This window comes from Strongylocentrotus purpuratus, unplaced genomic scaffold (genome assembly GCF_000002235.5).
Source record: "Strongylocentrotus purpuratus isolate Spur 01 unplaced genomic scaffold, Spur_5.0 spur5_scaffold_5, whole genome shotgun sequence".
In the NCBI taxonomy this organism is placed as follows: domain Eukaryota; kingdom Metazoa; phylum Echinodermata; class Echinoidea; order Camarodonta; family Strongylocentrotidae; genus Strongylocentrotus; species Strongylocentrotus purpuratus.
In genome coordinates, this window is record NW_022145611.1 from 6,489,066 (window position 1) to 6,599,741 (window position 110,676).

General features: G+C 36.9%; 5 protein-coding genes across 7 annotated transcripts; 2 read left to right on the forward strand and 3 right to left on the reverse strand.

Moving 5' to 3' along the window:
* Nucleotides 1–10,708: 10,708 nt before the first annotated feature.
* Nucleotides 10,709–11,104, forward strand: LOC105441579 (proteoglycan 4-like). The gene has a single exon (XM_011672820.1). The coding sequence runs from the start codon at nt 10,709–10,711 to the stop codon at nt 11,102–11,104; it is 396 nt and encodes a 131-aa protein (XP_011671122.1).
* Nucleotides 11,105–20,390: 9,286 nt separating this feature from the next.
* On the reverse strand, nt 20,391–32,806 carry eef1G (translation elongation factor 1B gamma subunit). The gene is given in 10 exon segments (NM_001025211.1): nt 20,391–20,543; nt 21,679–21,803; nt 22,495–22,673; nt 23,810–23,978; nt 24,879–25,008; nt 26,038–26,181; nt 27,358–27,500; nt 28,332–28,395; nt 32,497–32,655; nt 32,795–32,806. Coding segments are annotated over 10 exon segments (1,278 nt in total).
* Nucleotides 32,807–32,964: 158 nt separating this feature from the next.
* LOC580502 (nuclear valosin-containing protein-like) lies at nt 32,965–50,424 on the forward strand. Its single transcript, XM_030999315.1, is given in 26 exon segments — nt 32,965–33,075; nt 33,955–34,088; nt 34,722–34,795; nt 35,321–35,370; nt 35,737–35,830; nt 36,633–36,699; nt 37,379–37,654; nt 38,373–38,553; nt 39,013–39,077; nt 39,480–39,614; nt 40,040–40,141; nt 40,722–40,839; nt 41,583–41,721; nt 42,173–42,310; nt 42,925–43,205; nt 43,945–44,024; nt 45,069–45,191; nt 46,159–46,198; nt 46,201–46,262; nt 46,699–46,761; nt 47,145–47,267; nt 48,192–48,291; nt 48,694–48,800; nt 48,958–49,034; nt 49,465–49,654; nt 50,085–50,424. Coding segments are annotated over 25 exon segments (2,928 nt in total). The 5' UTR covers nt 32,965–33,075; nt 33,955–33,989; the 3' UTR covers nt 50,229–50,424.
* A 1,065-nt stretch (nt 50,425–51,489) lies between these two features.
* Nucleotides 51,490–86,371, reverse strand: LOC584583 (neutral alpha-glucosidase AB). Of its 3 annotated transcripts, none has more exons than XM_030999319.1 (26): nt 86,336–86,371; nt 85,449–85,565; nt 84,099–84,338; nt 82,619–82,792; nt 79,433–79,457; nt 78,418–78,556; nt 77,428–77,524; nt 76,109–76,210; nt 75,420–75,498; nt 74,658–74,831; nt 73,982–74,043; nt 73,439–73,516; nt 73,108–73,183; nt 66,771–66,897; nt 63,042–63,265; nt 62,367–62,463; nt 61,656–61,757; nt 60,719–60,777; nt 59,728–59,912; nt 59,075–59,139; nt 58,310–58,383; nt 57,833–57,907; nt 56,539–56,652; nt 54,808–54,917; nt 54,103–54,203; nt 51,490–53,617 (listed from the first exon to the last, which is right to left on the reverse strand). In XM_030999319.1, exons 1-26 carry the CDS (start codon nt 86,365–86,367, stop codon nt 53,514–53,516), a joined length of 2,832 nt encoding a protein of 943 aa, XP_030855179.1. In that variant the 5' UTR covers nt 86,368–86,371; the 3' UTR covers nt 51,490–53,513. The 3 variants fall into 3 exon arrangements, with proteins under 3 accessions (XP_030855179.1, XP_030855176.1, XP_030855177.1); XM_030999316.1 differs by having other exon boundaries at nt 79,433–79,535; XM_030999317.1 differs by lacking the exon at nt 86,336–86,371 and adding an exon at nt 86,284–86,302 and having other exon boundaries at nt 79,433–79,535.
* An 8,745-nt stretch (nt 86,372–95,116) lies between these two features.
* On the reverse strand, nt 95,117–109,837 carry LOC115929578 (RAC serine/threonine-protein kinase-like). The gene is given in 9 exon segments (XM_030999040.1): nt 95,117–95,670; nt 96,437–96,539; nt 98,117–98,204; nt 98,795–99,009; nt 99,558–99,662; nt 99,665–99,688; nt 102,406–102,597; nt 104,082–104,153; nt 109,678–109,837. Coding segments are annotated over 9 exon segments (1,011 nt in total). The 5' UTR covers nt 109,807–109,837; the 3' UTR covers nt 95,117–95,587.
* Between the last annotated feature and the right edge of the window lie 839 nt (nt 109,838–110,676).

Below are 110,676 nucleotides of genomic sequence, written 5' to 3' on the forward strand. Positions count from 1 at the left end.
AAGTAGTTACAAAGCATAATTTTGTAAATGAACAAAATGATCCCCCTCCCTCCCCCTCCCCCTCCCCTCCCCTTTCCCTTACCCATACGACCGTGGTCCATACGCCCATCCGTCATTTCCCGAATTCACCCATCGCTCATTACATATAATAATTTCCCCAATCACTACCAGGGAGCCGAAAATTTAATTTCACATCAATTTCAGCCCGGTCGAGTTGGTATAACACTCAATTAGTCTCGCTGTGGTGCAATAACTACATCAAATTCACGGCACGGGCCTTTCATTTACCTCAATTGAATCATTTGATTTACCGAGTCAACTTGTATTGTCCGTGACCGGTAACTAAAGGGTTCAAAGCGCTCATGACTGTAATAGGTACATGTCCAGGGTTCTTAAAATGGCAGCTCGTATAGCCCTAGTATGAACTCTCTGATTTAAATGAATCATAACCCGCCCTTGCCCCTAAAAATGATAATTTGGGATGTTAAACAAATTCTTGTGAAGATATTTTTCCGCCACAAGTCCATGCAGAATAACGATATCATCTCATTTATGTTTGGGTGAACTTTCATTCTTTATACCACACTTCTATCACAACTGTTGCACATAAGCAGCTATGCTATGTGGGCCAACTTAACAAAAAATCAAAGGCAACTGTACATTAATCTATCATAAAAAGCAAACATAATATCATAAACAGATTTGGGGACGTTTCAAGCGTAATGATCATCATTTGGGCACTTTGTCTGATCTGTTCTTTCTGTTGATAATTTTGTTTTATTTTGTATTTTCTTGTTTTTCATTGGGCCACATGCAGGTCTAAAATAGTGGCTGTCATTTTAAACTGAGTAGTAAGTTCCATTATTTTTTAAATATTGTTTTACTCTGCGGGGTTTATTTTAAAATAGATTTTGTACACAACAATGTATTGCCACTACCCACTCAATCGCCTTTTAAAAAATGGCCGCATAGCGCCCGAAAAAAATCACGAAGAAGCAACAGGAAAAAATTACAATCTGCATTTCAGACTGCTGAAATACAAGACAGAAAAACCATTTAATTTCATATTTTGGGAGAAAATCTGCGATTGTTGTGTCGACCGTCATGACCGCGGAGTAAAATGAGATTGGAAATTTGATCGGCTTTTCTTTTCGTTACCTCAATTCCATTCCACGATCACGAGTTGAGAAGATAAACCCTCCATCCATCATGTTTTATGTGACCGAAAATTCTTCAGAATCGCTAGCTTCAATAAATCATATGTCACATTATACGCTACGACGAGTGATATTGGGGGTGATTGTAAAGCTATAACGGTTATACTTTAGGCACCTGGGCCTAAAATGTGAAATGTCTTGGGTTTTCTCTAAATGCTTTATTTTGTGTTAGAAAATGTGCTTTTTGACATTTTGTATACATTAGATATTTAAGAGCAATCCTTTTAAAATATGATTTTGAAAGATCAAAACATATTCGTATTCTGGATCCCGGAAATTGATCAGTATGCCTCTATGACTATTTTTTGTGTGTGCAAAAGCATTTATAGTGAAAGTAATTATAAGAGGTCAGTAATAAACCAAATAATAAATTAATTTTGTCGGGCAATTGGTCAGGGCAAGGCAATTTAAGAGTTTACTTATAATTAATATTGTATGGTTTACAACCAGACGGTTACCAAAGCATATATCATTAAAGCGATGTATGTCGCAAATAAGCTAGAATGAAACGACAATAAACAGCTCGATGACGTCGTGTCGCCGTATAAGGCGCAGACAAGTTGAGGGCAGCATATAGATCAACTGCCCCTCCCCCTCCCTTCAAGACATTTTCAGAGGTTTTTGGTCGGTTGTAATTCATCATAGCGTCAGGAAAATGTTAATCTCCAACTTCTGTTCAATTTGTTGGCATATAAGCCTGTGCTATACTCTCGCCCCAACACCCCCACCCCACCCTCATGAAACAACTGGCCATGCCAATGCTCGCAATGAAACATGGTGTCCAAAGCAAGCATTGTAACAACTCCTACCTAAATGTTAATGAATGTCCCACTGACAAGTTCATCATTTCTCCATTTGACCAGAATGATAGCAAGCACTGTATCTTTAAATGGGTGGATCTAGGCTATAGGCCTATGTATTTTCAAGTATCATATTTCACCACATTTAAATTGCTTTCTTCACTTGGGCGCGGTCATAGTGACTTTTATTCGTCAGCGATCGTTGCCTCATCAATCTTCCTGTCAAGAAATTTTTAATATAAAACTTCTTTGAAGGACTGGAGAACACATTCTTCACATGACTTTATGATAAGCATGAATACCGTCGTTTTTTTTTCGATAAATACTGTGCTCTAAGTTTTGATATCATTTCGACAGTTTAAGAGAAATGCGTAAAATACAGAAGATGTTCGATTTGCTAGTCATGTTATCGAGAGAAAGTGAGAAATAAAGGATGAGAGAGAGAGAGAGAGAGGGAGAGAGGGAGAGAGAGAGAAGAGAGAGAGAGAGAGAGAGAGAGAGAGAGAGGGGGGGGGGTAAATATGGCCGGGTTATTCTTTTCGGGAAGAAAGCGGTAACAAGAAACAGGGTGACCCTCAAATATTTGAAATTTATCTATTCCCAGCGGGTTTGAGGTAAACTCTTTGTAAACTACTTACTTATAAATCATGTTGATATATTTTGACTCCAATCTATAAATTGTTGATGAAAGTTAACAAAACATGGTGATCCTTGGAATCGAATCAACAAAATATTTCAAATTATATGGAACGAGCAGTTGGTTCCAGACTTTACAAAATGTCCTTGTTTTACACAAAACTTTCTTAGGATCAAATTGTTTGAACGAGAAAATAAAATAAATGGAAAGAGGGAAAAGTTGAGAGGGAGGAGAGGAAGAGATAGACGGAGAGGAAGTGAGAGAAATGGAGGACGGGTTGAGGAGAGAGAGAGAGAGAGAGAGAGAGAGAGAGAGAGAGAGAGAGAAGGGGAGTGAGAAAGGGGGAGAAAGGGGAATAGAACAGGATGGTGAAACTCTTGAATTGAAAGGCCTTTTAAAAACATTATGGATGGGAGAGGGAGAGAAAGTGAGAATAAAAAGCGGGGGTGGACTAGAAAAGGGGGAGGGGTGACGAAAATGTTCCATGGAATCTCCTGGTGTATTGAGAAGCATCTCGAGGCTGAATCGTTTCCGAGTGCCCTAATCGGATCAGAAAAATAAATGACCTCTCGATACCTTACATAATCATCCGCTCCAACATCAAAGGAAAGAAGAGAAAAAGTGAAAAGAAGAAGACCAAGGAAGATGGAGATAATTGAGAATACATACACGGATGACTAAAACACCAAAGGTTGCGACAGAGATAATGACCAGTTTAGACATATGCATGCACGGGGCAGGCCAAACTCACAACATAGTTGGCATACCACGGCGAGGCCAGGCTAAGGTATGCGCATCTGCCGTGTAGATTCCAATGGCGGACCAGTGCACACGTGTGTAATCTACATCAATGTGCCACGCCCACCTTCTACTATCGACTGTGTAGTAAGCGTCGTCTTTACTACACAGCGCTGAACTGTGATTGTTTGTGTGTAGTTAGATCTTTATTATGTTTGACTTGGGAGTTCTTTACAACTCCCTGGTTTGGTTTTCAGCGTATCATGTAACATCTTATAATTAGTTGACATATTAAACTAAGAACAAGCTTGATCATAGATAATTGAAGAAACCCGTACATACCTCTTTATTCAACTTGAAAAGTCGTATAGAGCCCGATACAAGTCCCTTGTTTGTAAATTCATAAGTTTACAAAAAGTCAAAAGCACTTATACCAATGGTTTAATGATTAGAAATAATTGAATTATACTCATGTCGAGTCTGATGGTAGCTTTCTCTACATTATCATAATTTATGCGAACGTTATCTGCATAGTTAAAGAATGAATATTGTATAACTAAGTCAAAAGGCTCCTTTTGCTTCAGTCAACTCTTCAATAACAATTATCGTAGTCTTAAGCAATTTAGAAGTAAGTAGACAATATAGGCCTACTTTCTTAGAATGTTCTAAAGATTCTTCTGAAGGAGTTCTCAAACACCATTTAAATTACAACTCAGTTTGGGTTATACCATGGAGAAAGTTCCATGGTTATACAGTAGGCTTACGGTTGGACTATGTGAGAGAGGGGAGGATTTGGGGAGTCCTGAAAAGGACTGTCGGTAATCTTTCTTTCTTAAGTGTGTGTAGGGCTGAAAAGGATCATTCTTTGGGCTTATAGTTCTAAATATAACTATAGCGCCGGTTGGAGAGGATTGGTAGTAGGTTAAATTCGACGTTTCGAACCGTCTACTGTTTATTTACATCATCATGCAAGCCGATACTTATAAGCAGCAGCATTTTTTTGTTTTCACGATGGTGAAAAGGTATAATCACACAAACACAATGCGCAAACAAGAAGTTGGCAAATTCCCAGGCCCATAGATTGCGTAATTCCTCATTCAGTTGTAAAATTTGGTCCATTCACATTTGTCGGTATCGGTATTTGAGAAACAAGCTGAATAAATCTTTTACCATGCACAGCTCGAAGCTTTTAACCAGTAGCGGTGGGGGGGGGGGGGGGGAGGGGGCGGGGGGGTTGGAGGGCTCAGCGGATTTCAAAGTATTCAGTAATATATCTGATAATTACATTCTGTGGTATGGTCCATGGTTATTACAACACAGCATCAATAGAGTGGGCGAAGGAAAACGAATTATTCTACTAAGTTTGCTCACTCTTACCCCACAAAGTTGTGGTTAGAAACTGAGAGAACCTGGACTTTCTTCATGATGGCCACGAGGGGGCGTTTTCCTCTACAAACGCCGATGACTGAGTGAAATTCGTGTGGGCAACCAAAGTAACACATGTACATGTAATAGAGTATAGCTGTCGGTAAATGAAATTTCCTTAAAGTGACTTGACTTGAATTAAAGTCCCTCAAAGTTGATCAGAATTGCAATAGTTTATACCAGTTTTATGGATGAAATGGTGTCGATAATGACCAATTCTAACGCAAAATAATGAAATTATATGCAAAATATGCAAAATGTTGAAATTATATCACTAGTGCAATATTCAGGTACTGGACTTATTTTTTTCTTTACTGAATCAATAGGATTCAGTCGTAGTATATAGGAGGGGAGCTTGTGAGAAAGATAACAGACACTAGAAATTAAAACTGACAATATCTGAACAAATGATATTGTCTATATTAGAATAAACGTAGTTTCGATAATGAGGTAGGCCTATTCGTACGTCTGTCAATGTATAGCTTAGCTCATTTCGATTCTAATTTGTTACATAGGGGATCTTCGATGAGGTATAAAGCGGGGGTGTGTTGAGGGGGCGAATCGACCCTTCCCAAATCAACTGTATCATTACATGCTAACAATTAGTTTTACCATTAAACTGCAGACATTATGTCGGCTCCTTAATGGACAGGTGGGAAGGTCATAGGGGGGGGGGGGTGCAGCACGGGAGGGGGGGGGGGGACAAAATTCACTGATTTCGCTTTCTTCAGTACGTTTCGTCGTCAACTTTCAGAAGTTATCCGTGCACATGAAATGAAGAAGGGGAAAGAGGAGAGCTTACTACATGCTTGGTGAATGTCACAACGCTAGTGATACGGACGTTAAAATGCTTCACATCGCGTCTTCTATGTGTTGATTGCAATGGACACACCCTAGAGAAAGGTGGCAAAACTATTCTTTGCCTTCGTTCTTGATGATCAACACACTGCTCAAAATGAAAAATATCCATTTTTATTTCAACTTTTCAACTAATCTTTACAGGTTTGCGCCCAATTCAACAAGGGACATAATACACTTTTAACATTGTTAAAATGATTTGTATTATACATCTTAATCACACATGACCAGATTGAGTCCCATCCTACTGCATCCCCGTATGGTTGATTAGCTCGTCAAAGCCATTGCACCTATTATTATCATAACATAATAATAATACAACCTTGGCAATGTTATGGACTCTCTATGAGGTGGTTTATACACAGTACGTATGACAGTATGGAGGCATGGTCTGGCCATAGCCTTCATATAGATAAATATGATTGAAGGTGACTGTTATGACAGCACAGTCATGTACAGAAGCATGGTTTGTATCACTATGAACATGACAGACAAAGAAAGCGGACAAAATATACAGTTCCTCAGGTAGACAAAGGAACATCCCTTCACTGCTATTGTGTAAAAAGGTGAATATGCAAGTGACACCTGTTCTACACATGTTTACATAATAGCAGTGAAGGGATGTTCCTTTGTCTACCTAAGGAACTGTATATTTTGTCCGCTTTCTTTGTCAGTCATGTTCATAGTGTATGTGCCCCTCATCCAGACTTGTGTATATTATTTTTGAGAATAGTAGGAATAACTATTTGAACACAAAGAGCGTCAGAAACATTAAATACAGCTTAAAGATACTATGTCCCTTTTGCAGCAAATCTCAAATTCTGTAGACCTTTGCGGGAATTATGAGTATGTCATGTATATCCTATCTGTGAAATTTAAACGTTAGCAGTGTCCTTACATTCAAATTATGCAAGGAAACCCGTCTACTTGCTAAGACTTCACTGTCAGACACTACTGAGTGACTGACTGGCTTTTTCTTCTTCTTTGGTAATAACATACATAAAATGAGCTGTAAAGGATTTGTCTACTACAATAATCCACTTCTTGTAAATGCCAAAAATAAACTGATTGAATCTTTGCGCAGCATAAGACGTATGACCATGCGGTACAATGGTATGAAAATCAAGACTATTACTTATTGGCTCTATAGCTCCTAAGTCGATTTGACAAGTAATAGTCGTTATTTTCCCACTTAAAGACATTTTCAAGCCCCCCTTTTTTTAGGGGGAGTTCTAAATTAGTATTATCTTTCAAATGCCATTAGAATTTAACCTTTTCATTTGTTTGGCCTGCAAAAGGGACATAGTACCTTTAAGGGAATATACATTTCCGTACGACAGACTATTTAGATAGAAACACAACTGTGCATGCTACATGGGTATAAACCATAACTGTTATTAATACAACAGGAGGGGGGGGGGGGTTACTCCCTCGCGTATCAATATTTATTTGTGTTTAAATCATTTTCAGCTTACACAGGCATATAATTTTTATAGCCAGGGGAGGATGCTAGCCTGCTAATGCTAACCAACAACGAGGTTAAACTTTGCATTATGATACAAAAGCATGTTTGTGTATGTGCCCCTCATCCAAGCTTGCTATATTATTTTTGAGAATAGTAGGAACAACTATTTGCACACAAAGAGCGTAAAAAACATTACAGCTTAATGGAATATAAATTTTCGTTCGACAAACTAGTTACATAGAAACAAAACTGTGGTACATGGGTATAAACCATAACTGTTTTTAATATAACGGGGGGGGGGGGGGGGCTTACTACACCCTCGCGTATCAATATTTATTTGTGTTTACATCAAATAAGCATACATATAATATACAGCCAGGGGAGGCTGCTAATGCTAACCTACAGCGAGGGTAAACTGGCATTATGATACGACAAAAAAATGTAGGACCAACAAAACTCTGAAATGTACAAATAAAGCGCCCGAAAGAGTTAATGGGGGTGCCCCTCACCCCCTCTCTCCTACTCCTCTGGCAACGTTAAATTTAACACCGTTTACATGATTTATACAAGTTCTTTGATGCACAAGTAGGCCTACTCGGGGATTAGTTCATCTTATCTATACCGTTTCATAAGAATACAACAATATACGTACACAAGTACTCGGGGATTAATCCAACTTAGGCTACCGTTTCATAAGAATACAACAATACAACACAGTTGAAATGCCACTAGAACTTGCCATACAATATTATTGTTAATCCATGCATGAATAGTCTGCTCTGTCTTTTTTTTCTCATTTGTGCGATATTGTTATAACTGCGTTATATTATAGTACAGTCATCGCGAAAATATGCGACGATTTGTTCACGTTCTAACACCTCCGCACATGTGGTTTTCGTACGACCTCAAATCTTCCCTGACAAAACTTTGATACAAAATGAAATAATACCTCAGCTCCACTCAAATTTTCCCACGTGATCCAAGCACGTATTTAGTGGTGGAACATTACCTTTAGTTGATATGATCGTGCGGGGGTTTAGCTGTGTGGGTGTCCCTAACGAGCATACACTTCATGACTTTATTTCGTTGGCAACAGCCCACTTGGAATTTTGTAGTCTTTCGTAGAACAAGAAAGATTGAAATGAAGAGGTGCTTAAATATCCATCAAGCTGTTTTATTGTTGTTAGTTACCATTTACATTTCACTTGTTGTAACCATGTAATGAACAAACCAAAACCATCAGTGGCTTTATGTATATCTGCTAAGGCTTTAAAAGTTTGAAGAGGAGTTATTAACTTCTTCTATCAAGTGGCTCAAGATTAGATACAATTTGTGTTTCATAGAGTATTTTTGTTTACCTTTAACTTATATCACATTGCAATAATGGCATACTAAAGAAACAAAATCAAGTCAAGTTTTTTAAGTGCATTCAGTACCACCGCAATAGTTTTTCATAGGCTTGTCCGACATAGCAGCAATTAGTCAATACAGGGTGGACAGAGACGCTATATTAGACTTGGAGAAAATTATAGTTCGTCACCATTATAAACTCCAAGAAGGAACACTAACAATTTTGAAGTCATTGGTAAATTGATTTATTACTCCCCCCCCCCCCCGCCCACAACCAGATAATATATGGACATTATGCTTAGTATATTATAATATGTCTGGTTTCTATCTTTAATTGTCTTTTACTGTTAACGATCCACAAATATCTCATTTTCCAGAATAGATATTAATCAACTGTTCATCCGTGTCCTGCAGAGAGCAACGAAGTGCTTTAATGTCAGTATACAAGCAGAATTAAAAGCTAGTGAATAAAAAGCTATGCTTGATATTTTTTTAAATCATTGCGTTTTAAGATTGATATTTTTCTAATACCGCGAAATTAGAAGTTGCCATTTAAAATAAACATTGAACAAAATAATTAGGGATTGTATAGGAAAGGAAATATCAAATAATTATTGAAAGAATCTCTATAAAAGGAATTGGTCGATTCGTAAATTCTCTTGCTTGTCAAACAGTGTAACAATACTATAATATTATATGGATGGGTATACAGTTCATTGATTAAAGCCGACAGGTAATTTCAATGCTATTAGAGTTCCGAGTCTTTACAAATTGGGTTGTATAAGCTCAAATTAGTTTCATAATACCATAAAAGAACAATGCCTATTATCGAAAAAAAGGGATATGAAACACGTAAAGAACGTGATATGATTTTATCGCAGTTGAAAATCGTATGAAAGTGTCGGATTGGTTGTGATATATACACAATTGCATTCTAAATTGCAAAATGTTTCAGCCTTCGGCTTTGTTTTTGTATGAAATTGAAATATGTAAGTTTATAATCTTGCCCCGGGGATAAACAATTTGTTTTCAGAAATTGTATTGTGATTTCTCTCTGCCTCTGCCCCTCTCTGTCTCTCTCTATCTCTTTCTCTCTCCGTCTATTTCTCCTCCCCTCTCTATATTATCTACCTTCCTCCATTCTCCCTTTCCTTTGCCACTCTATAATTATAATCCGTATCTGTCCCTTTCCGCTCGCCCCCTCCCTCCCCCTCTCTCTCTCTTGATCTCCTTCGTCTCTCCTCCTCTTTCTACTCATCTTCCCCACCCCTCTACCTATCCCCAGCCCTCTCTATCCGTCTCTTCCCCCTTTTTGCCCCTCCCTGGACCCCCCTCCCTAGATCTAAGCCCCTCCCTGGATCCCCTCCCTACATCTAAGCCCCTCCCTCCTACATGTCAATCCATCCATCCCTCCTTTTTATATCTCTAGTTTCTTCATAATCATATTCTTCTTTTCTCTCAATCTCTCTCATTATTTTGTTGTTATTTCCAAGTATAAAACTATCCCCTATAAGTTTAATAAGATGCCGTGTTTGCTTTCGTCGGATATCGTCTTTATTTATGTACGAGCCGGTATATCGTCTTCCCTTTTCTCCCCACTTCCAATATTTCCTCGTCTCTTTCTATACCCGATGTTTTTGTATGCTTGTTATTACGACGAATAAAAACACTCGTTTGGAATGGGAGCCACTGACCTTATTCAACAAGAATAGTCTCCTGCCCTGAAAGAATCTCTTCTATTCTCTTCGGGGTGACCAGCGTTAACCTATACACAACCAAAACATCCTAAAGTGTGTCCATACCAAACTTTATTCCTGACTCAATCAGGAAACAATTAATCAGTGGTGAATTTCTAGAATGGATAGAGAAAAAGATCTGTATCTAGATGGATAACACAATATTTAAGTCTGCGTCAGTTATAAGTTGAGCCGAGCGGCATTGTTTTACTGACACGCGAAACATGAAACACAGTAAAAGTTTTGAAGAGTACATTTCTTGTGTTGAAAGGGAGTCTTTGAGATATGGATTCCTTCTTCATTTTTTCTTTAGCTACAGCCCATGAGAACGACAGCCCAAGAGACCAACAGCCCACGAGAGCGACGACCCCAACTACCAACAGCCCACGAGAGCGACAACCCACAAGACCAACAACCCACGAGACCAACAGCCCACGTGACCAACAGCCCATGAGACCAACAGCCCACGAGACCAACAGCCCATGAGACCAACAGCCTACGAGACCAACAACCCACGAGACCGAACAGCCCACGAGACCAACTGCCTACGACACCAACAGCCCACGAGACCGAACAGCCCACGAGACCAACAGCCTACGAGACCAACAGCCCACGAGACCGAACAGCCCACGAGACCAACAGCCTACGAGACCAAACAGCCCACGAGACCGAACAGCCCACGAGACCAAATGCCTACGAGACCAACATCCTACGAGACCGAACAGCCCACGAGACCAACAGCCTACGAGACCAACGGCCTACGAGACCAACAGCCTACGAGACCAACAGCCCACGAGACCGAACAGCCCACGAGACCAACAGCCTACGAGACCAACAGCCTACGAGACCAACAGCCAACGAAAGCGAAAGCATACTAGACCGACAACTCACTACAAAGCGACAATGTCGGTCTCGTTGACATTCTAACAACTTTTCTGAGGGTTCACCAGACCGTCATTGTTGATCTCGTGGGCCGTTGGTCTGTCCGGGATGTCCAGGTGTTTTCCCCTAGCATGGACGGTAATATCTTTGAGTAAGAGCCACAGAGAGAAACAAATACATAGTATAATAACAAATATTTCCATGTGTTGATCAGAACAAGCCATTGCAATCACACTACTTTTTTCATTATAGGTAATATTATTCTTTTAAGGGAAAGTGTCCTTGTTAAAAGAAGAAATTCCATAATAAGTCAAATTTCCTGATCCACCAAAGGCCTAGCATAAGTTTAAAACCTAGTAAGAACACACCACTAGTCCCGATGTATTCATTCCGACTGCCCTGGGACTAAATTGGAGCTGGGCCAGCCAGATTCTATCAGCCCCCAAAATGGCCGACAGCCAAACATTCTTTGCCAGGTTATACAAATGGATTTCAATAATTGCCGCCTTATAGAGTGGAAACTATTGCCGATTCTAATCAATAGCAAAAATATTGCGCTGTTCATCTAAATTCAATAGATTATGACTCACAGCATAAAATCATCTTGAAATTGGTGAACTATATAATTGTCAGTGAATCCGGATTTAATAAGGGCGTAAATGTAGGCCTATAGTACAGTGGTCTATTCACTTGACTTTCGTGCGAGAGGTTTAGTAGTCGAATCCCATCCTGGTTTCAAATCTTCTTTAATAAGACAAAAGTGACACATTTTCCACACTTCACACTGTTGGAAGAAACTCAAAGAGTGCAAGCGCATAACGTTATTATGTACTCGAAGCCAAATTTAATTATACACCAAAAATGTCCCCATGTAGTGTATTAACCTCACAAGTCACTGTATAAATTGTTAAGTTAGTAGTTTATTGTACCAAACAAAATTGTTGGGCCTAGAGGTGCGGATACAGACGATTGTTTATATAGAAGGAGAGTTCCCGCAGAAGTCAGAAGTTATTTTTTCCCAGGGAAGCGTTTAAGTGCTAAATTCACTAGAAGATTGGAGGAGTCGTATATAGAGTGTGAAGAGGGAGGGTGAAAGGTTGGAGAAAGAGAGAAGGAGTAAAACAAAGTACAGAGGGAGAGAGGGAGAGAAAGAGAGAGGAATGAGAGGTGGGGAAGAACGTTAAGAACGAGCGAGTGAGATGAGTATGTAGGAGGGAGAGAGAGAGAAAGAGAGAGACAGAGCGGCATAGAGATAGAGAGAGGGAGAGTGAGAGGAAGGAGAGAGTTAGGGACACACACACAATTAAAACCCAGAGTATGTGGGAGGGAGAGAGAAAGAGGGGGTGAGGGAAAGAAATAGAATGAGAGAGAGAGAGAGAGAGAGGGGGTGGGGGGAGAATTGAAGGGATACAAATCCTGCTGTTCTATTGAAAAGTGACAAAGGTTTGCTGGCATTCACTGACGACAAATCTCCGACATGAATAGCAGCAAAAGGCTATTAAAAAGCACTAGACTGGCTGGCTGAATTGCACTAACGTGGGGGGCTTTCCACTCAAATTTTCAATTACTTTTTTCTCTCTTGTAATTATAAATCTGTGTAAATAACTTTTCGCTGTTACGGCATAGCCTTCACACAGTATAGGGAGAAGCATTACAAGGCAAAGTACTACTACTAGTATTAAATGTTTCAACAAAAAAATGCTAAATGAGCCAAATGATGAAGGAAAAATCTGAGCTTGTGCAAGTTTTTATCGCATTACCACCCCGACCATAATAGCCTAGCAAAAAAATACGAATTGGGTCTACTATAACCTTTCTTTAGAGTATATAAGAATAGTGACAGCAAAGGATTATTATTAGTAGTAGTAGCAGTAGAAGTAGAAGCAATCGTAGTAGTAGTAGTAGTAGTAGTAGTAGTAGTAGCAGCAGCAGTAGTAGTAGTAGTAGTAGTAGTAGTAGTAGTAGTAGTAGTAGTAGTAGCAGCAGCAACAGCAGCAGCAGCAGCAGCAGTAGTAGTAGTAGTAGTAGTAGTAGCAGCAGCAGTAGCAGTAGTAGTAGTAGTAGTAGTAGTGGTAGTGGTAGTAGTAGTAGTAGTAGTAGTAGTAGTAGTAGTAGTAGTATAGTAGTAGTAGTAGTAGTAGTAGTGGTAGTGGTAGTGGTGGTGGTGGTAGTAGACCTAGTATAGTAGTAGTATTTATTTATATTAAATACATTAATTAACATTGGAAAAAATAGCAATTTATAACTCAGTTGACCGTTCTGTTTGGCTGTTGATCTACAGTACCGGTTTATGCTATACCGAGTACAATAAAGACATTAACTTATAAAGAATACAATGAATAGAAAACAATGCATTGAAACGGGGGGGGGGGGTGGTGTGACAGCTTTATCTGTTGTAATGTCGTATAAATTTCAAACAAACTCGTAGGAGACGTTCACGCTCGTGCGTTGATAGATGTGTATAAAACATCTGTCCATGGTAAAACCACACAAGAATAATATCAGATACGATAGTTTAGGGGGTGTACAGAATTCGAGAATATTAATTTTAGATGTAAGTTGTATGCTGCATGACGTAGGGGGCAGAATACCACTGATAACAAAGATGTGGAGAAAAGGCTAAAACTATTTGATCGACGTTACAGTGTAAAGGCCTACTGTATATGGAAATTCCACAGATAAGATGTTCAGAACTGAAACAGACAATTAAAAGATACAAAAACGAAGAAGAAGGAAATGCGGAAGATGAGGAGCTAAGGGAAGAAGACGAAGGGGAAAAAGAAGTAGGACATAATGCAATTATATTACGTCATCTATCTGGTAAAACTATTCCGAGACGCATTACGAAATTAAGAAAGTTAGGAATAAGAACCCCCCCCCCCCCCCCACCCCCAAGACTACAAGATATACATGTACTACAAAACATGTTTATAATTACATTCACGTATTGTATGCTTTCGAAATGAGGACTGTATTCAGGTTAGACTTAATTAAAATAATCAACAGTTTCTAAGGAACGTATATGAATATGGTGCAATACCTGAGAAAGCTTTGTCTGCAAGAGATGACCTTGTTCTCTGGGCTACAAGAAAGTTCTTTTCAGAAAACTGGAGTCTACGAGTTTGAACACGATGAGAAACAAGATTCCCAATATAACTTTTATGAAGGAGCAAACCATGTATTGCTTTCCAAGTAATGAGCAAACTGTTGTGCTCTATGCTTTCTCTGACTGGTAGAAGAAGAGGCTTTGGGAATGGGATAGGAATCAAATACAAACAGAGACAGAAAGAAAGAGGGGGATCTAGAGAGAATGAAAGAGAGAGAGAGAGGGGGAGAGAGAGAGAGAGAGAGAGAGAGAGAGAGAGAGAGAGAGAGAAGAAAGAGAGAGGAATATTTTAAAAGACAAGAATAACAAAGATAATATATTGTAAATCAGGTACAATATATTTCACATTTACAATTTAGATTGGACAGATGGACCTATGGACCTGCTACCAATAGACAGATATCTTGTGCAGCTGAAAAGTGCATTAATTATCGTTTTGCCTACACAAACTCGGGCACAAACTTTACAACAATAATTGTGTGAATTGCTTTGGAAATTGTATTTGGCTTCACGAATGACTGATTTCTTTTTAGTTCGGCCTCTTTTCACCAACAAACAAGAAACTACAGGAAAAACCAACCCCTTGGTTATCAATTACAACTCTATATAGACCACAAAATGTCAAATATCCGTGACAAATGCGGAAATTATTTCAATTGTTTGTAGAATGTGTGTGGTTGTGTGCTCCGACTTGCCAACCGTAAAAATGGTGTCAACTATGATTACGGTGTTGCAATTATTCATCGACTTTGATCTTGTATGAACTAATACAGCGATTATTGCTTGTGTTTGCAAACATTGGGACTATTATTGCAATGTAATGTGAGTGTGGGAGTCATAAGAAACGTCTGCGACTACGGTCTAGTTCGTTCAGAATCTACACAATCACTTTGAAAATCAATACTAATTGTGAAAAATAGAATTAAACTAAACGATGTTTCTAGAGAAACGAAACCCAATTCTTTGGGAAACACACCAGATTGCGTATGCACACTGGTATAAAGCAAACTCGGGCACATGAATATATAAACAACAGAATATAATCATATAGGCCTACATAATAAAGTATACTTTGTTCGTATATAGTCCACTTGCAGATTATTTCCTTCAGCAGTAGCGTGACTTAGAATACAAAAAGTAAAATATTGTGTACCATACTAGTTAATCACAACCCCCCATAAAATTAGACCCCAAACATGGCCCTATACCTCGGATTGATTTTTTCTTCTTCTATTGTATTGCATGTCGTATATAGGTTCATCAACTTTTAAATCTATGTAACTTCTTATGGCCACTCTTCGAAATTATTATTTGTATCATCGATATTTCATTAATTCATTGGTAGTTGCATCTGACATGGACCTACTACGTCCATGCATCTAATAATACTTTTAAGAACTAGTAGGCCTACATTGATAATACGAACATATCCATTTCAGGGGATGCTCAAGGCGCATTATACAAAGTAATATTACTCCCCTATCTTTATTCAATTATAGCTGCCCTAATTAATAAAGTATTCAAGGAATCATTTTCTGCCAGGAACTATTAACATTTTACCAAAATTACATACTCATATTCGTGTGAATAATTCACTACTAAAAATCAGTCAAAACCACGCTACTTCCACTTCCGCTTACCTAATACCTTTAATGCCAAATAAGGTCAAACAAAAGTCTATTTACTCGAATAATGTACATAACCTTGATAATTTAAATTAATGGCCGTGCCTTCGTGATTTTGGATTGTTTGCGATCAGACACGAAATCAAAAGATGTAACGACTGACTGCTCATTGCATACAATAGAAAAGTGCACAGAGACAGACCGCATGTACGAATGCCATGCATTACTCAATCGTAGGATCGCTGTGTAGGCTCAATATACGGGGGAGAATTATATGTAAATACATTATTGACGGATGTCGGGCTCCTGCCGGAATATGACAGATATTTTCTTTTCATGTTAACAAAATGACCTTGGACTGCATAATCCGTATTCCATACTGTATTTGGGCATATGCAGAATAATAGTTTATGGTATTGAGGAGTGCCCTATATGTATTCCAAAGATTTGGTTTTATTTAAAAGAACTGTTTTTTTCTTAAGTCGGCTTAATTTATTGTCTGAAATTCTCTCATGTTTATATTGTTGAAGCTAGAGCAGGAGAGTATTTTCAGCTTATATTGGTATGTCATCCATATTTTTTGATAAGCCTCAAAACATAGTCACTATATGAAGCATTCACACACTTTCAAGTTCAACAAATTAAAATCTCCCAAAACAGCCGTTGAGACGGGTCTTGGCACGAAATATGCATTAATCAGCTGTCTAAAGATGTGCTTTATAATATATGACCCCCTCCCCTTAGAGGGATTGGGTAACATTGCCTCAGATTCTGAAACAAATCCTGGATTTAGCTCATGCTGCAATGATAATTAAAAACCTTTTGGTCAGTCAAGAAACCCATGATTTTTACAAGCCGATCGCCTGTCTGATTATCAAGATATTCATGATTGGAAATCGAAATCTAAAAATTTATTTTCCTAATTAACGGTTTTTTATTACACTACAGTCTATTGGGGAAAATGAGTATGGTAAATTTTACCTTTTTTGAGGCACTTTTTTAGGGCTTCAATATTACACCATATCACAGACATTGGTAACACATCGGGCCATGCATCTCAGATTTAACATTGTTAAACGATGCCTTTAATAGGTATTGAGGAAATAATAAATCTAGCCCTACATTCCCGAAAAATGTAATAAATGTACACACTAATACTCATATTTGAATGAATTCTAATGAATCCGAAGCAAAATTAACTTTGAACGACAATCTGGAACCCCCCCCCCTCAAACAAACAAAATGGAATAAAAAAATAAAAACACACACACAGAGACACCCTTTTGTAGTTTACTTTAGGTGCATGTAAGTGTAGGTGTAATGAGGAACATTACAAACTTCCTACGTTCTATACACAAAATCGACAACAATTATGACCTACTTCAATCAATCATTCTAGATTTTTTTATCAATTACATTTGGTTTAGAAAAGCGCGCTCTCATCCGAAGCAGGCAGACACATCAATCACACTTGTTAGTAAAAACAAACATGCATGTGTTTGAGCAATATCCCACTCTCTCCCACTCTAACATTCCAAAATCCACCTCAAACAAAAAGAATGAAATTCTGTCGGTCGGATGAATTGTATTACAGAGTACATGAGGGGATCAAATGAAATAGATCACATTAGTTAAGTGCAACTGTCGCCGGGTAAATAATTCAATGGAATTTGTGGGAAACTGAGGAGGAGATATCATAATTGTTCTTCCGGCTGTACACCAAAGGTCGCATGATGGCGCTATTCTTGCAAAATGCACGCCAACGCCAAAATACAGATCAAAGTATAAATATGCATGTAATTTTTTTTATAAACTATTTGACAAGAAGAAGAACAAGCATGTATTCAGATTTGTTAAATCGATCCGTTTTTAACATCACTCGGTTTTGACGCCCGATATATACAAGTCCCGAGAGATTTGCCTAACCTACATTCCTTTGTTGATAGTAATCAATAATAATGTAAGGTTGAAAATATAATCTCAAATTGATTGTTGGAAAAGATTATTTTGGGATCTGTTGGATAGTTTGAAAATCTAAGGACCCTTTTTTCTTTCCCTTTGAAAATTTCAGGCGAACATGTCAGCAAACGTTTGTTTTGCTCCATTGGTTGCACAAGAAAGTGAGATTCATAGAGTCACATCTCCCCGGTTCGATCAACATTTCCTAAATTGTGTGCATTTCTTCGTAGGTATGTGGAATTGCCCAGCTTGGTCATTTGTTTAAATGGACACCAGTACGTCTTACTAAACATCATTCTCCAATTGTCCACTTAAAACTTTCTTCCAAGTTTTTTGAAATTCTTCCACAATTTCAAACACTTTCTCGCTAAAATACATGTGTACAATTCAACACTGGGTTCCATCAGCCATGGCTAACATTCTAGGTAAAACTGATCAGAATTTGTTGATCTAAAGTTGAACCACGAGACCTTACTTTATATACAAAGGTTCCTGATACAGGTAGTTCAAAAATATTTATATGACCAACCAGGGTGGGCAAAAAGCCGGTTTGTAAGAGAGCAGAAATAATCTGAAGATATATAAAACTTTGACAAGATCAGACAATCATTAAGAAAAGAATTCTAGCTTTATACATCACAAATACAATAGACATTGGACTATATTTCACAATTTTCTACAAATGACCATCTGCTCAACTTGCAGACTGCAACTAGGAACTGTGTAATTGCTCCAGTCAATTACAACACTTGTTCAACCGACACTATTCATAACCCTACACCTAATCTAAAGCAAATGCCAGATCACCATTAAACAGCACACAATGCAACAGCTATTCAATTGGGACATGGGACACACCACCACCATAACTATGAAAGCAAGAAGACACAACAAAAAGAAATATAGACACTCCTCTTTCTCACTCTGCATTTTATTATCCTGTTTATTAAACATTTTCAGGAGCTCACCAACACGTGAAAGAATACCTCTCAATCTTAATCTTCTTCTTCTCTGTTAAAGATAGAGACCAGTTATGGTCATGCGATTGCATTGTGAATGAAACGTTGTGGAATCGATCAGAAAAGGTTGATCATCTAGCATATAAGTATTGGTGTGTACTGCAAGGTTCTGGAATCATCAAAATGATAATAAATTTGACCCAGGCTTTGTAAAGTTACAAGCACTGTACACAGAAAGATGTATATGGGACTATGCACACGTGCGCAACACGTACGTTTATCTCTCACAGTCCAATAGATAAACTAATTTTTTATCAAATATATCTATTAGTAGGCGGTTTCCCGGCAAATTTTTTATCATCATGTATTAGTCAAAACATATTCTTTCACATGATTGGTAATAAAGAGCTTCAATTTCATTTTTTGAAATTGGAGCGTTTCCAATACTGGTCTTTACCTTTAACGGTTCAAAAGTAGTCCATCGTAGGAAGAAACATGAAAGAAAACTTCTCCCTTCCTCCCTCTCTCTCTCAACTCATCTATCCTCTTTCAAACCCAACAGATGTTTTCACATTACCCTCCTTTCAACATAGCGAAACCATACACCAAATAAATGAAAAGAGACAACAAATAGTCTGTTTTTACAGATAGTTGTAAATAATAAGACTTTATTGAATCTTCTTTCTTTCCGTGGCTGGCGGGACTTTGCCTACCTCTTGGAGGTGGGGTGTGGCGGGTGGATCTCATCCCCCTCCTTCCTCAAAATAATATATTCTCGTGAAATAAATACAAAGAAATTGAATTTTTAGAAGGCAGAGGATTGATTTAGAATATGAGCTATTACATCATGGTACACCCTTGCAATTTCTTAGCCTAAATATCTATACATTGAAAAATCTTTCCCACTTCAACCTGGCCTGAACAGGTCTTCTGATGTGACCTTCAGTTGTCATGGAGATACGATTATCCCAAAACCTATTTCTGATTTCAAAAAGACGCAGCACATCTGGCCATTTTGAAATAGAAGCGAGGACCCTTTGAGGTTCAGAATCAAATCAGGTGAGGCGAAAAAGATGGAGAAATGGTGATATCTTGTAAGCATTATCCAGTGCTGGGCAGAAAATAGGATTTTTACTTGATTAAAAACTAAACAGCACACTCATATACATGTACGAAATTTGAAAACAAAATGGCGAGGCCATCTGCCTGATAAGCTTGAAATCTTCTTTCGCACATCTTTAACCTTGTGATGTAAAATGACCCACTTCTCTTGAAAGGTCAAATAACTGACATATGAATGTAAATAAAACTACTTCACTTGTATTTGAAATAAAAATATATCCATTGAATGGCTTTCATTAGTTTACACTTGAAGAACAATGAAGTATGTATGCATGATTTCTGCATGGTTGAATTTTAGGGTAATAAATTAGTTTATAACTATTCTTTATGTTTTCCTACATATTGCATCCTAACTATTTGAAATGGCATGTCAGGACCATTGCCAAGAGTGGGTGGGTAGGTGAGGGGGGGGGGGAGGGGGGGGGGGGACTGGATTGGTACTGCTGGGCTAGACTATGAATGGAAACAAACTGACAAAAATGATTTGGAATATGGATAGCAGGGCTGGTTTTCACTTGTAGGTTTTTCCCTGGTTGACCTTGAGTGGACCAAAGTCTCCTTCCCACATGAAGAACTTCTTGACCATCTCCTTGGTCTCGGCCGTCTCAGGATCCAGTTTGGTCCAGTTGTAAGATTGGTAGTCTACTTGCCAGTCTTCACATCGCTGCAATGGGGAAAATACAAACAGCACGGTATGAATGTACAGCCCATCTTAGCAATAAGTGGAATGGCAGCTTTACTACTACTACTACTACAGTGAAGAAGAAAAAAAAACCTGTATATAAAGACCACTCAAGACCAGAAAAGTGATCTTCATGAGCAGCTGCTCTTTATGTACAGGTTCCTATAATACATGTTTCAATGGGAAACATGACGGGGAAACAAACAAATGTGGTCTTTCTATACAGGTGATCACTAAAGCAGATTTGACTGTAGATGAGTAGTATAGATTTATTTCAACAAGTTGCTTCACAGTTACCCACAAATTAGAATTACTGAATCTGCCTTGGCTATAGGACATCATTGTTGATATCATTAGTATGTCAGTGAAGCACGGGGTCTGGATCAAGAGTATAGCAAGACTCTGCCAAACACGAAAACCTCACGTGCTTAATGTACCCCCAATTCCAAATGGTACAACTACTGGCAATAACCAGTTGTATCATTGAATGTTGGGGGATGTAATTGCTCCATTCACTTCTATCGAACATACAGGGCAATTGAACCTAGCACCACTAAGTGATTCAAATTTGGGTACGATTATATGAAAACAATTTCAGGAGAACAACGAAAAGGTGGAATAAATATGGTAGGTTCAATTTCTGGCCAATACATAACTAAAGCAATAATCATACCATATCAACATATATCCTAGCGTTTTTCAGGGATCACTGTTTAACAACACAAGAAAATGTTAAAAATGTTAAATGCTAACTATCAAGAGAAGGAGAAAAAAGGTCACTGAAAATTTGAGCAAAAGCAACTAAATAACAGGGTTGACATTTCCCCCTAACTGTCAAAATAGCAATGTCACAGGGCATGTGTGTGTTACTACATGTACATAGACAAGTGTTGGCTTGGATTCCAAGTGCAAGTAATAAGCCTGTGTCAATTCCCAAAGCAACTCTCTGAAGCTGATACAACCGTGACATCCCAAAAATATCTGTACAAGAAAATAACTGACAACCGGTATAGATACATCGGTATGTCAATACCTGCAAAATTATGTATATCAAGAATTCCAAACAATTCCAAAATAATCAGATTTGACAAGAATTCTTGAAATCCAATATAGTTACCTCGAAGATGAGAGATTGTCCCTTCCAGAAAAAGACACCTTGTAATGCGGTGTCCTTGTCTTCACCGAAGATGAGAACATTACCGAATGCATTCTTGACCATTTTTTCCGTACGCTGGAAAAAACCTGGAGAGAAGAAACACACAGGAGGAAATATATTTGTAAGATGTAAGATTTTAGTATGTCTGAATTTACAAGTCATTATGAAAGCCAAGCTTAGATCAGATTACATATTAAGTAAAGTGATACGTTTCATGCATAGATAAGTTTGTAATACAAGAACGTTTGTAATGATAACCAATGGGACAGTTCAAAAGCTCAAAGCATTCATTTTATTCAAGCCATTAATAATGAATTTACAAAAGTATTCATCATCATCACAACCATCATGATCATGACTACCACCATCATGACTATCATCATAATCATCATCATCACTAAGATAATGACGATTATCACTACCATCATCATTTCCATCACTATCGCCATCATCAACATGATCATCATCACCACCATCATGACTATCATCATCATCACCACCACCATCACTTCCATGACTATCGCCATCATCATCACCATCATCACTTCCATGACTATCGCCATCATCATCACCATCATCATCATTATCATGATCAATATCATCATCATCACCACCATCACGACTATCATCATCATCCTCCTCATCATCACCACCATCATCATCATCCTCCTCCTCCTCATCATCACCACCATCACCATCATCATCATCATCACCATCACCATCATTATCATGATCAATATCATCCTCATGGTCATAATCATGATTACTGCTACTGACCTGCGACTAGATTACAGGTCTGGTAGACCATGTTTTCCTTGAGGTACTCTGGGATGTTGTACTCGCAATGCCAGATGCTGTAACCTTCCTTGTCAAACTTATCCCAGAAATAAGGCAGTGCCTCCGTCTCCGTGTCCTTGTTGCTGTAGCATCTCTTCCATGCGTCCATGTCAAAGTCGCTGAGATGGAAAGCGAGGGAATAAATATTCAAAATCAGGCATGATTGTTCTGTTAAAATTTCAATCCTCAATTAAATTTAAATTCAAAGAACATAAACAATGATAATTAAATGAATGCGTATTCACAATTAAACTGCACAATGGGGTAATATCTGTCATAAGGTCTTGAGGGAAATATTTGATGTTGAAAATTGCTCAAAGGTTGTTTTTTCTTTACTACTATAATCTGCAATCACAGATTTCACTTTCAACCCTACATGGTAATTTTTTTTATTGGATATGTCAGTGAAGCACGGGGTCTGGGGTACAAGTATGAGAAGACTAATCCAAACACGAAACCTCACATTCTTAATTTACCCCCAATTCCAAATGAAGCAACTACTGGCAAAAGCCAGTTGTATCATTGAATGTCGGGGGATGCAGGAGAAGCCTTTTCTGTCTATTTCATGAACAAAAGAGCAGGGGCCCGTTTCACAAAGCCTTTTTTCAATGACAAATGACAAAAATCAGTGACAAATCTGCTGATAACCAATCAGAAGCAAGTATTTCAGTAGCTCATAACAAAGACTGTCATTTGTCGCTGATGACAAGTTTTGTGAAACGCCCCCCAGGTGTCACTGAAGTCAGCTAAAATCCAGCATTACATCAACACTGTTTTATTAAGATTAGGTGACTAAGCAAATTGAAAAGGCACGTAAAGATGTGCCCAGAACACGATCATAATTGTTGGTGATAATGGTCTTGCAAAGTCTCCTCCCCTTATGCTCTGTACTACCAAAATGAAAAGTTCCTATTTCTTACATGCACCCTAAATATAATTATAGCAAATATGTTTGTATACAACCCCTGTATAACAAAATCCATTCTGTCATCAATAACTAAAAAAATGAAAGTTTATGAAATTTTTAGTACAGAGCAAATTGGAGAGGAACTTGCAAGATGCATCACAGTGTTGCCAATTTGTGTTTCACTGATGACAACTTCAAAAATTAATAACTTTCCTACTTTACTCAGTTGAGCTTAAACTTGCACTTATTTGTTTCTTTCTTCCCCTTTACCCCATCTTTCTAGAGCCATCATCAAATTGATTTGAGGAAATCTAATTTAGCATTTAAGATAAGGGAATTTGGTATCACCTCTTTGGGCAGTCGGCAAATAGGTCAACCTTGGGTTTGGGTGGTGGAGGGGGTTCGTCATCTTCATCATCTACTACTTCTTTCTTGGCCTTCTTTTCAGCCTTAGGCTTTTCAACCTTTGGCTTCTTCTCCTTCTTGCTACCGCCCGACAGCTCAGCGTACTTCTTAGCTGCAAATAATACACAATCAAAAACATAAACATGCGGGTCCATGTTGTCTCAAGAGTGGGTCAAACCCAGTGGAAAATTGGCTGTAAATATGTCATAAATCCTGTTGCCAACACTGTCGCATTATTAATACATGTTGTCATGGAATTCCTCAAAATACACTGAAGGACATTTAAGTTTCTCAAAAAAGTGATGTTTTTTCAATTTCTTTGCAGAAAAAAAAATTCTCTTAAATATTCTCTTAAATAACCCCCAACATTGGACAGGGTACAGAATATCACAAGATAGACAGGATACGAGGTATACCATCTTACTGGGTTACTTTTCTCACAAAGAGAGACATTTCAGGCGATAAACAATTTCTTGGTAAGGAATATCAATCAAGCCCTTCAAGGACCTTCAGGCAAAAGAAAACAGTCTAGACATAATCTCTAGCATCATAGACCTAACCTCTTGAAGCAAGGTTTCAGATTTAGACAAAATACTGGCATAACAATCTACACAAAACGAATGGGTGCATAGAAACATTTGTGTAACAACTAATATACTATATTATATCATTGTCTGTAGGGGTCTATTGTTCATTGCTTACTGCGGTATGAATTCTATTGAATTGAACAATCCTTAGGCTTGACTGGCGGTACCGGAATATCGCCTCATGTGTATTGGGTATCAATAGGAATAAACTATTAAAGGCAGGCTTTACTACTTCAGCCAGAAGGGATTAGACCACCTAGCGAGGTCACTGGGACAGGTGGCTATCTCATTAACTCAGCTCTCATTTAACATACGAAAAAGAGGATCATGGGGGACCAACAGGCACCGATTGGGGAAGTTTTCTATATAGAAGGAGCAAGTAGCTACAAGTAGGACAGTGTGCCTTTAAGAGAGCTTGCACTTACAGTCAAACTGGGCCATCTTCTCGCAGAGGGTGACCTCCCCGACGACAGCTTTGACCTCTGGCTGGTTGACCAATGTGACAAACCATCTGTTGAGATGCACAAACTCCTTGCGGAAGTTCACATCTAATACCTGGAATAAAAAACAACAACAAAAGAAACAAATTACATATCAATTACAGAGTTATTTTGTCAAGTGTTACTGCTCATTTGCCTCTGACAAACACAACCCACCCTGATCAGGGAACTTTTTTCATATATGTTTGCTAGGTCCTGTACTATATGGGACATTGTCCATATATTTCATTCCTGGGGTAACACCAAGACAACTTAGCGATAGATTGCAAATTTTGCAATGTATGCAATCAAGGCTTGGCCTACAATCAACTGACTGTATGATCAATCAATCAATCTTACAGTCATTTGCCAAGCTGTGTTAGTTTTCTGAACATTTTCTTTAGTTGAAAAGGTTGATTTGTTTAATTAATATTCAAATTTATGTTGCACATTGAAGTGTACACATATTAGTTCTACACGAACAGAAAGAGATAAAAAAGGAGGTTGGGGCGACTGAAATATACTTTTTGATTAACTTAAGTATCCAAAGGGTGATTTACTTTTTACCAGGAATGTCAGTGAAGCACGGGGTCTGGATCAAGAGTATACAAGACTCTGCCAAACACGAAAACCTCACATGCTTAATGTACCCCCAATTCCAAATGATACAACTACCGGTAATACCAGTTGTATCATTGAATGTTGGGGGAGAGCTGTGCTACCATCTTCAACCTTGATACGACTATGATTACTGGGGGGTGTTTCACAAAGACTAAGATCGACTTGAAGTTAGACTTAACTATGGCAGGCCGTTTCTGCCACTGTTTTGCTCTCACTAGTGTTATCTCAAATATGATCTTTAGATATTTTTTTCCTTCAGTAATGAACTATCAACAAATTTAATTTCTGTAGATTTGTGACCACGATTTATACGTCCCTTGAGAAACCAATGCCAGGAATGGTTAGAGGAACTAGTGGCATGAACGGCCTGCCATAATTAAGTCCAACTTACAGTCAATCTTAATCTTTGTAAAACACTCCCCTGGTTGTGGCTTACAAAGCACCATTATTAAGTGGTGCCATCAAGGAGTCTTCTGTTACTGACCTGTTTGTACGCCCCGAGCAGCTGGCATCCTACACTGATGTCTGCAAGGGTGACCCTCTCACCGACCAGGAATGTCCTCGTCTTCAGGTACTCGTTGAGGAAACCGAGAACGGCCTTCAAAGTCTCCTTTGCCTTCTCCGTTTGCTGAAGGAGGAGCAGAAAGGAAGATAAACTTCAGTCAGTCTTAAAACACTTGAGTCTATCTAAACAAAGTTTTCCAGCATTTCATGACAAAGAAATTCTGAGTGTAGGCTGATGGATCATTGAAGGTGACATTTTATACACTGAAATGTCACTCTTTTTGGGCTATGGATATTCCCTAACTTCTCTGAATGGAAATAAAAGGGAACTCATTTTCAAGGTTTACTCTGATTTTCAAGGATAGCTAGGCACCCTGTAAACCTGTAAGACATCATTCATATAGTAGTCTTCAGTTTGAATGAGAATTGTAGCTCATTATCAATCAAAGCAATTTTACATGAAAATACTTCTTTCCAACTAAACTTTCCACCCAACACTAATATCTTCTTAGTTTTAACATTTCCTTTTATTGAAAGGGATTTAGGATTATTCATGTTGCACATTGAAGTGCACATATGTATATTAGCACTACATGAACAGAAAGAGAATTCCCCAAGAGAGGTTGGGGCAACTGAAATATACATTACAATTAAATTAGGTATCAAAATCCACCAGGAATGTCAGTGAAGCACGGGGTCTGGATCAAGAGTATAACAAGACTCTGCCAAACACGAAAACCTCACATGCTTAATGTACCCCCAATTCCAAATGATACAACTACTGGCAATAACCAGTTGTATCATTGAATGTTGGGGGAGAGCTGTTGCATTCACTTCCTCTCTGATGAACATAAAGCACAACAATGTCAGTTCTGAAGGCAAAAGCTTGCTCCTGTGACAACTGATCTGCAGTAATTTACTATACAAACTGATTTCCAAACTTCCATCCCGGACCCAACATTACACCTAACCCTAAACCCAACTTAAAACCCAAACAAAATCCTTACCCTTTAATTTTGACAAAATAAATGTCAGAGCGATTGTCTGAGGAGCATTGTTGGACTTTAAAAAATACAAATTTAACACTTTAAAGAAAAAATTTGCTTATGACTTCATGAACTCTGCACAAAACAATTAACCAAATCAGTTTTTTTTTAATAGAAAAATAAATATGATCCACAAATTGTTGTGCCTAGCTGTGCTAGAAACGGTAACAGCAAAAAAAAACCCCAAACAGTCAATATTGCCTTGAATTCAAATGTACCATGTCTTTTTCTTTTTCATTTTAATCTTTACATACCTGTTTGTTGTACTGAACGACACCCAGTGTTGGGAAAACCCATGTGCTGGCAGCTGGCTCAATCTCGTTATCAGCCAGGTTGACAAACATCTGGACCTGAGCCTTTGACAACTCATCGGTGCCCCTGAGCTGCTCATTGCTCACTACAAAGGAGAAAGAGATTGTGTACATGAGGAGTCAAATCTTTAAAGTATCGATGGATATTACTTGGGATATCTAATGCTGGGCTCCACACTTACTTCATTGGAAGGGGTTCTAGATTGACCTTTTTAAGAGTCTATATGTAGTTATGTACAAGTTTAATGTAAAAATGTCAAAAGAGTCATGTATTTTTTACTAGGGATGTCAGTGAAGCACGGGGTCTGGATCAAGAGTATAACAAGACTCTGCCAAACACGAAAACCTCACATGCTTAATGTACCCCCAATTCCAAATGGTACAACTACTGGTAATAACCAGTTGTATCATTGAATGTCGGGGGAGAGCTGTAGCAATTACCTCATCTTTGACCCTTGGTCTGAAATGCAGTTTATCGACAAACCTCCTTTGTGAATTTGGGCCTTAATGTTCGTGTGCTTCTAAAGTGCCTTCAGAAATTATCAAACTAGTTCTAATCCTGGCAAAAGGTAATGGCATGCAGAGCATTTCAAAGAATAAATCCTATCCATTTTAAAGAGATAAAATGCTCTGTCTAAAGACATAAATGTACACACTGAGTAGAAATAAAAAAAACCTTAAACTCTAGATTGAATGTCTAGATTTTATTTCAAACAACATAAGTGTTGAAAAAAAAAAACAACCCAAAATTCATCCAAATGAAGGATTAACAAAACCTAGCATATCTGACTCACTGACCCTAGGAGAATATTACCAAATTGTTTTCAATTCTTAACAAGCTCTAGCTTTTCAAGCTTTGCAAATTGAATTCATTAAAACCAAGTGATGTAAATGTAGAAATCTTTTGTAATACCTACCATAGTATGCGATAGCATTGCTCTCAAACAAAGTGTCTCCACTTCCATTTTCAAAGGCTGGGACCTAAAAAGAACAGAAATTTGCAGAAATTCAAATTAAAGCCCTTTTCTACTATAGTCTATACCTTTGCATGTCATTTAAAATACATCAATACAATAATGAATCATATAAAATCCCCTAAATAAAATCAAAAAGGGGTGAAAAATATATACAAAATATATAGACACAACCAAGAATTCATTCATTCATTATGAGCATTAACATGGAGATTGGTTAAATAACATCAATATACAGAAGGCATTTGATATGGTTGATCACACTTTCCTTCTTAAAACTTCAATAGACTGGACTCGATGCAAATGCTTGTCAATGGTGTATGTGTTATGTAATCAGTTACATTTCACAGTGGATCACCTTGATGCTCCTTTTTATACAAATCCTTCCCCTTTTATCCTTACTATACATATGACCCATCAGATGTTATGAAAGAGAGTTTATAGATGTTGTTATGCAAAAAATCTGTGAGATTTTATGAAAGCGATTGTTATGAATGTTATTAATGCTGATCTTATACGTCCTTCCGAATGGTTGAATTCAGATTATGTCTAAATGCTATTGGGGTCATGCTCTTTGTATCTCAGGCAAAAGTAAAAGACACAATACTAGATGTATCATGATGTACAACAAACAGATTAACTATCGCAAATACCTAGGTATGTCTCAAATTGTATAAGCGCATATATAGTATTTAAGATATCATTAAACATGCAGTTGTCTCCTCAAGAGATAAAGAAACTCAACAGAGCAGAATATTACACTCCTCGCTTTATAAAATGACATTACACAGCAAGGTAGACTACTGGACAAATTAAAAAGAATTTACAATGGTAAAAATAAATGAACATGTAAATGAAAATCATTTGAATTTGAGGAAAGGTACTGGGATCCAAATGTTCATCTTTTAGGATTTACAAGACAGCCAAAAAAATACACGGGGGCGGAGGGCGGATTCGCCCCGGAGAGACCATAAACAGCCCCCGAAATAGGCTCAAAATCCGATTTCGGGGGCGACATCAAAAGTGAAATGATCTCAAATCGCCCCCGTAACGATTACGAGCGGTCGCGCGCTCTCTTCTAGCTTCGTATTCATTGCGTGCATTTCTTGGTCCGCGCGCTGAATCTCCGTGTAAAATTGTATAAACAAAAATCGGTCGTAAAAAAACTCGAACCATATTCCATACCTTACCTGGCTTACCATGTCGCACGCAAGTACGCCAAAACACGTACATTTTCGCAGGTGCGAGAGATCGAGACGGAGCGTAGGGGTCGAGTTTTTGGCGGTCGATTTTGTTTTGGTAGAAGCTGAATCTAGACCATGAACCACTAAATGATCGCGAAACTGCAATCAATTTCCATCACGAATTCACGATTGCCGCAATTTTATAAAGTTTCCATAAATAGAGGTATGAAATTAAAGCCTATTTTGTGATATTCTCGCCATGTTTACGTAATTTTGATAATCATTTCTTAAAAGTAAAGAAAATCAGACAAAATCACCGTGACTGACACGCATTTGTACAATACAGTGCATTGCCGCTGTGCAGTGTGTGTGAGTGAAGATGGGCTAAAGCTCCAACACCGGCAGCGCGCCGGTGTTGAAGTTTCCTGCAGCTGCAGTGTGTGTGTGAGTTGGGCTGAGCTCGAGTCGAAGAGATTTGACACTTTGAAATTGTTATCTGTTGGTTTGCATCATTATTGGCGCGATTTCAATATAGTTTCGTGAATAGATTTACAAAACCTGAGCTTAGAATTAGTAAAAGTATTACTAATGTCTACGTTTTTAAACGACTGTCTGATTTTCTTGTGAAAATTTTACTTTGAAAATGATTATCGAAATTCATGGCCAGAAATAGTCACAATCTAGGGTCTATTATGTTACAGTTCTTGCATCAAATCAATACATGAAAACTTAGTTATTGAACTAGAAAAAGGGGTTTCTTTTTTAATAGGCAATTATGAAGCAGGAAGCCCAAAACCTTAGCCTACTAAACAAATCTCAACAAACTGTAGGCCTATCCTTTTATGAATTAATGAAAAAGTAGCCCCAGAAAAAAGAGCCCCCGAAATGGAAAAAAGAGTCCCCGAAAGTTGAAAAAGTAGCCCCCGAAAATTTCCCCAAAATTTGAAATGGAGCCCCCGAAATGAAAAACTTAATTTTTTGCCTGTTACAAGAGATGAAAGAAGCTGGTTAAAGACAATGGAATTCGAGGTGACTGAAATTATACATTATGATATAGTACCATATCCAAAATTTCATTATTTTTTTACTAGGAATGTCAGTGAAGCACGGGGTCTGATTTAAGAGTACAAGAAGACTCTTCCAAACACGAAAACCTCACATGCTCAATGTACCCCCAATTCCAAATGGTACAACTACTGGCAATAAACCAGTTGTATCATTGAATGTTAGGGGAGAGCTGTAGCATTCACTTCATCTCTGATGAACATAAGGTACATAAATGTCAGTTTCAAGGCATAAGGAAGGCAGTTGCGTAGTGAATTGTACTACACTTGTACCACACTTGCATCTGCAACAACTGCTCTGTGGTAATTTTCTACACTAACCGTTTTTTAACTAGGCATGTAACCGATCATCAGGTTGGGGGCTGACCTTGAGCCGATCAGGGGTGATCGGATAATAATTTCTGATCACTGATCAATAAAAATGATCCCAAAAAAAAATCGGCAGAATTTTTTTTTTTAAATGCCGAAAATGTTCAAGTTTTTGGCTATCAAGTATCAAATGCTCAACAAAATTAATGGCTGGGATTATTTTGTCATTTAGAGTTGTTGTAGACCATGTTTGTTGATATTTAGTGCCTTTTCATGACTTTGAAATTAATAATATTGGTCTAAGAGAAGAGGCAAAACATGCGGGCCGCCATCTTGGATTATAATGTAGGCATGCATTTTTTCGCCGATTATTTTTGCTGATACCGATCGCAGGTGCGAGGGTGTCGCTCTAATCTTCCGATCTGATCAAAGCCCCAACTTACAGGGTTATTTTTAACTTCAACCCTAGACCTAACAACACTATAGCTAACCATTACCCCTAGACTACATTTGAGTTCCATTAATTTTTGTCATATAAAAATGCATTGAGAATGGTGAAAATTACATGTACGTGTATGATACAGTTGATAATCATTTGACTTTGAAGAAAGTAGTATCCAAATGTTCTTCTCATAGAAGTTATATAGGAGATGAAAGAAGCTGGTTAACAACAAAGTGGTTTTCCAGAGGCTAGCTGAGGTTTTATTGCCTTTCTACTAAGTTGGAAATATAAAGAAAATATGGCAGGCTCTTTGGAGAGTAGCACTTGTATTCAACTCTGCTTCCTGAGAACCTTCTTTGCCACATCAGTGCTTCAAAATTAATGGAGTTAAAACGCATTTAAAATCTATGAAGTATCTTAATCATTTCTTTTATCCAAATGTGTACTTTATGTATAACTTCGGAAATCTTATATTTTAGAATAAAATTCAACAAAAAAACATTGGAAGCCCTCCAAAAAAAAAGAAGCGAAGGAGAGCACAAGAAACTAGTGAGAATCAAAGCTAGACCTAATTCTTCTTTTTGACCTAACATATTACATGATTTAATTTTCTATTGCATGACTTATGTCATGAGCTCATGTCTAATGCCCTACCCCAAGTTTTGTGTGATTCCAGTCGACTTGACTTCTGCATTCGCAATGGTTGTGTGATAGCCTGTGCACTGTGCAAAGTATTTCATACCATTGCATCACAATTCTTACTCTTACTTAGTCAAGAATTCAGTCCGACAATTTGTTCCAATTAACCAGGCAAGCTTGGTAGCATTTCACAAAACCATTATAGATGCAAGTTATGACCAATATCCCATTGAAACCTGTGTCATGTACTTAACACGCATTACTTAACTAAAATTTAACAAATTAACAATGTTCAATTTTTAGTTGCAGTTATTTTTGTACACACAAAACAAAGTCAAACTCAGTCAAAGCAACTGAAAAATCTCTGATTATCTTTTTGTCAGACAAACAGGAATACATAATATACTCCTATTTTTTTGTGCCAATCATCGCTTGACCACTGTTTTACGTACAAATAAGCAAAGCCCTACCTTTCCAAGGGGAAATTTCTTGAGGAACTCGGCCGACTTGTTCGTCTCGCCAAGCTTGAAAGCCGGTGGATCCTGCACAACGGTCAGCTGTGCACCGCTGTACCCAGCAGCGATTTGGATCTTGTATGCCCGAGTATTTTCGGGATAGGTGTACAAAGTCTGCAAAATAAGAACATAATATACACGCCATTACAATAAATAATATCATATGAACATAGTAAAGTAATTTTCAGAATAAATATATATAAGATGATGAAGATATAGGTGGATTTTAAACAAGATGCACGTGTGGACTTACCCCGGAAGCCATGGCTGCTATCAGAAAAGGCCTACTGTAGCTGTTGACGTTGCAAAGCGAAGCACAAGACCTGCGCGAACAACACGCCGGGAGATCCCCGCAACTAACAGTCGCATGGTCAGGTTGATTTCAAGCAACGATCATGCGGGCCGGTGTCTTAATTTCCTGAAGTTTAAATAAAATACTTAAAGGAAAAAACACATTTCCTTTTAAGTCAGCCAAATTGGCTATCAATTCAAGAACCACCTCTTCAGTTTAAGGTTTCCGTTGAGGAAACATTTGTAAGTTTATTTCAATATTTTGTATTTTTAGTCCCACATATACATATTGATGTTGTATTATGTACAAATGTTGATGAAATTGAATGGGCATTGGGTTTGGAAATTGTAATTCGTCCAGTCTAAAAAATTGCTGTTTGCGTTGTGATGCTTTCGATATTAAAATTTCCAAAGTATGAAATTATCATTTATTCAGATGCCCTTCCAAGTAGGGGATATTATTTAAACTAGTAAATTTAAATGCGAATGTAATGTAGACTTGGCTTCATTCGCTAATTTGTAAACAAATATATATTCTGAGAATGTGATTAATATGTGAGTGATCAATCATCAATTGATCATCAATCATTCAATTCAATAGTAATACTACTAATAGTAATACTTTGTTTGTTAAAAATTTGGATTATATGATATAGAGAGCTGGCTGATAATAAGAATATGTTAATTAGCACTGGACGAAAGCAACATTAAAATTAGTGAAATTGAAAGTCAAGAGAGAGAGAGATATCTATATATAGTTTAAGATTTGTTTGCACTTTTTCTCCCCAAGCAATAAATGGAAGGAAAAAATTGTTGTTGCTAACTCATCTGTATGAATATTGGAATGAGAGATTGAAATTCAAAGTTATTTAAAGAGAAAGCAAACCAGCAAATATATTAAGCAAGTACATGCAGTCTTTGAAAATAAATTTGAACCATTTCATGATTTTTGTTGTTGGTACTATTGGATGTTTATTTGGTCCTTTACATGATGATAGTATTCATTGTTTATTTATTAACCTTGTCCAAACCAGTGATGGAGAACAATTAAGAGAACAATTAATGAACTCCATATGTTCTGTATTACTCACTGCTTATGAAGTTCTTATCTGTTTTTATCAGTAGGCCTACACTGGGTTTTGTGCTTGAAGTACAGAATGGCTCCAGGGAAACATTCCAGGCAGAGTGGCAGTGATCGCAAGCAGTACTCCAGTGTTTACTATGGAGATCGTCTGCTTCTCAAGAGAGTGCAAGAGGTAATGTTAACCTGCTTTAATCTGCGCATTTGTCTGCTTCAGGTCTGAAATTACAGGACCAATGTGAAAATCATCTTTGGCTGATATTGTCATCCTGTATAAATATATTTTTTAATAAATAAAATAAATAAATAAATAAATAAATCTGTAAGGCAATGTAGCGTATCAGTTTTGCAGTTACTATTGACATAACCGAAATAAACCACTTGTATTGACAAGGGTTAATGTCTTAATGTGAAATAAATGTACCTATATCACATATTACTCCCTACACAAAGGAAATAAGCAAGGTTACAAGATCTTTAATAGCGAGCACTGACTTTGTACTTTGATATTATAGACTGAGGCAAAGATGTTAGAGTAGAACTGTTTCCTTCCTATCATCATCTACAATGAGATATGCTCAAGCAAAGAATGTGTCTTATTATCACAAAGTGCAGGAATTATTAAAATAGCACTCATAATCCTCCAAACAGTCCCAGTTTGTCTGCTTCGTAATATTTTTATTTTCATTTTAAAGGAGCCACCCCTCCACCTCTCCCCTAAATAAATGGGTGATGGTATTATGGTTGCATAGATTATGAAATATCACATATGTTATATATCTTCTTTCATTTTTTTTTTCTGCTGTAGTATGCTGACACAGAATCAAAGAATGGTTATGTGGATTTGGATACCATGGTGGAAGAGCTCCAGTATATTTACAAGTAAGAAGCCTTCTAATTTCTAAACTATATTTTTTTTGAAGGGGTAGGATTGTTTTGCTTTGCTCTGTTATGTTATGTTTATTTTCTTTACTCTGCTTTATTTTTTTCTTATTTTGTTTGGTTTGTTATTTTTGTTGGTTTCTCAAGGTGCATAAATGAGTTTTTGTCATCAAGTCAATATTTTACTCCAGATTACTTGTTATATATTGTTTTTTTTTTACTGTCGAGAGTACAAATTGTCAAAAATAACAATGAAGGTTTCTTTAAAAACAGACAATGCTCCTTTTGTGATATTTTCTGGTGCTGACTAAATCAAATTGAACCAAAGTCAGCAAATTATTTTCTTAACTGACATAAATTGTTAGACCTCTACTTTATGAACAAAATCATATTCCTTTTCTTGTCTATTGTAATATGGCTGACATGTTCATTTTTATTATATTGTCAGGCATACAGAATGTGTTTCATCAAGTTTCTTCTTCCAAAACGAGTGATATTTGTATATTTCCCATTTTTGCATTTCAGAGAATATGGTAGAAAGAAGAAAATAACTTTCAAGAAAGCAGTTGAAAAGGGTGAGTGCTATTTAATTTAACAAATAATGCATCTTACCTGGTAAATGTTGATTGGAAGTTTTCTACATTCTTGATACATGTCTCTATTTGTTTTTCAAAGAATTGATTCCTGTAATGTTTTCTCCCCCTAAAGTCTCCTTTACAACAACAAAAAATACAGATAATGCATGTATTTCTATTTTTCCTCAAAAAAACGAATACAGTATGCTGAGAGCCAGAAGGGTATTATTAAACTCATATACTTCAACACTGATTTAGCATCCTTGTGACTCTACATATGAGACATTATACATATTGTGTCATGCTCCTACAAAGCAGAATAGATTTCTGTTGCTCAATTTTATTTATTTTTTTCTTTCTACGTAGCATACAGTTGTGTCGAGTCCAGGCAACCCAGGTCTAGCCAAGATCATGATGACTTTGAGGCGAGGCATCTATCAAAACGACGTAAACAAGAGGAGTGAGTTCTCAACAAAAATACATTAACCATTTAGTAACCTTGACGCTATATCCTGACTGATGGATCCTGTCAAGTACCGACGTAGAAGTAGAAGTATCCATTTTAAATGACAAGAAAGTCACATGTGTTGTTAGGACAATCGGTCTGCCTGAATTAGTGTACAGGAACTTATGAGATACTGCCATACTGGGCTAGAAAAGTTTTCCAGGACACAGAGTTTTGTTCACACTGTAGAAATTAAATTAAACTTAAACAAAGCAAAATAATGACCAGTTTGAAAGAAATGTCCAAAGCTCGACTATACAACTAATTGCTGGATATTTACTCAGCACCATATAGAGGGTACATTAGCAAAAGTCATTGTTTCACTTGGTACCACTCTAGTATTAAAAAGAAATATGTACAGAAGGAATTGCGATGTTCTCGTATAAGAGCTGGCAGAGTGCACAGCTAGTTATAATGTTTCCCATTGCTGTATGGATCCATATTAGTGATGGAATATTATTACAGGTCTGTAATCTCAATTTTATGACCCATGACGGCAATTCTGTATCCATGATAGTTGAGTTTGTTTGAAATATGTATGCAATGTTGTATGCATTGTTATTCATTCATTCTTCAAATTATTACCCCCCCCCCCCCCCTCCAAAAAAAAAAAAAAAAATAAATAAATAAATAAATAAATAAAAAAAATAAATAATAAAGTTAAGTTGTAATTCAGCATTTAGTAAACAAAAGAAACGATCAGAAGCAATCATATTAATTTATCTCTTACCATCTTTTCTCTTTTCTCCAATAATAGTGATGCTTTAGAGGACTCAGACAGCGATAGTTTCTCGTCTGACAATCCAGATTATGTCTCGGTTCAGGTAGAAGTTCTCTTTATTCTCATCTATGGAAATGTTTATCAGTGAAATATAACCAGTGGAACATCATAACTATTTAATAATAATGATGAAATAACCCTATGGAAAAAGGCCTTTTTTCAGTGCCTTCATTACCATGGTGAACAAGTCACTATTTATCTTTGTTGACAAGCACCTGACATATATGGTTCATGTACTAGTTTCATCCTTCTTTATTCTTTTCTCTTTCTTCTAGAAATCAGGTTTGATAGTTTAAAAACTAGTTGATGCATCTTGTTTCTTCATAGACTTGTTGTTCTGGTTCTCCATGTTGTTCAACCTCATAAGTTATTACCGCTGACATTTGGGCTCTGAAGATACACAAACAAAAATCTTCAGATATACAGTCAGAATCTTAACAATGCAAATTTATAATGTACAGTACCAGGTTTCAAGTTGTTATTTTATATAAACCATGGCCCAATCTTATAAAGAGTTGCGATTGATCCAAATTAATTACAAGTCCTATAATCAATCACAGTTTGTAGTCCTGTCTCTCATGTAATTCTTTGCAACTAATATCAATCGCAAAAAAGTTGTGATTAATATCAACTCTTGATAAGACGGGGCCCAGCTTGTACAATATATATTTTGTCATTTAGAAATATGAAATCTGTATCTCCACCCATCCCCTCCCTGACAGGACTCTAACTTAGTCAACAGTACCTTGAGCAACCTTTACAAGAAGGGAACTCCTACCAACACCCCCAAGAACCGCAGTGCTGCATCCACACCCCTTGGGGGCACACCCCAGGCCACGCCCATGCCTTCGGACAGCGATGAGGACGATGATAGGGACAGCGTGGAGATGTCCAATGTGACCCTTGACCTGGCTGGGGTCGGCGACCCGAAGGAGGATGATGGAAAGCAGTCATGTAGAAAGCCAAAGCTATTGTTGCCAAATATGAAGAGGAAAGAGGTGACTTTTTGTATTAAAGCACTATTGTACTACTTGTAGCTACTTGCTCCCTCTATATAGAAAAAAATGCCTAATTGGTGACCATTGGTCCCCAAGATCCTCTTTTTCTTATTAGAGTTAAGTTGATGAAACAGCCGCCTGTCAATGATCACCCTGGGTGGTCTAATCCCTCCTAGCCAAACTAGTACAGACGGCCTTTGAAACTGCTCTTTTCTTAATGAATGTGGGGTTAGCAAGGGAAATATTTTCCTGGTTGGGTAACAAGTTCTGTCTCCTGTGAGAAAGAAACGTTTGTTTAATTAATTAGTTTTGTATTAAATTTGCTGTTTTCTTGATGAATATAGGGTTACCAAGGGAAAAATTTCTCTGTTTGGGTAACAAGTTCTGTCCCTTGTGAGAAAGAATTGTTTGTTTAATTAATAGGTACATGTATTTTTATCTTGGATCACAAAAATGTTCAGCTAGAGAGCTTCTCATTCTTATTCAAATATTTCCATTTAAATGAGTTGCAATGGATCAAAAAGTTATATCCTTTCGTTCCAGAAGCTAATTTTACTGACAGATAACGAGTTAAACGACCAATGTTTATTAAATCTTGACAGTTGTGTACTCAATGTCAAATTTTGTATGCATAAAGCCAAGGCCGATCGCTTGGTAATATCTAGGCTCGGACTGTTAATAATTGGTTAATAATTTCTCCCACCTATTAATGTGTCAGGAATCTGCGCAAGAGAATTCATCTCAGAACGACAGTTTTTACATCTCAAAGACCCCCAGCAAGGTTGCTAGGACACCAAGAAGAAAACCATCTGCAAAGGGTGAGGATGGGGTGGAGGCCAGCGCCAAAAAGAAACCTCGCTCATCGGAATCAGAAGGAGGCAGAAAGGGAAAGAAGAAAGGTATTTGCACGCATTCAAAATGTTTGTTTGTCTTGATGTTAGTGATAATTTTTCATCTTCATTTTGTGTGTTGGCAACCGTCTGTCTTGAGAGATAATGGAGTTTGCGCCTAAAAAGTCTGTGTGGTTATAGTTTACTTGCATCTCCTGCTGTGGCTGTACAGTCCTTTTTTGAAAGCCACACCTTCTGACAGTTTGTACATTATGATGAAATAACTGAAATATTGAAGATCTTCAGATTATTGTTGTCATTTCACCTAGTAATGTGCAATAAGAAGTTTGCTATACAGGTCATCAATTTTGCTGCATTGAAAGCTACCTGTACACTCATAAGAAAATGTGGATTTTGATGCTCAGATGTATGCTTGTACACTTTGATGTATTTAAATAAGCAATTGTAGTTAACATGTTCTGTCAATTATCTATGACTAAATGAAATGTATTCAAATTTTGTTAACAGTTATAGAACCCCAGCGATCAACAAGTACCTTTGCTGACATGGGAGGGAATGATAGCACATTAGAGGTGAGATTATGGTTTGTGGTTATTTGTAATCTTGAAAACATGAACTCCCTCATCTCCAAGTTTATGTAATATTCAGTTATTTCTGAATTGAATTGAATATATATGAATATATATGAATGGATGGATGGATGGATGAACGAACGGATGGGTGAATGAACGAGACAATGAAATGAAATAAAATTGATCAATCAATCAATCAATGAACGAACGAGAGAATGAATGAATGAGTGAATGGGTGAATAAATGAATGAATGAACGAATGAATGGGTGAATGAACAATAGAACGAACAAACGAGAGAATGAATGAATGAGTTAGTAAATGAATAAATATGTAAACATTGCTATATGAATGCCAATATAATAAACCACTAAATATTTATTTTTCATTGCTTTTATTTATAGGAGGTATGTAAGCTCCTAGTCCACATGAGACATCCTGAAATCTACCAGCAACTGGGCGTGTCCCCTCCTAGGGGGGTACTACTGCATGGACCACCAGGGTGTGGCAAGACCCTCTTAGCCAATGCTATTGCTGGGGTGAGTCTAATACAGTAAAGAACAAAGAAGGGAAGCAAGGATACATATTTTCAGATACATTTTGTGTACCTGACTACAAAAGAATTATTTGTAGATTAATTTCATCAAAATTGACTGTAATTAATAATGTTTCTACGACATAGATTAAAAATAAAGTAAAAATAATTTAGTAAGCAGTTGTGCAACTTAGGGCAAGCCTACTGTATATCTACATTACCATGCACATCGACACTTACTAGCAGCATCTGAGGACATTTTGTTTTTAATTTCCATATGCCAAGACTATGCCTGGAGATTGTGTGGGGAATACATTGTTGTAGTCCCAGTTAAAGTTCCTAAATCATTTTTACAGATAATTTTGATGGTTGAAGTGTTGAGAGGTTTCAAAAGGAATTAATTATCTTCTTTGTTTTTTTGCTCCATAGGAGTTGGACCTACCTTATCTCAAGCTTGCAGCCACAGAGATAGTCTCTGGTGTTTCGGGAGAGTCTGAAGAAAACATCCGAGATCTCTTTGAACAAGCTCAGGTAAGATTAATGGCATTACTTGTAAAGGGGGCAAAAAGAAAAACAGTTTATAGCCAATGGAAGGATGTAGAAGATTTTCTAGTATTTCCTTTTTTATCCGAGGATTACATTGAATTTTATCGTTACGCAGTGACAACTGATCCATATCAAAGGTGTCATGTGGAATACCTTCTCTTCAAATGTCTAGTCACAGTCTTTACATTGTACAGGTGTATCAAAAAGTTACAGATGTAATGAAAAGTAACCTCATTCTTTTATCCAAAATTGTTCGTTGATGATGAAGTGAAGAATGAGAGATAAAGACTCTAAAGAGGTGATGGTATTGGTTTGTTCTCTTGTTATCTGAAAGTTTTTGCACTCAATTTGTTGGTCATTGGTGAAGTTGATGCCATCCTACAAAATTGAGAGGCTACGCAAAGCGAGAGGGGGACAAAAGAGTGAGTGAGTGAGTGAGTGAGTGTGTGTGTGTGTGTGTGTGTGTGTGTGTGAGAATCAGAGAGAGAGAGAGAGAAAGAAAGAAAGAAAGAAAGATATAATTCGTTCTTAAATTATTAATTATTTTTGTCTTGTTTTTCTGCAGGCTTTAGCACCTAGTGTTCTGTTCATTGATGAGATTGATGCCATCACACCGAAACGAGAGACTGCTCAGAGAGAGATGGAGAGGAGGATAGTTGCTCAGCTGTTAGCCTGTATGGATGGTGAGATGACTTAGCTACTGAAAGAATCATGAGTTTAAGGGAATCCAAGAAAAAAAATTATTAGTATTGTTTGTTTCAGTTAATTGTCTCAAGTAATTCTGACCAGGCATCAAATTAAGTACAAAGTTGCTTTGATTCCGCTTCCAAGTTAAGAAGGCCTCTCTACAATCACTGCAATGACATGAAATTTGAAATTATTTTCCCCCCATCGCCCGTGTTTGTTGTTGCTTATTCTAAAAAGATTATTTCATTTGAAACACAGTGTAACCTGTTTTGAAAGGGTTAAAATGAGCTTAAGCAGAGCGACCCTGGGTCTCTACTCCCAATGTATTACTGATTGGGATATACAATTGTACAGGTACATGTACACCAGGGTTTTCTTTGTGTATGGTGTTGTTACTGTCTATACATGTATTAGTTTGGATATTACAGTTCTTGTATCCATACTCATTTGACGTCTTTTTCTATTGCCTACTATCAGCAAAGTCACTTTCATTGGGGATAATCCGACCCTTTTAAAGCCTATCTGCGCTAGTTTGACCAGGAAGGATTTGACCTCCCTACAAGGTCAGTGACAGGTGGTTATCTCATCAAATCAGCTCTCAATTAACATAAGAAAAAGGGCATCATGGGGGACCAACAAGCACCGCTTAGTCATTGTTTGCTATATAGAGGCCGAAAGTAGCGACAAGTAATGCAGTGGGGCTTTAATACCTATGTTTATATGTGCTATATTCCCTCAGAGCTCAACAATGGAACTGCCCATGTGATGGTGATTGGTGCAACAAACAGAGTGGATTCCTTAGACCCCGCCCTGAGGAGAGCAGGGAGGTTTGATCGTGAGATCTCTCTGGGTATACCAGATGAGAAAGCAAGGACAAGGTATATTTTGTTCCCTATTTTGGTTTGCGTTGATGGTTATTTAATAATGTACATGGTAATTGCAATGCTCCATTTTGCCTAGTGGTTATAGATTTAAGAGCAGCAAAAAAGTCTGCTGCAATAGCCAACGTATATTTGCAGATTTTCTAGTGTAAAACACTTATTATAGGGGATCAATAGATAAACCCTGAACTCGCTTTACTGTAAAACCAGTACCATGAAACTATGGCAAATCTCCAATGTTGGCTGTTTTCCCTGCCTGATACTTTTGTGAATTGCAAAAATTAATGATTGTGATTTATGTAATTTGCTACATGACAATTCTTTTTTGAATCTGGACCGTGCTTGAATTGTGCATGGCAAGATCCCTGTTTTGCAGTAATGCATTCATGAACTCATCTGCATGGAACAATTTTTCACACCAGGATATTTTGATTTCTCGTCCTTGTAGGATCTTACACGTGTTGTGTCGTAAGCTGCGTCTATCAGGTGACTTCAGCTACCATACCCTGGCATCCCTGACCCCTGGCTATGTGGGTGCTGACCTGACAGCGTTATGCAGGGAAGCAGCAATGGCTGCTGTCAATAGGTAAAAATCAAATCATTTAATGCTTATTTTGTCTTTTGGGGGTTTGATATTAAACCCAGGGCTTCACAAGAACTTTTCATAGGTGTCTGGGTCAAAATATTTAGGGTTTGTATGCAAGAGCCCTGTGTTAGAATTGTTAAATTGGGGGGGGGGGGGGGGGGTCTGAACTTGATTTTAGGCACCCGTTAATGTTAAGCCATGGAAAAGCATTCAAGTTATTACAAAATACACAGGTAATGAAATGATGCATAAGTGCCAATTAAACAATTTAATAGTAATAACAATATGAATGCAAAAATCAGATGAAAGAAATAAAGCATTCATCAGTTCTTTAGTTATTATGTAGTCCATATCTAATGTTAAACTACCGTTTCTTGGTGATCAGCAATGAATATATTACGCACTTTAGATTTTGGTTGAGATTAGAAAAATACGAACGAACCTGACCAACGCTAAATAAGATCAATGAAGAAGATTTAGAACCACTAACAGTTTTATGGAATTCTTCATATATTTGGCTGTTCTTCCTAATATCCAAGAAAGAGCATGGCAATTTGATATCCTCACTAATGAAATCCAAACCGTTAATGATTTAATGCTTCTTCCTCTTGCAGAATATTCACAGATCTTCAAAGCAAAGGAAAGCCCATATTGGATGCAATTCTTGGCACATCACTACAACCTAACAGTACTGCCACAATCTGTGACCAACAACAGGTACAAGAAGAAGCAATACCATCACAACAAGTTGCTGCCACACAACAAGTTGCTGCCACGTTACAAGGAGATACAACTCCAACAGTAGAGGATATGGACACTGGATCTGTGACAGATTTGGTCAGCAAGTCTTCAAGCAACGATGCAGATACGAAGGAAACAGAGAGATACAAAATGGGTGAGAGCCAATGAGCTTGGATGCAAAATATAGAAGACTAAAGCTGGGATGTATACAGTTTCATTGGATTATTTAGTAGACATCTCAATGTATTGTTAAATTTCTACAAGGCAACAAGGAAATCTACCTTATATCAGCCTTACCTGGCTGAATTTCAGAGTGAGCTATATAATACAGTGGAACCTGCTTTGAGAATACCTATGAAGAGTGATCATATCTCCCCCCCCCCCCTTTCTCTTGAACAGTGTTTTTCATTAGAACCTGTACAGGTGTACTAAAGTAAACTACATAAAGACCACCTGATTACAAAGATCAAATGTCTTGTCTCCCTATGATGGTGCTACCTGGCTTTAGCCCAGTTGTCATTGAAATGCGGCAAAGCAAATCAAAGTTATCTATACTGGTATATTAAGCATCCATTTGAAACACGTACTGGAACAAGGGACAAATGAATAAGAAATGAGGCGTCTATTGATGTCAGGAAAGCACTAGGAAAGAATTGAAACCCTCAAATTAGGTGTCACAAATAAGTATATATTTTCCAAAATCATCCTGATGTGAAAAGTTCTCATCATGACCAGAATTTGTGAAATATGTATTTAGAGTTCTGATTAAATCTTTATGTATTACCTAAGAGTCTCAGCTTTGTCCCTGCAATATTTATTTTGAATGTAGTATAACTTAGTAGAAATTAAAATGATTGATTTTTCTATGTTTTATTTTTTTTAATGATTGTCAGTGTTAAGTTGGTTGAAGGAACATCCTCCTCTGTCTGAAGCCCAGCTAGAAGGTCTCTCTATCACCATGGAAGACTTCAAGGTGAGTCTACCACTGAAAAATTAGTACATGCTCTGATTTCCTCCCGTCTTGATTTTGGCAATGCCCTCCTAATCAACCTACCCCAGAATCTACTGTCCAAACTCCAGAAGCTTCAAAACGCTGCAGCTCGTATTGTTTCTCTGACCACCAAGCGTACCCACATTTCCCCAGTTTTGCAGTCGCTACACTGGCTCCTAGTAAAAGATCGCATTGTTTTCAAAATTTTGTTGCTAACCTTTCATTGCGTTCACAGCTCTGCTCCTCAATATCTTATCTCTCTAATCCTAAACTACACTCCTGCAAGACCTCTACGCTCATCCACTTCCAATTTTCTTGTGACCCCCAAAATTACCAAAACGTGGGGGGAAAGATCATTTGCATACTCTAGTCCTAAATTATGGAATGGCCTTCCTGAAGACATCAAAAAATGTTTATCTTCTGATTCTTTCAAAACTCATCTCAAAACATTCCTTTTCAAGTCTTGATCGTTTTTCCTGTTTACACACGCCTTGAGCACTCCACAGAGTGGATTTGGCGCGATATAAGTTACATTATTATTATTATTATTATTATGCAATAGTAAGATTAAGATTAAGATTAAGATTAAGATAAAGATTAATAGTAAGATTACTGTACAGTGAGCTATAGTCAGAACTGCAGCTGTTCTGGTAATTTCTCTCTCTTAGAACTATTTCAAATTCAAATTTTCAAATTCAAAATTTATTGTCCAATGATTGGAAATTTGTTTCGTTTGCATGTCAGTACAAGATTACAGATTATAAACATCAATTTTCACCGATCTGTTGGCTTTCATCATAGCAGTGCATAAGGCTGTATTTGTTTCCATTCATTCTGTGAAAAAAAGGAATATCAATCAGTTTTTAGTGTTAGGACATACTATGAGACCAAGGCAGTTGGAATAGCTTTCTATTCCAGTTTACAAGTAAGTCAGGATACGTTAGTCCTCTACTAATTTATGTGATTCGTTCCTGTGTGAAAGCCTTGTTGTTTTTAAGTTTGTATTATTTAATCGCTTGATTTCAGGAAGCCTTACCCAACGTTCAGCCGTCAGCTAAACGAGAAGGTTTTGCCACCATTCCTGATGTAACCTGGGATGATGTAGGAGCTCTGGAGGGCGTCAGGGAGGAACTCACCATGGCCATCCTGGTCAGTTTGAAAAAATATTGATATTCGATAAATGTTCTTAAAGGCATCGTTTAACAATGTTAAATCTGAGATACATGGCCCTACATGTTATCAGGGTCTGTGATATGGTGTAATATTGAAGCCTTAAACAAATTGCGCTTCAAAATTATCATGAAGTGCCTCAAAAAAGTAAAAATCTTTGAGTGGCCGGTTTTACCATACTCATTTTCCCCAATAGAATGTAGTGTTATAAAATAAGTTTTCTAACGGTTTTTGAAATTTCAATTTCCAATCATAAATATCTTGATAATCAGACAGGCGATCGGCTTGTAAAAGTCATGGGGTTCCTGACTGACCTAAAGGTTTATGATTATCATTGCAGCATGAGCTAAATCTAGGATTCTGTTTCAGAATCTGAGACAAAGATACCCATTCCCTTTAATCAGTTTTCTTCCTTTTTTCAAAGTAAATGAGAAGTCACATAGTTGTTCAAGTCTCGAAAGAAGTTTACTTTTGACAAATTTTGAGAGCAATTACACATATATTATTACTGTCCTGCTAGTTTGAGTCTTTTCCCCCATAATGTCAAGAAATCATCTACATTTGTCACACTTGACCCAGGTGAGGTAATGGGTACCCGGTAGGAAGAAATTCCTTGAAGTCTTGAGTGCCTTTTCATGGTAGCTCGGCTAAACCCAAGGATAACGATATGATTGCATGGCCCTCAGGGAGAACAGTATTAATACTGATGAGGCTAGCCAAGGTAAACAAGACATCATCATTATTATTATTATTATAATTATTATTAGTATATTATGAACTTAACTATTAAAAACAATCAAAACATTATTGCAATAATTGAATTATCTGGTCAGAAAGAATAATGTCACAAGGTAAAGCTTGAACTAGTAGGTCATTACCTTCAAACATAATCATACTGTGCTCAGACAAGTATCATCTTTATGACATCATATTTCTTTCTCACCAGGCTCCAGTACGTAACCCAGAAGCCTACCATGCCCTGGGTCTCACAAACCCCCTGGTATCCTCTTAGCTGGACCACCGGGGTGCGGAAAGACGCTCCTAGCGAAAGTAAGTTTGAACAAAAATTTTGCTTAGACATGTAAATTTGGTTTATAAAAACCAAAAACCAACATCGATCCAGTTTACCTTCATTCAAGTTTAGTATTTACACTTGTGAGAAATTGACACAATTGATTTACATGTAGAATGACACTGATGTTGCCAACAATGATATTTTACATACTTTGTAGTAAACAGAAAAAGTGAAGTTCAGTGTAGAAATGATGTCTGCCTCTTTTTGAAGCTCTGCAAGTTGATTTTTTTTCTTTAAACAGGAATCTTGCTCTCAAGTGAATTACATTTTAGAATTGTGGGGAATTGTGAATTTTAAAGGTTCACGCCCCTGGACTTCTGTTTTCACCTTCTATGATTTTACAGCATCCCAAGGAAATTAAAAAATAATCCAATCAATATCAAGACCTATGTATTTATTTTATCATTGCAGGCTATAGCCAATGAATCTGGGATCAATTTCATATCAGTCAAGGGACCAGAACTGATGAACATGGTAAGTGATTTTTATTTAAAGTTTTTTTTAATGTTTTTTTTTTCTTCTCCAGTTTTCCCAGTACAGTAGAGAGTGCTAACAAGGAGATAAATTTGTATTCAATAAAACCAAGAAAGATCAACTTCTGCCCCTTTTCATCATTAAAAATTTCATGAATCATTGTGAAATAAAACTCTTTTACTTCATGCAAGTACAAGTTTACCTGAGTAGAGTGCATAACAAATTGATATAAAATTTACTTCTAATTCACTTTATCTTTATTCCCATATTCACAAAGATATAATGTACTCTTTTGAAGAAGAAAAAAATTGAAATGGGTTATCACTTTGTAGTTTTTCAATGGAAATAAAGAACCTTGTTTTTTGTTGCATTTGATTTACTAGTACGTAGGAGAGAGTGAGAGAGCTGTACGTCAGTGCTTCCAGAGAGCTAGGAACTCATCACCATGTGTTATCTTCTTTGATGAGCTTGATGCTCTATGCCCTAGAAGATCAGATGTTTCTGATGTAAGTATAATTAGCTATCCTGTGCACCTTTCATGATATTTGTAAAAAACATGTATTTTGTATTCTTAACTGAAATTAAATGTAGATTGTTTCTCTGTTTAAAGTGGCATTCTTTTTTGTTTGATAGTGCTTGGAATTTGAGGTGGTTGCTTTAATACTTCAATTGATTGATTGCAAGTCTGGAATATTTTCATGGGATTCAACTTTTTTTGCTCTCTCTCTGTCTCTCGTTGCAACCCCCTCCACACCAATGTACTCTTTATTACATTTTTGCTCCATCATTAGAATCAATGTTTTTTTTTTTAGTGATACATCATTACATTGTTACCTTTATCTCAGCGTATACTTATGATTGCATAATAAGATCACATAGTCAATTCTTATTCTTGTGTGAATACCTTTATGCTTTCAGTCTGGATCTAGTGCCAGGGTTGTGAATCAGTCAACTGAGATGGACGGCCTTGAACCCATGAAACAAATCTCCGGGAATGGAAATAGGCATCATTATTCTGCCCCTCACTCTTTGCACGGATACAGTGCTTTTTAAATGTCAAGTTATTGCATATTCATAGCATGACAGATGTATGTTACACTAGGTCTAAACCCATTTAATAGCAACTAGAGATTTTGTAAAAATGGCCTATTACTAACAGGAAGATGTTGCAATATTGCTCTCATTTTGACACATTGCTCTTAACAATATGAAACATGCGCTATTTTTCTATGCAGAATCCTACTGTAGCCATCGTAAGGGTTACGCATGTATAACATTATCACGGTAGACCCTAGAACGGATACTATAGCCTGTTGAAAACGGACAAAAACGGATGGACGGTTTCGGGTGGTTCAGTGAGTAAAAGGAGAGGCGGTTTCGGGCGGTTTAGTTGTTAATAAGTTAATAAATGATTCACCTTTTCCTTTCAGTCTGGGTCTAGTGCTAGGGTTGTCAATCAGTTATTGACCGAGATGGATGGCTTAGAAGCTAGGAAGCAAGTTTTCATCATGGGGGCCACAAACAGACCAGGTTTGTACTCATAATTCATTTTGTTTGATGTATTAAACTCTATTGTTTTTACAATTTGTTACATGTGTAATGAAGAGAACAGCTGGTTCTCCCACCTAATTAAATACAAAATCACCAATTTGCACAACTGTTGTACACAATTTTACATCAAATTTATTTATATTTGTTCATATTTTGTCATTGTTGTGGCAACAATAAACTTTATCCATCATTATCTTCGTTAAAAAAATGAATAAAAAGCCCTGATACTCATTGTGCACAAGCATGCAGTGTATCCATGTAACACTGATATTTTCATGGGAAAGAGAAGTAAATTACATTGAATGAAAGATGTGCAATATGTATCCATCATTTTAGGGGGAAAATCCTATGTTATGTAACTGTTTACTGTTTGCCTTGTAGACATAATTGATCCAGCAGTACTACGCCCAGGAAGAATGGATAAGATCCTCTACGTAGGAATCCCTTCAAAGAAGGATAGAATAGCAATACTCAGGACAATCACAAAGGTAAATTTCTAGTGCTTGCTTGTTTGTTTGTTTGCTTCTTCTTCTTTTCACTTATTCCTGTTCATCTCTTTCATTTGTCAAGCTATAACACATGAAACATTTTAAATATCAGAAGTCAATATGTAACTTTATCTACTGGTATCGATTTTAATTTTAGAATGGTTGTAAACCTGTCTTAGAGCAGGAGGTCAACCTGATGAACCTAGCAGAAGATGCAAGATGTGAAGGATTCACGTAAGTTTGATACCTAAGAATAAAAATATTATCTGTAACAGCATTTTTGTTTTGTATTTATTATAATTCCCCCCCCCCAAAAAAAAGGAAGCTACGAAATGTTGTATACAGTTTTATGACATTAGTTTTTGTTTCACTAAAATTTTCTGTTGTTGCCAGGAACTAGAACTTTGTGCTTTCAAAGAATACTTCAATGACATTCATCACTGCTTGTCTCGATCACCAAGCCTTATTATGAAAAGAAATGTAGAATCACAATGAGAAGGATTGCCATAGAATATTTGAAACACATCTGAGCATGTACCAATACTGATTATACAAATGAAGTTTATATTTCAGGGTATTATGTGCATTATGTATTGCAATCAAAGTCATTTAGATTTTAAGTTTGGAGAACTATTAGAATCAAATCCTTATTATCTATTTATAGGGGTGCAGACTTGGCAGCATTTGTCAGGGAAGCCTCAATGTCGGCACTGAGAAAGGTCATCAAGAATGGTCTATTATTAGAGAGGGGTGATCCTGCAGCTACCTCTCAGAAGGACTCTCCGTCTATTGTCGTCAATGGAGACGACTTTGAGACTGCCTTCAGGAAGGTGAAACCATCAGTATCAAGAAAAGTAAGAATTTATGATTTATATTATAGATATATTGACTGCTATGAGAGGCATCACTGTTTCTATAGGCTCAAGGGGACGTTACATCCTGCTATCACCCAGAGGCCATATATCTTTTATATACCGAATTCACAAAAAAATTGACAAAAAATTCTTACTCTATCCTTTTCTTGAGTAAAGACGGGTTAAAACATCACACAAAATTAGAGACATAGTCTGTAAATCTTCGTTGGAAATTTGCCTGAATATTACGATCATTCGGGAATCGCACACACATTGCACTGTATGTGGTATCCGCGCTCGCTCAAAGAAACTTTTTACACGTAAACGAATGGGGATCTCAGCAAAATATTGAATTGAAAGTTCCAGTCAAACTACATTGTTTACTACCAGAAATTGATTTAAAAGCTTTTTTTTTCTTGTCCCAATCCAGGATCGCATCATGTACCAGAGAATGAGAACGACTGTACTGAGGGATGTCTCGGCATGTGATGATGAAGATGCTACGTTGAAGAAACCTGAGGAAAGAAAGGAAGACTCGAAACCCGAGGAAAGCAAGGAAGACCCAAAGACATGACCAAGACTAGAACAAACATCCTTCTGAAACCGATGTCAGAACACCCTTCAGTGGTTGAGAATAAGAAGTGCCCTTGGACTTGTATGCATATCTCTTTTAGAGCCAAAAGGATATTAAGTCAAGAATTTAGGAGCATTTGAAGTGCCTTTGGACTCTAATGCATGTTTGTGTCAGAGCTAAAAGGATGTTAAGTCGATGAGATTATGTAGAGCATTTGAACCAGGGGGCATTCCTGTGTTAGTGCCAAAAGGAGGTCAAGTCAAGAATTGAACAGAATGAGATGTGCCTTGGAATCTTTAATTTCTCTGTTAAAGCAGAAAGGACATCCAGTCAAAAGCTAATTAACTTCCATACTCCTTAATTGCCTTTGCCTTTGTGGATTTAATAGACTATATATCTGTGAGTTGACCGACTCTTTGAATGGATATCTGTAGGAGATTTTACAAACATCATATTTATTCTACCGTTCAAATTTGTTCTCTGCTTTTAAGTTTTAAAACTCTCCTTTTTAAATACTCTAGTAATGTTAATTTTTTACTCCCATGGCAATTTTTATTTTAGAAATGCATTGTAAGAGTCTATACAGAAAATAATTTGTAGTAATTTATATATACACATACAAAAGTCAGTATATGGTATTAGTATGGAAGTGCAAAGTTTCTATAAAAAAGTTGCAAAAATAGGTTGCGAAATGTGATGAAGATTTACTTATTGTTATATGGGGAGGGATGAAAGACATTTTGATAGATATTCCAATTAATTCACAGCTTTAGGAATTCCACACACAAAAAATAATAACAAATTGTGACATTTAGTAGATATTGCTTGTAATAACATGTTTTACCTTGAAAAGCTAGACACAATACTGGTAAATGCAAAAGCTTGGATAAATAATAATACATAACATTTATTAGGCGCTTAATACTGATGTTTCTAAGCGCACAGTGTTCTGATTAAGAGAAGACTATAATCCGTAGAATTAAATTAGAAGAAAAAGCAAAAATACAAAAGTAACATAGATAAGGTAAGAAAAACAGTGGCAATCAACTAAATAAAGACAAATATGGTGCGCACCTCCATCAGTATCAGTATCATAAAGAAAAATCCCATCAATTTTAACATACACACCCGTTTTACATTTGTACTAGTAATACCTCTTATCATTTTATGATTATTTGTCATTTGATTTCTTTTGAATGGAGTAAATAAATATGCAACTATGAATTGTACGACATCAAATAAATTCAAAGCAAGGCAAAGCTTTCTTTTCCAAACTAATGTCATGGTTTTATTTTCATTGGTATTCAACATTGTATACAACTTCTTCTTGCCGTTTCACTTTGTAGAAAATATGCCTACATTATGTCATCATAATTACAATTTCACATCACAATATTATTTGTTTTACTTCACTAGAAGGCATTGGAATTATGTATAATCTCACACTGATCAAATACAAAAGACAATTACACATGGACAGACTATTTTAAGTTCATAAATGTTCACAATTACAAATGCTTCTTTCCAAAAGCCAACTGATAAGTTATATCATTCACCTTTAAAATAGTCTGTGAATCGATTACAATACAGTATGGTACAAAAGCCAGACAACATACATTACTTGTTGATATGCCAGACAAGCCTTATACAAATGTTATGTCAAAAGCCACAATCTTTATAATATATGAACAGCATAAAAGTTTCCCTCAATCCCGTCATGTGAAGATAATTTTGACAGAATTTGTTGTTACATACAGAAATATTATAGGAGTCTTCATCTTTCTCTTCACATTCTGTAATTTGTCAGCGCTGTGGTAATTTTTGTTTTACGATCAATATTATTATTAATATTGGCTCACAAGCTGCTCTTACTATAAATTGTCAGTTCAAGTTTTGAGCGTAGGTGAAATTGTGTCACAATTTGAGATTTTTCTTTCAAGCCTAAAAGATCAATATTGTTATTAAACCCAAGTTTTGTTGTAGACATGATTTGTTTCCTTTAATTTCATACAGGGGAAAGAAGGACAACATAAATATATTGACAAATAATGATTTATAATCAAGTACAGTGTATGCATGAAATAAGTATCAAATACTGTAGATCATTTCATTCAAACATCGTGAATCTAAATATTAAATCTGTTTGAATAATGCCAGAGAGCTGAAAAAAAGAAAATATGACAAACAAAAGTATACAGCCCGAGGCAAGAGGCTAGTACTTTGGTACTTCAACCATCGCATCAAATACAAATGTAAATATTAAATGATCAAAACAATTCATGTACTGTCAAATCCGGTATGTATCACTAAAATAAATTTCAGTGATTGTAAATGCAATGTTATACCAAATACATGTATTACTATTATTAATACCAAAGGGTGTACCATAATGCTAGCTCAAATAATATGTTGTGCTGTTATGATTTGTCACAAATGCAAAATAAAGAATAGAGGTGTATTTACTTACATATACTACTTAAGTATACTACATGTATAATCAAAATTGATTCAAATTTGCACTCGTATATATTCGTCTATAATAACGTTCATATTTTATTTAATCGACACACTGATAAATACATTGAATTTTGTGAGACATTTTTAGAGCAATTATGCAACCAGCAGAGGTGGATATCGGTGTTAAAAAAGAAGTAGTCATCATCATCATCATCATCATCATTTCAAAGTGTACCCAGGCATAATTCCACTTAAAACTGAAATGAAAGAAATATTATCATGTTGATATTTAATATCTATTAAACCTAACTACAACCTCTACAAACCAATATACAAATAAATTTGCTGCTTGTAAATAGGACTACATCATATCAATAAAGAATATCTCGTACAATTGGACTACACTTTGAAGTAAGAATGCAAAATCGGTCAGGAAAGCTTTCAAACAATACCACCTTACAGCCTTACATTCACGTCAATGCTAGGGCACGCTTAAATTGGCAACAAAAAACATTGCGAGGTGGTATGGTTCGAAAACCTGTGAAGTCGCAGCAGAAGTCTGCATCTAGCTTTGGTATTAAAGGTCATTCTTCTATACCTTTGATTTCAAACCAAAGTCGTGTATCACAGCTATTCAAACAGCAGTAAATCAAAAAGTTAATAATGAAATTGACATATCGTTTACGATATGTTCACACATTGAAACAAAAAATGGTAAAGATTTGGGCTTCTTCCTTTTACACACACATTGTGAAAATCAAGGAATTATACATGCTCCCTACGTATTAAATCAATTGTTTGAAACGCTTATTTATTGCTATTTATTATCTAAGATAGACGTATTGTCCAGTCCTGGCCAATGTTGACGCCTGGTTTACGTATCGTCAAGACTTGTCTGTTGTGAGAGGTACTGAAAGACAACTGGGTGATGGCTGTGAAGAGACAAAAGATAAAGAAAAAATTAGTGAACTTGACATGCAGGTTGGACACAAGTCTGGAAATATGTACTACGGTACCTTCAAATGAAACCATCTTGCTTTTACAAAAGTATTTTCAAAACAGAGACAGATGATACTTTAGTTGTCCTGCATGAAGTGAATATATTTATTGCCCTTGACAATATGCCACATCACTCAAAACATTGTACTGCCTAATAAAAACTATTTTTTCCATATTTATGGATGAAATGGGGAAAAAAGGAGTGTTGCCGTTAAGAATGGCAATTTAGTATAATCACCACTTTTGCCTTTTCAAATAAGCTGTTAGACTTTCTGTACTATAAATCAAACAATTTCTACTGACAAAAAATATTCACAAAATTCTATACAAATTATCAAGCCCTATTAAAATGAACCAACATATATATATATATCTTTAAAAAAAATATATATATATATTTTGGGGGGAGTATACTTACTTTGTGAAATAAGTTCTACTTTCTTTGGTACTGACTTTAGTCCAATGATGACTACTCTCTCCAGCCAGGAATTGGTTTCAAATCCAGCTCCCGATAATGCCCTGTTCACATATAAGAAATGGTAATTGAAGGAAGACATATAATATGAGGAACTGGCAATGATAATTATTCATATAAATTCCATTAAATTATGTGATTTTTCTGGTTTTATATTCATTACTATTCTTGTATTATATTTGTATAACAAAATATTCATGTTCCATGTGAATGAATTTTCATAATAAATACAAATACAAAAACAAACCTAGCACAAAGGCACGTTGAGATATGGCAGCAAAAAGAGCAGCTGCATTAAAAAAAAAGACATGTTAATGGAATGGGAACAGCATGCAAGAAAGGACTTGCACGTATTCACAAAACTACACAAATGTGAAGCGTCTTTCACTCGACTTTGCCATTTTAAAAAAAATGTCAGTTTTGCCGCTTCATATCTGAGCGAGCCTTGAGATAAAGCCCTGTTCACATAATTCAAATTATAATTCTAAGGGGGACATACAATATGAGGAATTGGTTACAAAATCAAGCACCAAATAAGACCCTGTTCACATAACACATGATTATCACATTTGACCTTTTCTTGTATTAATTAATGGATCTGAATCATAGTAAAAGTCTTTCATATGAAAATCAGAATTTTGTTTTTACCTTGATTCTAGTTTGTTGGCACTGAAGGTGAATTGTCGATAAATGTATTTCTGCTGTTTGTAATCAAAGCTGTGACCATCATCGATGTAGAGATCGCCATTAGCTGAGCCCTGCACGCAAAACGGTAACCATAGCTTGGGTTATTACATGTAGTATAGAATATATACCAATATGGGTTATGAAAACATTGAAGTTTTAGGGAATTGGTCACCTAAAATAAAGGAAATAGAAAGTGGTTTCTTTCCTACCTTGTCTCGTAGCTACACCTGTTGAAACCGGCACCAATTAGTGAGCCACTAATTGTTGGGACAAATTATCTCACAAGGTGAATTATAGGTAGTCGTTCAAATATTGCACAGTACCCGTAGAAAGAATTAATGAGGCCTTAGAACCAAGTAGAGAATCGAGCTGAGAAGTAGGACATGAATTACGATGAAGCTGAATTAGCTTTGGTGTAGGCTTTAGACTCTCTCTAAAAGACGTGTGCTCTTATAAGAACAGCTCGGGAGAAGTGATGAATATGGGTGTGGCAAAAGCAAGGGTAATAATGCTATACCCGTACATTGGGTGGTTGCACATCCCAACACATAGGGTATGGAATGTGCTTGCCAGAATAACTGCACATCCCAATACAATAGGTTTTAGAATGTGCTTGCCAGATAAAATATGTGTGGCACTCTGATAATGTTACAGGTGTCACTATAGAATAAAAGGCCAGACTTCAAACCACACAATAAAGTCAAGACAATAATATTTACAAATGTAAAGTTCTTCTAAGGTCAAGTCACTACATAATCATTGCAGTAGTACAGCTGGTAAGCTTCGCTCACACATGATGCCTGAAACAGAGCCATGCATAAATAAAACCCATTGCATATAAACAGATAGCAGGGGACGTGGGGGGGGGGGGGGGAAGGGAAAAATAAATAGCTGTGTACAAATAGGGCCCCAAAAGCATATCTGTATGTTATATGATACAGAAATAAGTACACTTTGTTTTATATAGTGAAATTGGGAAACGTATTAAAATAACCACCAAAGAGAGACAAAGGGGTCTCTTTATCCAGGTGGTCATTAAGGCAGGTTTCTCTGTATTTGTGAACAAGGGTTATATTGCCATTGTTTGGGCCACTGTGAGATTTTGAGCATCATCAATACATTTGTGTTTCAGGCATTGTTTGGGGTTTTTTTTTTTGAGGGAAGGGGGGGGGGGGGTGTTAATGTTCTGGAGCATTACCTATATCAAAATATTCAGCCGATTCTGTTAACACACAGTCATCCTATTTTACAAAGCAGGTTAAAACACTATATCCAATCAATATTTGGAAAAAAAACAATAATATGAAATCTTCAGACGATGAGTAATTGTTTACATAGGAAGGCAGGTATCTATGGATAAGAGAGATCATCCACAGAGCATGAAAACCATCCAATGTACTTTTAATCTTGCATAGAAATCCCCCTCCCTTGGCCACTGATATGACCAAGCAAGGTCTACAGGCATGCTTCCCTATTCTAAAGTCAATCAAATAACAACTTGGAACAAAAAAGGTCTATGAAAATAATTGTCATATTAACAGTAAAATACAAGAAAACATGAAACACAGTAATAATAAACATACACTGACATATAATAGTTCAACAATAGCTATATATAACATAGGAATCAGACATTATGCATAAAAAAGACAATGTTGAATAGCAATAATCATATCCAAGACATAAACTTACAGCATTATTCAAGGCTACAGTCAGGGTGTAAGGATCATCGACGGTTAGCGATGAGCATCGTCTGACCCTCTCCTTCCTGGGGACGATGGACCCACCGTGTTGGAAGACTGGGATCTGAAAGAGGAGGGGGAGGGGGGAAGAGGAGTCAAGTTTCAACTTCCAGTTCAAATTATTTTCCAGAATTTGAATAGGTCCAATGACAATCCTGGGTTCTACAACACATGCTTTGGTGACAGTTACTCTTTGGTCAATTTCTGTCACTAACCAAATTTCTTACTCGGAGTCATACCAGGATGTGATAACCCCTTGAGCCTATAGAAACAGTGATGCCTCTCATAGCAGTCAATATATCTATACTATACACATACAATGCTTTGGGTTTGTTTTTTTTTTTTTTTTTTTGGGGGGGGGGGGGTGTTTATATTTTGCAGCATTACCTACATAAGAATATTCTTCATATTCTGTCAACACACAAGCATCCTATTCCACATAACAAGCTGAAACACTATATCCAATAAAAATTTAGAAAATCATTGTTATACAATACATCGACCTTCAATACAAACATATGAACGTGATTGACACTGAGTGATTGTGACATAGAAAGGTAGGCATCTATAGATAGGAGAGATCATCCACAGAGCATGAAAACCATCCAATGTACTTATAATCTTGCATGGAAATCCCGCTCCCTTGGCCACTGATATGACCAAGCAAGGTCTACAGGCACGCTTCGCTATTCTAAAGTCGATCAGATAATATATTATACAACTTCCACACAACGGCGCCAGGAGTGTCATTTTGACAGACATGGCGCATTATAAATGTTCACTATTATTATTATTATTATTAAATCCAGATTGGTTTCACAGTGTTTACCCTTATAATGATGAAAACAACATTTAAAGAGAAGGTTGAGTTCTGGGAAGAGGTGAACAATCATTTTTTAGCGTTATCATTGTATTATGCAAGTGTGGAAAAACAATCAGATAAAAAATGTTCCCTGAAAAGCGTGGATCTTCAAATGCCTTAAAAAAGGCATGTAGCATCATAAAAATTGGGACAGATTTTTATGCCACATTTTCGTGTAGTCCTGCATACATCTTTCTGTGTACAGTTCTTGTAAATTTACCAAGACTGGGCCAAAATTGTTATAAAAATTTTATGATTCCAGAACCTTGCAGTACACACCAATATGCTAGATGATCAACCTTTTCTGATCGATTCCGCAAGGTTTCTTTCACAGTGCAATCGCATGTCCAGAACTCAACTGTATCTTTAAATGACGACATACCTTATCTAGGTCAGCGTTCACATTATGAGTAGCTGGTCCCTGGTATGCGAAGAACGTATCTACATCAAACCATGGCTAGAAAGAAAGAAAGAAAAAAAAAGATGCAAAAAAATAATAGGCTTTACAAAGATAGAATCTTAAAAATCTCATATTATCAGTATAATCTAGTGATGCAAAATAGGTTGACTTTAAATATGGGCAGCAAAATTTATAGAAACAACATTCACTGTGATCATCATCATCATCATCATCACCATCACCACCACCATCCTCATCATCATCATATTCACCATATTATAATGATATCAATTACACTTTGACTTGATGGAATACCCATATCTTCTTCTCTTCACACAAGGCATAAACTAAAATGCTGTGATGTGCAAGTAAACTGGCTTTACTTTTTTTGTTTATAATAAAAGTGAAAGAAAAATTAAAAAGAAAGAGGAAAAAGTGATAAGTGAAATATTTACTCACATCATTGCCTGGGAAATACACAGACGTAGCTCTTGATCCTTGATCTGAGATTGGGCTAACCAGTAAGGCGTTACCTGAATAATGAAAAAGATGGTAGCATTTAATTTTCTTAGAATTGTAACTGATTTAACTTATCGACTACTGAACTCTTTCATTAAACCTAGGGCTTAATGCAGGTATGACCCTCATCTTGAAGGTCAAAGGTCAAAAGAGGTGAAACATGCCAAGCAAGCTCTTAACTTTGCTATATATATCTATAGACTATCAAACATCATTATGATTAGAAGATAAACATGTAATTTCAGAGAGAGAGAAAGAGAGACAGAAAGAGAGAGAGAGAAAGAGGCAGAAAGAGAGAGAGAGACAGACAGACAGAAAAAGAGAGAGACAGACAGAAAGAAAGAGAAAGAGAGAGAGACAGAGACAAAAAAGAGAGTAAAACATGAAATAAACAGTCACATCTTGTGATATACCTTCTGAAAATGATTTCTCTATCTCACGTATACTGACAGAGACCGAACAAGGTCTACGGGTATGAATAACAGAGAAATCACTTCAAATAGATTAGAGCAAGTCACCTAGATATAATCAAAATCGTTTTTGTTTGCATTTTTATTTCATGTGAAGAAGAAATTTTCACATCACTTGATAAATACCCTACGGGCCACAGTTATATATCAATTCATGCAGTAGAGTATAAAGGCGATCATCTTCATGATTACAAATTCAATGTCTTTTTTTTAACCTTCGAACAAAACAATTTACCAAGCATATACTGGTCTTCCATCGAAAAGGTATCAGCGTCCTTGGGAAATTCCATCCACATTGGTCTAAAAAACAAAAGAAAAAACATAGCAATGTTTAATTAAACAAGGGTTTTCTAAGGCACTTGTAATGACCGTGTATATACGTAGCATCTTTGAGGCACTAAGTTGAACAAATTGAATTGGCTGTGTTCTATCGTTCAGCACAGGGAAGCATGTCCTTTGTTTTGATCTCTAATAAATTCTATAGTTTTATGTTATTATCAGCATATTCTTCCACCACCACATCTTAAAATCATAACATCAGCTAAGATGTTACTACCATTTGTCTTTCTCTACTTCACTTAAAGCGGGACTGCACTATTTGTATTTACTTGCGCCCTCTATATAGCCAACAATGCTTAAGCGGTACCTGTTGGTCCCCCATGATCCCCTTTTTCTTGTGTTAATTGAGAGCTGATTTGATGAGATAACCACTTGCCAGTGACCATGCAGGGTGGTCTAATCTAATCCAACTAGTGCAGATGGGCTTCAACATTCATACCAGGCAATCAGAAAAAAAAACAATGGTATTCACAAAGAGAATTTCTCATGAATTTTATCAATATTGAAATTTGTTTTTGTTGACCTTTCTCTGAATTCCTGCATACTTACCTCATAGGTGGAAGGCCAGTCTGTGAGGAGTTGTGGAAGAGCGTGTACCAGAAGGGAAGAAGTGCGTATCTGGCGCGGATAGCGTTGCGTATGATGAGCTTGCTCTCCGGCTGTAGCAACCACGGTTCCCGACGCTTGGTGTCGATGTGAGCGTGGGCACGGAAGAAGGGCTGATAGGCGCCAGCCTGGTTGTTAAAAGATGTGAATAGTATAATGGCATGATGATCTTTTGTATAAAAACCAAGAGGTGACTCTATTTTTATTTAACATATTATTCCAATGGATTTGAATGGAGGTGCGATAGCTCAGTTGGTAGACCAGCGGTCTCGTAATCCAGCGACCCGGGTTCGAAACCAAGGTGATGTGCTAGTGCCCTTTGGTAAGGCATTAATCCTTATTACTAGGTCTCTAGGAGAGGACCTAAAGCCGTCGGTCCTCCGATTGCTTACTAACAAGCATTTATGCTTTCTTAGCAGTCAGGTAAAATAACCACCACTACACATCTCTAATCACTGACTCATTTTGAAATAAGTGGAAGTTAAATTGGATTTCTTGTAATGGAAATTAAGTAAAGTCTCACAATGCTAGGATTATTTGGGCAATGACATTCATGATAATGGTTGTGATTATCGTAATTGTAATGAATGTAAGAGTAGATTAGTCTGATGGTAGCAATTGTATTGTTCAAGACTCAAATGGAAATGCTGGTGGCAAAAATGATGATGACACTTATAATGACGAAAATGAGATGTTGGTGTTCATGATAATAATGAATGATTATGATGAATGATGATAATGATGATATTGATATTGATGATGAAGATGATAAATGATGCTGATGATGATGATGATGATGATGATGATGATGATGATGATGATGATGATGATGTTGATGATGATAATGATGATGATGATTGTGATGATGGTTGTGATGATGATGACAATGATGAATGATGATGATGATTATGATGAAAGATGATGGGTTTCATACCTGATACCATCGGGTGAGCAGTTCTTCATCTGGGTTTTTAAAGAATCCACCAACATCAGCTACAGGACAAAAGAAATAAAACAAGAGGTATCGTAAATTCACTCTTTTCTCAGCACATATACTATAAAGTTGATTATAAACATTAAGCATCTGGCTTATAATCATTGGCCTTCCATCATAGTTCTTCAAAGTGCTATCAAATTAACATATATTAACAGATATCACCAAACATCAATGACTGACCAGTAACAAAGGATGCCACTTAAAGGGAGTGGGTCGTCAGTTTCCATGTGGAGAAGGTCATAATTCGCTGACACTAGACTTGGTAGAAATACCATTAATGGGCATACAGGTCTGCACACAGCAGACCTGTCGGCCGATTAAGAAATACCCCCTCGTCTCTTGGAGAGTCTTCGGGTGATGCAAATGTCAGATAAAGACTTTATAATATGGGGAAAAGATGGAGCAAATATTACAAAAAGCCTGTTGATCACTAAAACTGAAGGCTAGTCCTAGTTATTGACAACCAGTGATATTGAGTAAACACCCAACCAGTGTCAAAATTCCCCATGAGAATCCACTTCTTTAGGCCTTCATCAGCCTGAGTTTGCCAAATAAACCACAATTTTCAGACTCAGGTTGTTATCTCGAAGTTCAAAATTGCGTCTTCACCAGGTTGATACGCTCATCACAAACTAGCTCGGGCGGGCGCGAATTAGCCTGTTATTTCCCAAATAGCGGGATATTTTGGAAACAAGACCAAGATTTCTCAGGATATTATCTTGACTAAATATCCCGATATTTGCAACTGCGGGCTGATGAAGACGCAAATTAGCTGAATAATTTGCGAACGGAATAATTAAAATAGCGGGTTATTTTGCAATCTCGAGCTGATGAAGATAGGCCTTATGTGTCTTTAACATTCATGACTACTGACCTCCAATAAATGGGATTCCTGCTAGACCAATACTTAGCAGCATAGGGTTACTAGCCTTCAAGTGACCCCACTCTGCTGCATTGTCACCTGTCCAGATAGCACCTACACACAGAGAAAGTAAATTGAATTGAATTGAATTGAATTGTAATCCACTAAAAAAATGGAAATTTGTTGCTCACTGGTATTACAAACAATGTACACAATTATAAAAATTATAAAACATAATAAAATAACAACAATGGCGTTACAACCAACAATACATAGATCTTCAAACAATTTTATATATATATACATCAACGCATTGAATGAACATTTCTTTAAAAACCTTCTATGAATGAACTGCGCATGAATATATATTTCAATATGGGTTGGGGGGGGGGGAATATTGAAAGAAATGAATTAAAATGTCTGATCTTAAAGTTTACCATAGACATTTTATGTACAATAACATTTTAAGAAAGTCTGTATAATTGTTGCCAAACTAATTTTAAAAATTCTTTGTTTTTTACAATGAAAACGTTTTTTTCAAACTGTTATCTTTTCTGTTTTTCCCAATTAGTAGTACCTCTAAAATGTTATCAAACCATTGAAAATGAAATGTACAATATCTGAAAAATATAAAGAAGATCCTTGACGAACAAATAAATGTGACTGACAACTTGCGCTGACGTTTAGTTGAGAACCATACACATAATCTTGGCATTCACTTACCATATCTCTGTGTTCCAGAATAGAAGGCTCTTGACAGAGTAAATGGTCTTTCTGTGCCTCCAGATCGCTGTATCTGACCTTCAGCGTTTGCCATGTGCTATGGGGTAAAAGAAAGCATAAACAATTCAATGTTTCAAATAGGAATAAAACTCAAAATAAGCTACTTATATGAAGACTGGCATTTTTACTAAGAACGTACAATAATTATGATTTAATTAGGCACAACACACCACTTTTATTGAGATTCCCTCTGTAGAAAATATACTAAGAGGGTAAAACATAGTTGGTGGTAATTTTTTAAAATCTAATGTGATAAATATGAAAGCTTTTAAACTACATACATTATTCATTCTAAAGATGAATGGAAATCATGCCCAAAATGATTTCTTCCATAAGTATTAAAATATCCATCAAATAGGAGAATCTTGATGGATAATAACCAATTTCAATTTTTTAACCAAGCCTTAAAGCCACACTGCACTACTTGTAAATACTTGCGCCCTCTATATAACAAAAAATGCCTAATCGGTGACCATTGGTCCCCCATGATCCTCTTTTTCTTATGTTATTTGATAGCTGAGTTGATGAGATAACCACTTGTCCAGTTACCTTGCAGGGTGGTATAATCCCTCCTTTACACTAGTACAGATGGCCTTTAAAGTGAAGACTACTTACAAAGTACAGTCCGTACAGATTGTGCACATCTCTATGCTCCCAGCCATCGGCATGGACGACATCCTTGTGCATAGTGACCTCAGGTCCGTTGAACACGGACGGCTCGTTCATGTCATTCCAGTTGAAGAGGTTGGGGCGACTGCCCTGGTAGCTGTCATGGCTCAGCCGGCTTGCCCACCAATCACGCACGTCCTTGCGGGTAAAGTCTGGGTAGCTGGATGAACCTTGGGAATGGAAGGAAAGTAGAGGGATTAAAGATGTTATCACTACATCAGGGCCCTGTTTCACAAAACTTGTCATCAGTGACAAATGACAGTTTAGATGAACCTTAGGAATGGAAGGAAAGGAGAGGGATTAAAGATGTTATCACTTCATCAGGGCCCCGTTTCACAAAACTTGTCATCAGTGACAAATGACAGTTTTTGTTATAAGCTACTGAAATCCTTGCTTCTGATTGATTATCAGCAGATTTGTCACTGATATTTGTCATTTGTCATTGAAAAAAAGCTTTGTGAAACACCCTCCAGGACCATTTTGTACCCCTACACATACAGTTATAATGGTTCGAAAAGAGATAAATTTAGCTAAGAATATTCACAAGTTTTCTACAGATTCTGTCATCGCACAAGCATCCTATTCCATTAGTATGCAATGCATTGGCCTTCAATAATACAAACAAATGAATGTGATTGACACTGAGTGGTTGTAACATAGAACGGTAGGCATCTACAGCTAGGAAAGATCATCCACAGAGCATGAAAACCATCCAATGTGCTTTTAATCTTGCATGGAAATCCCCCTCCCTTGGCCACTGATATGACCAAGCAAGGTCTACAGGCATGCTTCACTATTCAAAAGTCGATTTGGACACTGCACACGCATGTAAAAGAAGAGATACGTGTGAACCAACTCACCCATTCAGTAAAGAACATACTATGGAACTGTAAAGAGAGCAACCTTTAAGCTCAAAACATGCTACCGGTAGTTCCAATTTATTAATTCTATTATTCACTAGCATATTCACAACTTAATATAGTAAAATAATACCTGTGATGTTATAGATTAAAGTACGGGGCCCCGTCTTATAAACAGTTGCGATTAATCGCGACTTATTTGTGATTGATATCGATCATAACTATGTAAGAAAGAGATAGGGGACTGCAAACTTGCAAATGATTGGGTTCAATCGCAACTTTTTATAAGCCGGGGCCCAGGTTTTACACTAAGCCACCTTGATGTAGATAGCCCACATCTCTTTCATGTTGACAAATTTAGACAGTTAACCCTTTGCCTGCTTTAGCAGACCAGTGGAACAAACAGTAGTTTACCACAGTTAACTTTTGTCACAAGTACAAAGTGTATATAATATATATACCCTACAAAATGTGGCAGTCTATGATTTACAATCCATAATGTTAATAATAATAATAATATTCCGCTTTTATATAGCGCCCAATACATTGATACAACGATGTGTCTAAGCGCTTTACAGATATATTACTACCCCGTTCAGAACGTATCACGTATCAGCACGGCTCGCCGTATGCACGCGCGTCTCAACATTACCAGGGCGCTGACATTTTGCGCACTAAATTTCACATTTCTGTGCGTGGATACGTTCTTTTTCTCTTCTCATCTCATGCATATTCATTCCCCCCTGAACAACTGTCGAATCGATAACCAGGATTTTTGATTGTACCTCTAGGTTCAGTTAATCAAGCTCGTTCCAAAACTATATTATTTGTCCATATTTGTTTTTGCCAAAATATTCTAAATGCGATCTGAAAATGACCTTATTTGTCACTTTACGACACTTAAAATTCAAGGGGTTTTTTAAGTTGTCATGGCAATAAAATACAATTTTTTTTAATGATCTCATGTATATATTTTGATTGCTCATCATTTTCTCCTCAAATTGATCATTTGGTTTTACAAGTCTCGTTGGGCAGATTTTAAGCTACGAGTCCTCAAAGATAAGGTAATTTTTTCCAATTTCTCCTAATTTCGCACCTTTCATCCGAATTCGTAGTACATTATTGAATATGGAGCAAGATACGAGAATTGATATTTATCATACAAGTTATTATGATATTTCTGATGATTTAATTACCTAGTTTTGCAGATTTATAACGTGAAACAATAACTAAACTGAGTTTGAAAATACAACAAAAGCAGCTGATTTATAGATTTAGCGTGTACGCGAACACGTGTAGCCCGCTTCGGTCAGTGTAGTGTAACGCCACCCTATCGTTGTGTGAACAATCCCACATGCAGATAAATGTGTCTTGCGCACATTTGGAAGCATAAACACAAGTTTAAAAAAATATTAAAAATCGCTCGAATTGAATTTTATCATGACATTTTTAGATTATGTTTCTTTAGAATGTTGTTTTTAGATATGCACATGTCACAAGATTTTTTTCTATTAGATTAAAAGAAAATCAAATATTTCTTGAGCATGGTCAGGGGAAATTTTTTATCGCCTGATGAGTGATGTGTGTTATGTTATTAACTGAAGCTGAGCCAGGTGTAGACCGAAAGCTTCAGTCTCTATAATCGTCGGTTGTTCCACTGAGACTACGTCTGGCTCCACTAGACCTATAACCGGAGGTCTAGTGGAGCCAGACGTAGTCTCAGTGGAACAACCGACGATTATAGAGACTGAAGCTTTCGGTCTACACCTGGCTCAGCTTCAGTTAATAACATAACACACATCACTCATCAGGCGATAAAAAATTTCCCGACCATGCCCAAGAAATATTTGATTTTCTTTTAATCTAATAGAAAAAAAATCTTGTGACATGTGCATATCTAAAAACAACATTCTAAAGAAACATAATCTAAAAATGTCATGATAAAATTCAATTCGAGCGATTTTTAATATTTTTTTAAACTTGTGTTTATGCTTCCAAATGTGCGCAAGACACATTTATCTGCATGTGGGATTGTTCACACAACGGTAGGGTGGCGTTACACTACCCTGACCGAAGCGGGCTACACGTGTTCGCGTACACGCTAAATATAATAAATCAGCTGCTTTTGTTGTATTTTCAAACTCAGTTTAGTATTTGTTTCACGTTATAAATCTGCAAAACTAGGTAATTAAATCATCAGAAATATCATAATAAATTGTATGATAACTATCAATTCTCGTATCTTGCTCCATATTCAATAATGTACTACGATTTCGGGTGAAAGGTGCGAAATTAGGAGAAATTGGAAAAAATTACCTTATCTTTGAGGACTCGTAGCTTAAAATCTGCCCAACGAGACTTGTAAAACCAAATGATCAATTTGAGGAGAAAATGATGAGCAATCAAAATATATACATGAGATCATTAAAAAAAATTGTATTTTATTGCCATGACAACTTAAAAAAACCCTTGAATTTTAAGTGTCGTAAAGTGACAAATAAGGTCATTTTCAGATCGCATTTAGAATATTTTGGCAAAAACAAATATGGACAAATAATATAGTTTTGGAACGAGCTTGATTAACTGAACCTAGAGGTACAATAAAAAATCCTGGTTATCGATTCGACAGTTGTTCAGGGGGGAATGAATATGCATGAGATGAGAAGAGAAAAAGAACGTATCCACGCACAGAAATGTGAAATTTAGTGCGCAAAATGTCGGCGCCCATCTAATACCGGCCGTGCCGATACGTGGTATGCACATTCTCCACTCCCTGGGGAGCATAATGGTTAAAGAATGAATAGAGAGCACTTACCTGGCCAACACCAGCCTTCGTATTCACTGCCATCTTGTTTGTGGACGAAATAATCGTTGTCTTTGCCTTCCTTGTACATGTGATAGTTGTTGTCGCGGTGGACGTGGGGATCCACAATGGTCACCATCTAAACAGGAGTGCAATCAATAGAGACATTCTATGAAGTATCCATTCTTTACAACTAGACTTACAACTTCAAAAGTTCAAAATTTCATTTTTTTCCCCACAAAACTGAAAGTACAAAGTGTACAGATTACCACAAAGACTATTAGGGGAACAGCTACAACAGCTAAAAATACAAACAAAATAATAACATTGATGATTTGAAATAAGGAAACAAATTAAAAAAGAATGGACAACAAAGGAAACATATCAAATTACTGCGTGCATTGGGTATGAATGAGAGGATGTTAATACCCTCCAACAAATCAACAGTTTATAACTTTCATTAAAATACATTTTTTGATTTTGATTTTGATTTTATTTCTGCATTTTTTCCAAATAAAATATAACTGAATAACAAATAACATAATATACATGTAAGGTATAATACAACATAAACAAACAATAATTTCTTCATGTCAAAATGTTTTTTTTACATAATATATGTACATAATTATAATAACGAAACTTATTATTTCCATAACATATTATCATAAATTTAAAGTATTATCCTAACTATTCTGGTGGAAAAGTGCAGGAGACCGCAATCATAAGCAAAGCTTGACAAGGATGGCGGCCTCAAAAAAAAACAAAAAAACAAGAACAAAACAAAAAAAAAATCTTAAGGTAAAACTTAAAATGAAAAAGTGTTCAAGCGATCTTTGTGTATGAGTTGGTGAGTGTGTTGTGCAAGTGTATATATATATATATATTGTGTGTGTGCGTGTGTGCATGTGTGTGTGTGTGTGTGTGTGTGTGCACGTGCACGCGAGCGTGCGTGTTTGTATGTGTTTGTAACAAATAGTGGAAGTGTACGTAGCTCTGTGTGGTATAGTCGAGTAGAAACAAATACAGCCTTTACAATAAAGGAAATTAAGAAATACGAAATAGAAAACAAAATTTGCAAAACTGAGTTGCAATGTGACCGAAATTTGACAATTGCCTACTGCATGTTGAAATCAGTTATGTAGATACTTCGATATAAGAGTTTTTTTGAGAGATGCTTTAAAAGAATAGAGAGATGAACAATGCCTTATTGAATTTGGTAAGGAGTTCCAAACATCTGGTCCATGATGTCTTACTGATTTTTGTGCTAAAAGTATTTTAGGATTTTCTAAGTGATAATTTGTTGAACAACGTGTGGGGTATGTGTGAATGTTTGAGTTTAAACTGTAAATATTGTGAAATAGGGATGGTAATTGATTATGAGAATATTTATACATAAAAATGCATGTCTGAAAAATGTGGATATCTTGTATTTTTAATGTTTTTAAACGCTGAAATAAAGGTTCCGTGTGTGATATATAATGTGAGTTAGTGATCATGCGAATCGCTCTCTTTTGAAGCAAAAATAAGGAATTAATTCTTGTTAAGCTACAATTACCCCATACAATATTACAATAAATCACATGTGATAAAATTAGAGAATTGTATAATATAATCATAGATCTTTCAGAAAGAATTTGTTTTAACTTATACAGTATTCCAATATTCCTTGATATTGATGTATGTATATTACGTATATGCTCATTAAAATTTAGATGAGAGTCAATAGAGACTCCTAAAAATTTAACAGATTGTTTTTCAATGAGAGGCAAGCCATCAATCTCAATATTACAATTTCTCATATCATGTACGTTGGTCTGTTTAAAATGAATGAAATTTGTTTTACTAAGGTTTAATGACAATTTATTAGATTTAAACCACCTAGAAATTTTCATTAATTCACAGTTTAACCGCGTTATGAGCGTATCAAAGTTTTTATGGGAATAAGAAATACTCGTATCATCAGCAAAGATGATAAAATTTAAAAGTGAAGAGGTTTCAATAATATCATTTATATAAATAATAAATAGCAATGGACCCAATATAGATCCTTGCGGTACTCCACATTTAATTGTTAATTTTGTTGATTCATGATTTTGGAAAGATACGTATTGTTGTCTGTCTTGTAAATAATTAGTGAACCATGAAAGAGCTTGACCTCTTACGCCATAGTATTGTAATTTATGTATTAATATTTTATGATCAATCGTATCGAAAGCTTTTGACAAGTCCATAAATACTCCAACAATATGTTCACAGTTCGCAAAAGCCTCAATTATTTTATCATACATATGCAGAATTGCGTAATCGGTAGAATGACCAATTCTGAAACCGAACTGGTTAGGAATCAATGAATTATTTTTTTGTAAGAAAGTGTTAAGTCTTTTATATATTATTTTTTCGAGAATTTTAGAGATACTTGGTAATAATGAAATTGGCCTATAATTACTTATTACTGAGGAGTCGTCCTTTTTATAAATAGGAATCACTTTAGCGATTTTAAGCAAATGTGGGAATACACCCGTTGAAATTGATAAATTAAATATATATGTCAGGGGGGTTACCATATTAAAGATTATTTGTTTCAATAAGTGAACACTTATACTATCATGGCCACTAGATTTTGTAGAATTAAGGTGTTGAACTACATTAATAATTTCATAATCATTGGTTGGAGTAAAAATAAGGAATTTTCACGTGGGAAATTCAAGGACTTATTGTAGTCCATGTCACCTGAATCAATATTAGCTGCTAAATTAGGGCCTACATCTATATAATACTCATTAAAAGCTTTTGAAATTTTAATTGGATCTGTTATTTGTTGTTCATCAATTAAGAAACATTTATTACTTTCTGTCTTTTTCTTGCCTAAGAGTTCCTTTACAGTTTTCCATAATAAATTATTGTTACTTTTATTACTTTCTATGTTGTTAGAATAATATAACTTCTTAGACAATCGTATAAGAGATGTAAGATGATTCCTATACGTTTTATACTTCTTAAGCTTGTCGTTACATTGACTTGTAAGGGCTTCCTTATACAACTTATTACGGGCGACTATGGAACGCAAAATACCCTTAGTAATCCATGGTTGTTTGGCCTTTTTACCTTTTTTTATTTTGACAAGGGGTATATTCTTATGATAATAATGTAATACAATTTCTAGAAATTTTTCATATGCTACATTTACGTCAGATACACATAATACCTCGACCCAATCTTCTTTGGCTAAATCAAAGTTTAATGATTCAATATTATGTTTTGTTTGTTTTCTATGCATTGCACAATTATTTTTAGTAATTTTTTTAACAAGGTGAACTTTAGAAATAATAAATATCGGTAAATGGTCAGAAATATCGTAATACAACAGACCATTTGTAAAATTGTTATGAGCTACATTCGAAAAAATATTGTCAATGAGAGTTTGAGAAATACATGAAATTCTTGTTGGTTTATCAATATGTGGGTTAAATGCGTAAGATTGCAGTGTACTACTAAATTTCACAATGTGGTTATCATCAGAATTTAAAAGATTAATGTTAAAATCGCCCATTATATAAACTTCTTTATTTTCTCGGGAAACAGTATCAAGACATCTATCAAAATTGTCCAAGAAAATGTCTACATTATGATTAGGGGGTCTATACATTATGCCAACTATTATGTTTTTGGTTTTATCATTTAATATTTCAATATATAAATCTTCAGCACCTTCAGTGTGTAAGTCAGACCTAACTTTAATTTTAAAATGATTATGTATGTATAGCGCTACTCCGCCCCCTCTACCATTGTCACGATCAGAACGAAACATGTGATAGTTTGGTATATTAAATAGAGGTGGGGAATTGTTATGGAGCCAAGTTTCAGATAAGCCTATTATGGAAAACTGGAAGTTATTTAATTGTAAAAAAAGTTCTTGTACGGACTCAAAATTCTTATTCATACTTCTACTATTAACGTGAAATAGGCTAAAGTCAGGATTGGCTTGAAGATTCATGGAGTTTGAATCATCGTACATTTGATCGTTATTATTGGATGAATTAAAACTAGAATTAAATTCTTCTACTGTATAATACTTGCTTTCAACATTTATCAAACCTTGGTCAAAATTTGCGTTAGGAAAAATCATTAAGAATTCTGGAATATCTCAAGTATACAAGAAAAACCACAGAGAGCACGCTGTGTGAGTTTTTGTCCATGTGTGGAAGTGTGAGTCTGTGCATGTAATTCTGTGAACGTGTGTACGTTCTTGTGTACATGGTTGTGCTAGTGCTGAAAATAAAAGTGTTGTAAGAAAACATAAGTAAAGGTAAAAATGGCAACATAATCATAATCACTTACAGGTCTCAAAAGCAAAGTGTTGTAGCCCATGGGACATTAATACAGCTTTTCAAATTAATTATGCAAGTATATCGAGTTATCTCTTTGGTATTCTCATAACTTTATCATGAATTGTGAACATAGAGAATCGAATTTAAAAGAAAAAGTATAGAGATTAAGCTCAATCTAATGCGCACTTTAAACATGCAATATCATTTATGTTTTTAAATAACCTCATGTAATGTAATATGTAAAACTTTCTTTAAAAAAAAAAGAAGAAAAAAGATCCTAAACTTAACCAACAGAAAGGTCTAATTTGCACTCGTGATTAGACTAAACAAATTATGGGAGACATTGACAACAGTCAGAGTACGAGCAGCTGTATGTACGAGCCAGAACCTTGTTGGCATATAATTCAAGAACACACGAAACCGAATCCAATGCACTAAGCCCAGACGAGCGCCCCGCCTCAAAGCCATTCAACCCACCCGCCACGAATAACTGCATCCCGACAGCCAGAAAGCAAACCGCGCACACTACGTGCCGCCAGGCAGGAAAGGCATTAATGCTTGTCTCACCTAGCAACAAAGAAACGTACGCCATTCACCCGACCACCGAAACACAATCACCCGTAGCAGGCGAAAGAACAGACCCGTAGCGAGGCAGCCAACAAAGATTAAATCACGAAAAAGGACCATTCAATCAACGACACAGGTCATGTGAAATAGTCCGCACCGTCCAAGAACATTGTGTATGTTCTATCTATGCAAGCCACCCATGAATACCTTACATTTAGTTATAAATGTATCTATACAAATAAAGGCTCATGTGTAAAACTTGTTAGTAAGTACTAATAATTACAAAATGTATCCTTGAAACGCAGGCCTAACACATTGGGCAGGCTTGATTTGCCTTTATAAATTATCATTGATGTGATTGAAAATAGAAAAATATCACAACATTATGAAACATGTACCCCTAATTATCTTACGCAAAAGCATATGATATTATCACCAGCATCTTGGGTGTTCGATGTGACAAATGGCTTATCACACCAGAATAACAATATGCATAATTTATTGAGCAATATGCTTTGCAAATCATATTTAAATTGTATACATGTTTATATTTCAACATTTATACATTTGTGGCTCGCGATTTATGATGAAAAAAACGGGTACTATAAACCATGCTATAAACGCTCATAAGTTTAACTTGTGCATGTGAAGTATGCGTCTCCTTAATGAAATTTGAGTTATACTAGATGTATTAAGTAGACACATACATGCATATAAATGAGTATTCTTTAAATTGAATAACAAACGAAGAACACTTAAAGTTCTCATTGTGTATCATGAGAAAGTGAATTATCATAAACTATCATAATATATTCCTACATAAGCTTAAATGCCTGTATGCATAAATACATCCAGAATAGCATATCAAGCAAAACCAAACCCAAATTGTATCATGTGAATATGAATTATCATAATATATTTTGACATACTAGCCCTTGTATGCATAAATACACCTAGAACATCGTACCAAGCAAAACTAACCTTAAAGTGTATTTTACATGCGTAAGTAATGGATGTATGATAAGAATGCTTGAAGAAAGACAAACCAAATAAGAACAAAAAACACAAAACACTTTCGTGTTAAACCAGATTAATGTATCAATAACTAATACAAACCTAGTCATTGAAATTCACATGTATATAGTTTATCAAGAAGTGTTTGTTTCAATACAAACGAGATGCATCATACCTCTTTCGGGTATGAAGAATATAATGAGCTTATAAAAGCATCTTCAAGTATAATGTAAAATCACGATTCGACAAAGGTGAAAAGGTATATACTTATTCAAATTTGAACGGAGTACCACCCGCTTGGCGCCATTTTCCAGCGTAAAATCGGAGTCTAGTGCCTGCTTGGTACAGATCTCGGACTTGTTTGCTCCATTTTTGCTTCTCTCGCAAATCTAATAATTAATTGATAACTTACATCTAATAATTAATTGATAACTTACCTTTCTTCCCTTAGCAGCCAAATGATCCAACATTCTCCCAGGATCTGGGAATTTATGGTTATCCCACGTCAAATATCTACAAAAGAAAGATAAAAATAAATGTTCAAAATGCCATTGTTGACACAACCATGTTTAATAAACATTCTGTTTCTTGGTTGTCAAATGTATACTTTGGGTTTAGGGAGGAATATGTATGTTATAATAGACACAAAGACATTCCTTCAAGTGACATTAAAGGTCAATGAATTCTGCAACAGCACGAACAATTGAAATACATATGTTTTTCTGAAAATGATTTATTATGAATAAGAACTTAGAAGGATTCACGTACCTCTTTCCGTCGGTGTGTTCAATATCAAGCCAGATCACATCACATGGGATATCATGCTCATCAAAGTTAGCATCAACTCTGAAAACAGAAAGACAAAGTAACATATGTTACCACTCCATGTTTAATATGTACACCATTTCCACTTCTTATGTACTTGGTTTGTTTTTTCTTTGCACTATTACGCTTTCTGTACAAGGTTGAATGGAAATAAAACAAATCTCAATATCAAAGAGAGTTCATAGATACCATCTGCGCATGGGCAAATAAAGGTCATTTGTATAAAATTGTTAAAACAATTGAGACCAATGTTCATGAGCGTTATGTAATCATATTTATTTATGCACCAACAGTATATTTTATGGAACATAGGTGGAAATATTCTTCTCAAGAGGGCATACAAAAGGTAATCATGAAAACCCTTGATAACTTTGGCAGTGATTATTCTAAAATGTGCAAAATGGGACTTCTTCATGTTTAAAAGATCAGTGGATATTCAGGGTCATTTGACCCATGTGCTAATCATGAACTGGTCTATATACTCACTGTTTAACATCTTCTTCATCATTGTAATTCCAGCGACACTGATGGTATGCTATTGAAAATAGCTGTAAACAAAGAAACATACAAAATTCAACTATCAGAGGGACTGATAAAATTAGCATTGCATTCATGATTTACAACTATTAAAAGCCGATATCACTTCTATTATCTATTTCTAAATTCCAGTGGAACCTGTTAGATAATTTATTTCGTTTTGATAGGCCAAGTAAGGCCTTAATGCACAATGATCAAAACTTAAATTGATCATTTGCCACTGCGCCACTCTCAATTTTGAGCAATATACTATAATGACTACTACTTCTTTACTTCTTTACTTCTACTTCCCTAGAGAAAGTTGTCGATGCCGCCAGGATTATGAACCCTTGCTCCTGCAACAACTGCTCTGCGTCAATCTACTTTAACCTTACATCCAACGCTAACCCTAAACTAAAACCTACAACCCAATTTGCAACCATAACCCGACCCAATATCTTTAAAGAAATAAAGCTCAAAACAATTGTCACAGGAGCAAATGTTGGGTCACCGCTACCAGACTCTCATTACCAATGGGTGTACACCTGATGGACATCAATCTCCCCCTTCACTTATTACCCCAAATTAATAACAATTACTAAAATGTACTAAGAAATTTTATTAGTATGGATGAAGGTTTACTTACTGGAGGAAGGAATGGCTTGCCAGTGAGGTCAGTATACTGAGATAAGACATCCATTGGGGAAGGTCCGAAGAGAAGGAAGGTGTCGATGATACCAGACTCAGAGTACCAATGGGTGTCGACCTGTGGGACATCACTCTCCCCCTTCACGTAGTCAAACATCCTTCCAAAGACAGACTAGAACAAGAACAGAACCAAGTATGAAATCGTCACACTAGCAATCAATAGTTAAGCAATCCCTTAAAGCCCCACTGTACTACTTGTAGCTACTTGCTCCCTCTATATAGAAAACTTCCCCAATTGGTGCCTGTTGGTCCCCCATGATCCTCTTTTTCTAATGTTAATTGAGAGCTGTCACCTGTCAGTGACCTCGCTGGGTGGTCTAATCCCTTCTGGCCAAACTAGTGCAGAGGGCCTTTAATGTTTGAATAACTTTCATTGAATTATGTTATTCCCACATTGATAAAAAGTTAGTTCAAATCTCACACCTCAATCTCTATACTTCTAAATTGGACGCACAAAATATGACGTTCTACAGAGGGTGAAATCAATCGTTTTATACGTATTAACTCCCTGTTGCTTTACTTGAAAATTTAAGATATAATTATCTCTGTAAACAAATTAGGATTTTTAATACAAAACTCATTGGCAGACGACTTATTGCATGGTACTTTTGAAAATGGGCAGACAGGCAACAAGAACAAAACAAAACAATACAACTACACAAAATAGGAAGTCTAAAGTATAGAATGTATTTGATCTCACCTTGTCAGCAGTGTTAGATGAAATATCAATATAAGTCTCAGCAGCATTCAACCAGAACAACCCAACTGTCCTCTCTTTGCTAAAAAAATAAATAATAGAAATAATCAAACAAATAATCAAACATAATCAATTCAATGTCCCACTTCATATCTCAGTACCAGCCATTATAGAGGAGAAGTAGAGTGTACATTATTCACTGAAATGACAGACAATAATACAAATGCAAACTACATGTACAAGAAGGCAATGTGAAATTAATTCTTAAGATAGAAAAGAGAGAGGGGGAAAGAGAGAGACAGACACTTATATCACAAATGTAATCAGATAAAATGACTTAGATAATATTGGGGTGAACAAATATGACATGAGAAGAGAGAGAGGGGGGGGGGGGGGGTGAGAGAGAAAGATGGGGAGAGCGGGGGAGAAAGGGGGGAAAGAGGGGGAGAGAGGGGAAGGAGGGGGAGAGAGGGGGAAGAGAGAAAGGGAGAGAGAAGGAGAGAGAGAGGGAGAGAGAAAGGGAGAGAGAAAGAGAGAGAGGGAGAGAGAAAGAGAGAGAGAGAGAGAGAGAGAGAGAGAGAGAGAGAGAGATGGGGGGGAAGGAGATAGAGAGACAGCAAATGTGAAAGATACATGGAAAAAGCACAACTGCTCATGAGAGGTAAAGATAGTACAGCTACTAATAAACTTACTTGTGGGCTTGCATAAAAGGTACAGATCCATAGAGAGCCATGCGCTTGTCCAAGTCGTACTCAAATACATCCAGATTGTAAAGACGATATGGATCAGATGGTCTGCATATAATATTCCATGGGAAGGCAAAATTAACACAGAGTTTCATTAACAACACCAATGATTATCTTTCTGTAGTCAAAATAACTTGACCCATGCAAAATTTGACTTAGGAAGTGTAAATAAAACATGTTTTGCATAGTTTGGTAAAAAGGGAATATTTGACTTGTGCCACTTTAAAGGGATCTGGTAACTTTGTCTCAGATTCTAAACAACATTCTGGATTTAGCTCATGCTGCAATGATAATTATAAACCTTTAGGTCAGTCAGGAACCCCATGACTTTTACAAGCCGATCTCCTGTCTGATTATAAAGATATTTATGATTAGAACTACAAATTTTGAAAACCATTTGCCAAACGGTTTTCATAACACTACAGTCTATTGGGGGAAACGAGTATGGTAAAACCTGTCACTCAAAGATTTTTACTTTTTTAACTTCTTGATCATTTTGAAGCGCAATTTTTTTAGGGCTTTAATATTACACCATATCACAGACACTGATAACACGTAGGGCCGTGTATCTCAGATTTAACATTGTTAAACGATCCCTTTAAGTTATGCAGAGTTACAATGTAACAGTATACTTTCTGATTATAGTAAACATTGTAGCAACGGTAATACTGGTGGTGTGCACTGTCAATACAAGAAGGCAGGTAAATTTATCCCCAAAGAAAATGTTTGATCATTCTTTTACTTTTACCTTTATTATACTCATAACTTCATAACAAATATATAATTAGCAGCAAAAACCCTTCCATCCTACAAGTGGAGGGCTATCTGTTGAAAAATTAGTTTTAACGTAGCCAAGATCTGACAAAGAGGCGAGACTAAAAACCTTTTTTGAAAGATACAAACACTAAAGAGGCCTCTGCCCCTGGCTACAGACCTTGTGCCAGTGTCAAAAATACATTTTTCTTTGGGTTGAGCTTTTTTGGAATTCGTTGATAAAAAAGTGTGACTTTCTCAGAACGTTTGTAAAGTATTCTATTGTGTTTTTGTTACCCAGAGCTCTTTTTTCAGTTTACCAGAACTGTTTTGGAGCTCACAAGAGCTAAATTGCTCACCACGCCTGTATATGTTTATACCTTGCACTTCTATCTTGTACTTACTTGTAATTACAGAAAAACATTGTGCATTGACTTACAGTATTTTCCATGAAAGATTTAAAAGGTAAATCAATTTCTCAAAAAATATATTATCTCTAACTGATATCATACCCTGTTGGCTTGAGGGCAAGCGAATCGGCATGTTCTGGGATTCCGTAGACATGCTCAAAACCTGGAAAGGAGAAGTCCAGTCCAATCGATGAAGGGCCTGCAGAAATGAAACAACATTGGATTCATCGTAAGCAGTGTTCTTGCTAGTGCATATTACACCCTTAGATGCTAATTACCAAGTATAAGGTAGTTCAGACAATAATACCACAGGTGAATACAGTGATAGAAGTACCTACAAAAGGTTTTCAAATGAGTCCATACATGTACCTGCTAAAATTGTTTTGATTTTCCAAAAACAACCACTGAGATGCTCCGAGAACTCATTCAATTCAATTTGAAGCAAAGGGTATCGGTAAACGTTTTCTTGGCGAATTATTAGAGTGCTCAAAAGATATCCTTGCTATGAACAGTGGATATTTTATGTACTAAAATGATGTAACAGCCCCAGGTGAATTATATGCCATCACTTTTTTCATAATATGCACACATTTGATTTGATCTTATTTCTGCATTTTTCCTAATACAATAACTGAATTACAAAGAACATGTAAATGTAAAGTTTAATACAAATACGGAAACATTGATGACTTCATGTCAGAATGTAGTTTACATATAATATACCTTTAATAACACACTTAGTATTTCTATAATATAGTATTATAAATTCTAAGTATTATCCTAGCTATCTGTGGGAAAGTGCAGGAGACTGCCGTATGATATTAAGACTGCTTGGTTTCCATCAAATTTACCTTGATTTGTTTTCTCTATGACTTTATAGTCATCTCTGTCAAATATTTGCATACTGTAATGAACATATTGAAAGGCACGAGTACAAATATAACTTCTGCAATGAAATTGCTAAGGGAACACGAATGAGGTGGTTTATTAAATCATCAGGAAGAAGCCCAAAATCCATTCTTATTTCTTATTACACATAGACTTCATGAACACCTCCAATATTTAGGGAGCTTCCAGCAAACATGGACTCACCGTATGGTTTCCTGTCGGTGTGTGATTTGAAGGTCTCCTCCCACATATCTGGCTCCTCCGGCTCCTCCTCAAGCTCCTCCTGCTCCTGCTCCTCCACCACCGCCGGCTCCACGTTGTCCACCTCCTCTCCACCCTCCGCCTGATCAACACAAGGAGCCATTTCAAATCATGTGCTCAACCACTCATCACACTAACCCAAGGATTTATAGAAGAAATGGGCCATCTTGGCTGTTGCAGGTTTTCACAAGTTGCATTTAAGCGCTTTTCTTTCCATTTAAAAAAACAAAACAATTAAGACGTACCTATAATAATAGTCAGCTTTGGCACACTGCAAAATACTACAAATTTAGCAATCTGAAAACATTTGCTCTTGCTTTTTAGATAGGTAGATATAAAAAACACACAGCTCTAAAAGCAAACAAAGATCATCCCCTTCAACATAAATATACCTATATGTACTTGTACATGTATTCCCATCACCTGGGTAGAAATAGATAGATAAATAATAAATCCAAATAGATAAATAAATGAAAATTAATACTACAAATTTTGATTCAAAGGATTTTGTGATTCTCTCTCCCTCCACCATTTTTGGATATAGAGTAAATAAAGTATCCATAAATGAAAATTGTATTGAAAAAAAATCATGCTCCATATTTTTTTATTTGCAATCTTCAAAATAAAATACAAGAATGAATAAATATCATCTGAATAAAAAAAAAGCAGCTATAAGAAATAGTTTTCTATGAATAAATACTAATAATTAGCTATTACTAACAAATCACGCACATTTTTCATCACTATAAGTATAAGTTTTAATATTGATATATTTTTCATTGAAGTACTTGAAATGGATTTACTATTTTCGAAATTTTGCAAAAAGTGACAGAAAAAAAAACAAGAGTACCGGTAGCTGCAAATTTCAATAGAAAATGAAAGAAAACGCTAAAAGTTTGTCTTTGAAAAATATTCTGTGAAGCCTAAGACTTGAGAGACTAAACGCTGGACTACTCACCGGCTGGTCTTGGTCTTCCACGGATCTGTAACCAACCAAATCAAGAATGGCATCTTTAGCAAGGTCAAGTAGACCAGGGCCTTCTTCACCCTGGTCCAAAGAGCTAGGATAACACGTTAATAATTAAAAACAGGTTATGGGTTGTCAGACACCGCACATCCTCGGTACAGCTAATTCATATTCCTATTGTTCACCATTTTCATTGTTCATTGATTTTGATAAATGAGATAAGATGTTAATAAAATGGATTAAATATTTCTGTGTAATGGCATGTACCGGTATGCATAATAAGATGAAGGCAATGACCTGCAATGACCTGCAATGACCTGCAAATTGACCTTCATGACCTATAACCAAACTACCTACCATACCAGTTTGTCTCTCTAAGGCCATGATACATACTAGCACCAAATTTGAACTTTATGCTTCACATGATTCTTAACGCCCCACTGTACGACTTATAGCTACTTGTGCCCTCTATATAGCAAACAAATACAATGCCTAATCGTTGCATGTTGGTCCCCCATGATCCTCGTTTTCTTATGTTAATTGAGTGCTGATTTGATGAGATAACCACCTGTCAGTGACCTTGCAGGGAGGTCTAACCCCCCCCCCCTCCCCCACCTGGCCAAACTAGTGCAGACAGGCTTAAGATATTGCAATAACATGAATTTGAAGAAAGCAGGATGAAGAAATGTTTGGACGACCCACATTTGGTGGGCGGGGGGATAAAAGCTGAACACCTGCTATTTACTCAGACTCTGCATTGCATTATTGGCTGGCATTGGATATTAGATGTCTAACAACCCTTATACTGTTTCAGTGAGTCCATGAAGTAACATGTTAGAGCTATTAGTACAAGGATACAATGTAATGTAAACCTTGTACTGTCTGGCATGCAAGGACATACATTCACACAGAATGGTATCGAAAGACACCTGCAGACGATGGCAGACTATGGTTAATTGACATTCATATGAATGATACAGAAAGATTATATCTTATGGGTGTGACTGTGTACACGGCAGGAAGGTACAATGACAATATGTGTTTTACAAGTGCTTCTTACATTAAGTGTCTTTTATAATGGGCCAAGTCAATGGTGTAGATTTTACACCGCTTTCATTCTTTCAAATATCATTTCGAGCTAATAAACAAGCTTTTGTCCCGTCATATAAACTCTGAAAAATATTAATTAATGCATGCACACACCGTCACAAACAGATGAAATCATACGATTCCAAGGGGAATCATCTTCACTCATTATTTCCCCTTTTGTCACTTACTTGTTTGTCTCTTTACATTATAGTGTATCTGCATGTTTTTTTTTAAAGTGGTATTTGGAACGTGGAAACTAAATGAAATGAAACTAATTCCAATTAAAAAGATACTGATCTGAATTTGTAAAGAAAAACAATACTGCACACACTATGTTGAATTAATAATGCTGCAAAGTGAATCTGCCACTTGATTTAGCATGATAAACAAGAAACATTAGTTTGAAAGGAAATACATGTTGTTAGTATACTGCTCTTCATCTGTCCCGGATGCTAATCTACGAGCTTATAACATTTATAATTCAAACGTCATACTGGTGAGCTTTTATAATATTGGTTTGTTAAAGCAACAGTTTCTGATAGATGACATACATGTAGCTTGACACAAAATGCATTTGAAACAGGACCAGAAAGACCAGAAACAAAACCCTCCAAGGCACTGAAACTACTGTTTCAACAATTCAGGATAACATTGGCGTATGGTAAGACTGTACATGTATGTGTACATGTGGGAGCAAACAAGCTCTAAGCTAGACAATCATAGTACCAGTCAGACCAAAAATGAAATCCATGTTTTAGGAATTTTTAATTTTCTCTTCCTTTTACAGCCACCATTCAAATTTCCTAAAGTTTGTATGGACCCCTTTTTTCTTTTTTATTCTCACAAAATGTATTAATTCAACATATTATCTGAAGAAAGTCAACATATATTCCAAAATAGGAATTATTATAATTGCAATTTACTAATGGTGACTGGTACCATACTTTGTGCTGTTGTAGTAGTATGCACAAGATATGTATGAGATCTGTACAAGTAGGTTTAGAGAATATGGATGCTGAAAAACAGGTAAAATATGTCTGAAGAAGAAGATCTTTATAGCTCAGGTATGAGGTAGCATGCTTGGTTCTTCAGAAATATTGTGGTATACCAGCAAGATGATCGGCTGGAAGAGAATCAGAAATATCTGAATATGAAAAATATATGTGAAATCATAAAAACATAAAGATGTTCTAGAAAAGAATTTGGAGTATTGTTTTTCTTGTGAAGAGAAGTGCATGCTTTAGTTGAAAGAAAAATTAATTTGTTTCCTCCAGTAATCAAATTAAACATCTTTGGTATCAAAATTAGGTTCTATTCTTGTAACTTTACCTGGTGAGCCTCAATTGTCTTGGCATTTGTTGTTGTTAACCTACCACTAAGTGCCCTCTCCCTCCCCTTCCCCATGTCACATTTTGAATTCTTAGGGGGTACCGAGTGCAATTTTAAGGGTCCTTGTAAACTAACCCAATATTGTCAAGCTCTGCTCGAGAAAACTTACCCCCTCCCAGCAAAACTACCCCTTGACAACTACTGACTAAAATTCATTTAAAACCTAATTGTAAAGGGTCATTTTCCTACGTTGGATAATATTCATCTTTTGAAAGTATTGTATCTTATACTATTTAAGCAACTAACATTCAAACCACTATTAGGCCTAACTTTCACCCACATATCACTCTCCTCAGTCACAAAGTTCCAAATAGTATACTATTTAGCTTTCAAACACACAGCGCCTACACTCAAGATAGATTCAAATTAATACTCGGAAAATAAATCAAATGTATCTATAAATAATGCACACATAACAAATAGAAATACAAATCACGACCAGTAACTTTTTAAATATTTATCCAACCCTGACAAGAAGATGCAAAAAGATTAAGAATTCAAGAAATGGAATAAAGTACTGGTATATAAAAAATAAACAGACATATAAAAGCATGCAAAAATCATCAAAGAGAGCACGGCTTACATAGGAAAGAATAACTACAAAATTTTGCAAATCCCACCACCACAGTATTTTGGCCTTGATATGGTTTTCACTAGATTCCTTTTTTGCCGAGCTCCCTGAATTTCATTTGATCTTACTTTCTCCTCTCCCGCTGATGTTCAAACTTCATGAGCCCTCTCGGGTTGATACTGAAGACGAGCTGCTTGTTGTCGTAGAAGTCCATGCGGAACGGCTCCGAGGAGAGCAGCACCGTGATGCCCGAGCTGGTGGCGGCCTCGATGGACGTTGAGTCCTGCTTGTTGATTTTCCATCTTTCAGGGGGGGGGGGGGGGTGGGGTGAGAAAGGAAAGACAAGACCAGAGATGACAATTAGTGTCTCTCACATTGGATGGTTTGGTGAATCGATTCATGACACGATCATCAACAACTTCAAAACCTGTTCTATAAATGCTTGTCCACCACTCACCACTATTAGGGACTTTTAGATTCTGCACGACGAGAACGTGGACTGCCCTTTTAAGGCACTGGCAGTGACGTCACATTGCCTTAAAAGGGCAGTCCACGTTCTCTTCGTGCAGAATCTAAAAGCCCCTATTAAAGCCCCACTATCCTACTTGTAGCTACTTGCTCCCTCTATATAGAAAACTTCCCCAATCGGTGCCTGTTGGTCCCCCATGATCCTCTCTTTCTTATGTTAGTTGAGAGCTGAGTTGATGAGATAGCCACCTGTCAGTGACATGGCTGGGTCGTCTAATCCCTTCTGACCCAGTAGTATTGACGGTCTTTAAGGCAGTGTGACGTCCTTTTAAGGCACTGACTGGCAGTGATGTCACATTGCCTTAAAAGGGTAGTCCACGTTCTCGTTGTGCAGAATCTAAAAGTCCCTATTTAAACAACTTTGGATTTCCTACAAGAGAGTGATTTTTTCTACAACAATTTTTTTACAACCAATTCTGGTAATATTTCTAGGGCTCTTATTGGGAACTTCCAGAACTAAATCACTCTCAGCTACATTATATTTGTCCACAGATTAAAGGGAGAGTGTATAGTATTGAGAAAAAGATGCAGTACAAAATGATCTTTGTTTGTAAACCAAATGTATTCCATAAGTTATTGCGAGAGCATCTGAAGATCATGAGATAACAAAAGATATCCAGTTTATAGGCCTTTAACCCTCGTTCAAACAAAACCTGATTAAAATAAAAGGAGGAAGGAAGAAAAAAAGCGGCAGCAAAATAACATGAGAATAGGGTAGAGCGTATCACCAATCCATATGCAATAGCCCATAAGGAACGAGACTGCGCAGAGGCCTTCGTTAAAAACAGCTACTTTCATCCCACTTGTCATTCACTGACACGCAAAATTATCCCTGCTACAATTTTGTTGAGGCAGTTTACCATGGCTGGTGTAACAATGACACTTTATCAGGGAGAAAATTAATTAATTACAACAATTTGGGGGCTACTTTTCAAGCTTACTTGCATGAAAATAACATTCTTTAATTTATTTTGCATTGAGCTCAATGCAAATTTCGGGGGCTCTTTTGGGCATTTCGGGGGCTAATTCGCCGGAGCCCCCATGTATTTTTCCCCCTGCACTTTATACACTGTTCATTACCTGATAGGAGTTGGTTCTACAACCAGGACATCCGGGACCTCGTATCTTGGTCTGATGGGACTCAGTTCGTTGACCTTGAACCGGACCATCCTATCCTCCAGGCCAAAGACCTCTAGACTGAGCAGGATACCATTCTTGGTGTTGAGGATGTTTCCCCGCATCACCCCATCAGCCTCGATGTGGAAGGAATCTAGGACAGCTGCATAGGGGGACTGGCCTTCAGGGATGTCTTTGTGCCGCCTGTAGGGAGATAATATTTACTTGAATTATGACTTTTCACGATGAATTTTGTGAGACATTGTAGAGCAAGCACCATGAGCACCCAGCAGAGGTGGATACCATTATCATTATCATCATCATCAGAGCAACGAGTGTAAATCAGTTCAAATCCATCCTTGGGAACTATTGGTACAGCCACCCCCTTAAGTACAGTCCATACCAGAGAGATAGCATTACCTGGAGGGGCAAATAAGTTTATCTTTACGCTTCAACATCAAAGCAAACATCAAAGTAAGTTTACATCATGGGTTGGTTGATTTCTTACAATTACCCACATGCCCTGGTGACAATTTCCTTGCAGTCAATATCCTACACAAACAAATTCTTAACTTCCCTCCTCTAGATCTAGTCCTGAGTACGGTATAACCCTAAACAAACTTGCCTAATATAGAAATCATTCATGTGCATATGATGGCAGTGTAAATATCTTCTCAGGAGCTTGAAAATATTTTGATTCATTAAACAACATTTGTAATCAATCTTCTATTGTGAGTGTGAGTGTCATAATTTATGACTGACTGATTAACAACATGTTCGTCATCCATGCATTAAAATGTTCACTGCCTGAACAATGAACAATGGATTGACCTTTTGAAATGTGCAAGTGCTGAGGTATAGTGGTTCTGTCACTTGACTTACAACTGAAAGGTCAAGGGTTTGAATCCCTGTTCGGTACTCCCCATTCCCCACCAAGTTTCAAATGGGCAAGTGGTATAGTGCTACATATCTGGCCACCAAGATATAGCTGGGGTAATATTACACTGCAGCACTTCGAGCAGCTGCATGCAATTGGATTTGTGCTATACATCATTACAAGTTATATAACTAGTTGATATAAAAAGTAAAACTGCATGTACTTTGGTGATGGCTGTAATTAAAAATAGTATGTAATTTCACACATTTTCATCACAAATCAAATATTACATTCATATTCTATCAGGATATGTTAAAAGTGCTGATCCAACTTCACTTTGATCACACCATTCTTTTTATTTTTTTTCCAAATCCTAATTTGATTTACATGTACACACTGTGAGATAAATTCAAAGTAACTGATATTTAGCATCTTACCTTGCAAATCCACATTGATCAACAGTTTTGAAATTGGACTTGTCGACTGCATGACCAGGTTCAAATAGTAGCACAAGGGCGAGGCCGATCATAGACAACTGCATGAAAGCCATATTTCTAGATGCAAATATATAAAAAAAGAGCAAACAATAGCAGAGAAAGTTTGTTATCAAAGAAGAATTAGGCCTAACGTTAGATCTCGTTCTTTTGATCGTCTCAGGACTACGGTAGATAACTTCACACAGGCGCGCGCCCGCCTGCAACCCAGCATCGGTATGTACTTGTATTCTGCAGCGGTTTGCCGTGAAACCCGAGAAAAAGTGTATAGAGTCTAGATCTACTTAGATCTATATCATTGTTTTTCCGAAAAATACTCCAAAAATAACGAGAAAATTAACACGAAACAGGTAATTAACATCTAGATCTAGCCCAACAACTTTTAACTCATGATCTTTATTTGGACATTTAATGAATATTTACTTCATTTTGGGTATGTTTTTGTAGGGTATCTCCAGGCCGGAGTTACGGGTCATATTTTGGATACCTTACTGAACAAGCGCCAATTTACAGCCATGGACTTCTTCACTTTTCTTTTCTTTTTCATTCAGTGACAATTTGTCACGGACCCGCCTGCCTGGGACAATGCGCTGCGCTGCCAGTGCAGTGAACAGCTCAGTTGAACTATCGGCACTCTCGAAGTCGAAATCCCTCGACTCTTATCTCTCGTACTCGAACTCGTATCTGTCTTCCCATACTTTATTTACAATTTCAATATATTCTAAAATGAAATGAAAATCTGAATTACGGAAACATTACATCATAATAACAACAATACCAATGCAATGCCATCGCAATGATCAAAACGAAACTGAGAAAATCAGACTCACGAATTATTACACGTTGACTTACGCTTCGCCATGATAAATAAGCTATGGTAGCTTTGCGGCGTCAGATTTTTTTTTTAGTTTTCCGCAGACTAGTTATATTGTAGACTAGGTCTAGTCTATTAATATAAGATTGTTCTATTTACATTATTTGTTTTAATTGTGATTTGTTTCTACACCAAATTTAGAACAGAGGATGGAGATTAGAGGGAGAGAGATTAGCTAGAGAGAGAGAGAGAGAGAGAGAGAGAGAGAGAGAGAGAGAGAGAGAGAGAGAGAGAGAGAGAAGATGGGGTACTATAATGGAGAATGTATGAATAGGTGCCCCTATAGCTATACACGCGTGCCCCTTTTTCTCTCCGAATTCTAATAAATGCCTGTAGGTTGGAGGCAGGGGACACAATGCCCAAAACGTGAGAGCATGAACTGTGCCCCCTTCAGAAATATAATCGTGCTAATTCCCCTTCGATCGATCGAGTCATTAAAGAATCAACGGTGCTCGATTTACACTAAAACGTGTGCTAGTTAGCTTCATAAAACATAATTATCTTAGGCCTACTCGACTGCTAACATAGCCAGAGGCATCTCCAAACATATCAATTATTATCCTTAAACGCCGTGCCCTTTTCAACTTTACAGAATGCCAAGGTAATTAAAGACATTGAATGAGTTTTAAAACTCAGGCAACTGTCACAAAGAACATTACCAAATGTTAAACAAAAGGAAATTATGACAAGTTAAAAATGCCACCCATCCAGTGTTCATAAACAATAGATTTCTCATAGCCTCGCTCGCATGTGCCCCTACCGCTTTTAAACGATTGAGCACATTTTCTTTTAATATCCCCAAAGCTCGCTCACTATGCATGCTCACTCGCCATTTATATCTAATTATATTCCTTTATGAGACTTTGGATAAAACCCCATCAAGATTGGGTATTTTCTCTAATCAGATCTGCTCGGTCGCTAGCTATGCGACCTCACAAATCATATTATCATCATAATTATTATTATTATTGCTTGCTCGCTCATAAAAGAATAGGCATATTCAGACCATCAAACACAAACTGAAAAATAATAATGTATTGCAGAAGCAGTATCTTAAAGATACTATGTCCCTTTTGAAGCCAACATCAAATTATGTAGAACTTTGCAGGAATTATGAATGTCATGTCCTATCTGTGATTTTTTTTCTTGCCAAATCCCCCCCCCCCAACTCAGGGGGGGGGGGGGTGTCAATGAGGGAGCACATTTTTTTTTTTTGCCCTCGAAAATTTGAAAAATTGCACCCCCCCCCCCCTTGAGCGCCGGGGGGGGGGGGTGCCATCCCCCCAAAAGCTAAAAAATCACGTGTTTTTACATGTTTTTTCCCCAGGGGGCGCCCCTTACCCCCTGGATCCGTCACTGGTTCCAGGAGTGGGGGGGGGGGGGGGGGCATATGATGTATTTTGTTTAATGTGTAGACTTGTATGAATATGTACCTGCTGGAAACTGCGTTTTGGTGCAGATAATTATTATTTTTAACATTGATTGATCCCCCTCCCCAACCGGATACCCCCCCCCCCCCTTAGGGGCCCAATCGGGCCACCCTGGGAACTGTAATGAACACCTACATACCTTGACTGTTGTACTGCTGAATTTGGAGAAGATAGTTGAAATCTACATAGGTTAGGCCCTTTCGGGCTCTCCCCCTTGGTCCCCATGGGGGCCACGTTTTCTATTTAAACAACTTTGGACCCCCTTCCTCTAAGGATGATTCCTGCCTAGTTTGGTTAAAATCTGACCTTGCGTTTTTAGGAAGAAGATGAACATGTAAAGGGTTTACGCATCACGGACGGGGACGGCGGCAATAGCTCATGCACCTTCAGCCTCCGGCTGAAGGTGCATGAAGCGAGCTTTAAAAAAAAAGCCTGATTATTGTAGTATTTGGGTCATAAATAGGGCAAGAAGGAGCAACTCATTTTTACTACGCGCTTTAAAGAAGTTTCAATTTAAGGAAATGGGTTCAAACTTTGTATAGTAGTGCAAAGGGAAAGGTGATGAAGTACGGATGCAGGCGCGTACGCAGGGGGGGGGGGGGTTGAACCCCCCCCTTTGTATTTTTTATATGTGTATTTTAAAGGAACCCCCCCCTTTGGTAATGTTTTAAAGGGTCCATTACCCCCCCCCCCCCCCCCCCGCTTATCCAGCGGCTGGCTGGGTCGTTGCGATTTTTTGGGACCAAATAAAAAAAAATTAAATTAAATTTTTAAAAAAAGTGTCCTCTTACCCAACCCCCCCTCCCCGGCTGGCCGAGTCGTTGCGATTTTTTGGGACCAAATTAAAAAAATATGAAAAAAGTGCCCCCCCCCCCTTATTCAGCGACTGGCTGAGTCGTTGCGAAATTTTCGGCCCGATTTAAAAATGTTAAACCCCTCCCCCCTCCCCCTTGAAAAAATCCTGCGTACGCGCCTGTACGGATGGATGTCAAAGTCTTTCTCTATTGAGCAAGGGGTAAGACAGGGATGTCCATTGTTTTCCTTACTTTTCGTTATTGTAGCAGAATTTCTAGCATGTAAGATACTAAAAAACGAAGATATAAAAGGAATTGATTTAATTATTAGTACTGTATTGTCCGAATTAAAAGTGTCACACAATAATCAAGTAATCAAGAAAAAAGAATCTGTGAAGTAATTAGGCATTGAGTTGGCTAGCGCAATTTCATTTTCGTTTTTAGTAGAATCAGTTGTGAAAGCAAATTCTCGTCGGATTCTCGTCTGAAATTTGTGTACAGATATCAAAGTTGTATGGATTAACAAGCAAGACGTATACTCTGCTTTGCTCTTATTCAATGTTTATCTCACAGGTATAGTAACAGAAACAAGTCAGATCAAAAGAAGTTGCAAATTATACAGAAAAAAAATGGTGACATTATTTCGTCAACTGTTCTGGTCCAAAAAATCATTTTGGCTACAGCGAGCTTTCTACTCGTATTGCATCACGCGCATAAAATATATCATATATTAAACAATAATCTAATCACTATATTCGATCCAACTTCGATCTTGTTACTGTCTTACATGATTGTAATACAAGAAATAGCCGATTCAACTCTAACTTACCAGAAAGAGTAGGTAATAGGTATAGTATTGGAAATTAGTTTTATTACTATGTCATAAAACATTGGAATTCCCTTCCTAATGATATAAAAAAAAAATAGAAAACTTTGCTCATTTTAAGAGGAATTTAAAGGAATACCTAACACTTGAGAGTCAGAGGAGAGAAGCGAATGATTATGATTAAAATTGTTATTCTTCTGCCGGTTCATAATTTTCATTTTGTATATATTTATGTTTTAGTACGTTATAGAACTTCTACCTAATTGTATTCATCATTATTTTCCTCATCTTCCTCCTCCTCCTCTTTTTCTTCTTCTCCTTTTTCTTTTTCTTCTTGTACTTATTATTATTTCTATCATCAGTTTAATGTGGTTAGTATCATCATCATCATTATTATCTTTACTAAGTTTTTCTTTCTTACCTGTCTGTTAATATTACTATTTTAACTTATTAATTTTGTACATGACTCGTCTGTCGGGTACCCCACTGGAAATAAGCTCGAAAGCTTTCGTGGGTTATCCTGTTCAAGCTGACTTAATTTTGATTTGTTATTATCGTATATTGTATGTTGGAAGCTTGGCGAATAAAAATCAATCAATCAATACAGGTTGAATATTGGTAATGGCTGTATATTAGGCTTATCGAAAAAGAATAACGAAGGATTCTCTGCAGTCATTTTTTCAGCGCTGCTTTATCTTCTTCTTTCTTTAAATTTTATTTATATACCTTTCGGCCCACAAATTGTGACTTTTTGCTCGATTATTGCCGAGGGGCCGATCTGGGTAGGGGGGCACTTCTTTCCCGGGCTTGTACGCCAAGGTCATGAATCACAGAGTGTTGCGTATGCTTTTTTGAAATCTAGAAACATAATAATACAAGGCAATTTCTTATCTAAACAATAATCAATAACATCCTGACATCCTGACATTTTCTGTTGCTGACCTTTTTTAAAAAAAGCCAGTTTGATCTGTGGAAATGATACCACCTATAACATTTTGTAATCATTTTGGTAAAACTTGTGCACATAATTTATAGTCTACGTTTTAGAGGGATATAGGTCTCCAATTATCTAGAATTCTTTTATTTCCCTTTTTAAACAACAATGTTAAAACAGCTTGCCTTTGACTTGGTGACAAACTCTGTTTACCGTACCCGTAATTCAAACAATCTATTATTAAATATTTTACCTCTGACCAAAAACATTTGTAGAACTCTACACTTAAGCCGTCGCTTCCAGGTGCTTTGTTATTATGCCCTTTGTATTATGCATAGAAGACAGTGCTTCAGCACATCTCTTTTCCGTAAGGTCACCTTCACAGCCTTAGTGCCTCATTTTCTTTTAAAGTTGTCAACTTAACATTACGAACAAAATTGTCATATATTCTTCTTTTTCGGTATATTATACAAATCTTTGTAATAATTATAAATTTCGAATAATATCTTTTCCTGTTTAACAAATTTCTTTCCTGACTTTTCTATACAATCTATTTCCTTTTTTATACCATTTCTTTTTTCAAGCTGCAAGAAATAACGGGTTGATTTTTTCCCTTCTTCTAACCATGTTCTCCTGGAACGGATGAAGGCTCCTTTACATTTTTCAATTAAAAAATTATCAACCTGATTTTGAACATCTTTTAACTCTTGCATATTTTCCTCAGTGGTGTTCCTATTTACTTCATTTTGCAATGAACGGTATTTCTTTTCTAAATCTTCATAAATCACTCTTTTCTTTTTACTAATATCTTTTGAATATTTCATTGAAAATTCTTCAATATTCACTTTACACATTTCCCTTTTCATTTGTGCACATAACGAATCATTTAATTTAACCTTTCTAATTATATTCGAGATATTTCCTTTATACACTGCATCATTTAACAATTGTTTGTTTATTTTCCAATAACCTCTCCCACGTATTTCCTCTGAAGTTTTTATTTTCAAAGAGACCGCATTATGGTCACATTTGATAGCAGGTCTAATATCTGTTGAGTAAAGAGAGTCACACACTTGGCGAGAGACGAGCCAATAATCTAGACGTGAGAATAATTAAGGATACTTGTCTCCAAGTGAATTACCCCCATCCGGATTAACTTTTCTCCATATATCAATTAGACCTAATTTTTTCTTGAACAAAGTAAAGTACTTTTTGGGTAAATATACATTAGACAAACCTTCACAGTCATGAAATTTGTTTTGAATACAGTTCCAATCTCCTTCAGCATTTTGCCCTTTGAAATTTAAAAGCCAATCTAATAGACCTTTAAAATAGAAATCCTTTTCTGTCCGTTTGGTAGAAGCATATACATTCAGCCCTAAAAATGGTTCACCTTTGTATATAGCGATTGCTCTACCATCATTTTTAGAATATGTATCTAATAACTCAAATTTAATATTCTTACTTGGTAAAATTGCAACACCCTTTGCGTGTTTGAACCATGATTAAATAAACATTTACCATTCCATTCAGAATCGATAGTGAGATAAAAACATCTTGATATATTGACCATGCCTCATTTACATCTGTAAAGTCAGTTATCCCTGACCAATCAACAGCAGATAGTTGAGGATTGAAAGTCTCTTCTGTATATTTTTCAGGGATCTGATATCATTAGTCATGTGATGAACTCAGGCGCGCCGGAAGCAGTTTGGGATTGGGGGGGGGGGGGCAAACATTGCAGGGGCTCACCCGGTGGCGCATCCAGGGGGGCCCGGGGGCCCAGGCCCCCACCCCTGGGGCAAAAAAAATGTGTAAAAACACGTTAATTTTACTTTTTTTAAGATGGGCCTCCTCCCCTGGCGCTGAAGGGGGAGGGGTGCGATTTTTCAAATTTTCGAGGACCAAAAAAAAAAAAAAAAAATTAGTGATCACTTTTTTAGGCATTAAATTACGGTCAGATAGGCATATTTAGATACCTTATTTCTGACACTGGCAGTTCACTAATTGGCTGGGAGTTCAGGGGCAGAGCCCCCGGAAGCTCAGGGGTTTTAGGTATTTAATGACGATTAGATGAGAACCCAGGGGCATTCTTTAAGGCCATTGATGTAGTCCAGAGGGCAGAGCCCCCTGAAGCTCAGAGGTTTTAGATATTTAACTACGGTCAGATGAGCATCCAGGGGCCCGCCTTAGGGGCCCTTGGTGGAGTCAAGGGGGCAGAGTCCAGGGGGCAGAGTCCCCGGAAGCTCAGGGGTTTTAGGTATTTAATAACGGTCAGAAGAGCATTAAGGGGGCTCGCCCTAGGGCCCTTGGTAGGGTCCGGTGGCGGAGCCCCCGTTAGCTCTGGGGTTTTAGGCATTGAATTACGGTCAGATGATCATATTTTGATACTTCATTTGTGACATTAGCAGGTCACTTATTTTTTTCTCTCTCTTTCTTTCTTGTTCTCTGTAACATACTTTTTTCAAAAAAGTGAGGGGGGGGGGGGGGGGCTCGAGCCCCCGAGCCCAGCCATTCTTCAGGCCCTGACATGAAGGCTTCTAAATAAGTATATATTTCGCCCGACTGTAAGTTGGGGAATTTCTAATTTTCCAACAAACGCTTTAAAAAGGTATGACTTACACAAAAATTGAGAAAAAATACCGGAAAATCATGTCATTTAAGCAACATTTGTAAATCACTGGTATAGAATAAGAAATTACCCCCCCCCCCATAATTACGCCAGCGTTCAGGGTCTCATGTCTTCTCACCCCTATAACAAAAAAACACACGCTTTCCCATCCTCTCACAATATTTCCACGATATGCGCGTATCGCTAAAATGCAAAAACCTCCATTGATAAATACAGGTGGCATGCGGAATGTTTAGGATATTTAATTCCTGTTAACGTTCCTTTTCTTTGAATGGAATTTTCATGGCTAGGGTACGTCGACGCCCCCACAAAAACAAAAAACAAAGAAAATGCAATAAATTTTCAATAATTCATTGCATTTCCCCCAGTCCCCAATAGGAAAAATACCTCCGCAGGGCCATGCATAATGGTTCAAGGCATGCCCACATAGAAGATTTTTTAATGTTGGGGGTCGGGGCAAAATGCAATGAATTATTGAAAAATTATTGTTTTTTGTTTTTGTGGGGGCGTCGACGTACCCTAGCACCCGCTGCGTTTAGTCATGATTCATTGGCTAAGCATTGGCCTCGTTACTGTGAGCCCCCAGGATCAAAACCGTGTCGATGTCCTATATTAGTGCCCTTTTATGAGGTATTAATCCCCATTACTGTCAGTTATGACTTCAGGACGTAGGTCCCCTAGTTGATTAGCATTGTAACACACAAATACTTTAGCATTTACGCAAAACAAACACTCCCCAATTGTCATTCAATTAAATCTGAGAATTATACTTTTATCTATTAGAAATAAATCATTGTCAAAATCATTCAATAAATTGGGGTAAAAATAATTATTCCACCATTATGACCAACAGTGCATATGCATTCAATTTGATTACATTACGAAAATGGCCTGTTCCATATCACCACTGCTCAAGCTTCTTGAATATTTATCAGCAGGTATTTGCATTATAAAATGGCATTATCGCCATATCAATGAGACTCGGAAAATAATAAAACTAACAACTTTTAAATAAACAATTATTTTAAACTCTGAAGTAGAAGCAAAAAGAAAAGGGCAAATTTAAATGACCTTGAATAAACTATAATCATATATTGCCTTTCTAGTAATAAGAATGTGCTAGTTAAGACTTCAAACAAAAATGACTAGAGACGAGAGAAATATGTGTTAGTTCAGTCAATTTTTATTGAACATTATAAGATGCACAAAATACACATCCGATATATACCAAGAGCCACATACAGCACAATATTACATAACCTTCTCTTTCTTATTATTTATTAATGACAATTATTAATGGCATTCCCGGGCTAAATCATGACAAAACTTTCCTCTGTTTTATACCTTTTCTTTTTGAAAGATAACAGCTCCTTTACTCACACAGATGCAAATATTTCACTTGCAGAATATAAAACTATTTTTCTACTTTTGCAACTATTACCTGAAGAGGAATAAATGACATAAGACAGGCACGTAGCCACGGGGGGGGGGGGGGGGCACGTGCCCCCCCCCCCATTTTTTTCTCTAAGATCGATTGAACTTTTTTAGACCCCTCCCTAGGACGTCGATCAATTACAATATGTGCCCCTCCCCCAAACATCAAACTCTGGCTACGGCTACGGCTCTCTGTATGAGAGCATTGTTCATGCTACAGACTTTAAAAAGCTTTGTGAAATTTAGTTTTTCCTGTACATATATACTTTCTATTTTGTTGACATATACTGTACATTCCACAAAAAAGAACGAATACCCTTTTAGTATCTCTTATTATATAATTCATCCCAAGTATACCTTTTTGTAGTAAAATTGTTCACGTTAAACTTTTAACATCGTCCATGTACACATGTTTTCAACACAAGCAAATCCTGACTACAGAAATTTGCTTTGAATATTTCTTTGTACAAATGACTAAAACATTTTATAAAAAATATTAGTTTTAGTCGATACCTTTCTCCAATATAAAGTCAATACAATGAACATATCTTTGTTAGTCATAGAACTCATAATGTCTTTCATAAAAAAGACCATCTTCTAAAGTGACATTACAATTGAACTTGTGCTATTCCATTGATGCAATGTAAAATAAATTTACACTTCTTCCTTTCTTTTTCTTTTTTTTTCCTTCTTCTTTTTGGCAGTCACAAAATAAGCAGCACAAATGTTCCTGGAAGTTTATCGCAACTTGCAACCATTGCTCTTTCTTTCTCCATTGTTTCTCCCTGTATGTTGACACTGTATGAAGTGTGACAAATAATCATGCTCAGTTGCTATGGAAACCCCTCCTCTTCTTCAGTACATCAGAGGTCAGAGGTCAACTGCATCATGAAGAGGTGATTGTTTGAATGCTATCACAAGTCAGATTCACAAAGTTTCATCACTCCATGTAGAGTAGTCCGATGATTCAATGATAAGCTAGTATTGAAGCTGCAACGACAAACCCTCAACCTGGTCGCTAAAGCCATTACCACAAGACGCTCAGAGCAAGCTGACGAAGGCGAAGAGATGTTTTGATGATTGCCAATGGGTGGAGAGGTCGGGTGAGGACTTCGAAGCGAAACAGAAGTGAGATGGAGAGAGATGGGGTTGCTTGGCTTATTTTTGCAGGGGGACATCATCCGTGTATACATTGAACTTTTCAAATTGAGACTGCTCTTCATGCTGGGTGGCCAATGTACCTGCAAAGGAAATGGGGTAGGAGGTTGTTGGAAGAAAGATATTCTAGAAATATTCGCAGTGACTGCATCGTAACACACCGCTATCATTCTAACTAAACCATCATCATATGCTCTTATTGAAAATCATGAATTGTTGCCGCATTTGAGATATTGTTATTTCCTACTCTTTGCTCCTTCATCGACATCACAATCTACTCTTCTTAATTCAGGATAGGATGGTGGTAGGGTTTGCATTTCCATCATTATCATCAATCTTGGCATCCTTGGCACACGTCTTAATATCACTACCAAGCTCCCATCTTGACTACAGCCAAGAAAATTACCATTGATTCTCTTTATTTCTCTGATTTTTAGCACCATTATCACTCTAACTTACTACCATCACAACTCAGCTGGGCAGTACACTTGCTCATCACCATTCTAATCATCAACATCATTATCGCCATCATCATCATTCCTACCACAACTATCATAGTCACTATTACTATTATCATTTCCATTATCACCACTACTATCTTCATCTCCTTCTTTTTCATCACAAACCCCATCCCTGACACAACAACAACCACCATCGTTACCATCATCATCATCATCAGCAGCACCACCCCACCACCACTATCATCATCATCATCATTATCACCACCGCCACGACCCTACCATCATCATCACCACCACCACCACCACCACCACCACCATCATCATCATTATCCCCCCCCCCCCCACCACCACCACCACCATCACCATCCCCTTCATGACGTATCCTTGCCTGCTGGTGGTGGAGTAAGCCGTGCGCGCTCTTGTGTGAAATCTCGATCAAAATATGTTGTGTCTGCATCACTTTTAATTTCAGGTTTGAAGGGAGGTTGCACCTGGAAATTGAAAAACAAAAATACAATATCTAATTATTCCCAAAGCCAGTCTCTCATCTACAGAAAAATATTACACAGTGGCTGCTTCCAAAACGTGGAACAATATCCCTCTTTCCATCAGAGAATTAACCTGTCGTGCTACTTTCGAAAGATCCCTTAAAACATACTCCTTCCCTCGGTAATATGATTTTATCTACCTATTTTATGAGTCTATATATTTTATGTTTCTCTTCAACTTTTGTGTTCTGTACGCGGTATGGACTATATGTTTTAGCGCTCCTAAATATATTATTATATGTTTACAAGATAGATGTGACAAATCTACCCCGAGTTCTTATAAAAAAATCTAACATATGACCTAGAGATTAAATGTGCCAAAAATAATATCAGATTTGAACAAGAACAAGCATATTTTCCCTAGATCTTATTTTGATAAAGCAAAAATAAGCACGTCCTATATTTCTGATTAAGTTATTTTGCACATATTTGTTTTCCTATTAAGATTACTATAGGATTGCATAAAACAGAGATTTGTGGAAATATGTTGTAATCAACCTCCAAACTGGGAGAAGATGCCTTAATTGATAGATAGATTATGATGAAATTCCAAAGCTCACAAAAGCTCTAAAATCGGATATTATCTCAGTGGCTTTGACATGATTTTGCATCAACATAATATCGCAATGGAAATGACTACAATTTTAGGTTTACCAGTTTTCCTCTCAGGAATGTGCAGTTAGATGTACATGCGTTATTAAACCAGGGCTTGTACCTCCCTGATTAAACCATGCAGACAATCTCCTGCACGTCCAGTTACTTTATAAGCCTTATCCAGATACACAGGGGTAAACTACAGTGTTCTTATTTCCAAAGATGAGGTACTGTGAACAACGCTATACATTTATGTATCTTATAACACATATCTACAGTTAAGTGAATATGCATAAGACCCCTGTGGCACGCAGTTGCTATTCATTTAAACGTTTACAAAAAACACGCCGTTTTTTAAATGTTGTGGTGCTTTACCGCGCCATATGTCATCATCATCATCATCACCATCATATCATCATCATCATCATCATCATCATCATCATCAGCGTTTAAAGTCTTTGTGGGGTTGGACATTTCATTTCCTTAATGGCTGCTTTCCAAGCTTTCCTGTCTGTGGGATCCATACCCGATGTTTTGACATCTTCTTCTATGGTTTCCCTCCAAGTTTTCCTGGGTCATCCGCGAGGTCTTCTTCCGGTGACCGAAAAGTTTAGAGCCATCTGGAGCCAGTGTGTTGCCTCTCTTCTTGCCACATGTCCAAACCATCTAAGTCTATTTATCCTCATAACCTGTGCCACCCCCATCAAGCACATTGATTGAAGGAGGACTTTGTTCTTCCTTCTCTCGTGAAGTGATACCCTGCGCATCCACCTCACCATCCTCATCTCAGTTTTCCCCTAGACTAGATGATTTCATTGCCCATGTTTCGCTCCCGTACGTCATGCATTTTCTAACACAGGCGTCATACACCTTCCCTTTCACTCTTAACGGGGTTGCCCTTTACTGAGTGGTGTGCAAATACCCACCTTTTTCTCAAAGATGTCTTCCCAGTTGATCGGAGCAAAGAATGGATGTCTCATGATTTCTTTGGCATCATCAGGCCCATATCCTAACCTGTACAACAGAGACATTTAGAATAAATTAGAATTGAAGAACATAATGAATTGCTGATTTTTAAAACATATTATTAAGATCAATTGTTTTCTATATTTTCATTTTTTCTGGTCATTAGCATGTTTTAAATACAGAATTGGCATTCGGAAGGTTGCATTCACATATATCAACAGCAGAGAAGGCATTGAATCAATGAAACAACACTTAAAGAATTTTTTTTTTTTCTTAATTGAATATGGCAAACAGCTCATCTTAAACATCTTTCTTTGCTCATTACTCAGATAGTATACTACTTCTTTTGAATAGTATTGTGACTATATTTAGTCTTTCCCATTTTACTTTTTGCTCCCGTACTGTACCTGAGCTTTATAAGCCCCAACTTTGTTAATACGGGGAGTAGCCTTGACAGGTCAATGGCCTTTGCTACTCCCTCACATCCACTTCATCACAATGTCCGCATCTTTTCTTATTTGTATCATTTATCTATATGCTGTGCAATGTTGTTCTTAAATTGTTTATTTCTGCCTACATTTTATTAAGAGATGCGGAATAAATGAACTTGAATCTGAAATGAATTTGAACTGTCGTACCTCTTCTTAGGATCCTTCTCCAGTAATCCACTCAGGAGAGACTTGGCCTCTTCGGACAGCCGGTTCGGAAACCTGACTTCCTCCTTCAGGATCAGATTAAAGAGAACCTCATGGTCCCTGTTGTAGAACGGTAGCCGACCGCACATCATCTCGTACATGACCACGCCCGTGCCCCACCAGTCTACCGCCATCCCGTAGTCGTTTTCATCAAGGATCTGGAAATGGGGTGAAGGAAGCAATGACAGTGATCTTTGGATCTTCTCAGAGTGAGGGTTCAATCAGAGCTGTGGTTTTAATCCACATCCAACATGTACCCCCTTACCCTCCCCTATTCATTCAGTATAGAGAATAAGTCAGTATTTTATTAAATTTGTTGCTTGGCTTATCAAAAAGTAATGTTTCATCTGAGCATTTAACTTAAGCAAGCTGACTTTAAGGCAAAATACTTACTGCTGATAAACAATTGTGATGTTACATGGTCAATCCGAAATAATGCTCAATAAACTGCCCAGATATTTTGGGTTTTATAGCTGATTTTAGTAGTGCGAAATTAAGTGAGATCTACAATATAATTATTGCTATGGATTGTGGGGCGGGGATGCCAAGAAGTGTATTCAAGTTTAATGTGTCTTCTTCTAGCTTGTAACTTCTTTTAAAATACACCATAAACCCAATTTCATTTTTAAAATTAAACTGTGATCATTATCATTTCTCTCTCATTTAAAAAAAATTAGGGATTAAAGAAACCAAGGGGAGTACTTACTTCGGGTGCTAGATATTCTGGTGTTCCACAGAAGGTCTTTGTCGTGTCACTGTAGGAGATTTCTTGTTTACAGAGCCCAAAGTCTGTGATCTTAATATGTCCTTCTTCTTCTCTACCAACAGATTCTCCAGCTGGAATTAAAGATAAACAAAAATGTTGCCATGGTTTTAAAGCTAAACAGACCGGATTACTTGGGTGGTTTCACAATAAGAGAAGACATAAACATTACACCAATATTGCACGCTCTTGTGTTCAATATAACTAAATATATCAACTAACAAATCCAGAATTTCCAGAGTGATATTATATTTCACCGTGACCGCAAGAAGAGGATTTCTTGTACCATTCTCGACAATTAATCCTTGTCTGAATTCAGTTTTTCCCCGCTCGCGCGAAGTGCGGAAGCTTTGACCTGTCATTAACTATTAGAGAAAAAAGACGATTTGTTGTATCATTCTAGACTCTTATTTCTTGTCTGAATTCAGTTCCCCCACCCCTCCTGCGCAAAGCGCGTAAGCCTTTGACCCTTCATAGTTCAATGGAATTATTAGAGAAAGAAAACGATTCGTTGTACCATTCTCGACCCTTTTTCCTTGTCTGAATTTAGTCCCCCCCCCCCTCCCGCGCGAAGCGCGGGAGCTTTGACCTTTCATAGTTTAATGAATTTTTTAGAGAAAGAAGACGATTCGTTGTTCCATTCTTGACTCTGGCTACGCGCCTGCTTTAAAGGGAAATTGAAACAATCATGATTGTGATAGCACACAATTATTTTAGTAGAAATGAAAAAGAAAAAAATGTATTACGCCAACCATGGATAAATCAAGGCCGGGAGCGTGGCGGGGTGTCATATCATAGTTTTGTGTTATTGGGTTACTTCTCTCTCTCTGTTTCTTTTCTCTTCTTTCTTTTCTCTTCTCGTTTTTTCTCTTCTCCTTTCTTTTTTCCTTTTTTTTTTCTTCCTCTTTTCCCTTCCTCTTTTTTTTGGCGCCGCCAATAGGGGGCGGCGGCCGTTTCGACCCCCCGGATCCGCCACTGAATAGTATGCGCAGGGAAGAGAGCGCTCAGTTTAATTCACTTTTGTACACTTTTTTCATGTAAAAAAATGTTATGTTGCACGCTCGTGCACATATAACAAATTGTAGAGTGTCATGTGACATCTTTTCAGCGTAAAGGATACTTGCTAAAAAGCGCTTACAAATACCATATTATATATAACTGCATATTTGTCTATATATCATTGCAATTATCTAAAGCAAGTAAAACCCATCTGAGAGAACAACATTGGTCATCGTTCGAATACCCATCTTCTCATTTTCTTTTCTTCTTTTTTCCAAATAAAAATTGCAGTGTCGAGATGTTTAATAATAACTGTTGAAGCAAACACCGTCTTAATTGATGTTGGTTTATTTCACTATACATACTTTTTCTTTCTGTTAAAAAAAACAACCTTATTCTAATGACATCTAACAGTTTTTTCTATTGACTAGGTCCTCAAAAATGTCATTCAAGCATTATTGAAAATCAATAATAAATCAATTTTATTTTCAGTTTCACAAGGGGCTATAGTCACTTACGAATCGTAATGATTTCCATAGTTCTGAAAGACCTTTCAACAACTACAAATATAACTTTTGCCAAGAGGAATGTTGCTCTTCCGGAAGAATGAAAGAAATAACCTTGTGAGTCAATTAACACGCTATGAAGTATTCATCAAGAATAAAACATGTCTGCCTCCATTATCTCTATCATCATTACAATAAACTTCTCCACCGTTTTAATTCTCAATATCCATTTTACATACTAAATATTTGCTGATTAAAGGAATTGTAAAGTATCCTGATATTGATGAAAGTAACATGAACATTCTATATATATATATATATATATATGTAAAAAAAGATTATCTATGAAACATGTTAACATTTTCAATATTTTGTATCGCAATTGCAATACTGGTCTGACATCACTACGGATCTGAGTTGACATAGCATCTCATTAATGTATTTTATTAAAGGAAACTGAACCTCAGAAATGACTTTACTTATTCTGAGAGATCTATTATATTATTGCCCATTAGTCAAGTTTCCGCACCAAAATGTATGAGAGGTATAAAGTAAGAATAATGTAGTTTCTCAGCACGACAAGGGCATCGCCATTTTCTTGATAACGTGACGTATAGCCTACTATGCGAAGTCGTTTATCAAGTAAATGTATTCAAATTTATGGATGCTTCCTTCCCAGACGTGTGTGGTGATGAAGCATTTCATTCACCCGCTATTCTCCTTTGTACTAAAATTGCCAGAACGCAAATTGTATAAATAAGTTGGTGCTCTTCTGGGGTGAAGGTTTCTCATAAATGAAATAGATTTGTCCACTACTATAGTGTAGTATTTATAAATGAATTTAGTTACATTTTTTCCCCTGTTATTTATTTTTCACAAAATATAATTTCTATCTTCTCAGTTATGATTTTTCCTCACTGAAAAGTAAAGGTTTCGTTATAAACTTCAACGGGTACGTCACATTTTCAAGAAAATGGCTGCGCCCATGTCATGCTAAAAGGCATCACATCATGCCAGCAATATCTTCGTTTATATATTTCTTGTAAATTTTCGTAAGGAATATCATCAAAGGGTACCTACACCTATTCTTTGGGGTTCGGTTTCCTTTAATCATACGTATATTCAGATTCTCGGTCATTAAGATTTAACATGTTTGAATGCTCATATGAAATGCTATTACAAGTCTTATTCAAAATAGGATTGTAGTTAGATCGTATACTGCGGTGGGCCTATAGCACTTTGAACCGTTACAACTAAAGAACAATAAACCGAATTTTTTTAAAAACCTTCATATCTCTATAGATGACATCCTGTGCGTGAAGATAACTAAGGGCGGAGACGATCTCTGCGCAGTAGAACCGTGCCCTCTCCTCCGTGAACACCCTATCTCTGGATAAATGGAAGAAGAGCTCACCTCCATTCACATACTCCATCACAAAGTAGAGTCTATCTGATGTCTGAAACAAATACTCGAGGGACTAGACGGAGAAAAGATAGAAACGTTTAACTTGAATGCATCTTCCTCATCTAAGCCCATCACATCCTATACAATCAAACTTTGATTCAATTTCAAAAGAAATTCGCATTCACTTAACATTTTTAACTTGTTCCGACATACATAATTATTTATGGCCATATGAACAGTTTAATATAAGGTGTCGGATATCGTAGAACTTTAACACATACAAAAAGCAAAATCTCTTGTCATTTGGGGCCATGTTATTTGAATTATCTGCAATCGCAACAGATATGACCAATTTTCACTGAAAGGCTAACAATATTCCAAAACGGTTTTACTGTCCACATGACCTTTACAGAGTCCTAATAATCAATAAATTACTTCTTTACATTTTCATGTCTAATGTTATTGCAATTTCGTTCGAGATAACAGTGAGGTCATACATTTTGACACGCACAAGCCCCTGTCAGTGAGAATGAATAACATTGTCTGACTGTAAGACTACTCTCATTTCTGAAAGTGGCAAATCAGAGTCTGTGTAAATCTGCATTCGCAGACTATGAAGCTATACCACTCCACATGGTACTTGTAAAATACAGTTAACATCGCATAAATCCCCCCCCCCCCCCCGAGTCATATCAATTTGTTTAACCACACTATGCAACTTAACGTGCTATTTACACTTCCTAACTTGAATTTGCATAAATCGAAATATTTTCTTTCGCAGTCCAACAGATTTGACTTATGCCCAGTAAACTGGATACTAAAAGTTGATCAACTAGCATTACAACTGTGTCAGATAGTATGATTTGACAGAAAAAACACACAAGAAGATCAAATTGGTGGGAGAGAATGGTAGAAGGCCAGCTGACATTTTCCACATCCCTTAAAGATAAACTTGAGTTCTGGTAATGCGATTGCATTGTGAAAGAAAAGGTGTGGAATGGATCAGAAAAGTTGATCATATAGCATGTAAGTAATGGTGTGTAATGCAAGGTTCTGGAGTCATCAAAATCATCATAAATTTGGCAGAGTCTTGGTAAAGTAACAATCACTTACACAGAAAGATGTATGGGGGATCACACATGGTGTCGGGGCTAGTACTACCCGGCTGATTTCCTTATCTTTCTATACTCATTACTCAGTCAGTATACATTTTCTTCCAAAATTGTTTGGCACATGACATTTATTTGTAATCTTGAACATTCAGTGTAAGTTTCGTTAGATTCTGTGAAAATTCATTTTTTTACCAGAACTCAAGTCTAACTTTAAGAACAATCATTACAAAAAACACAGCTAGAAATAGTTTACCCCAGTACGAATGATCTCCTACTTGGTGTCTAATGGGTTAATGACTTTAAAATTTATTATTATTTCATATGTAATAATATGCTATTTGTGTTCATCTTCTAACAGTTTTTGCTGTTTGATTTTTTCTTCTATTTTATTCAAACAGAACAAGTCCTCGAGAAGGAAAGCTGCAAACCCTGCAGAGATACTTACCGCTAAAAAGGGGTGACTTATCTTTTGTACCATTCTGTTCTTTGTCAATGAGTTCTCTAGCTCTACTTCATCCTGTGATTAAAAGAGGAGGGAGAGAAGGAGTGAGAGAAGGAGGGAGAGAGAGAGAGAGGGAGAGAAAGAAGGGAGAAGGAGATTAGGATACTAAAGGAAGAAAAGGCTGGGTCACGAGGGAAGCCGGTAAGGTTCACAATGTAGGTCATGTAGACTTTCTATTTAAAACTACTGAAATGTTGTGCTTATGACAATTACATTAACCGATGTGAAATAAAAGTTATCTGTTACAATATCATATTTTTTAACTCGGACTTAGTAATATTGTTCAGATGAGAAAAAATGGTGCTAAGGTAGTGACTTCAATGCTAAATGTACAGTTAAATATAATCTGAAAGTTTGAGTGACTGAAACGGGCCATTATTAATGATACAAATTGGGAAAAACTGATCTGATCGATTCCTTAATTCTCCCAACTATATTATTACTATTTAATTACATTTTAGGTGAATGTAAATCGTCACAAAGCAATGAATTAGCTCTACATACCTTTTCAGACATTTAAATGTTGAAGAAAAAAAATTAAAAGCCTGTTTGATGTCTTATTTTCAAGGAAAACGGTTGGGAGATGTTACTGTTAATTATGGTGGTTTAGAAGGGAAATCGCGGACAGACCAAATCGCGAATTATTCACGACAAAATTGGCATCGAAATTCACGATATCGTCAATTTCGTCGTGAATAATTGGCGATAAAATTCACGACGTCGTCAATATACGAAATCGCGAATTATTCACGACGAAATTGGTGACGAAATTCACGATATCGTCAATTTCGTCGTGAATAATTGGCGATAAAATTCACGACGAGATTCACACCTGGCTGGTTTCGCCGCCAATTATACGTCGTCAATTTTATGTGTCCTTGCTTAGGCGCCACGGATTTATTCAACTGGCATTCTGGAATGTATCCGGAATGCCGGAATTGAGTGATTTCAAGTTGGGTGTTTAAGGCTGGTGTTAGTGTTTAATAAACACTAACACCAGCCTAAACACCGAAATGGAAATCAGCTGGTGTTAAGGCTTTGACCTCTGAATATCGTCAACTTCCGGTAGCTAGTGTTATCGATTTTGTAAAATTGTCGTCTGCTGAACCGACCTTTGTGGCTGGTGTTAATATTTTACGTACAAATGTCCTATTCACTAACAATAGCCCCTAGGGATTTAGCAAAAGTGATTTCCAGTTCGGTGTTAGTGTTGTACCGCACAACAGTCAACGCACGAACGACGCCAATTATTTATTGTCTGACGATCAAATAAAATATGTGAAACAGGTAATTCATTATATTCTTTTGTGTAAAATGAGTTATTTTATAAGACCAGAGAAATAGGTATAAATTTATTCTGTACTTTTCATGATATCTTTAGTTTTGATGTAGGCCCTACTATTTTTAAATCATCGTCGTGAAGTCAAGTATGTGGTGACGTCACATCTGGTGTTAAGCTATCTATATTGATATCGGTATCGAGCTCTTAATTTCATCAGCAAATTTTTCGCTCGATTTAAGAGCTCTTGACTGCTCTTAACACTAACACTAACGCTAACACTAACACCCAACTTGAAATCACTCTGTGCGCATTCTGGAATGCATTCTGGAATGCATTCTGGAATGCATTCTGGAATGCTCCTTTGTTCCCTAGACAAAAGGCGCAGATCGCATCGATTTTTGAGAATTGGGCGATTAAAAAGCATGCCCGAGACGCTGGCGATTAATCAGATATGCGTGATTTCAAATGCCTGCCAAAGTGACTATACCTATAGTTCCAACAGCGGCTCACTTTTAGAAGGAGTAAGAACTATTTCAATTTATCTTTTTAAACAGGGTATAACATTTGTTCTCTCAACTTTTGATAACAGCGAAAACACGTTGTCTCCTAATTGAAGGGGAAAATATCTTGGAATTACGTTTCCATTTTCCAATTAAAAAAAGTTACGATCGCTTTTTTTCTTAACCGTTAAAATGAATTTTGACGCTACGAGCTGGTTTTAATATAATTTTTTTCCTGCTCGAAAAAAGATTGCATTTATATAAAATAAATTGTTTGTCTTTTCAAATTTCTGCCGACATAGTGTTGGAAGTATCATTTTTATATAGACAGCGCGGGGCACCTTTCGAAGGAAAGAGAGCTATTTTTATTTATCTTTTTAAACAACGTATAACATTTGTTCTCTCAACTTTTGATTTTCTGAAGTTGATAACAGCGGAAACAACCTGGTAAAATGAATTTTGACGTTACGAAAGACTTCTAATACAAGTATTTTCCCGCTCGAAAAAGATTACATTTATAAATAATAAATTGTTTGTATTTCCAAATTTTCTGCCGACATATGTGTTGGAATATGAAAATTCTCTTTCAAGTCTGGAATTCCTGAATGTTGGTGCTCCCCGTGAATTGGATCTCAGCTTGGGCGACCAGGGCTCGGAAGGCAGGCATTCTTCGGATGCAGGTCTTCATCCTCCACTCTCCGCCGCTCTTGACTCCCCCCCCCCCCCCCCGTGGAAGTTAGAAACGGCTAGCTCCTCTGGCCGATCACCTTGTCCATGAGTCGGATGATGAGATCCTGTGGTCCACTGCAAGCCTGGTACGCCCTCTCGTAGACCTCTCTGTTGACGACGTAGTTTGCGTTTTCGACGCCGATGAGGACACTCCCGTCGTCGAGTTCAAGGTAGATCGGCATCCTCTTGGCACGACTTCGGTTTGCGTCGACCTGACTCTGCAGTTGCGTCACCTTCGATGTGAGCTCGGCCTTCTGCACCTTGAGTTCCACGTTCTGTGCCGAGAGTTCCACATTCCGCTGATGGAGGCTGTTGAAAAGAGCTACGATGTCCCTATTTGGTAGTTGGTTGTCGACGGCGAAGGCTGGTGGTCGGATGTTGGCGGCGGAGACTGGTTGTCGGTCGGCGAAGGCTGGTGGTCGGGCGTCGAAGGCAGCATAGATTGGTTGTCGGTTAATGGCGGCGGAAAATGATGGTCGGGCGCCGGCATGGAATGGTCTTCGAAGGGAGGCGTCCTCGGGGATTGGTTCTCGAAGGGTTGCGGCGAACTCTGGTTGTCGGTAGGGCTGCTCCTCGGGCTCATCGTCTTCCAAGTCGCTTGGTATGTAGAATTGATCGTCGGCTTGGGTTGGTTGTTGGTTATCGGCGGCGAAGGCTGGTGGTCGGGCGTCGAAGGCGGCATAGATTGGTTGTCGGTTGTTGGCGGCGAAAAATGATGGTCGGGCGCCGACATGGATTGGTCTTCGAAGGGAGGCGTCCTCGGGGATTGGTTCTCGAAGGGTTGCGGCGAACTCTGGTTGTCGGTAGGGCTGCTCCTCGGGCTCATCGTCTTCCAAGTCGCTTGGTATGTAGAATTGATCGTCGGCTTGGGTTGGTTGTTGGTTATCGGTGGCGAAGGCTGGTGGTCGGGCGTCGAAGTCGGCATGGATCGGTTGTCGGTTGTTGGCGGCGGAGACTGTTGGTCGGACGTCGGCATGGATTGGTCGATGGAGGTTGTTTTCGACAGGGATTAGTTGTCGGTAGGTTTGGTACTCGGGCTCGTCTTCATAGTCGAATTGATCGTCGTTGATTGGTTGTACGGCCTCGGCGATGATGATTGTTTTACCTTACTGCTAATATGCTTGTAAGTAAACATCCATGGGACCGACGCACAGTGGGCCAGTGTAGAATCGCCTCAAAGTGTGCCAAAATTCAAAATTGGCGAATGTTAATTTTTAATTTTTTTTCATTCGCTTGGGGAAGAAAACATTCTAAAGAATATTTTTCCACCCATATTTTAATATTTAGCTAGTTTTAAAAGTGTCATATACCCCTGCGAACATGGGAAATCTATATGTTGCTCCAAAAATGATAAAAGAGGCAACTTTACAATAGGTGTTGAGAATTTATGAAGGGAAAAGCAATCAACTTGATACTGCGTGCACTTCTTGCCTATTGGTAACCCAATAAGAAAATACAATGACCACATTTATGGAAGCTTCATTTTGAGAAAAATTACCAACAAATTTCACAAAAAAGGAAAAAATTGCAATTTTTATATAAAAGTAGCATGTTTATTAGGATTCCGGCGATTCCCGCAGTGATGTTAATCTCAAAATGTCCGCCCAAACCTAAGCTTCCATGTACTGTATTTCTTTTTGCTAGAATTTGCTACACTGCATGTGCAGCGCTTTTCCTCCCCACGTCCATCGATTATTATTAGGCATAATCGGTACACATTTGTAGTTTACATTTACGCACAGCCGATTCAACGCTCGTCCGCGTAACCATGGCAACGGTTACGTGAGTGTAGAGCGTATAGCGTAGTGTATATTGCTTTCACACGTTGATGCAATTCGCAATCATATATGGTATCATTCTAGGAGAACTTGGATTGAAATAAACGATGGCGGTATTAAAAAGGCAGCTTTTTCATGCTGTGCATTCAGCTGGCTTCATTTCAGACATCAAACTGGCATCCGAAACATCCATTGATGCATTATGTGCATATCATAATGTGGGTAACAAGTCAAACATCCCACAAAAAACTTCTCAAGAGTTTGTCAAAGACTATTGGATGCTTTCTGTATCATATGCGAGAGAAATGGAACAAGTGTGGTCGTTACCAGGAATATTTCATGAAAGAAAATGAGGACTGGCTTAATCAGATATTGACATTCAATACTGAAGTAGAAACATTTCTTGCACAGCAAAACAGCACAGATACCGGGACAGAAACAGAGCCAACTTCAGACTTGCCAGGCACTGTCTATGTCTATGTGTTACAATGCATTTTGGCCTTTTCCAATCAGAAAACTGTATTTTAATGACGTGAGAGAAATTTGAATTGCTCCAATAGTGTTTCTTAGGTCCAGAAACCCCTTATAAGTTTCACTAATCAGTGTTATATGAACCTGCCTATGTGTTACAATGATTATTTGCCTTGCCCAATCAGAAAACAGTATTTTGATGACGTCATAGAAATTTAAAATGCTCCAACTGTGTTTCTTAGGTCAAGAAACCCCTTAAAAGTTCCACTAATCTGTGTAATATGAATCTTTCTATGTGTTTAATACAATGAATATTTGCCTTGTCCAATCAGAAAATAGTATTTTAATGACGTCAGAGAAATTTGAAAATGCTCCAATTGTGTTTCTTAGGTCCAGAAACCCCTTATAAGTTCCACTAATCAGTGTAATATGAATCTGTCTATGTGTTACAATGCATATTTGCCTTGTCCAATCAGAATACAGTATTTTGATGACGTCACACGGATTTGAAAATACTCCCATCGAATTCTATGGGTCTGAAAGCCCCTTAGATACTTTAACCAGGAACTTTATTAACCTTCTTCAATGAGGAATTAATTTTGGCACACTTTGAGGCGGTTCTGGCCCACTGTGCGACGGCTTTAAGTTCTCTTCGAGGGACTTGGTAATGAGGATAAATGCCTTACCAAAGGACATGATTGAGTGCATTGACTGGTTTTCGAACCGGGACCTCCCGTTTACAAGACTACTGCTCTACCACTGAGCCATCAGATACTAACCTCTTGAAGAAATGCTTCTTTCTTGAAAACCTTGATGGCGAACACTTCGCCCGTCTTCTTCTCTCGCCCCAGGACCACCTTGCCAAGGGTTCCCTTTCCTAGAACTTTCAGCACATCAAAATCATCCATTGTCTGCAAAGAAGGGGCGCATCAAAAGTAGAACGGCGTATGTAGTTATATCAAAGGGCGATTTCGTGAGATGCGTCCTATACAACATGACTCTTTTATTCACTAATTTCATCCAAACATGATTAATATATGGATATGGCCAACAGCTCTTTCTGGTAACATTATCATTCATAAGTGGTCACATTAAGAGATTTGTTAATTTCATTTTTGAATGAAATCTATTATGTGAAACAATTCACAAAAATATACAAACGATGTTGTTGTCATCAACATCTCAAAGCTATGACGTGACTGCATGCCCACACGCGTCCCAATAGTAAACAGCAGAGATTGTTTTCTGTAAGTAAAAACCTTCAAGCTTATAAAGAGGATAAAGTACGCAGCATGTCAAAATCGTTATCAGTAGGAATATTGCCATATCTTGAGCTCATTAATATTCATAAAATCTGAAAACGACAAAATCACAAATAAGTTTTATCTACTTTTATGTTGTCGTTATGATAAAACATAATCAAGACTAAAACAAAGAAAGAAAATACATATCATCATTGAAGACTCTAATACAAGTTCAAATTTATGTTAAAAAACAATGCCTATCAAAAAAAACCTGATTAAAAAAATGATAAAACCTAAGTGTGCCCATGCCTTGAGCCATAATGCATGGCCGTCCAGAGGATTTTTTATGTTGGGGACCGAGGTAAAATGCAATAAATTATTGAAAATTTATTGCATTTTCTGTTTTTTTATTTTTTTATAATGGAAACTGCCCCCTAACCCTAGCCCCCGCTGCGTACAGTCATGGTTCAGTGACAAAGCAATGGCCTCGTAACTGTGAGGCCCCAGGATCAACCCGTGTCGATGTGCTATATT

Coding starts and splice junctions, on each gene's coding strand:
- LOC105441579 (XM_011672820.1), top strand. CDS start 10,709: ATGAGACCAACAGCCTACGAGACCAACAACCCACGAGACCGAACAGCC.
- LOC584583 (XM_030999316.1), bottom strand. CDS start 86,367: ATGGCGAAGCGTAAGTCAACGTGTAATAATTC. Junction 85,566..86,335: donor AAGTCAACGTGTAATAATTC/GTGAGTCTGATT, acceptor ATTTGCATCTAG/AAATATGGCTTTCATGCAGT. Junction 59,140..59,727: donor ACTGGCCTTCCACCTATGAG/GTAAGTATGCAG, acceptor TTTGTTTTTTAG/ACCAATGTGGATGGAATTTC.